Below are 121,896 nucleotides of genomic sequence, written 5' to 3'. Positions count from 1 at the left end.
TAGTTGTGGCTCACGGGCTTAGCTGCTCTGCGGCATGTGGGATCTTCCCGGACCAGGGCTTGAACCCGTGTCCCCTGCCTTGGCAGGCGGATTCTTAACCACTGCGCTGCCAGGGAGGTCCCAAGTTTTAATTTTTTTGGAGAACCTCCATACTGTTATCCACAGCAGCTGCACCATTCCACATTCCTACCAACAGTGCACAGGGGAGCACTCCGTCTGCCGCTCCATAGGGATAAGCATGAATGACAGCCTCAGACACACGCCTGTTCCCGGCAAAGGCTTGAAACGCGGCCGATTCTGGGAGCACAGCCGCTGCATGGAAGTGAACAGTAGCGGAGGCCCATGGGCGGGGAGCTGGGGTCGGCCTGCCCAGCCCTCCCAGGCTGGCCCGGGTGTTCAGCGGACAAATGAGATGCTGCAAAGAAAGCTGGAAAGGCGCCTCCCAGGCGCCCAGGCCCAGAGAAGCACCCCGTGCAGGTGAGGAGTTTAGGAAGAGAATGCAGCAAGGACCCCTGCGAAGCTGGGAGAAGTGGCCCGCCACACAACACCCGCCCCAAGCCCATGTGATGGCACAGAGGTGCCCAGCCGGGGCTCTGGGTTACACACTCCTGGCTCTGACACTCTGTTACCGACCAGGGTTCTTGGCCTTACCCAACCAGTAGAAATTGATTAGAGGTCAGACAAGAAATTCAGGCCAGGCTTTACTGGGGCCCCTGCTGCAGCAGGAGAGAGCGAAAACAGGTAACAGCTTCCCTTGCTCGCTCCCTGAAGACGGGGGAGAGCTGGTTCCTTATACGGGGTGAGGGTGGGGGTGTGTCCGGGGGTCCGGCTGGAAGGGTGGCTGAGGTGGTCTGCCCACCCCACGGGTGGTGCTGTGTGCAGGGGGCGTGTGCAGTGCCCTGCTTTTGCTCCTGACACGGTTTTTGCTCCCAGCCCCTCAGAAGTGGCGGTCGGGTTTTTGGGGGTCTTTTTGTCCAGAATTTGCCCCAACTGCACATGCACGCAGTTATTTTTAGTCCCCTATAGTTTCTTTGTATTTTGTTGCTTGAGGAGACGTGTGTCCAGGTGTAAGCACTGCAGCAAAGGGCCCCAGGTCCAGCCTGTCTCAAGCAGGGTAGCAAAGGGCCCCAGGTCCCAGCCTGTCTCAAGCACTGCAGCAAAGGGTCCCAGGTCCCAGCCTGTCTCAAGCACTGCAGCAAAGGGCCCCAGGTCCAGCCTGTCTCAGCTCCAACTAAGTCCTTACTCTCTCTCTGCACCTCTGTTCTTTTATTTACAAAATGACCTCATAAGGTTATTATGAGGTTTAACAATTAATGAATACTTGGGACAGTCCTTGGTACACTGGAGATACTCAATAAATGCCACTCATTATCAGCAACCTTAGAAGCGATGACCTTTAAAGGGAACTTTGGAGACTCGAGCAGAAAGGCCTGTCCTTGGTCCCCAAGAGCAGCAAGGTCACCCGCCGGAGAGGCCCTGTGACATGCATTCAATAGCCCTGTCTTTCAATCCTTCATACTGAAACCTGCTCTGGAGCCCTCCCCGCGCATAACGCAGCCAGAAGGTGCTGTCAGGTACCCTCGTCATTCCCAAAGTTGAGGAAGTTGGAGACAGTGTGCATTTTAGTACCAGTGGTTTATTTCTCCCCCAGGTGAGGGCACACATGTATCAAGCAGAGGTGTGCCCACATGGTCCCTTCAGGAACCACCCAAGGGATTCTAGTTTAGTTTACATGCATTAAAAACAACTCTAGTCGCCAACGACGAGTGTTAAGAAGCATCACCCTGATGTCGCCAAGTCCTGTCTGCACGTGACAGGGCCTCACGAAGGTGGGTTCGTGGTGCACGTATGTACAGGTGAATGGGGGGAGACAGAGTCCCGGCGGCCCCGTGGCCCCGCTGTCGTGGAGGCTTGGCTGGGGGCTGAGAACCACTCTGCTGTCAGTGTTCTGACCAGAAGGCGGCGCTTCCAAAATGGAAATGGAGCCCTTGTCCACAGCCACACTACCCGGCGCCCCTGCTTCGGCGTGCAGGGCTGCGGAGGCTCCCGGGCCATGCACTCTTCGTCGGCAGGAGGTTGGAAGCACCAAAGACCCTAACCCTGGATCCTCAGCGGGAAGGACGGTGGGTCATTATTTCCTCCTGGTCTACAAGCTCCCAGCAGGTGTAGGTCAGGGGCTGGGGGACAATGGGGTGGGGACGGGATGGTGGGAGAGGTAGGGAAAACACCTGTCTTCACATCAAGACACAGTCAGCCCATTCTGCTAAAACCTTTTATGACAAACTTTCCTGAAGACAAAAGGGAGGGGAGAGTTGACCTGGGCATTCAGCCAGTCTCCTGGACCAGACTCTGTTCATGTTCAGACTTGCCTCTTAGAGACTTTGTTCTCTCACAATGCCTCCCTCGGGGTGGGATGGACCCACATCCCCATCAATCAGCATCTTGGGACAGGATGTCTCACTGATCTTTATTTTGGTAGACAAATCAGGTGGGAGGGATGAACCCCACATCTGTAGTAAAAACCGGCTGTGCTGTGAGTTTCAATTCTTTGGATAATCAAAAATCTTTAAAACACTGGCAAAAAAGAGTTAGAATTGCTTTCAGAGTGTCTGTGAATACCTGAGACTGTCCCTATCTGCAGTGAGCAAACTCACAGCAGCGATTCTGGAATGGAGGTGAGGCGACAGAGGGTTGCAGAAAGACAGGCCCACCCCTGCCACCTGGAAGCCCACCAGGCACGAGGCTCTGGTCCCCCAGCCTCCTATGCAGAGCCTGCCAATGCCTTCCCCTGGTGGCACAGGAAGAGTCCACCTGGCCCCGGGAGACTGCTTTGGACAGTGTCGGGTCTCATCAGGGATGTCATCTCCTGATCAGCCCTTCCACCTTTACCTGTGGGGAAATGGCACCCATATGAGCAGCCAGGAGGAGGCACAGTCCAGGAAAGGGGACCCTCAAGCCTGACCCGGTCCCTCCTCACTGTCATTCACCACCTGGTGAGGGTGGGATGCAGGGGCAAACTGAACCAGGCTCCCAGCTTAGGGACGGCCAAGCACCTGGAGGGCATTTCCGGTGTGGAGGGGAGGTCAAAGGAGGGAGAGGCTGGTCCAAGTCATGGGTCTTCTGTCTGCCTGGGAATCTCAGCCAACCCCAGGCCGATTCTCCCTGAATCTCAGCCACTCCCTTGCACCAGCAGGAGCCTTCCAATCCTGTAGGTCCACTCACAGTCTCTAGATGCCTTTGGTTTCTATGAAAGAAACACGCTTGCATTTGCCTTAGTTAAAAACCAAAACGGATCAAGGAGGCAGGAACTCCCGAAAGTGTGTTAGGCTGGAAACTCATTCCCATAGGGCCTCAGGTGTTCATCTGCCACGGACAGGTAGGTGGCCCTCATGCTGGGAGAGTACTGTGGGAGAGAGGGGAGGGGACAGTCAGAACAGGGTCACACATCACCCGTTAAACCAGACACCGCACTAGCAAAAATGCTGGAACTTCTGAGGAAGTGCGAGCTGGGCCAGCCACAGCGGCCGGGCACCAAGTTTCAATGTCAAGGCCTCGTGGGCCTTATCAGAGGATAGTCGAGTGGCCCGGGCAGGCTTCGTGTTTGCCAATGCTGTCAACCCTGGGGCCATCAGGACATCTGGGTCCCAGCCTCAAACTCAAGATGCACACGCCGACCAGCCACCGTAATGCACCAGTGTGCTTAGGAGCCCGCCTAGCGGGCAGGCTGAGGGCACAGGCCCACTGACTCAGAGAGCTCAAATCCCAGCTGTGCACCTTGCTCATCCCATGACCTCGGCGGAGGTTCTCCAGTCACTCCAGGCCTCCGTTTCCCCACCTGCACGATGGACCTAAGAGCACTCAGCTTTTCCACTGAAAGGATGGAATGATATGAAGCAGGCAAGACCCCTAACACAGGGGTTCTCAAACTTGGCTGTGCATCAGAGACACTGCGGGGGCGGGGGTGGGTCTAAAAGCATCCTGAAACCTAGGCCACACCCACCAGTACTTTTTTTTATGTGATAAAACACACATAACATAAAATTAAGCCTTTTGAAGTGCCACCACCAGCACTGGCAAGTGACCCATTCGGTTCCTCCTTGACCAACGGGGCATCGAGTAGTGCAAAAGCAAATCCCTCCATAAAGCTGGGAGAGTCATGCTGTGGGCTACACCTGCATGCAGGTGGGTACATATCTCCTGGGTCCTGGGACCCTGCCTAAGACAAGTGAGGAGGTGGAGAGCAAATCGAGCAGCTCAGTATCTGCTACTACTAGATAAAAGTGACGATGTCTGAATCAGCTTAATAGCAGGTGCTCAATAAATGTTATCACCATTATTGCTTATTATCATCATTATTACTAGCTGTGTAGCTCTTAGCAATTCACATTAACCCTCTTAGACTCAGTGTCCTAGTTCGTAAAACAAGCTTGACACTACTGGAATGATCTAAGATCGTCAGGGTGATTATATTACAAGATAAATTCATTTAAATTCGCTGGCAAACTGCTCATTAAATGTTAGGACAGGAGAGATAAGTTGTTTTCTCCTTTTGATGTGAGAAAAATGAGACTATAATTATCTTACAGAAAAAAAAAATAAATTAAGTGCCACCAATATTTTTTTGTAAGTTCTTCCAAGTGCAGCCAAGTTGGAGAAACACAAAGTTTAAGCGTTCATTCACAGGAGATGTTAGCCAGCCTCTGCTCGGAAGTAGAGATGCGGCTTCTTAGGTTAGCACATCTCACATCACACGTAGGACCTGAGATTCTGCATTTCTAACAAGCTCCAGGTGCTGCTGGGCGGCTAACTCCAAGTAGCAATGCTCCACAGGACCCTGACTGTCTCCTAGCGCCAGGGATGTTTCCGGGGTCCAGGTCTAGGCCGTTCACGCCAGAGATGGACGAAGGCTTCCAGCTGGGGGGCAGGGAGTAGGGGCCTGAGACTCCTTAACCCAGTGGGTCTCAACCAGGGGCAATTTTGCCCCTGCCCAGGGGACATCTGGTTAATGTCTGGAGGCATTTTCAGTTGTCATGGCTGGGGGCTATGGAGTGGGGGTGCTACTGGCATCACGTGGGTGGAGGCCAGGGACGCAGCTAAACCTCCGGCAGCGCACAGGACAGCTCCCGTGACACGCAAGGACCTGGCTCAAGTGTTGGTACGCCGAGTGAGGAAGCCTGCCCCTGAGCAGGCTTCAGGCTTTACCTGGGAACAGGTCAGAAATGCAAACCCCCGAGCCCCGCCCCAGATATCCAGCGGCCTGTGTTGTCACGAGTCCTCCAGGTGATGGATGTTCAAGAGTGAGACCCTCCTCCTTGAAGCAGTATTTTCCAAACTTGCTTGATGACGAGGTTCACCCGGGCTACGTCTGCAGTGAAGTCCCTGGCCTGGTATTTTTAAACAAGTGCCTGGGTCATTTTTGTCCATCGGGCCCAGGATACGGTGCCTGGAAAGACAGGAGGTGATTCCTAGAAAGCAGAGCTAAGGGAAAACACATTTCTAGCCGACGAGGGAAGAGTCTGTAGGTTCCGACGGCCTGGCTTGATATCACCCACCTTAGTGAAATCCCCAGTGCCCCAGAGATGGAGCTGGCAGGGGGAGGGATTTTCCGTACACCGAATGCACTGGGTACTGATGAATAATATTTAGAGCAGGTGCAGGGGGAGAGTGGGGAGCGGTCAGCTGTGTCCTCTTTATCGGGGCTCACGTCCGTATCCTCCACGCTGTGGCTTCCTTGGTCAGCAGGCTCAGCTGTCTCTTCATGCCTCTTGCATGTTAGGAGGGGAGGGGGGTCATCTCTGGGGCAGGTTGAGCTGGGTAGGGCAGGGCAGTCAACTCTGCCAAAGCAACTGGAGTTTCTGGGCTGGTCTCCATTATAGCGGGGGAAGGTTTAGTCTGTCCTTGTCCTTGCAAATAAGGTCAGTTCTTGATTATCTCTGCTAATGTCAGGGAGAGTGGCCTGGATCTTTCAAAACAGAAGGTAATCCGAAATTCATTTTTATTTGGCATCCCAGTGCCTCGAGTAATTTATTTTTCACAGCGGCGGACCTCCCCTAATTATGTTGTACTGAGATTAATATTAAAATCAATCTGCATTCCTGGGGCCACAGCAGCTGGCGGGAGGAAAAAAGGAACCCAAGAGGCTTCTGGTTTAGAGAGAAGCCAGCTTGGGATTTCAAAGGTGCCAACTCTGGAAGCAGGCTTGGACCAGCCGCTCTCCCTGCCTCAGGCCCCCAGGGAGCAAGGGCAAGGCCTGGGTCTAGTGCTGTTTGTAAAAGGACAGCAGGGAGGCGCTCTGGGCAAAACCCAGCAAGGTGGGGAGAGCCAGAGGGTCCGTCTGGGCACGACACTGTACACATTTGGGGCCGATCATCCTGCGTGGTGGGCGGTGTCCTGGGCTCAGCAGCACCCCTGGCCTCCACCCACTAGATGCCAGTACCAGCGACCCCCCCAGGTGTGACAACCAAAGATGCCTCAAGACATGGCCAAACGTCCCCTGGGGGAGCAAACTCCCTCCTGGGTGAGACCCAGTGCTCCAAGGTAAGGCTCAAATATCACCTCCTTAGACCCCGAAGGAGCAATTTCTCCCTCTAGGTCCTAAAGCACCGTATGGCACTTGTTACAACAGCTTTCTGAGTCTCTCCCCCCCACCCCCCCCACCGCCCCTGCAGACTATCCACGTCCTGAAGATGGGGGCTGGGTCCCCATCTCTCTTTCCGGGTCCAGCACTGTGGTTTTCCCCAGGAGCACTCGCTGGATTCCCTGAGTGCACGTGAACATCGTGGTTCTCAGGGCCAAGGTCTATTTCATTAGTCCCCCGTCCTTGGGGCTCCAGGGCTCCTAGTTCACCAACTGGACGCCTCCTTCCAAACTACCTGGATGGGGCAGGTGAAACACCTCGCCCAGGCCAGTGAAGGCAGGGGCTCCTTCCCCGACAGACCCCTGGCTCAAGAATGCAGACTTCAACCTGGTCTTAGAGCCCCCTCTTTCTTACAAAGGCCACGCCTCCGTGGAGGAGGTGGGGTGGGAGGAAGCTTGAGTGACAGCAGAAGGAGAGGGTAAAATAAATAGGCGGCTCAGTCTTACGGCACTTACTGCGTCACACAAACATGCTTTTGTTAAGGGTCAGTTTCTCCAATGCTCCAACCACCTATGTGGTGTGCTATTACATCCCCATTCTACAGATGGGGAAACTGAGGCACAGAAAGGTAAAGTACTCGCCCAAAGCCACAGAGGTCATAAGCAATGAGCTGGCGTTGGAACCCAGGCATTTGGTACTGGAGTCTGTTTTTTTTTCTCTTTTGGCCGTGCCACGATGCTTGCAGGATCTTAGGTCCCCGACCAGGGATGGAACCTGGGCCACGGCAGTGAAAGAGTGGAGTCTGTGTTTTTGAACCTCAGCTGTCTCTATTTGCAGCTCTGTCTCAGCCAGTAGTATGAGGCGACCCTCATACTTCTCCAGGGGCAGACAGCCGGCACACCCCTCACACCCTGATGTTGTGTCTAGGTCCCCTGGCTGGGGTGGAGGGCGGGTGGGAAGTGCGGACCCCACTTGGGCACAGCCTGGGGACGTCAGGAGCTGCGGGGAGGACTTGGGGCAGGCAGGTCTGGTATTAGCCCTCCCAGACCTGGCACCACAGGGGCCCCTGATCCTCTAGCCCAGGGTGTCAAGGTAAACGTAAATCTAAAACGAAAGAATTTCCCCGGTGCAAAAAGGGAAAGAAATGCTTCTTTGAGCAGCATTTCCTTTAGAAAGCTGATCATCATAAATTACTCCTCTGTCCCTTTGAGAGGTGTATAAACCTTTTAAAGGCCAACGAAGGCTCTCAGCAGTTTTACAATCCAGGAACGTTTTCTTCCGGGGCTGGGAGCCATCTCTGAAATGGTAGCATCAGGAAGACTGTCCCCCATCTCCCTGGCAGTTAGTGAGCCCTGATGGCCACACAATTACCAGGTGGATTTAGGATGAACCAGTGTGACAAATGGTGCTGCTGAGTCCTATTGTTGGCGGACAGGAACCATTTATCTTGAGGACAGGTATGGAATGCGGTGCATCTACCTGCCTGGCTGTGTAGGATGAGCTCCGTCTTTACAATCCCCTTAGCAGATAGCCTGCGATGTGCATGGCAGTCTGGTTTAATGCTTATCTGGTAACAAGACTGTTTCATTCTTTTCTACCTCTGTGGCGGGGAGTCACTGGGTCCGCAGGAGGTTTTTTTCTTCAATTATTCCCCCCTCCCCACAAGGGCAGTGCCTTTGCCCCGGGAGCCCAGGTTACCGTGGGCGGAGGGGAGCCTCTTCCAATAAGCGGCACATTCTCGTAGCGTGGGTTCCCACCGAAGAGCACAGCTTGGTTCCTGCAGGGCCGAAAGGAGCGGGGAGTGCTCAGGCTGGGGAGGCCGGGTCGGGGGGGTGTCTGCTCAGATTTCTACAGGAGGGTCCCGGGGGTGTGCAGATGGGAGACGGAAAAGGACCACGGATAGACGGGAGGGAGTGAGGGCAGGAAGACAGGGAGGCCTGGGGAGAAGGAGCAGATGGGGTGATGGCGCCAGGAGCAGTGTGGCCTGGAGAAATGCAGCTTCTCGGGCCTTCAACCTGCCCTGCAAGCTTGAGGCGAAAGACCTGACACCTGCAGGGGCTCTTCCTCCAGCACTAGATGCTCCCCGGGGGCCTTCCCACCTGGCATCCTGGCTGCAGTGAGGGGACCGCGCTGGCCTCAGATGCCTCCTCCCCACCCGGCTCTCTGGACCCAAACGTGCTGCCCGCAGATCCAGCCCGATGTGTCGGGGGAGGTACCGGGGAGGCCCTGGGAGCCCTGCCGTACATGTACTCCGAGATGGGGGCATTGGAGATAGTCTGGGCCGGGGGCTGCAGGCTGGTCTGGCTGCCCAGGCCGCTGCTGTAGCTGCAGAAGCTGCGAAGCTGCCCGCGAGGGGGGTTGTGGGCGGCGATGCGCCGGGCCTGGGGGTTGAAGGGGTCATCGTCGATGTCGTCGTAGTCTCTATCCCTGGAATGACACGTAGGATATGGCCAGCTGTGAGGGGCGAGGCAGGCTCCAGGCAGTGGGGTCCCGGCCCGCTTCCCAATCTTTCCTCCCAAGACTCTCCCTCTGGCCACAGGTGTCTCCTTGAGGTTCTTTGGTATTATTCTGCTCCATTCCCAACTGCACATCCACCTCCTCCAGGCAGTCCACCATGCTGACCACAGGCACACGGACCCTCCCTACCCTGCTTCCTTTTCTGATCTACTCTCAAGACACTGAAATACCATCTTGTCTCTGTCTATCTCCTCAGTGAGACTATAGGCACCCTGGTGCTACAATGTGTCCTTCTGGCATTCTGAGGCACCCCTCCCAGCAGCAGCATCACGCCACAAAGTCCTGCAGAGGAAGAGGCGATAAGCAAAGGATGCCAGGCTGTGGCATGACGCTGTCACCATCCTTGGCCCTGCTCCTGCCTTGGCCCCCTCCAACCTCCTTTTGGGGTTCTTTCTGGACTTCCAGGGACGCTTGGGCAGAAAACCAGCCAGCCTGTTGGGGCTGAATGCCTGGTCCCCCTGCTGCCCTTCTCCATCCCAGGTTATCAGCTCTCGGTTCAGTCACAGAGCTGAGCCTCCCGCCTCCTCCCCCAGGAAGCCGCCCAGGCAGCCCACCTGGTGGCAAAGTGCTTCCAGGCCCCTGGCCCCATGCAGATCATGGTGGAGAAGGCGAGGGCGGCCAGGAGGGAGAAGAGGCCGAGGTACAGCAGGCCCTTGAGGCCGTCGTAGCAGATGCCAGTGAGGGCGTCCAGGTAGTCCTGGCGGAGGAAGAGGGACACATAGCTGGAGGGGGAGTGGGACACAGCCTGGGGTCTGAGCTGGTCTCTGAAAGCCCCTCTCCCCCAGCCTGGACTCGGGATCTCTGCCCCTCCCCCATCCCAAGCACCTTGAATAGCCACTCAGGGTCCACGCTCGGGACCCCAACACCATGGGGCTTCTCGGGTTCTCTCTACAAGCCTTTGCTGAATACCTACTGTGTGCTGGGCTCTGAACAGGACAGATGAGCTTGCGGGGTGGGGGAGCCAGGGGGCCGGGGGCATTTAATCTGAGGCCAGGATGGCAAGGAGTGGAGTGTGCCTTGAGCACCTGAGGCAAAGCAGACAAGCTTGGTGTGTTCAGGAAAGAGGAAAAAGGCCATCAGGGGACGGGCGAGATGGCACCAGGTCATGCTGGGCCTCGCAGGACAGGCGAGGAGTTTGAATTTTACACAAGGTGATGGGAAGCCATGGGCAGGTTTGGGGATGGGAGGGATATGATCCCATTCGTTTTTAAAAGACCGCTCTGGCTCCCTGGCTGCCATATGTGAAAGGTAAGGGGGCAGGAGAAAGTGGGGACCGGTTGGGAGGTCACGGTTGTCACCCAGGGGAGCGGGAGGGCGCTCGGACCAAGGTGGGAGCTGTGGAGGGAGAGAGAAGTGGACGGAGCAGGATATATCGGAGAGTATAGTCGTGAGGACTTGCTGAGGGATTGGATGTGGAAGGGGAGGGAGGGTACTGGGGCGGCTCCCATGTTCTCAGCTCTGAAGTCAGACTGCTGGGGTCGGAAACCCAAGCCCTTGAACTGATAGCTCTGGGATCTTCGGTAAGCTACTTTTTAGGTATACATATAGATAGATAGATAGGTAGCTAGATACATCTGTCTATCTATCTATCCATCTATCCATCCACATACACAGACACACACACACACACATGTTGCTTATCTATAAAATTTCCCATGAAATAACATGTATCTCACAGTAAAACTGTGAGGACTCAATGACATGTTGGATATAAACTGCACAGAACAAGGCTGAACACAGAACCAAGGACTCAGTAAATGGCAGTTGTGAACATTATTACTAATATTTGCTCGAAATCCACATGGGATGTGAAAGCCATCGACATGCACTGGCTTTCTGCTTTGGGGGAGAGAGGGCCTCACATACTCCCAGTGTGTTCCCTGCACGATCGTCCGATATTCCAAACTCCTAGAGATGACCCTGGCAATGAGAATGGGATGTCCACTTGCAATTCAGGAATTGGTCAGGTGGACCACATGGCTGGGAGTCTGGGCAATGGGGAACAGCCTCCCTCATACAGCTCAGGGTCCCCCAGCGTTCTGGAGGTAAACGGATACAACTCTCCTACCTGCACCCCCTGGTACCTTTCACTGAGGCTCCTGGCTCAGCTACTGGAGAGAATCCAGAAGCCAGGCACCTCTTCTACCCCATTTCCTGAGCCTGAAGGGAGCCCAGGCAATCACTCTCCCAGCCTCGGCAGCCTTCTCTCTGGGAAGATGTGGCCTGCTGGGGTGTCCCACTCCCCCGCCTTCCACCCGCGCCCCCAGGGCCACCCCGGCACCTTGTGCAGCCCCCGGCAATCCAACATGGCCATCAGCTGGTGGAGGCTGGACTCGGATGAATTCAACAGGAGCTGGATTCTGAGCAGATCTTTCTGAAGCCAGAAGAAAGAAAGAGGCGAACATGCAGACAGACGGAGAGGCAGAGCATGAGCGCTGGGGGCAGGGCTTGTGGATAAAACCGCAAACCGCGACTTGTGCAGAGAGGACTTTAAAGCCAAAGGAAGCGGCTAGACTGCCGGGAGGGGACACTTTCTTTCCATAACCTGGTCTTCGAAGCCCGGCCCTGTGGGAGGTGGCCGGCCACCTTACCTCTGCCGTGGGGAAGAGCGGGACCGCAAACTGCAGCAGTCCCGTCACCTGGATCTGCATGCTGCTCAGCGAGCGCTGGAAGACGGTCAGTGCCTGGGCCAGGAGAGACCGAGGTCCCGCGTGAGCTTGATTCCCAGGAGCCCCCGCAGCTGCCTGATTCCCCGGCAGCCCCTCCCCCGTCTGCAGCCGCAGTTGCTGCCCGCATCCTGGCCCTTCCTGCTTACAGGAGGTCTTCCCCTCAGCCCTCAGGCTTCTTGAGAGCCGCACCATTCTCTTGCTTCCTGCTACTCTAAATGTCCTGCTGGGACAGCCTTGGGGGTGGTGGGGGGGCTTGTGAGAAACGCAGAATCTTGGGCCCCAACCCAGATCTACTGCACAACCTCTGCCTGGTAACCAGCATCCAGGGTGACGGATGGGCAAGCCCGCTGACCAAGAGCACTGTCCCCTGCAGAGGACCCCAAAGAAGCAAAGAACACCCAGCCACTGCCACCTTATTGGTCAGTGCTGGGGCTTGGGGTCAAGAGGGAGCGAGCTGACCACCGAGGGGGCTGGGGGCAGGGTGAGGGCTGGGCTGGGCGGGCCGTACCTGCTGGAAGGGGCTGCTTGTACTCTGACTGCAATACAGGTAATAACGGGTCACCTCTGCAAGGCAAAGACACTGGGTCAGGCAGGCGCTCACATGTGACCAGGTGCTCATCCATCCTCAGCGGCCAAGCCGGTACCAGAGCTCCCAAGGGAGGTAGCTTCTAAGAAATGACCCAGCGGTCCAGCTGGACCTGAAGTACAGGGGTGGGAGGCACTGGGTGACTACAGTGCTGAAAGGGGTAAGTAGAGGCACAGTCTGGCTGACCACGGGCCTGGACTGAGCATCCTGAGTGGCTCTGACCACAGAGGCCCGAGAGCTTGTTACCTGTGCGGAGCTGGCCCTCCGTGATGTTCAGGATGAAGGCGTCGGGAGCCGCGCAGAAGTCGCCGGTGCCCTGAGCCGGGGAGAGATGGGAGGGGTGGAGGAAAGTCACACACCGGGGCCCTGGGAGGAACCGGGTGCCCTTGGCCCCAGGCACGGGGACCCCGCAGCTCAGACCTCGGTGGGCAAGAACAGTCAACAGCCATCCTCCCTGCGCTCGAATCCTGGCTCTGCCCCTGCCCAGCTCTGTAACTTTACAGACAAATGCCTTATCCTGTGTCTCAGCGGCCTCGTCAGTCACATGGAGAGAAAAACGCTATTCGCCTAATGAATTAATCTACATAAAGTACTCAGAAAAGTGGCCAACAGCAGGCACTACCGTTAACTCTTATTTCCAAATGCCTCTTCTGGGATGGACCTGGGTCAAGGGTTAGCTGCGGAATGAGTTCTGGAGAGTTATTTGCACCATGGCCTCGTTTGCTCATCTCTATTTTATTTTTTGTCTCGCTGTTACCAAGTCCACCCCTGCTCTGGGGCTGTCCATCTACGAAGCCTCCCTCAGAATCTCTTTCTAAAGAACTACATTGGTGCTGAATCCATCTTTGAGCTTTTGGGTGCAGGTCCTGTCATGATGAGATGGGGGACCAGGAAGAGCACGGGGCTGAGAGGACACGGGTTCCAGGCTCTGCCACTGCCGCGCTGGGGGACTGGGACACGGCAGTGCGGCCTGGCTAGGTGACCACCAAGGGCCCACAGGGCTGAGTGGAAGCACGTCTGGGCCCTGGAAGAGGCAGCGGCAAGGAGGCCATCCTCTGAGCCAGGCCCTCCCCAGATCTGGCCTGGGGGGGTGCAGTGGGACACTGGGTAGAGGGCGGACGTCCACCTTGCAGAACAGCCAGGGGAAGCTGAGGTCCTCTGGCCCATTCCCAGGGGCACCCCTGCTCCAGTGCGTGCTCTCCAAGCCGGGGACTCCTCTCCACGGCCCTTTCCTGCCCGTGCCCTGTCCTCCTTCGGGAAGGGCTGCCTCAGGGGGCAATGCTGGAGTGTCACTCATTCATTCACCGAGTTGACAAATATTTATTGAGTGCCTACTAGGTGCCACACGATGTTCTAGGCATGAGACACAGTGGCAAGCTGCACTATGGCACTTACGGTCTAGAAAGTGTGTGCCTGGGTGGGACTGGGGAATCAAATGCCCCTCCAGATACAGAGCTCCCACAGAGCCACATCTGTACACGCACACATGCACACATATACACGCTCACACAGCCACATGCCTCAGGACCCTGGGAGAACCGTTTTATACTCAAATCACTAGGGTCCATCATCAGACTGGTTTATTATTATAAATCGGAGCTGCTGCACCAGCGGGCCCAGGGGTGCAATCCTCACCCCCGTTACAGGAGTGGCAGAGAGAGGGGAGCCAGAGCCAAGCAGGGGGATGGGGAGGCCTTGGGAAACATGAAGAGCGAGGCCGCCATCTTGGTCTGGGTCACCCCCGACAAGTTTGGGATCCAAAGAACAGGAGGCCGCTGGCAGAGGCTCCACCAGGGATGCGCCCCTCACCCCCCCTCCTCAGGCCGGGCCTGCTCTTCAGACCCTCAGTGAGGATTCAGCCTTCCTATCGGTGAAGACAAGGGCCCGTATGTGCGTGTGCACGCATGTGCTTTCTTCACGCAACGGGGATGGGGATGGGGGGCGGGTGCGCCGAGCACAGTGGAAGTCACCCTGTGACCCTCCTAGAAAGGGAGTAAATGTGCAGTGAAGCAATGGACCCTTACTATGTGCCTCCCAGGGGTCAACCAACCCATCTCGTCCCAACAACAACCCTTCAAGGAGATTGCTGTTCTCCCCATTTTACACAAGAGGAGACAAGGAGACCAGAGGCCTGGGGAACTTCAGTTATGTTCCCAGGGCCCCCTGCTGGGGAGGGGGGGAGGGGATGAGGACCCAGCCAGGGGGCTTCCAGAGGCCAGGCTCCTTGGGCTTGGAGCATATAATTGTAACATTTACCTAGTTATTTGCTTTTGTATTTGTTCAAAGTATTGGCTATTTTTATAAAATTCTCTGGAAGTTTTTCCTTTATTGATTGGAAGCAGATTATCTTTTGCACTATTAAAATAAGCTTATTATATGAAATATTTAAAAAAAAGAACCCTCACTGGGTTAGGGCCCAGTGAGGTGGGCCCGCCGTCCCTCCGTGGCCAATTCCCAGGGAGACCTCGGCTCAGTCAGTGGTGCCCTGTGGCCAAAGCACCTGGGTGACCCTTTCCGCCTTCCTCTCCCGGAATCCACTTCTCCCCCTTCCTTCTCCTTGGGCGCCTTCTCTCCTCTCTGCCACTCACCCTTCACCTCTGCCTTACACTCCTGACTGCACAGGGGGTGGTCGAGCAGATAAGGCTCAGCTCCCCAGCTCCCAGCTCCCTCCCCATCACATTCTTAGGGGCAGTGCTCCTGTCTCATGGAGGCCCTTTTCGGGGGACGGGGAAGGCAGGGGGTGTGGCCACCCCTGCAGTGGGAAGGCAGTGCTGGAGCTCTGGTCCCACAGATCTCAAAAACAAAAACACCCCCAAAAACAACAGGCTCAGAGAGCAGGGGCAGTGGCCACACAAAAGCTCCCCACAATAGCCTTTGCGGGGCCTCGCTCCTTCTCCCCCCATTTCCTATTAAAATGCAGCAGGATGTGCAGCCCCATCAAAGCCCCATTCACTCCCTCGCCCTCTCTCTCTCTCACACAAGGGCCTGACTAATCGAATCAGGGAAATGGCCTTTCTCTCCAGCTCCCTGGTATCCCGGGGCTCTCAGCTGGGAGCTGAAGTCCCCGCTGGGAAGGAGCTGTCTCCCAAAAGGCAGCCCGCGGTGGCCAGCTGGAGGCCATCGCTGCTTTGAGAAGGCAGACGGGGGAAGGGCCCACCATATGCAAGCTTCTCTGCGCCCACGCTTGTCCCTGGAGGAGAGGCTGTCGCCAGGCAGCTGTGCGAGGGGCTCCGGCCAGCAGCCGCTCCCCCCAGACCATGTACAGCCTGCCCAGCTCCAGATGACGGCAGGATGCATTTGAGCGTGACCTGCGCTCTCCTCTGCTCTTGCCCGTATCTGGAGCGGCCTCAGCCCTGGGGATGTAGGCTCCTGCCTTTCGCCTGTCCAGTGCGCCCTCCTGCCCAAAGCGGACACTGAATGGGGGGAGGGGAGACAAAACAGGAGATGCCCACCTTCTCCCACTTCCGGACAAGCTTTGCCCAAAGCTACTCTGAGCCAAGCTGCACCAGGGTCTACTCATTCTGGGGGCCTCATGGATGCAAAGTGGTCAAGGCCAGAGCCACCAGCCAGCCCTCAAGTCACTGGGCCAGGCACGCATTTGGGTAGAGGGGTTCCAGTGAGCCATTGTCTTTTCTCCCCAGGTTGAAAGGGCAGAACGGATGCAGGTCATGGGGTTACTTTGTGGCCCTTAAGTCAGCTAGGGGTTCCCTGAAATCCCTTGGTACATCCTGCCCCCTGTGCCACACACACACACACACACACACACACACACACACACACACACACCCCGTGCACCGCCATGTACCGATTCACATGGGACTGCAATGATCTGCCCACATGTCTTTCTTCTGCGGGCTGCGACTTAGTCAGGAGCAAACATCACGCCCTCCTGTTTCTGCATCCCCAGGCCCCCTCACCACTGAGTGCCACACAGCCAAACATCAGCTGAACGAACGAACGAACGAACGAATGAATGAATGACACGCACACAGCTTCTCTAGAGCACTAGGTCTATTAAAGACCAAACATACTTGCATAGGAAGCTTCCCCCTTACACTCCTGACCCACCTTGTGTGTGTGTGTGTGTGCGCGCGCGCTTGGTTTTGTTTTTTTCACATCTCGAGGCACCCCATCAGGAAACATACACCACTGCGTTTTAGATGGTGTGTGTGAGTCCAAGGGCAAGGGGACGGAAAGCAGGTAAAACGCCACCTTCCCCGTTCCTGACACTGGGGAAGCCAGGCCCAGGAGTGTGCTTCGGAAGCTGGAGGGCTCCTCCAGCCTGAGGTTCAAACCCCGCCCACACCCACCAGACCTGGTTAGCTCTTTATACCCAGAGAGAAGGCACCTGGTCATCTGTGCCCGTCCTCACAAGCCGTGGCTGGGAATGGGCCAGCGGGGTGGGAAAGGGATCAGGCTTCAGGGGTCTCATCTTGGCTCTGCCCCCAAATGCCTCGCGACCCTGGGCGAGCCCCTTCCTTTCCCCGGGCCTGTGTCCCCCTCTGAAGGGGGAGGGGGCTGGCACAGATGAGCCCAGCCCCTTTAGTCCTGAGACTCTGGGGTTCTAGGTTAGGGAATGAGACTGGCAGGTGGCCCTGCCCCGGGGACGCTGGACGGGACACATCGATGCACCACCAGACAGACGGTCCACCTGGTCAGACCACCCAGCACCCCCAGGCCCCCCAACTCACCACTGCCGCAGCAGTGTCAGCGGCCAGGGACGTCCAGCTGAGGAGCAGGGCCAGCACCCCACAGCACAGCACCCTAGGAGAGAGGCAGCTGCCGGTGGGATCCAGGCCAAGGCCGGCAGGCGGGGGACCCCGTGATGGCTGTCACCCCGCCAACCTTCAGCGCCCTTCCTCTCGGCTACGATCTTGTCCCCCCGACCCCCAGACTCTTGCGGTGGCCCTGAGGGCAGCCTCAGCCCCTGCCCTGACATCGCCCCGCTGACTGCCGGCAGAGGGATAGGGACCGATGCCTGGGGCACAGGTCCCTGAGCCGAAGAGACACGGCACTGAGGGCGCAAGCTGAGGCGGCGAGTGGCTCTAACGCCTCAGCTGCTCAACAGTCAGGCCCAGGAGGGTGGGGACACGTGGGAGAAAGCCTGGAGCTGGCTTGGTGTCCAGATGGTGAGTCGGCGGCTGCTGCCCCCACGACATCCTCCCAGCCCTGCCAGGCCCTCATCTCTCTCATGGTGGCACTGTCACCCCACACCCTTGGCCAGCTCCTGTCCCAGGCCCAGAGGCGGGGCTACTCACGAGGCCAGGAGGCACCTGGAGCTCTTGGCCAGTCCCAGGCAGGCGAGGAGGCAAAGGACCAGGTCCAGGACGAAGAACAGGAGGTAGGAGAGCCACCTGAGCAGACGGGAAGGGATGGTCAGGGGGAGCATCTGCCCAGCTGGGGCCCACCAGGGAGGCCTGGACCACTGTCCCAGGCCCGCTGGACCCTTCGTGATACAAACCGCCCGCAGCCAGTGGCTAAGCAAATTAGACCAGGGGAGCGTCCCTGCCCCGGACAGGAGAACCCGGCGTGCACGGCCGACAGCTCCTCTGGGCTCTGGGAGCTGCACCCGCTTCTGCCCGGACAGAGGAGTCACCTTTCCCTGCCCCGGCTGAAGGTCTGGACCAGCACGGTCCCCTGAACTTTCTGCAGTGATGGAAGTGGACCACCTCTGCACTGTCCACTCTCTCTGCCACTACCCACGTGTGGCCACGAGAATGTGAAACATGGCTGGTGCAACCGAGGAAATACATTTCTCCTTTCATTTACTTTTTTTTCAACTTTTTTTTTTTTTTTTAAACTTTTTAATTCATTTTATTTATTTATTTTGGCTGCTTTGGGTCTTTGTTGCTGGGCTTTCTCTAGTTGCGGCGAGCAGGGGCCACTCTTTGTTGCGGTGCGCGGGCTTCTCACTGCGGTGGCTTCCCCCGTGGCGGAGCACGGGCTCTAGGTGCATGGGCTTCAGTAGTTGTGGCACGTGGGCTCAGCAGCTGTGGCACAGGGGCTTAGTTACTCCACGGCATGTGGGATCCTCCCGGACCAGGGCTCGAACCCGCGTCCCCTGCATTGGCAGGCGGACTCCCAACCACTGCGCCACCAGGGAAGCCCCTAAACTTTTTTTTTTAAATTGAAGTATAGTTGCTGTACAATATTACATAAGTTACAGGTGTACAATACACTGGCTCACAAGTTTTGAAGGTGATACTCCGTTTATAGTTATTATAAAATATTGGCTACATTGTACAATATATCCTTGTAGCTTATTTTATTTTTTTTAATTTAAATTTTATTTTATATTGGAGTATAGTTTTTTTTCTTTCTTTTTTGGCCACACCCGGCGGCATGTGGGATCTTAGCTCCCCGACCAGGGATCGAACCCACACCCCCTGCAGTGGAAGCACGGAGTCTTAACCACTGGACCGCCAGGGAAGTCCTGGAGTATATGTAGTTGACTTACAATGTTGGTTTCAGGTGTACAGCAAAATGATTCAGTTAGACATATACATATATCCTTTTGATTAGGTTTTGATTTCAAGCACCTTTTGTGCCAGGCACCGAGCTTAGCGCCAGGGGATTCTCGGATGAGTGGGTTCATCCCCAGACCATCAGGAGCTCGGGGTGGGGCAAGGGAGCCCAGGCCAGGCCATCCCAGGGCACCAAGAACCTCCAGGCCTCCCAGTCCCTCACTCCTCTGGCCTTTTGCTGCCCACCCAGGGCTGAGGTGATGGGGAAAGGCGGTCACACACCAGCTGGAGAACTTGGCAAGTTGCACCCCCCCTTCCCCTTGAGCCTCAGTTTGCAAACCTGTGAAGGAGGCCGGAACTCTGTGAGGATTAAGTGCTCGCTAAATGAAAAGGGAAACAAAGAAAGGCAGAGGGATTCCGGGGTCCCTGCTTTTCTGCTTCTGCAAAGCACGGGCTGCAGAGCCCAGGGTACCCAAGTCCAAGGGCGCTGAGAAGATCCCAAGCAAAGCGCCCTGGTTCGTTCCCTTCCAAACAGGATCCCAAGGCGCCCTCACAGCTCAGCTCCAGCCTCGCTGAGCAGCCACTTCCATCGGCCCTGCGCTGGGGGACCAATGTGAGCGTTGGGAACTGGTGGCCGGAGAAGGCAGGGAGCAGAGAGAAGGGGCTTCTCCTAGTCCCAGAAGAGGGAAGTCTTCTGATCATTATGTCTCCTGATGCAAAAGCCAAGTAAATTCGTTGACTTCTCTCCAGCAAAGGTTTTCTGCTTCACTAATACCACAAGGAGGGTAAGAAAGAGCCTGGAGTGTGGGTAGGAAGTGGCGTGGAGCTGGAAGAAAGTGACAAAGAAGCTCCAAGTGGGGGAGAGCACGCTGGAAGCCGCCTGGCAGCCAAACGAGGTTCCTTCCCCCTTTACGAATGGAGGCTAAACGCCTCAAAAAGGGGACTAATCAAAATCCTCGATTCCCTGCCTGGAGCGGAGCCGGGGCAGCCACTGTAGTCTCTGGAGCTCCCAGGAATGGATCTAGCGGCTCTGGCGAAGTGCAGAGCCCGCCCCGCCCTCCACTAGGACGAGGCCACCAAGAGCCAGTCTTCTTAGAATCAGAGTCGGAGCTTGAAAGAACCTCAGGAACATCTAGCATTAGAATCTCATTCTACAGGGCCTCCCTGGTGATGCAGTGGTTAAGAATCCGCCTGCCAATGCAGGGGACACGGGTTCGAGCCCTGGTCCGGGAAGATCCCACATGCCGCGGAGCAACTAAGCCCGTGCGCCACAACTACTGAGTCCGCGCGCCACAGCTACTGAAGCCCACGTGCCTAGAGCCCGTGCTCCGCAACAAGAGAAGCCACTGCAATGAGAAGCCCGCACGCGGCAAGGAAGAGTGGCCCCCACTCGCCGCAACTAGAGAAAGCCCGCACACAGCAACGAAGACCCAACGCAGCCAAAAATAAAATAAATTAAATAAATTTTTAAAAAAGAACCTCGTTCTACAGATTATTAAACTGAGGCCCGTGGTAGAAGAGCCTGGCCCAGGAATTCCAGACTCTCCATGTCTCGGAGCCATCCTACAAGAGACAGAGCCAGCCGCCAGGCGCCTCTCAAAGTCCTGGTTTCATGTTTCCAACCTAAAGGTTTCTTGTTACCTCTCTCTCCTCTCCTCTGCACATTAGCAGGAAATCAGTTAGGACTGCTTCTAATCGACTCTCCACAATGACTGTGTTTCAAGGCATCCACGCCTCCTTGTGTAGTAAAGGGTTCCTGGAAACAGCTCTGCGAGGCGGATGCATTTTCCCAGAGGAGCCCGGGGATGACCTGGGGATGTGTTTCTAACCAAGAACGTGGCTCTCGCCGGAGCAGCTCAGGCCCCTGCTCTCTCAGCTCCTCCCATATCCGGTGTTGATGCGCTTGCTGTTACACCCTTTGTAAATCTCCGGAGAGGAGTCTCGTGGCTTTTTAATTGCCTCCAATACTTAGCCAGGCCTTGTGTAAAAGTACTAAAAAGAATTTGCTTAGCTGGATGGCTGTGCTCTAGAGCCATGTGGAAAGCAAAGATGAGGAGGCCGCCCAAAGGAGAACCAGCCCCTAAGGCTGGCTAGGTCATGAAGAATAAAATAAGGCTTTTGTTTTAGGGCAGCTCAGGCAAGAGGCGGGAGTAAACAGCAGATGAGGGGAAGGGGCAGAACATCACTAACGTTCAGGAGCCACAGGTGCTAACCTTGAACTAGACCTGAACAAGGGGTGGAAGTTGGGGATGGGGGCTCCAGGGGACGCTCTCAGTCACCCACATTGAAATAGATACTGTGCAGCGGTCACCACACTTACCCCATCTTTTCATAAAATCATCTTAAACATAAGTCCCGGTTGATACATACATTCTGACTTATTTCACCATAGTCATTCTCAAAATGCCCGCATTAGGCCCTTCAGTGTACATGGTCCCAGGTTAGGTCCACTCAGAGAGAATGGCTGGGTCAAAACGGATACCTACTTTCCACGACAAAAAGATTTAGGAGGCTCAGGCAATGACTGTCCCTCATGTCACAGGACTAATCAGATGCCACTGTATTGGGTCACAAGTCAGTGAGTTGGCAGTCCTTAGAGTTGGCAGTTTCTTTTTGGTCACTTGGGAGAAAGGTGCTTTTGCACGTGAGCAAAGAAAAATCTGGTGGGAAGCTGCATTGGTGACGTCTGGAAAGGCAGGGGCTGGATGGGCGGGGAGGGGAGGGACGAGGAGTGCTGTCCAGGGCCGGGGGGCCTCATGAGCTTCCCCTGGTCAGGGCCCGGTAGGAACCCCGGGGAAGGGAGAGCCCTGGATGGGGAGGTCTCTGGCCAGAGGCCACCAGAAGCATTTTCTCTGGGTCAGTTCAGCCTGGGATGGGGCTTTCTCATAAAGGGGAAATGAATCCAGAGTAAACTGTGCAATGTTGTGGTAAAGACTCTGACCTTTGCTAATGGCTTGAAGGGGAGGCAACAAATTGGGGGGGGGGAGGCAGGGCGGGAGGGGCATCCAAAGAGCAGATACTTGCTCTTCAGGGCTCCCGTGTCCATTGCTCCCCAGCACTGCCTCCGTGCCAGGCGCCCTGCCCTGGGTGCGCAAGGACGTGTATGCCATGAGTGGGTGTCACCCTTCGGCTGGGAGCCCCCCAAAGCCGGGACTGCCGCCTCCTTTCTTGGCTGTCGCCAGAGTGACCTTCACCAGACCCTGTGCGTGGAGGGAGGGCAGCCGGTCCCTGGTCAGCTGGCCTGTGTCCAGTGCCTTCACCTGGGATGGGGTTTGGGCGATGGGGAGGCAGGGGGGACGTAAGTGAAACCCCAAAGGCTCGATGACACTGGTATGAACCTGCATACCTGATACGGCAAAGGTGGGGTGGCGCCCCGCAGCCCACATCACTCAGGCTGGAGACATCTCTGAGCTTGCTAAGCAGCTGCCATCGGGGGGAGGCAAAGAGGCTGCCATCTCCCCAACCCCCTGCACCTCTGTGGCTGAGAATGCAGGTGCAGGGAACCCTGTCCCAGAAACCCGGGCAGGTGAGGAACCCATAAACCACCAGCACTTCACCCAGCGCCAGCCACAGAGGATGCTGGTCCCGGAGGAGTCCGCTGCTGTGTGAGGGGTGGGAGGCCAGGTCCAGCCTCCTGCGCTGAGATCTGGGCACATCACTGCCCCTCCCGGGGGCCCAGCGCCTGCCTGCACAAGCAGGCTGTACTACATGCCCACCGCTCGGCCCCCACCAGCTCTCATGCCCTACGGATTTCAGTCATTAAGGCTTATTAAGACCTTCTGGTGGCACTTCCCAGCCCAAGCCCCAAGACGCTGGCTTGGATGAAGGAAGCTGGTGCAGCCCCACCACCCCTCCCCGGGGCCCCTCACCGGTAGTACTCCACGTAGCCAGTCTGGCTGGCCAGTTCGGTCAGCTCCTCGGTGACCTCTGTCCACACGGGCACCCCTGCCAACTGCACGATGACGTTGCCCGCCATCTGCTGCATGAACTTCAGCGTCTGGAGGTAATCTCCCCGGGTGGCAAAGATCTCACTGAGCCGGGCCAGGTGCTGCTCGAGGTCCACCTTCATCTTCTGGGTGGTTCCAGACACCTGGGGAGGGGCGGGGCTTCTGAGTCTGGCCTCGGGTCGGGGGAAGCCAGAGAGGTAAACCCTCTGCCTCAAACTCTGGAGGAGAAGAGCTTGGCCTTGAATGAGTGCCCGACGGGCGCCACCCCCAGCCCTGAAGAGTCATGAGGCTGTGGTCCAGACGGAGGATGGACAGCGGAGGCTCCCACTACCCGCCCAGCCCGTGGGTCCCTCCATCCAGGGGACAGGCTCGATCTGGCCCTACCTAACCAGGACCTGGGCTCCAAGACACAGTGCTTTCCTAGAAAGACAGACCCAGATGGGGAAACAAACAAGAGAAGCCATTTTTCTTCCTTGAAGATTCTCTTCAAAGTTTAAACACTTTGGGTGATGAATTCTTTTGGGGGGTGAGGAATAAAATGTTTAAACTGAAGGGTCCCTCTGTTGCTACCTGACCTTCTGTTCCCACAATAGGCTTTCTCAGCGTCTCACAAGAGAAAGGCTTTGTTGTAGAGCACACGACAGCCCACAGCGTCCTGAACCCCCGAGTGAGGGCAGAACAATGGAACTTTGAAATAATACAGGCAGACGGGATCCTGCCTCCGAGCAGCCGGGACACGTGACAGGAGGAGGAAACCGGTGCCTTCTCTGTGCTTGTCCCCCTCCCCACCACGTTTGTCCTGCCTGGAGCTGAGCAGACCCTGAAGGAAGCGTCTCTCTGCTCAGAAGTAGAGAGGGAAGGTCAATGGAGGTGACTCTCCTGGGCCTGCAAACAAGGACCACAAGAATTAGAAAGGTGCCTCTCGATAGCCCAGATGCAGGGTCCCGGCAGGGGCTGGAGACCCAGCCTGGGAACCCCAAGCACCTCCCTGCCAAGCCCGTTCTGAGCCTGGGTGTCAGCACGAGGGGAAGAAGGGCTTCGTTGCTCTGAAACTGTCAGGCTACAGCAACAAGCACAACTGGTTGGAAGCGGGAAGTGTGTGCTATTCCTCCAGGCAGCCTTCAGCTCCCCCGGGTCTGGAAGGAAGAGAAAAATAACCCAGAATGGGAGTTCCCTGGCGGTCCAGTGGTTAGGACTCTGCGCTTTCACTGCCGAGGGCCGTGGGTTCAATCCCTGGTCGGGGAACTAAGATCCCGCAAGCCTTGTGGTACTGCCAAAAAAAAAAAAAAAGACCCAGAAGAAGGTTTAGGAGCGTCCCATGGGGAGAGCTCTGCAGAGGGGTGATCAGACCCCACTCCTGGCAGCAAACGCTGTTTCTCCACATTAGGGGGGACTTGACAGCAACTTTGTGGCCTTTCACATCTGCGCTAGGCTAGGAGTTCCTGGTTCCGGAAAAGAGAATGGCCCCCTTTGTTGCATTTTATTTCTTTCAGTGTCAGCGGCTTGTTCCTTTTCCCGGCTTGTTGCTGGTTCTTACAAACATCCCAGAGGATGGAGCAGTGGTTCTCCAGCTGTGGCCCCTGGACCAGCAGATCGGTGTTATCAGCTGGGAACTCATTATAAATGCAAATTCTCAGCCTGGTCCCAGACCTACAGAATTGGAAAGTCTGGGGCGGGCCCCCCCCATCTGTGTTTATCAAGCCCTCCAGGGGATTCTGATGCAAGCTCAAGTTTGAAAATCTCTGAGAAAGGAGGAAGCTCCCTCTTAGAGAGGGAGTTAATGAGGTTTTCTAGACGAGCAGGGGATGAAGTGCCAGGAGATGAAGGGGTGGAGCCTTGGCAGGCCGGGGGCAGGGCCCCCATCTCAGGGCCTTGAAGGGAAGGGCTAAGATCAGACCCCTGGGTTCTAGTACTTGCTCTAACACATACTAGCTCCCTACCTTGGAGCAGCAACACGACCTCTCTGTGCCCAGTTCCTTCCCCAGGGCTGCCCACAGGCCTGATGCCAACTCAGAGGAGAACCCCCAGGAGCCTCAGTGGCCCCCAGAACACGTGGCTCAAACTCGAGCCAGCTGAGCTCCCAGGGGCTGTAGAGCCCAAGGCCCTGGTTTTAAGCTGAGACCCCAGTGGGTTAGAGGTGTGCAACATGCCCTGAGTGAGTCACTGGGGCCCAGATTGGGGGCGCTGGATCCAGAGAAAGGACCCACCTGGCACTCCCAAAGGACCCTTTGTGACCCCCCAAATCAGAGTGTGCAGCTGATCCAGGACCCTGCCGCCGCCCACCGAGGCACAGGGCTCCCTCAGGGAGGAAGGGCGCAGTGCCTGGGGCTTCTGGTCTGGGAGCCTGGGAGGGCCCACCTGGCTCTGGCCCAGGTCTTAGTCGCCTGACTTGTCCCCCGAGTGCCGCCGCCCCCCAATCCAAGCCTCCTCTCTCTTTCGTGGTGATTACAGTAATATACACAATTACAGTAATTATAATAATGGCACCATTAGCATAGGGTCCCCCCTCCCAATGTGGAGCGTTTTTTGTAGATTACCAGGCACTTTCATGGGCATTATCTCATCTAACACCATTTATCTGATACTTGCCCTTCACCCCTCCAATCTGGGGAGCCCTCTAAGATCTGCTGCCTCCCCTGGAGCCCTCAGGACTGGGAGTGTTGGGTGCCCACCCGAGGCCCAAACCAGCCCCACAGGCCCAGCCAAGGACGCAGGTCAACACAGGAGGTGGCCATCAGGACCCAAGCAGCTCCTGGCCGGCTGGACCATCACCAGAGCCTGGGACGCCTGCCTTCACTTTACAGAAATGGTGGAGAGAGGATGAGGGGCTGACCGCCAGAGACACACGGAACCCTTCCCTTCAGGAACACGGGGGCATTTAGAGACCTGGGGTCTGCTGCAGAATGTCCACCCCTGGCCCTGGGGAGCTCTCAGCTGGGGTGGACGGGCCCAGCCTGGGGGTCTCAGGCCCAGATCATCTACGGGGGATAAGGACATGAAAAACTTGAATCTTCCCATCAGGACGGCTCTGGGACTTTCTTCCTCAGCCCTGGCGAGTCACGGGTCATTCCTTACAATGGTCACAAGTCAGCCAGTGAAGGTCATGGCTCTGGGGCTTCCCGGGGAAGGGATTCTCCTTCAGGGGCTGGCTCTTCCTCCAGTGGTTCTGGTGCTGGTGGGCGGAGCCCCTTCCCCACCAGGGCAGAGGGGAGGGCGGGGGTCCCCAGGGAGTGAGCTCTCCCCAGGGCAGGTCATACCCAGGCCCCACCCAGTGCTGGTCAGGCGGCGTTCGGCCTCTCAGCTCCCCCATTCCAGCCGCCCCATCCTCGCCCCATTAGAGCTGCTCCAGCCCAGTGTCCAGACAGCTCTCAGTCCCCAGGGATGGGTCCCAGTGGACACAGGGGGTGGTTGGATGAGCTCAGCAGGAGAGCTGGGCCCCTGCTCTGGCGTGTGACCCTCTCGGCTCCCCAGAAGGACTTTCTCTGAGGCCAGAGCCATGGCACCCAGCACCCAGCCGTACCCCCAAGGAGCAGCACAGCTGTCTCTTTAAGGGAGTCCCTCCTGGGAGGAGCCGGGCTGGGGGATTAAGGCCTGAGAGGAGCTTAAGGGAGAGGAGGGGCGATGAGGTCGAATCCTCCTCCAGCGGCACCAGGATGAAGCCCACAGGCTCCGGTCGGGGCTGGATTGTGTGGCTGAGGCTGCCTGACACAACTGCTCATTTGCTGAGGTCACCCCTCTACTGGGGAACTGGCCCAGAGGTGATGGGGGACATGACTGGCATTTCTGAAAACTGCGCTGGAGCCTGGCTCCTAGGGCACCAGGGGCTGTTGGGAAATCAGCTGGAAAGAGCCAGCGCTTCCAGAGAGAAAGTGACAAGCACTGGGGGCCATGGGCTACCTTTTGTTGAAGACCCTGACTCTCCCCGCCCTCGAGGCTCAGCAAGTGGACCTCTTCCTTGGGCGAAAACTCCTACCTCTCCTCTGGCCAGCCCAGCACATCCTTCACCCTTAGCCCCCAGCTGGAGTCACGGAGCATGGAATCCAGAGCCCGGAGGACACCTCGCGGGGTTTGGGGCTCTTCACTTGTTTCTGAAGAGTGTTGACATCTCCTGGACGCCACCCACCATACTCTACACCCAGCACTGAAAGGGAACACAGAAAACACCGCGGGGCTGACTTCCCGCATTCAGGGGACCCTTGAACAAGTGGCACACTGCTCAGCTCTGCCGAAGATGGACGGGCTTTGGTCCCACAGCCGTCCTGCCCCCCAGGACCCCGCAGCCTTTCTCCTTCGGTCCTCACTCCTACCCCTGCCGCGCCCCCCGCCCCCCAGCCTGGGGAGCAGAAATCGCCGGTTGGCTCCTGGCGGGACCACCTGGCAGCCCCCCAAGGGGAGTCCGGCCCCCTTGGAGCCGAGCTGGCTGGGCTCTGACTGGGGCTCTCGTTCCCACCATGCTGACCTCACCGGCTGCCCACGACCTTACCAGCACATCGATCCCAGAGAAGGTGTGGTTGGCATTGTGCAGGGAGTAGATCAGCTGGTACACCCCGTCGTTGACCTCGCTGTTTCCATAGAAACCAACGCCCACCGCAGCACTAGGGGCAAGACCCCAAAGTTAGAGGTGACACCCAGAGGAGAAACTTTGTTAGTATACTATTTTTTAGCGCCGTTTTGACTTCACAATGAAATTGAATGGAAAGTACAGCAATTTCCCATATACCCTGTGGCGCCTCACATGCCCAGACCACCTCCCCAACCATCAACAGCCCCCGCCAGAATGGGACAATTGTTACAACTGGTGAACCTACACGGACACATCATTATCACCCAAAGTCCACAGTTTACATTAGGGTCACTCTTGGTGTCGTAATACAATCTTATGGGTTTGGACAAATGTATCCGCCATTACACTATCATACAGAGTAATTTCACTGCCCTTAAAATCCTCTGTGCTTGCCCGTCCATCCCTCCCTCATCCCTCATGCCAACCACTGATCTTTTTACTGTCTCCATAGTTTTGCCTTTTGCAGAATGTCATATGGTTGGAATCATACAGTATGTAGCCTTTTCAGATGGGCTTCTTTCACTTAGTAATATGTATTTAAGATTCCTCCATGTTTATTCATGGCTTGATAGCTCATTTTTCTTTTTTTAAGTGCTGAATAATATTCCATTGTTCGGATGAACACAATTTAGCCATTCACCTACTGAAGGGCTTCTCGGTCGCTTCTAGGTTTTGGCAATTGTGATGAAAGCGCCTTTAAACATCCATGAGAGCGGGTTTTTGACTTTAGCTGAGGAACTCTTTCCTGGGGGTAGGGGAGAGGGGATGGTCTAGAGTTCTGGCAGGTGGGCTGGCTGGGGGAGGGAGGAAGGTTCTGGGGCAGCGGTCTCTGGCCTGGCCAACTAGCTCTGCGGCACATTTCATTCAGCCAACAAGAAAATACTCCTGTTCTCTAGTCCCGGGGCTCTGAAGGGTGGAAGATTGCTGGCCGGGCCCTAGGGATTTTGATGCTACAGTAGGTCTGGGAGGGGCTCAGGAACTTGTACCTTTGCCAGCTCCCCAGGTGACTCTGACACACGTGGGCTTGGGGACCACTGAGGTCTCATGAAATCACACTCACCTCTCCCAAACCCTCCAAGGGCTGGGGGTGCCCCCTCCATTCTCTATCCTTTCCCCTCCACTTCCCCACACCACCCACGAGGCATCTGTCCTACTGAAAAGTTCCGGCTTCTAGAAAGTCCCTTGTTAGGTTGAGTTAGGTTGAGCTGAAGCCTACCACCTTAAATCACGTACCTGCTGGTTCCTGGCTGTCCTCGGGGCCAGACTGGAATAAGCCTCCAGTTCTGCAAGGCACCCTGTCAGACATCTGAATGGGGCTCCGTGTCACCCCTTTTCTGCTCTACGAGTCAGATGTGTCCTCCAGACCCCGGTCTACATCACCCTCTGGTTCAACTCTCTCTAATCAGTCCATGTCACCCTTAAACGTGGCCTCTGAGTGAAGCACCCAAGCCCAGCTGGTCCCTCCAGCTCCGAGCACTGGGGGCTAATGCCCTGGGGTCCTCCCTCCCTGTCACTGACCTTGTGGTCCATTAATATCCCTGGATTTCTCCCCAGGAACTGCCGCTAAGCCCAGGCGTCCCTTCTTCCTCTATTGCCGTATTGCTTTTTGTTTGTTTTAAACAAAAGCGGAACTTTAAATCCATCCCTGTGAAATTTCATCTAGTTGGTTTTAGCCCAACATTCCAGCCTGAACAAATCATCCGAAGTCTTGCCTCTGTCACTGATCATACTTTATCTGACTCACACCATTGGCGGTCCTCTCAAGATTCATTAAACGGCTTCCTTGAGTTTTCATCCAAAACGCTGATTTTGCAAGGGGGAAAGATGAAGGCACGTGTGCAAACGCTTACCCTTTTTCTTTAAACAGGGCAGGACCTGGGATGGAATCCCCTGGGAGACTGTTATAGAAACCTCCTTCCAGGGTGCCCTTGACCCCTAATCCAGGGTTTCTCAGGAAGTGGTCCATGGACCACAGGACAGAATCACCTGTTAAAAGCGCAGGTGGGGGTGGGGGGGCACACCGCACCCATTTGTTACCAGTATGGTCTGAGAATGTGCATTTTAAAACAAGGTTCCTATCTGCTTCAGGTGTCTGACGCACGCATGCATGCACGCACCAGCTACAGTTTGGTGAACTCATGAGTAAATCAGTATTCTTTGCATTCAACCAGAATTGTTCAACCAGCTTTGAATCCACTTAACCGCACCACCACACAATCTGTAAATACAGCATCCGCAGGGAGACTGGGAGGACCTTGATCAAATGCAGAAATATTCATACATTAAACGTACTGTATTTCCATGAGCTTCTATTTAGTCACTCCATCTTTTAAATTTCAGTATGTTCTGAAAAATACCTTTCGTTTGCGCCTTGTGTTTCTAACTTTCTCTGCTGGTTCTCTGTGTCATGATCCAGTGTTTTCTGGGGACTCGGCCTGAAGCCAATGCTCTCCCATCCTTTTAAATCTCCCTTTCCCTGTTTTCAACGACGGAGGATTCTACTTTTGCGTCTTCTCATAGTCTATGGATTTATCGGAGATGATGGCTCAGGAGGGGCTGTGTAATTGCACCCGGTCTTCTGAGACAAGTTTGTGGTTCTGCCCCCTCTCTGGTATAACAGCACCACTCTCTTTCTCAAATATTAAACCACTGTCCCCCCCAAAGAGAGGAGCAACGGGAGCTCTCCTCATATCCCTTTTGCCTTGTTCATTCTTTCGTCTACGGATTGAATCTCCCCTCTTCTCCGGGATCCTTGCTGTCAGAGCTCAGCAAGACCTCCCCCTCCTAATCCCCCCAACCTCACCTCGTATCCCTTCTCCTTCTGCTTTTGTTGACCCCCTTCCCCGCTTGTCTCCCTCAACTCACTCCAACTGGGCTCCAATGTGAGCACAGCTCCAGTGAAGGTAACTGTGGATCTCCACTGCACTTACTGCTGATACCCCCACCCTGCTGCACCCCTACCCCAGCCCCCTCGCCCGCCCCTCTGCTCCAGCCACACTGGCTTCTCTCAGTGCCTTAAAAGCTTTGTGCATCCCACTCCTGGGCATATTCCCGGACAAAACTATAATTCAAAAAGATACACGCACCCCTATGTTCATAGCTGCATGATTCACAATAGTCAAGACACGGAAACAACCTAAATGTCCATCGACAGATGAATGGATAAAGAAGATGTGGTACATATACACAATGGAATATTACTCAGCCATAAAATAGAATGAAATAATGCCATTTGCAGCAACATGGATGGACCTAGAGATTATCATACTAACTGAAGTAAGTCAGACAGAGAAAGACAAATACCATATGATATCGCTTATATGTGGAATAATCTAAACTATGACACAAATGAACTTATCTACGAAACAGAAACAGACTCACAGAGAACAGACTTGCGGTTGCCAAGGGTGAGGCGGGGTGGGGGAAGGATGGATTGGGAGTTTGGGGTTAGCAGATGCAAAGTATTATATACAGAATGGATAAACAACAAGGTCCAACTGTGCAGCACAGGGAACTCTATTCAATATCCTGGGACAAACCATAATGGAAAAGAATATGAAAAAGGATAACTGGATCACTTTGTCGTACGGCAGAAATTAATACAACATTGTAAATCAACTATACTTCAATAACATAAGTTAAAAACAAAAAGCTTTGCTCCCCCTCTCCCCCCCCACCACAGGGCCTTTGCACACACTCCAATTCCCTCTGCATGGAAGTATCTCCTCCCAGCCTGCCCCCACCTTTGCCTAGTTCACGCCTTCTCATCCTGTGGATCTTGGTGCCCTTGTCACCCAGTTAACGCCCGACTCGAGTGGGCCATCCAACTTCACGCCTATGCCTTGCCTCCAAGATTACCCTTTAATTCATAAGTGCTCAAATCAGACAAGCATACGATCCTCTGTCTCTCCCAACAGACCAAGAGCTACAAGAAGGCAGAACTGGTGGCTGTTTTTCTTATCGCCGGCTCCCTCGTGCCTGGCACAGGTAGCCTGGAGAATTCTGAAGAAGGAGCTGTGCCACATAAACTCCCGTTTTGAGTCTTCCTTAAGCGGCAGGTAATGATTACTTATTGGAATTGACCCTCCGACGTCATTCTTACTGTTCCAAAGTATTCTTCTGTCATTTGCAGTTTTTTTCAGAAAAATCTGAGTTCATAGGAGAGAGGGCTGCCTGCGTAGCAAGCACTGCTGGTTTCTTTGGCGTCTCCATCCTGTCTCTCCCTGCCCGCCCTGCACACCTTACTCTCAGGAGGAGGCTATTTAATACCAGGTACTTTGCACGAGGCTCCTTTCTGCTGGGAGTCATACTTGTCTTTGACCTTGTGACCATGGCTCAACCTCTCTCCTTTAAGTTTATGATTTAAGCCCTGGCCGCATGTCTCACCCAGCCCTGGTCCCCTTCCATGTGCTTGGTGCTTTGTCACCCCTGCAAAGCTGTTTTGAGTTCTTGCCTATCTTTTGGCTTAGATGCTCCTGACACTGCAGGCAGGACGGGACCTTGAACGTGATCTAACGGAGAAGACAGCCCTGGGGATGAGGTGAGCCGCTAGGGATGAGCCCCATCTGCCTCTTGTCCTGCTGCCGAGACAGTGCTGTGGGTTCTTGGATACAATGGACAATCAGCCACGAGGCATTCCACCCCTTGAGCGGGACCACCCCCTGGAGCGTTTCAGGAGGAACTGGGGCTTTTGGAAAAACCTCTGTAGATACAAAAACAAGACAAATAGAACTGGTGAACACAAGGCCCGTGTGTGTGTGTGTGTGTGTGTGTGTGTGTGTGTGTGTGTGTGTGTGTGTGTGTGTGTGTGTGTGTGTACACGGCCTGGGCAGCGTGGCTCTGACACAAAGTTAGAAAGCCTCACTTCACCATCCGAAGCAAAGAAGACCCAGCTGATGGCGCTAAGAGCTATTGATCTTGTGAGAAGATGGCATTGATCTGGACTGGAGTCAGACTTTGATCGCAGACCCCGGGCGGCCGCTGGGAGGGGACAGGACGCAGAGAGCAGAGACGTCGCTGGTCAGCTGCTCAGGGAGCTCGCTGCCAGGCTGGAGAGGCCCGCCCCGGGGCAGGGGCTAGGGTTGCTCGGGAGCCTACCCTCGCCATCCAGGGCATCTGATTCCCACTGTTTGGCGAGAAAAGGCACAGCTTTCACCATGGAGACAGGCCCTCCCATCCGGGTACCCGGAGCTCAGGCAGGAAGGAGAACGTGGCCAGACAGCTGATGAGCCACTTGGGGGTTGCCGGTGGCGGGGTGGGGGGGGGGTGCGGGAAGTGGAGGGCGAGGAAGGGGTGTCCTGGTCATCAGGCTGACCACTGGCAAGACCCAGATGGTCAGGCCCACATTTCTTCCGCTGTGTCCGCCTCGCAGCCTCACACGGAGACCCCCCCACCCCCCGCCCGAGCCGCACACGCCGGGCCCGGCGCGGAGGGACACTCACCAGCAGACGAGCCCAGCCACCACGGCCGTCCAGGTGATGCAGCAGGGGTGGCGACGCTTGGTCTGCACCGCACTGTTCTGCAGGGAGCAGCACACGCACACCAGGTAAGCCGCGAGGAAGACGAGGTTCAGGCCCAGCCCGACGGCGGCCACCAGCCCCAGGAACAGCAGCGACTGAGGAGGGAGAGGCCGGGGGTCAGCACTCGCTCCCATGGGTGGCAGGGGTGTTGGGAAGCGCCCTGCCCTCGGGTTGGGCGGGGAGTCGGGGGCAGAGGAGCTTAGGTGTGGGTGGGGGAGGACATGAGACAAGTGGCGTTAGGAGGAGCGGCTCAAGCCTGGCCCCCAGGTCCGGGGCTTACACACCTGGATGCAGGTGCGGACCAGGCCCTGTCTGATGATGGATGCTCTGAGCTGCTCAAGAGACAAGGCAGGAATCATCCCCGGACAGTGAGGTCTGTGGGCAGTGCTCTGTGTGACCGAGGGAGACAAGGAGACGGACGTCCATGGGATCAGAGCATCCAAGGCCTCCTGGAGGACACGGGACTGGGTGGGGTGTCTCAGAAGCTGAGTGGGGCCTGTCGCAGGGCAGGGAAGGGATGCCCTGGCGGATCTGCCCCACCGAGCCTTGTTCCAGGTATCGGGGTACATCCTCAACCAGAGGCCAACTCTGCGCTGGGGGTGGGGGGAGACGTCAGGAGATGCACCTGGGGCGTCCCTCTCATCACATCTTGAAAGGGACGGTGACCCCCAGATGCCAATTGTGGCAGCAAAGCCCAGAATTCTGAAGGGGGGAGGAAATGCCGTCTCAGGCCCGCCGAGCAACTCAGGGTCCTACAGAAGGAGCCGCTATCTGTCAGGAGGCCCAGAGCCCCCCACTCCTTGCCTTCCAATCTCCTGATTCAGCCAGATGGACACCAGATGGCACCAGGACTGGTGGCCGCCCGCCAGGGCTGGGCCTGGCTCTAAGTCAGGCTCCTGAGCTGACAGCCTCGCCCCGCTGCCCACGTGCCCCGAGTCGTTCCCAGCCCAGAGCCCCCAGCGCTCCAGTCTGGGCTGTCGGGGCAGGGTGAGCAGCAGAGTTGGGGAGACACTGGGACCCTTCTGGTCTAAGGGGGAGACAAGACTCAGGCAGGAGCATGCGCACACCAGGGGACAACCCTGAACACAGAGGCTGGGGTCTGCAGTCCCGAGGCCCGGGGTCGTCTTGGAGTGGGGTGGGCAGAGCCTCACAGGGGAGAGGGTATCTGCTGAGCCCACTCAGCCGCTCAGGCCCGTGAGGGCTTGGGCCAGCCTGCGGACCCCTGACTTGACTTGCTCTGCTGGTCACCTGGACCGACAGGTTTCTGAGCCTCACGGACAAATGGCCAAAGCAGTGGGGACAGCCCAGAAGAGGACAGGAGAGATGGCTCAGGGTGGATGTGACGAAGTGTGGCTTTCACCTCCACCTGGGATAAATATGTCTTAGGTACTGCCAGGAACTTGCTCCCCGATCCCCGACTCAGCAGCATGGGTGGTAAGCCCTCCTCCTCCAGGTAGCTGGGAAGGCCCAGTGGACCTGACCACACCCCCCTGCGGAAGTCCTCCTGGGTGGCAGGCGCTGGGGCTCCCGGGCCAGGGCCACTGGGCCTGTCCCATGGACTGTGCCAGGAGGCTGGCCTGGTGAGACGGTGGAAGAAGCTGCCACTAGCCGGCCCCCAGCCCATGCCCCTCACTGGAGGCCCTGTAGCCCCAGGCCAAGGGGAAGAAGGCAAGGATGGGGGTTTAGAGCCTTGCTATTCAAAGTGAAGTTCACCAACCCTGCGGCACTGACATCTTCTGAAATGCAGAACTGCAGCATCTCAAGCCCCACCCTGGACCCAGTGAATCAGAACTGCACCAAGAGATGATCCCAAGAGATCTGTATCTCGTTGAAGTTGGGGAAGCACTGATTAGTATCAACAGACTTTCTCAAACTGTTTATAGTAGCTAAACCTTTTCTTCAGACTCGCTTAGCAGAGCGCTGATATACAGAGCGCCCCTGACTGCGGGGTGGACGTAAGTGCCAAGCTTTGTCCTGGCCACCCCCTTGCAGGCCTGAGGCCCCTCTGCTAAAGCCCAGGACCCCCTTCACAAGTTGCAAACCACTGTGCAGTGTGCATATACCGCAAGAGCCAGCAACCCCACTCCTGGATACTCAGCTGGCAGAAGGGAGGGCTCATGTCCCCCACAAGATACATGCACGAATGTTCACAGCAGCCTAACACTGCGGTAATAGCCAAACACCAGAAACAACTTACATGTCTACCAACAAGAGATCAGATAGGTAACAGGGATTGGAGCCACACAATGGAATACGACGCAGTTATGGAAAGTAAACTGCGGCGACAGCCAGTGATACGGGAGAATCTCACAGATGTAATGGTGGAGGAAACAAGCCAGATGACAGCAGAGACTGTGTGGTTTAACTGACGTAAGATGCGAAGTCAGAGAAACTCATCTGTAGTGACAGAGGTCCGAATAGTAACCACCTTTGGGAGGGAATCAAGTGGGATGGAGCCTCCTGGGCGGTCAGGAATACACTTTGACTGGGATGGTGTCACACACACTCACACACACACACACACACACACACACACACGTATTGAGGTGTACACTTAAGGATGTTCACTTCCCTATAAGTTAATCCGAATTAAAAAGAAAGTAACAAAAAGCTGGATAAAGCTTTTGTATAGATTAGAGACTGGTTAACCGCCAGACCTCCTCCCAGCTGCCCTGGACAGCCTCACCCTCAATCTCCCCCCAAACAGGAAAACCCACTGACTCTATCATGGGTCCCCATCCACCAAGGAAGGGCCTCCAGGAAGTAATCTCGACTTGGGTTGGTGCCCTTTCAATCTCTCCAAACCACAGCCCGTCCCCACCCCCCGAGCCCCTGCCCTGGCTCCCCCGTTTCACGCCTCACAGCCCACTCCGGCCTCCTGACCTCCTGCAAGCCCCGTCTCGTGCGCAGGGCCCTGGGATTCCGAGGCCGGGGGGCGGGGGGGGGGGCTCCCCAAGCTGGGCGTCTGGCCTCAGTTCGATTACCCTTGATGCAGTCCAGCCCCGGGAGGCCCTGTCTGGGAAACCCAAATGCGGAGGCCCTTTTGTTAGCAGTTCCCCTCCAGAACTTTCCTCGGGCGCTGGGAGCACGAGGGCAGGGGCAGAGGGGTTAGGGTTAGGGTTAGAGGAAGGAGGAGTTGGAGGGGGGAGGGAAGAGGAGCCTGAAGAGCCATCTCCCACGGCCACCTTGGTGTCACGGGCCACCAGCCAACGGGCAATTATTTTCCAGTCCCTAATTAACACTGCAGGCCCCCATGTGCCTGGGTGGGGGGAGGGTGTTACAGGGAGGACCTCCCGTCCAGAGGAAGCCAGGAGCTCTGCTCACAAGGCCTCCTGCTCCGACAGAGCCGAGAAAGGAGCTTTCCAGGTCATCTCCTGCGGCCACCACCGCGCCGTCCCGCCCAGCACCCGGCCCCTAGCCCCCGCGTCAGGGCTCGGGCCTCTCCCCTCATCGCAGTGACTTCCATTAGCTCTGGTTTGTCACTCTGTGATGAGAAACCAGAGCACAAACCCAGGACCCGAGCTGGGGGCAGCAGTGACTGACTGGCATTCTGGGAACGCCGAGGCTGCAGCTGCACCCCGAGGGGCTCCTGCACTGGGGCGGGGGGAGTGGGCAACAGCCCGAGCGCCCCTCGCCCCGAGACCCCAGGAGACAGAGAGTGAGCCAGTCTAGGGGTGAGGCCAGGGGGCGAGGAGCTGGAGGGAGAGGCAGTGACTGGATAAGGGTGAAGTCCCTCCACCCCTGGGGGCAGGGGGCAGCGTGACTGTCCCGCTGACCGTGACTCAGGGCTCAGACTGGGAGAAGGCGGCTTCCTCTTCCCAAGCTCGGCTCCTCTCAAATCCTGCCGGCGGGCCTCCCCGCCTGGCCTCTCCTCCTGAGGACTGCCCCCCAAGTTGGGGGAGCCCTATAGTTCTGGGTCTAGCCCCTCCCTCGCCGCCTCCCCCCGCCTAAGGACACACACTTGGGACTCTCTGGGGAGTCTATGAGCAGAACCACCTAAGGTCAACACACGGAAATCCGTGCCTCCGTGTAAAAAATTAAGAGTGTCTCCTCTACTTCCTCATGCGCGTCCCAAGAGAATGGCTGGGCTATGGATGCGGGGCAAGGAAAGACGGAACAGGGAGCACACAGGAGGCTCCTGCACATCGGCAGAAGCAACAGTCAACCTTTGTGCAGCATTTTGGAGCTTCCAGACCTCTCAAGGACAGTAGACCCTCAGTGTCTGGTCTCCCACCTCTCCGGGGAGGTGGGTGCGTGGTGACGGTGGCAACTGAAGGAGGAAACTGAAGTGGCTTGTTCCGGGAGTCACTGCTGGGGGCAGTGCCAGGGGCCCTTTCTGTTGTCCCCAACTCTGTCCAATGGGCACCTGGCCAGCTGGGGCCTCCTCCTTGCCAAGCAGGGCTTGTGACAACTTAGGAAGTGCCGGGTGCTGGCCACATGCTTTACACCCACTAACTGATCGGGTCCCTTTAGTAGCCCTTCGAAGCAGGGATCCGCTCCATCTCCACTCCTTCTCCCCGGGTTAGAGGTCAGCAGACTCAGGCTGAGAGGTCTGGGCTGCTTCCCCGGATGGGGCTGGGGGCCCAGCGGGGCCAGGGCGCCCTCCTCCACCTGGGGCTCGCCTCACCTGCCTCTGCAGACAGACCGGGCACGACCTCCCCAAGAGCCTGGTGGATGGAGCCCAGGTAGCCTGAGCGAGGACTCAGGGTCAAGTCCACTGGCAGGGAGGGATGGAAGGACAACCATCAGGCGGCTTCCATGGCTCCCCAAGACCCCAGAAAGTGACTGGGAGCTCTGCTTCCTCAAGGAAGTTCTGGGAACTGACTTTGCTCAGGATGTCCCAGTCACCAGGCGACCTGCTTTTCACTCCTAGACCTCCTTGCCTTCCAGATCCCCTGCACGGCTTGTCCCCACCCCGGAGCTTTCCAGGACGCACTGCCTGTTCCCAGTTCCATTTAATCTTTGTGTACACACACACACACACACACACACACACACACAGTACCACAGGAGAGTACTGTTCACTTGGACATTTGGGGCATGAGCTGAAGCCCCCTCTGCATGAGTCTTTCAGTCCTTCCTGATCTGTGTAGACACAGATCTTCCGTCTGTGTTCTCCATGGGTTATTGTACTTGGACACGTTTCTGAACCTCAAGGAGTCTCCCGGTCTGCGTAATGATTTGCGTCACTGGGTCCCATCACGTGCTATAGGACCCTCTACGTACTAAGCATGTTTCAAGGGACATCTCATTTAATACTTGCAGAGGAGGAAAGTGAGGCTCAGAGAGGTACAGACACCTGCCATGGTCACACAGCAAGTGACAAAACTGGGATTCCAACGCAGATAGCTGGATGGCACAGCCCCTGTCCCAGCTACTCAGCTGCTGTAGCGCTGAGCCTAGAAGGCCTTGGTTATCACGTGACCTCCCCCCCCCCCCCCCCCCCCCCCCCCCGGCACTGGGCTTCTCCCCAGGCAAGTGTGCTGAGTACTGAGATGACTGACAGCAGAAAGTGTCCAATCCAGGGCATTAACTGACGTGGTGCCCTGACTCGGGCGGTGATCGCCGCTCAGGAGGAAGGGGACGAAGATGGGGACGTCCGGGAGAGACCCACGGTCAGACAACAGGGGAACTTACCAAAATAGGAGCCGCCTTAAATAAATACCCAGAGCCAGACTTCCCATCCAGGCTCACCAGACTCATCTCCCACTCAGAGCCCTCAGGCGGCCTAAGCAGGACACGGAGGGTAGGGGTGGGGCTGGGTGTTCGGCGGCCGGGGAGCAGCGGCCCTGGGGATGCCAGCAGTGTGCCAGGGTCTGAACCCGGGGAGGAGAGGGGCAGGGGCTGTGAGTGGGTCCCTCTGGCTCGTCTGGCACCTCTCCAGGGGACCGAGGGGGGTGGCCCAGGCTCAGGCCCTGCCAACCACAGCTGCTGGCCAGACGGGAGCTGTCTCTGGCGGGGGGAGTGCCCTACCACCCCTCCCTACACACCAAGGTCCTCTCCACCCAGGCCGAGAGTTTACTTTTCCTCCGGGGGAAAGGAGAAAGCTGTGGTTGGAGACCCCAGGGGCAGGATCTGGGACGCGGGGTTTGGGACACACGGACGTGGGGTCGGACACACACACACAGTACGCAAGCAACACAGCTGTCTCTGAAATCATATCCGCCTCTTTTCATGCATTCATCGGGAGCGGAAGATTCCCTGGAGCTCTCCCCAGGTGGCTACATTCTCAGGGAACTGCCTTCCCCAGGCAGGGCTTGGAGAGAGGGAGGGGCAGACAGACAGGGAAGGAAACGAACTCAGGAAGCCAAACCGGGCGACGGATCCCTGCCTAAGAGCAGGAAGGGGTCCAGATTCTCTCCTCCTTCTGGAAGGGCAGGCACCATCTGCCTGGGGCCCGAGGGTGACGGGGACACTAGGGGTTATTATTAGACTCCCTGTCGCTGGCGCCCTGCACCCCCTACTGGATCAGGATCCCCGGCGCCCTGCAGGAGAGAGTCCTGGCAGCGGAGAGGTGAACAGCCGACTCCCTGCTCAGCCTCGCTGCAGGCCCTGCTCTGCCCTGGCTGGCCTCACACCGGGAGACCTCGGAGAGCCTGACACGCAGGCAGAGGCCGCCGGGGGTCAAAGTCCTGAGACGGGCGCTTAGTGCTGAACAAATGGGCCCCATCTTGGACTTCCAGGCCCCGGAATCTTTGCCCCAACAGAAAACTACTCAGCCTGGCCACAGGGGCTGGAGTGGGCTGGGCCACACCTGAGAAGGCTGGGAGATTCTGCAGTTCGTCTGGGCGGGGAAGCCTGGGGAGCACCCCTTCTCCGCAGGGGTGCAGAAACCGCGGAGGCCAGCAGAGCAGGGCAAGGCGAGAATTGCAGGGATGAGGCGAGTGGCTGGCCCAGCCTCTAAGACCCCAGAAATCCAGGGCCTAGAAGGTGTGTCTGTACAGAGAAGGAGGGTGCGCTGGTGTGAGATGGGGCTGATGGGGGCCACCTTCCTTCCCCCAAATATCCACACGTAGCTGAGGGTCCACACCCCTCTCCCCCAGCTCTGTCGCCTTCCAGGAGGGGCCCAAGTAGAGGTGCTGGCAGCGGCTTCCACGCTGCAAGCAGGGGCTGGGAGGAGGGTTGCTGCGGAGACGAACCGGGAGACTCCGGTCAGTTTCTGCCCAAACTTCTCCCAGAGAGAGCGCGTCGTGTAACCGCAGAAGGAGGAAAACGGCGGGGCGCACCTCAGCATCGCCGCAGCTGGCGCGGCGGAATCCCCGGGTACGGGCACAAATGCCCCTACGCCCGCGGCGCTGCCCTCCCCCTCGGCGCTCGGCCTCCTCGCCCCCCCGCAGGCAGCCTCTGCGCCCTTCCCCCCCGTGTCCCTCGGCCGGCTTAACTCCCATCTTTCCAGTTGTCCCGGCCCATGAGGTTCCCAGACGGGAGGGCCGTGGGCCAAGGACTCGCGGCGAAAGGGGAGCGGGGCGAAGAGGCTGCGGGGAGAGTGGGGGGGCGGGGTCTGGACGCCTGTGGAGAGCGGCGGGCTGGGAGGGCGGAAGGGGTGGCGCGGGGACTTGGGGCGCCGGGTCGGGGGCGGCGCGGACTCACCTCCTGGTAACTCTCATCGCGGGGCCTGAAGGTGCTGTCCACCGGCTGCAGGCGCAAGCCGACGTGAGGGACGCGGTGCAGCCACGCCACCCACCAGGGCGCGATATACTCCACGCGCGCCGCCAGCATGGCTCTGCCGGAGTGCGCCCGCCCGCTGCTGCCGCCGCCCGCCGCCCGGCCCGGGACGCGCGCCCGCCCCGCCCCGCCCCGGGCCCCGCCCCGGACTAGGCCCCGCCCCCTGAGCGCGCGCCGCCGGCCCCGCCCCCTCCGTGGTTGGGGGTGCTCCTCGCCCTGTGCTCACCCTCCGGCTGCAAGGGGTCACGCCGAAGAGCCTGAAGCGTGTTTTTGGTCTGGAATCTGTCCTGGCCCCACGGGCGAGAGAGGCGGAAGGAGCAGTGGAAACAGCCCCCAGAAGGCTTCTGAATCTGTCTCTGAACAGCACTCTCTAGGTCCCCGGGCTTCTGGTCACTTATCATCAAAGCAAGCATGTAGCGGGTCTTTGAGTGTCGCGGGCAGTCATGGCGTGAGAGGCGAGGCCGGCCGTTCCCAGCGCTCTTAGAGGGTAGTGAACTGACTGGTTGGAGAAGGAAGGGACCGAGTCCTGGGTCACTAGTTCCGAATTCACTCTCAACCGTGATTGAGCATTCACTCTGTAAGCCACGTGGGTTCAAAGACATGGTCCTGCCCCGGGAGCGCCCAGCCCATCTGCCCAAACAACTAACGGGTGCCGCCAGGAAAGCCCCGGGGATTAAGAGAAGCAGCTGATTCTTACCAGCCGGCGGGACGGGGCGGGACCGGGCGGGTCCCCTGGGGAGAGACCCTGGAATTGTCCTGAGGGGAGGGGAGGGGAGGGGAGGGAGCACTGGGAGTGCCAGGAAGGGCCGGACATCCCAGGGAGACGCCAGAACCGTCGAGAACACAAGTTTACTGAGCGCCTACTACGTGCCAGGCACTGTTCTGTCCGTGAACAAAAGAGGATGGAAGCTCTGGCTGGGAGGGGATCGCAGTTTAGCGGCAGGTGGTAGCAGTGCCCACGTGAAGACGGACAGCGTGCTAGGTTAGCGATGTTCTGGAGGAAAGCAGGGCAGGGTCAGCGCGTCAGGATGCGGGGGATGCGGTGGGGGCAGTCCCGGATCCGACAGAGCCTCGCGGAGGGGCGCGCCGTCCTGCGACCCAAACAGCGTGTCGTGACTGCGGGACGCGCGGGGCGGGAAGGTGGGGGAAGGCTTGGGACAAGGTCCAGGGCAGGGTAAAGGGCCGCCTGAGGTCGGTGAGGTGGGTGTGGGGCGGTTAAGGGGTGCTGAAGGGATCAGGCTTGAGTTGCAGACAGTCTGAGAGGTGGTAGCGAGGGGGGTAGAGACACCGGTGAGAAAAGAGACCTGGGAGAAACTTCTAGGTTTCTGGCTTGGGGAACGGGGTGGATGCGGGTGAAACTCCAGCGTGGCTGCTAGAGGGGGAGAGACCACACACGCCCCTTCCCCTATCAGAGATCCAGGGCTGGGAGATGGAGTCCTGTTCTGTGGTCGAGACCTCTCCCTCCTCCGGGAGGTCGCGGTCCGGGTCAAGGTTCCCTGAGCCTGACTTCGGCCGTCCGATCTGCGCAGGCCCAAAGCTGAGGCACAGAAGCTGGAGAGCACCGTTCCTGTCATTGGGGTTTCCTTTCATTAATTCAACAGATTTTGATTGAGCACCTTCTCCGTTCTAGGGAATACAGTGATGAGAAAAACACATGTTCCTGCCTGCATGGAAAGTTTAATAGGTGAGGGGAGGCAGCCTTTATCCCACACAGTGATTAACTACAACCCCAGCCCCGCCCAGCGCCCCCCGCCCCCCCCCCACGCCAAAGTGCTTTCAACAGCCCGGTGTCGGTGTGTGAATCGGGACAGAGTCTTGGGAGGGTGGGACATTTCCTGAAGAACGACACGTGAGGTGAGAGCTGAAGGATGAGGAGGGGTTAACTCCCAGCGTCCTGGGGGAGGATGGATCCGGAGCAGGGGGACAGTACACTGTGAGGTCAGGGACCAAGGTCCACAGGGGACGGAGTGGAATCAGTAAATGCAAACCCAGGAGTGAGGGGAGTGGCAAGAAGGAGAGACTGGCACACTGCACCGACAGAAACAGATCAGTGGCAGGCTGCCAGGGGCTGGGGTGCAAGAGGGAACTTTGGGGTGGTGGGAATATTCTCTCTGGATTGCAGGGTTGGTTACACAACTGTACATGTTTGTCAAAGTACAGAGAACTGCATACCAAGAAGGGTGAATTTCACTGTAAATTATATCTCAGCCTTACTTTAAAAAAAAAAAAAATATATATATATATATATATATATATATATATATATTTTTAGTTCTCCAACCAGGGATCAAACCCGGCCCCTGGCAGTGAAAGCTCTGAGTCCTAACCACTGGACTGCCAGGGAATTTCCCAAAATAAAGGTATTTTTAAAAAGAGAGAGAAAGAAGTTGTCAAGGTAGGCCCGGGCCAGACCACACATGGCCCCAGAGGCCCTGGTCAGGGTCTTGGTCTTGAACCGGCCTTGTTGGTAGCTGAGGAAGACGGACCTGAAGCGGTTTCGTAGGGCCCTCGGTGGCGCGTGACCGTGACCACGCAGCCCCCACGCAGCCCCGGGACCTCCGGGATAGGCACCGCCTGGTGCCACATACACGTTCCCCTCCCCCGCCCCCCCTTGTCAACAGCTCTGGCTGCAGCTGCAGATCCCTGCCACAATGACCCGGAAGTTAGGAGGATTTGGCATTCCTCTAGGAAGATTAGAGTCTCTACTGCGAACTGCAAGTGCCTTAGGGGAGAAGGGAGGGGGAGGGCATGGAGTGAACCCTGAGCATCGACTTTGCTGGAGCCGGGGCTGGGCCCAGAGACAGAACAGGGGGGAGGCATGGGGGGGGGGGGGGGGGAGGACGGGCCCACAGCCCACACTTGAAGACGCTGACTGTACAAGCCCACCCTCAGGGCCATCGCCGCAGCCACGGGGTGCAGCCTGGAACACACAAACCTGCTGGGCCGGTCTGCACCCAGCTAGACAGTGACCTTTCTAGCTGCTTCCCCGGAGGCCTGCTGACCTAGACAGGACGCCAGTGAAGCAGAGAAGCAGAAGAGAAACGTGAGACCGCCCAGGGCCTCGTTAAGGGGGTCGAACAGCCCTCTTGCCCACGCAGCTCCCCATTCATCTGGCGTGGCGGGAACCAGCTCACCCAAGCTGACCGGCTGACCTCAGCAAGGCAGTGTCGGCCCTGGGCACCAGAGGGCTTGAACACAGACCGATGCATCAAACCAACTTACGCAGAATCTCTGGAATCAGCCCTGGCCTCAGCGAACTTTTAAAAAGTGCCCTAAATGACTGGCAGGCACAGGCCGGGGCTGAGAACCACAGCCTGAAAGGACGCCTTCTCTAGACAAATGCCTGCGGGGTTTGTATCCTAGGAACTGGGGCTGGTCTCTGCAAAATGTGCTGGGACAAAGGGAGCCCAAGTGGTAAACCCGCCCTCTTCCCGGGAAGCTGGACCAATGAAAGGGCGGGCAAGACTGGAAGCCGCTGAAGGCGCCCCATCCGGGTCTGTCGCCAACCACTGAGCGCCCGAGGACCCCTGTGCCGGAGGAAACAAAACCCGAACTCTTCAGGACTAGATTGAAAAAGGACCTCACATGCCTCGAATTCTTATAGAAAAAAGCCTACAAACGATCTCAGGCACTTGGCTACTTGGGCGTAGATCTCAGTGTAAACCACGGCCAGACCTTCCCGGGCGGCCGGCGCTCATGTGCCGAAGTTTGGCGCCACCTCGTGGTGCGCCCGCACATCCGTGCCAAGAAAGACCCTAACCTCGATGGTAGCTCACTGCACTCTGAAACCACTGAAACGGGTATTGCCATAACCTGACGGCAACTGAGTGCTGGAAAGCACCCTGGCGAACCCCACTCAGCTGCCTGAGACTGGTCCTCGGGCTGGGGAGTACTTCCTGGCCACAGGGTAATGAGCCCACAGGACCTGTGCTGGGCTCGTCATTGTCACCTGTGTGGGAACTTTACTTATTTCAAGCTCAACGAATTACTTTCCCTGCTTAAAAATGTGTGCCTCCTAAAACACTTGGCCCTCCATACTGCTCTCTGTGGGGAAGGGATGGGGGTCCTTCCATGAGGCAGGAGGGGTGCATGTAAGCGAACTGCCCTGCCACCATGCACTCGCTGGCCACAGGGGACCAACGCCCACTGCTGAAGGTGATTCTGCCTTCTAAGTACTGCCCCATCTGTGCTTGACTGTTTCCTGTTTGGAGTCCTCCCCGGGATTGGTAACTGGCGCAGGGGGAGCGGAGGTAGTTTCCCAAGATCATTCAAGTCAGCAAGTAGTGGAAGCAGGACTGAATCCCCAAGGAGCCAGGCCTGGCTGGGACCTACACCCCTACTCACGTGGGGATCTGGGCCTTCACGCACCTGAGCAGCGTGTCCTATCCTCACATCCACCACTGCACTGCCTCAAGGTCCGGGGTCAGATCTCTGGCTCCTCCCTTTAAACGTCAACTGGATTTCACACCGGGTCTTTGGGTTCCAGGGGTTCCTTTCGCTGGGCTAACATCCACTCATCTCCATGCTTAGCTCATAGGCTTCTTCTCAGAGCCCCTCATCTAAACCGTCCTCTCACGGCACCAAGTACCACTCCCGAGCTCCACTTAATCTTGAGTAGCACTTAGGAAACACACAAGAGTGAATTTTCATTCCTGTGCCTGAGAACACAAGTGTCTTAGTCAAGGGAGGGGAGGGAATCACACATCCACCTCCGCATCAAGAAATATTTCAGGGCTTCCCTGGTGGCGCAGTGGTTGAGAATCTGCCTGCCAATGCAGGGGACACGGGTTCGAGCCCTGGTCTGGGAAGATCCCACATGCCATGGAGCAGCTGGGCCCGTGAGCCACAATTACTGAGCCCGCACATCTGGAGCCTGTGCTCCGCAACAAGAGAGGCCGCGATAGTGAGAGGCCCCCGCTCGCCACAACTAGAGAAAGGCCTCGCACAGAAACGAAGACCCAACACAGCCATAAATAAATTAAAAAAAAAAAAAAAAATTTCAACATGGCAGACACAAAAGCGCCGCCACCTTCTGAGGAAGAGACGGCTTCATTTACTGCCATTTCCAAGAAGGCTAATCAACTCCTCCTTTTAACTATCATTTTCATGACCACGGAGCTCGTTTTACCTAAATGACGTTTACATCTCACGAGTGCAGACTGGCTTCACTTCCACCAATAATTGGCTCTTTTAACTGCCCATTTCCATCTACTTATTTTCAAACTTAGGCTTAAAAAAAAAAGATGGCTCTATTTGTCCGCTGGGGTCACAGCCCAAGATTAGGGATGCAACAAGGGAGCCACCAGGACCCCCATCCTCTTCCCACCAGAAGCCATTCCAAGTAACACCCACACCCCCCATCCTCAAAGACAAAGGCCATTTTGAGAATTAACAAAATTTTAATACAGTTCAAATCGGTGTGCCTGATTCATTTCAGCTCCTTCACTGCCAAACCTAGAGGAAAAGAGACACCAAAAGTAAGCCATTCAGGAGATTACTCATCTTATTTGAGTTACTACTGCCTGTCTGGATTTTGTACTTAAGCTAAAGAGGGCTCGCAAAGCTCAGAAATTAAGCCCACCAGGACGGTTTTGCTTAAAACATCAACAGTTGGTGTTTGATGATAAAAACGTTCCCTCTCTCAGCCTTTCTAAAGATGTTCCAGTTAGTCTTACAAAGGCAAGTGGTGCTGGCTGACTTCTCACTGTGAAGAAGCAGCCTTTAGAACCCCCTCTGGGCTCCTGGGGCAGTTTCCTCCCAGCTGCCCTTTTGAGCCTTCCACCACCAGGACAGGCCCCTATGCTTAACCTATGCGCATGGCCTGCTGCATTTAATACGTCTCTCAACCTATAAAAATGGGGGTCATCAATATACCCGCACCTACCTACCTACCTTGTAGGGCTGTGGTGAGGATGAAATGAGTGACACAGGATAAGCATCAGCTGTTATGATGCTGCATTAGGAAAGCACTGAAGCGGGTGAAACAAACTTTCCTCTGGCCACGGAAGCGATTTCTGGTATGGGATCTAACCTCTGAGAACCACGCATATTCCTTGCACTACACCCACAGCAAGAGCAGATACTTAGACAAACCACAGAATGGACTTTCCTCATTCTGGGGACAAGTCAAGAAACAAGATGGTGACACAGGGACCCTCCACATTCCGGGTTGTTCCCCCTCCCCCGGGGTTGCCGCCTCACTCACCTGGGGGCAGGGACTGCTTCAGCTTCTCTGCCTTCTCTTTGTCTGTGATGACCAAGGTGTAAAGGTACCTGCTACATCGAACTTTAAACTTCACATTATCCTTATTTTTCTTGATCTTGACCGCTATCAGAGACCAGAATTAACAATTAAATTGTATCACAGAAAAGAGAGGGCGCAAAGTCCACCTGCTTTATAGTTCTGCAGGAAGTGGCACGTGTGACAGCTGTGCCTGCCTCCCTCCACTGTCCCTCTGTTGAAACAGAAAACAAGACCGCCCCCCCCCCCCCCCGGCTTCCTCTGAGCTCCTCCTCTGAGCTCAGTATTTAAAAATAATGTCAGAAATCTTCATTTCCCTTACATTAATACTCAAGAACCTGGAGCTTAATATTTATATTTAAAACACAGGTAGTATCTGGTACACTGAACACATCCTAGAACGTCCTGTGTCCATCTTATTAGTATTATTATTTTTTTAAGGGATGAAAGTAGTTCATAAAGTAAGGAGACGGATTATCTGCTGAGATCAAGAACTTCCCACCACCCTTCTAGAAATAACTCTGCATATGAGATGCCATCGGGGGCGATGCAGAGGCTCTTCCTTCAGGACCGCCCCCGCCATGATGAGCACATACTGAAGCTTTTCCTCAAATTTGAGCAGAACACATTTTCTGGGCTCTTTATTGCTTTAAAATTCTATCTCAGGAACACAGCTCAGACAATAAAGAGCCCCAAGTGTGCTCAAAATTCAACAGCGCGAGGTTTGAAATTTAGCAAACAGTCTGGTTATGTACAAGCGTCAACGCATTTCTATGAGGCCAGGACCTATTCTGGCGGCAGGAAGACATCCACTTCCCAGGTTACTCATGTCAGGCACCTGTCAAGTTCCTCATTCCGACTTCAACAGCACAGTTAACTTGGACTCACAACCCACAGCTCCATCTCTGCCGATAACTGCTAAAGGGGTAGGACATGTCACAGGAAGCAGAAGCTCTGTGGCCCTGCCCAAGGCACTGGCTGCCTTGGCTCATGTTTTAATAAATCAGGCACATGGATATTTACTCAAACCAACCTATTCTGCTATCTTAACATTCCTCCCAAAGCTAAGTATACTGTGTCGTCCCTAGTAGCTGCTGTACATCTATAAACTAACTGAACCCTCGCAAGATAAGGCAGATGCATCTCTTAAAAATGTTTATTCAACATCATATGATGCAGCAATTCTACTTACAGGAATATACTCAAAAGTACAGAAAGCAACAACAAGAGATATTTGTACAACGTTCACAGCAACATTATTCACAAGAGCCAAAGGCAGAAACCACCCAAATGTCCATGGATGGATGAACAAAATGTGGCATGTCCACACAATGGATTATTTAGTCTTAAGGAGGAAATCCTGACAAATTCTCCAACATGGATGAATTTTGAAGATACCATGCTGAATGAAGTAAGCCAGTCATGAAAGGACAAATACCAGATGATTTCACTTACATGAGGCACCTAGAAGAGTCAAATTGATAGAGACAAAGTAGAATGGTGGTGGCCAGGGCTTGGACGGAGAGAATGGAAACCTATTGTTTAATGGGTTACAGAGTTTCAGTTTTGCAAGATGAAAATTTCTGGAAAAGGATGGTTGCACTACAATGTGAACGTACTCAAAGCCAGTAAGCTGCACACCAAAAAATTTTGTTACGTTTATTTTACAATTAAAACTACAAAGCAAAATTTAAAAGTTTACTCAAAAAACACTCACTGGGCACCCTATCATATCCAGGGGAACGTGACCCCTACTCTCACAGGTCACTGTCTAAAATCAACCTCCCAAACAATTAAAATGCAAAGCAATCTGATGGACTTGGTGTCACTTGCTCAAGGTGCTAAAGTCTCTTAACAGATCGTCTGATCTGATCCTTGCACCAATCCTAGGAGACAGATGTCATCACCCCCTCTTCAACAGAAAAAACAGTGGGGTTGTGTTTACCTTGCTAAGGACAGCTAGCTGCTGGTAGAGCTGGGATCTGAACCCAGGCAGTGACAGCAAATTCCCTGGCCTGGACTAAGGCTGACCCGACACATTTCCTTTGTGCACCACACTATGTACAAAAACACAAGCGCACTGTCACCCGCGGTCCCCACCACCCGGCAGGACAGACATTCCCACCAGATGCTACCTGTTCCCACAGGTGGTCACCAGTTCACACGGCACCAGGGGATCAAAGGCAACAAGCTGTTTCAGGTAAAGGGGACACAAACATGACTCTTCCTGAAGCCCCGTGAACTCCCTAAAAAGCTCTCCTGCACGCCACTGCTTCACCCTACCACTGACACAGGGCGTCAGAGACGGCTGGTGCCTTAGCCCACCTTAAAGTAAGTCAGCCCGAGAGTACTCCACTTTCACGAGTTACCCGATTTTCTCTTTAGCACAGATCTGGGAGGGAAAGCAAGCTATAAGGAGCAGCACAAAACAGATGACTCCGGGTTAAAGCAGTTCAAGATCTAGTATAAAAAGCACAAGCTCCCCAAACCTCCTTCAACTACAACAAAGGCACACCCGCAGAACTCCCTCCCACAGTGTAGAGAGAACACACTGGCAGCTGGGGCTGGCACACGTCCCTCAAAAACTCGCTGTTTTATGTTTTTGATGCATCAATTACTTTTCCCTTCGTTTACAAGCTAGGACACCAGCACACGTAGAAGGGAAATGACTTAGTTCCTTGTGAGCAGGGCCTGTCCTCAGCCCAGAGCTTAACATGCAGCACTAAGTCGGGGTTTATGAAACGCGCATTTCCAGATTTTCACCCCGTACGGGTTCCGTTCAGAGCACCTACCATATACAGGAGGACACACACGAACAAAACACCTTAGGACGCTTCTTAAACGTCCACAGTTAGCTAAGGAAGAGAACACACTGGCCAACCAGCTTCTCTTACGCGAGACCCGCTAAAACCACTGCTCCCCGACAGCACGCACAGGCTTAAGCAGCCGCCCGGCCCGAGCCCGTGCGACCCTTTCCACTCGCTCGTCTAGACCCTCACTTACATTTGGCGTCCTTTCGTCTGGCTGTGAGCAGAAAGTCCTTGATTTCCTCAATTTTGCGAGGCTGCAACACAAAGCAAAAAGAATCAACTGTAGAGACACTTTCTTCCGGGAATGGTCGAGCCCACCAGCCCCTCTCGGGGCTCCGGAGACCCTCGCACAGGCGCTCCTGCCCTCGCCCCTCGCCCCGCAACCCCGGAGAGGCCCCAGGCATGGGTCGTACTCACCATGGCGACGAGGCGCGGAGAGCGCGGCCGGAACCTGCGGGAAAACAAGCGTCAGCGTCCATGGGACGCAGGAACCGGCGGCTACCCCGCTTCCCCTCCCCGCACCCCCGAAATGCCGGCCCCATCGCACTCCACTCCATCCTCCTCCCCCCGCACCTCTGATCCAGGCCCGGGGTCCCCAGACGTCACCCGGCCGTGGATTACTACGGATTACCCCCCACTCCCCACGTAGGGCCCGAGAAACACTCACCGTGAGCAGCCTGAAGCGAGGAGAACGGAAAAGAACGAGACTTCCGTTTCCGGTCAGTTAAACCCTCCCCCAGAGGAAGCTGGGTACGGTGTCTGCAACGGGTCAAGAATGATACAGGCGTTCGCCCTTTCCATCGCTGCGTCTCTCCCTAGATTAACAGCGCGGCTCCCCGAAAGCAATGGGCCACCTCCCTCCACCGCTCCCTACCTCCTCTATCCTCCGGTCCAAACCCCACCTTGGCTTTGCTAGGTTTTATTTCAGATCCGGTTTGAAGACCTGTGTTAGGACTTATTATCTACTACTTTCATTAGACCTGTGTATTGGGCATCTACGCAGAGATTTTTTCTTCTTTTAAATGGAGGGACCCTCCTACTTACATTTTATAACCTCTTTCTAGGGGTTCCTCCCTTTTCCTTCTGGTCTCCTTTTCCACGGACATCTAATCTGTCATGGGCAGGGCCCTCTTGCTCGCCTATTTTTATTTAACGGAGCTTTTCCACTGGCTGCTTCCAATTCCTTTAAGAACTGGTACCATAAAAGCAAGTGAAAACTTGGAATAGCTAACGTTTATGGAACACTCACACCGGACATCTCCTGTACGAAGCAGTTTACCCATAGGGCCTCTGTGATCCTCGGGCGTGCTTGTGACGGGTGGCTCTGGTCGTTTACCCCAGTCTTACCCGCAGAGAATGAAGGCGTGTCAGTTGCTGGGAGAGGTGAAGTCAGGACTCTTGACCACCTCCTTACTAGGCTGCGCACCTGAAACGGGCCGGCAGCTCTGGGAAGGCAGCGTTCCCTTTGCCCCTTTGGTTCCTCGCAGCCTCCATCCCATCCCTGGCATTATTTTCTCGGCACAAATTTACCCTCAGCTCTTCCAGAACGTCTTTGCAGGCAGGCTCCGGGAAACCTGAGGTTATCGATTTTATTTTCATCCTCCACTTTAATTTTATTTTTAATCTCCTTACAAAAGTCTACATTTTATTATATTTGTTTCCTCCCCAATTTAATAACTGCACAACAGAATGTAATTGCCCTGTGTGCATTATTACGGAGCAGCTCACCTGAAAAGAGTCCTTTACCATGAACTTCGCTTTGAACCCACTCCCCTCCCCCCTTCCCTCCCATTAGACAAGCCCAGGTCGAGCATTTTCCTAGAGATGCTGGAGATACAGGGAAGGATAAACCCACAGTCCTTGCCCCTGGGAGATCACGAAATCCTCTAATTGTGCTAGACAGCCTTTTAAAAGAAGCCAAACTATGTTTCTGTGACTACTGATGCTTTTGGGTGTGTTAACAAAGAGAAAAGTTAATTGGTAGGGGCTTAATGTGAGATTATCTGAAGGTCAGGATGCCTCAGCTCTGACCTGAGAAAGACACTCTCAAATCCCCCAGCCTGACCTGACAGCCCCCCTCCATCTCAGGCTGATGCCTTTCTGGTCTTTTCTCCCCCACTGCACCGCCAAAAGCAACGACCTTTTCAGCCCAGCCAACCGGTTTCTTAAGGGCACTTCCTGACCCCAGGCATCTGCCTGTGCCCTCCCCTCTGACTCTAAGTCCTGCTCATCCTCAGAGCTCAGCTCCGCCCTCTCCTCTGGGCAGGACCCTGCACCTCTGCCTCCTGTCACCCGTCACTCATGCAGTAGTTACTCCCACGTGCCTTTCCGTAGACTGTGCGGCAATGTTAAACTTCTCATACATTTGCACTGACTTTTTTTTATAAAGGCAAGAACGAGGTTCTGCATTCTGTTGATAACTCTCAAAATGTAGTGCTCATACATATACAGAGGTGCTCAGTGCTGACATGCAGGATCCTCGAGATGGTTGCAGCATCCGAGATCACTCACTATATGAAGGGTGGATAGATTGATGGAGGGATGGTTGGATGAATGAACGAAGGGATGAGGAGAGGGAGGGAGGGAGGGAGGGATGGAGGGAGTGATTAATTCGGACAAAGCAGTGCCTGGCACATAACAGGTCCACAAAAATATTTGTTGAGTGAATGCCTGGTGCTTCTCCCCACTGGGACCTACAGGACAGGGACAGGGTGAGGGGCTGCACCTTCCTTTTGGCAGTGATCCCAGAGACAGATGTTTGCCTCTTGAACTGCATAAGAAGAGAACATAGATGTCTAGTAACAAAACACAGAGCCATATTTTTTCAGGTACCAACGGCTTTCTCCGGCTCCCCCAGGGCGACAAATAGCAAAATAAACTGCGGCCACTGAAAGGTGAAGCAAGGAGCCTGGAGGGAAGGCTTCCCTCCTTTGTGGGAAGATGAGCCCCACGTGTCACAGTGGAAACAAGGGCCGAAGCCCTGGCCCTGAGTGAGACAGCCTGCGGCTCTGGGTGGAGCCCAGGACACCGCATTCGACAGAAGCTTCCCTGGCGATGCTGATACACATGCAAGACGGCAAACTCTACAAGGAGCCCAGGGTGGACCCCATAGGAGATGAAGACCCCCAGACTTGAGAGCAGGACATAGCACGGACCAGTTTGCCGTTACAGGTCAGCCGTGAAGCGTGGAGGATGGGTGGAAATGTCCAAGACTGGTGGCTATAGGAATGGTGAGGGCTACTGTCACTGTCTAAGGACCACGGAGGAGGGTCTCAACCAGGGTGGCGTCTGTGTGGTCAGAGAGCTGGAGATGGACGGAGGGCACGTCTAGAGCTGTGGGAAGCATCCATTCTCTCTCCTTTCCCTCCATCACCCCCTGCCGGGCCCAGGGCTGCCCGACTGGGCCCCTAGAAGCTAAGGCACACGGCCTCTGGCCCCCCCAGCAGGTACCTGGCCACCCCTGAATTTAGATTCCTTTTCAGCTCTTGCGCCATCTTGGAAGCAGGACCAGGAGTGGCCAAAAAAACTAGCACCGACTTCATGGGGCCATGGGGGTAAGGCACATAGGATGGTCCCTTCCTACGTTCATGGTCTGAACGCTTCCTCTGTGCCAGGCCCCGGGCTGGGAATAACCAGGCTGGGGTTTGGTGTTTCATCCAAGCCAAGTCCCGAGCAGCAAGGGCTGTGCCTGGGGGTACGACGAGCCTCCTGGGGGTGCCAGTGGGGGAGCTCGAGGGAGGCAGCGGGAGAGGAGCGGCTCCCCGAATTGCCTTTCCCACTTTATGCTGCTCTGCAGGGCTGGGCTTGTCCACGGCAGGCATCATCCTGCAAAAACCCATGGCTGGCTCCAGGGGTTTTCCGGGGGAGGTCATACTACCTCTCTCTCTCCTCCCTCGGGTGCTGCTGTGAAGCCCAAGTGGGACAACGAGAAAAGCCATAGTCAGAGCCATCCTGCCTGCCCCGCCCCGGGTCTGAAAATCCCCGCCCGGACCTGGGTGTAGTTTCCATCAGTGACCACACGAGGGCGCTGAGACCGTGACTGGAAATGGAAAGTGAAGATTCTGGCCCCTTTCTGCCTTGCATCCTAAAACCCCCGGCTGAGAGCACTTACATAAATTAGAGGTAATATTTGTATGGTATTTCATACCTGACGGGGTGCTCTCATATCTACCATGTCATATAATTTCCAAAAGGCACCCAAGGGGCCCACGCCTTTGTCTGGTGGCAGGGCTATCCTTTAAACCATCTTGGAAGGGGGATGTTTATTAAACCTTAAAGGTTTTCAGCTGGGGCGAGTGAGTCCCTCTGGCTGAATCTGGTCACTTGGGAAAAGGTTGACGAGGGAGGGAAGGAGGCAGGGTGCAGGCACGGGGGCTGGTGCTTTTTGGGGGGACCCAAGAGGGCTAAAGGAACGCAGGTTTCTCCCCTCCTCCAGCCCCCAAGGGGTCCAGGAGAATCTCAGGTGCTCCCGAGGGATGCAGGTTCAATATTCTCCCAGCTGCTGTGCTAAAAGCCACAAGGCATGGCTGGTCGGACTGGAACAGGGTTTCTCAAACTCGGCACTGCTGGCTTTTGGGGTCGTTCTGTTTTTTGGGGGGAGGGGTGCTCTGAACATTGTAGGATGTTCAGCTCTCCCTGGCCTCTACCCACCAGATGCTGGACCCTCACAACTGTGACAGACAAACGCATCTCCAGACAATGCCACGCGTCCCTGGGGGGCAAAATCACTCCACGTCGAGAGTCACTGGACCAGAAGGACAAAACCAAGAGGATATTCTTTATTATAATGACGTCTGTCCTGCACCTGTGGCCAGGTACTCATGGGCCCAGGCCTCTGTCTTTGCACCCCACGGCCATTGCTCACATTGGTACCCAGCCCTTGCTCTGGGATGCTCAAAGGTTCAGCATCCTTTTCTGGTGCTTCTCCGTGGGTCTCTGGCTGGCTGGCAAGATGGGTGTGGCCAGGTGGTCAGTCACCAGGAGCACATGCAGCCCCATCGGCCAGAAGCCCTGAACCTTAGGAATGGTGCTCTCCTCCTCAGCAGCTGGAGGACCGTGTCCAGTGGGAGGCCTTGTGGGGGGATGGGGGTTGGGTGAGGGGGGGGTGGAGGGGAGAAGGCAGAAAAACTCCTGCAGAGCCTGCCTTTAAGGGGCCTCTAAGAGAGCAAACACCCACCCGCCCAGACGGCCCATTGACTGATTAAACGGATTCAACCCATTTTTAGACAGCTCCTTCTGTCGGCCAGGCGGTGAAGATGCAGAAATAAGATCCGGTCTGCATCTCTGTCCCCATCTCCAGAGACTCACAGACTAGCAGGAGAGGCACTGATAAGGCAGTAAGTGCTTCTCACTGTGGGACCAGATGGGGACCGTGGGAGATGGATCTGGGCTGGGGACAGGCTGGGCCCAGGGAAACCCGCCAGGAGGAAGTAACAATGATGCTGATTCACAACAGAGAGGACCCACCCAACACACTCAGCAGCCAGCTGGCAAGAGCAAACCTTCAAAGCAAATATGTTCCAGGGGGGACAAGAATAAAGAAGCAATCGGATTAGGTGGCCTCAGTCCAGGAGGTCTTCCTGGAGGAGGCGTTGTGATAGGATTTGAGGAAAACTGACCCTGGAGACAGATAGTCTTGGATTCAAATCCTGTGTCTGGCTGGGAGAACTTGAACCAGTCTCCTGGCATCTCTGAGCCTCAGCCTCTGTTGAGGAGGGATATTAATCCCTCCTTCCAAGCCTTCCAGACCCCTATGCCAATTGGGTATAGCCCACATGACTGTCTGCCGCTTCCCTGCCTTGCTTAGCAGAAACCACAACAGAAAACGCTTAGCCCAGCAACTGGCTCTGGGACTGTGAACCGAATGTAAGTCAAGAGTTGCCAGTGGGGGGCTTCCCTGGTGGCGCAGTGGTTGAGAATCTGCCTGCCAATGCAGGGGACACGGGTTCGAGCCCTGGTCTGGGAGGATCCCACATGCCACGGAGCAACTAGGCCCGTGAGCCACAACTACTGAGCCTGCGCGTCTGGAGCCTGTGCCCCACAACGAGAGAGGCTGCGACAGTGAGAGGCCCACGCACCGTGATGCAGAGTGGCCCCCACTCGCCGCAACTAGAGAAAGCCCTCGCGCAGAAACGAAGACCCAACACAGTCAAAAATAAAAAAAAAAAATAAATTAATTAATTAAAAAAAAAAAAAAGAGAGCAGAGAACTTGTTCTTTAAAAAAAAAAAAAAAAAGAGTTGCCAGTGGATTTGGAGAACTACAACCCAGAGAAGAGGAGGTGGGCTGGGGTGGCCCTAGACTTGGTGAGGCAGGCAGAGGGGTCCCCTGGGAAAGTCTGCCTGGTCTTGTCCAGAGGGGACACAGCCAGTTTTGACAGATGCCACCTCCTCAACTCCCCTGCTTCCACCAACCCCTTTGCACCGTGAACGGCTTCCACGGTGTCCAGCCTGCTACCGTAAAAAGGATGGATTAGACAGCGTCCACCAGAAGAGAGGAAAATAATATCGGGGCAGAGGAGAATCCATCTTGAGCGTAAGGGACAAACACCCCTCCTATATATCAAAGTATGCCAGGCTGAGGGGGACATGAGAGAGAGAAAGAAAAAGGGCACGGTCCCTTCAAATCAAGGGACAGGGGTCAGCCTGTCGGCTTGTATATATCTTGCGTTATGCAGCGGGAGAGAGAAAATCAATAGAGCTGTCAGCAGTGTAATGCATTCAGTATTGCAGACGGTCCCGTCTCAGGATGCTCCAGATAGATGCTTCAAATTAAAAAACAGGGAAGGGGGAGAAGGGCTGCAGGGGTGGGAGATAAACGCCCTGACAGACCAGAGGGAAAGAGGTGACACGACTGAGGATCTGGGAAAATTAAAGTCCATAAATCATGCGCCTTGGAGAGCATCCCGGGTGTGGCTGACAGGAGACCTTCATCGGCAGTGATGTCGGGTCTTGGACCCCCCTCTGCCAGATGGGGGTCCCAGGGAGGGAAGGGAGAGCGTGGAGAGGCCTCTAGGATTAATGGTGTTTTAAATTATTTATTTATTTAATTAATTATTTTGGCCGCACTGCGCCGTTTGCAGGATCTTAGTTCCCCGACCGGGGAGCGAACCCGGGCCCATGGCAACGGCAGTGCAGAGTACTAACCGCTGGACCGCCAGGGAAGCCCCTAGTAAAGGTGTTAGTGCCGGGGCCTTGGGGGTCGGGCTAGACTGGGGTATGAGGGGTGGAAGAGGTGGGGAAGCAAGATGAAGTGAATGACAGCCTCATAACCTGGGCCGTGTGGGTCCTTTGGGCGGGGGGGGCAGGCCGGTGGGTGCAGCATCTGCCTCAGCCTCAGAGCCTTTGGCCTCCTGCTTCCCTCACGGTGGCCCCCTGGGCTGCATCCCCCCTCCCTCGGAGGGAGTGGGGGAGCCTGGATGGCCCACGTGTCCTTCCCGGAGCTGGCCGGCCCTGGCTTAAGACCTAGGAACGCTGGGAAAGACCCGTGCACAGGGTGAAGAGCCTGACCCCCTCGCCCGTCCCCTCCCCCCCACCCCCGCAGGAAGCCACGTGCCCCTCCCCCCCCCAAGGGGCCACCTGCCCAGGGTGGGCCAACAGAGAAGAAAACCAGCCCCCCCCGCCCCGCCCCCATCAAGGTGTCAAGGGCAGGACGGTGCTGGCTCCGGGAGAGAGCCACTGCCCACGAACACCGCCGCCCATCGCCCTCTGGAGCCGCCCAGATCCTGACCGGAAACAGCACAGCAAGACTGAGTGATTGCAGGATAATTTTTTGTTTTGAATTTTGTTTTATTTATTTTTTATACAGCAGGTTCTTATTAGTTATCTATTCATACATATTGGTGTATACATGTCAATCCCAATCTCCCAATTCGTCCCACCACCGCCACTTTGATTGGAGGATCATTTTAACCACGGGACTGGTTTTGCAGGCGCGGGCAGCAGGTACATGGAAGCAGGAGGGAGACCTGCCCCTGGGCCTGGGGGTGGCAGGGGGCGGCACCTGGACCCGGGACAGCAAAGCTGTATGGGGGGAGGGGCCGCCTCACTGACCAGGGCTGAGACCTTCCCCCAAGGACACGCTCAGACCTCCTGCAGCCTGTCCGGGAGAGAGCTGGGATGAGTGCCCCCAGCTCACTGTCTTTCTTCCCTCCATCCCTCCTTCTCTCCAGCTCTCCTTCTTTCCCTCCCTCCCATCTCCTGCCAGGGCACCCCATTGGCTGAACTCCACAGGGTCGTGGCGGTCACCCGCGGCACACGGAGCAGGTTGGAGGCTCCGACCTGGAGGGACCAGCCAGTGTATAATCACAGAGCAGGGAGCCCATCGACAACAGCCCTCGGGGTGGCCTCATGACCTAATGTGGCCGTGTCAGCGCCTGGCTCCTTCGCGGTCCCGAGGCAGAGGAGTCCCCAGGGCTCAGCGGGCTCCCTTCCGTCCCGTCCATCATCCCAGCGTACCCCACACTCCCTGATCCCCGGAACCCCGGCCACGTCTGCAGGCTCACGCGCCGGAAACAGGCACAGACGAGCTCTGCGCTCTGGCCGCCGCACATCCTACGCGCAGGGGAGCCGCGCGCCCCGCACAGCGGCACACTGGCCGCGCTTCCCGAGAAACACGTAGGCCCGAGGTTGCTTCACTAGGTTACATCAACCAGGACAAGTTCTACCAATTAAACTGGTGACCGCATTTCCAGAAGCAATTATGGAGTGCTGCATTGCCTCGCAAGGTGAGGGGATTAAGGAGAGCGCTCAAGGCTGCGGCGGCTGGAAGCACGGCCTCGAGGGGTCTGTGGACCGCAGAGGAGGGAGGCTCCGCGTCTACCTGCCTCTGAGCACGTGCGCCCTCGGAGAGGGAGAGAGTCCCGCGGAGGAAGCCGGAGCTGGGGGGAAGGAGGCCGGCGGCCCTACGGGTTCAGGGTGGGAACTGGGTCTCTGTTCCCCTGTCCTTCCTGTTTCCTTCTCTGGTGTGTACGAGCAGGGAAAAACAATTTGTGCGAATCTAGACTCCATCCCAGGGTGACAGGGGGGCGCGTTGCCTGCTTGTGCGGGAGGAGGCGCGAACGGGCCGGGGTCTCCATGGTGAGAAACCTTTGCCACCGCCTCCTCCCAAAGGCTCGCGCGAAGTCGGATCCCTCCCACGTGGCGGAAATCGCAGCATCTTTGGAGACGGAAGGATGGAGACAGAAGTGGCCCCGACCAGCCTCCTGCTTGGCTGAGTCTCGGGGAAGGCGGGTGTGCACGGGTGGGGGGGGGGGCAGTTGGGTCAACGTCCCCCCTCCCCTACTCTGCTTCCTTCTTACCTGTTCGGAATTTCCCCCTCAGCCCTTGCGGGGCAGGCTGTTCTCCTATTAATGAGCAAGACAGATGCAGTTGGCTTTTTTTTTTTTTAATTTAATTAATTTATTTATTTTTGGCTGCGTTGGGTCTTCATTGCTGCCCGCAGGCTTTCTCTAGTTGCGGCGAGCGGGGGCTGCTTTTTGTTGCGGTGCGTGGGCTTCTCATTGCGGTGGCTTCTCTTGCGGAGCACGGGCTCTAGGCACGCAGGCTTCAGTAGTTGTGGCACACGGGCTCAGTAGTTGTGGCTCGCGGGCTCTAGAGCACAGGCTCAGTAGTTGTGGCGCACGGGCTTAGCTGCTCCCCGGCATGTGGGATCTTCCCGGACCAGGTCTCGAACCTGTGTCCCCTGCCTTGGCAGGCGGATTGTTAACCACTGCGCCGCCAGGGGAGTCCAAGGATGCCTTGTTACTTGGGCATGGAGTGTTTCCCTGGTGAAACACTCAAAGCCTTTTGCCTCCCTCTCCAGTGACCAACTGGGTCACAGGTTGCTGCGAGAAGGCGCAAACTGAGGTGATTCCTTGAATTTACGAATACGTATTGAGCCCCTGCTCTATGGTGGGACCGGGGGTCTTGACACGAATAAACACGTTTTCTGTCCTCATGGAGCTTGTCCTCCAGCTGTGAGGTGGGCCAGTTTCTCAGCTCTGTCCACGCCTCTCAGAGCTCCCGCTCAAGACACAGCAGCCGTGTGAACCCCTCCCCCATGACCATGTGACCCCATGTGCCGTGATGATTGGACTAGCCTGGGACAATCCTGGGTTTGGAGCCAGAGCTTAGAGACTCTGGTTTGTTATGTGGCTGATTGGTCTGGGGTTTCATGCAAACCAGGGGCCCAGGGGCACCTCTTTGGGGGAAGCCACGATGGGTACATGTAAGCAGGATTCAGGCACTAGGGCTTCAGAGAAAGAGCAGCTGTTGGACACCTTCCTAGCGGCTGTGACAGCAGCTAAGCTTTCTGCCCCAGGTCCTGTGAAGTTCACCTCCCCCTTCCCTTCCCGCATATTTCTACCTTTTCCTGAAGCTGCTTTGAATTGGTTTTCATTTGGGGGAACAAATGACCCCTGGGGTAGAAGACAAGGTGAAAGTCCAGGTTGGGTGCACAGAGGAGGGGGCTGGGCTCCTTCCGGGGCCTCAGCAAATGACCGGGGCAGAGAAGGGAGACAGAAGGGACATCCCAGGGAGTGGGGGGAGAGCCCGGCAGAGGGAACAGCCCACACAAAGATGGGCAGATATGCAAGTGGGTGACATGCTCGGGGACCTTTCAACAGGGGTATGCTGGCAAATGTTTAAAATCTGGCTTTCTGACATAAATAAATAAATAAATAAATAAATAAATAAATAAATAAATAAATAAATTAATTCGTCATCTGTAGCATGTGCTGATTCCCATGGTGTAAATCCTCCCACCGTGATCAATTTCAGGTTGCCAATGTGATGTCAACTTTTGAATGCGGAACAAGCGGCTCCCATGAGCTGGTAGGGCCAATTCCAGGAGACCACCCATCAGGTCAGCAGGTCAGCGCCTAGATGCAGGGGCCACGTGGGGAGGACAGGAGGCGGGAGAGGAGGGTGGAGATGGGATTGGGAGGGGTTTCGAATGTCACGTTTGGGAGTTTCAGCTTCAGTCTGAACTGGCAGAAACCCAGGCCTTGATTGGGTGCTTTGGGTAGGCGTGTGAATCAGCAGATCTAGGCTCTTTGGGTCTGCTGTGGCCTGACCTCCCCTTCAGCTGGTCCCCTGAGCAACCCCAGGGAGTCTGTTGGAGCCTGGTATTGGACCTGGAGAGGGGTGCACAGAATGCGAGGTGCACTGTTTCCAAATAGAGAGGGAGAAGAGGACTGACCCGCAGCCAGCTGTGCCGCGGGGCCATCCCTCATCCTAATAAGTCCATCCAACTCTCATTTGCTAATGAGGATTTTAATGGTCACAGGCTGACAAGCGAGACTGAGAGGGGAGACGGGAAGGTCGTTACGAAAATGAAGTATGTAGCTATGTGGCATGCTGTTGCTGCCCCGCCTGCCCACCCAGAAGGAGTGAGATGTGGGGAGCAGGGACTGGCTTGACCACACCTCGTGCGCTCCTGGCTGGGCCTGGGGGTCAGCACCACGGACAGGGGACAGCTTGGCTCTGTGTTCCCAGAAGTCAGGAATGCAGGCTCCTGCTCCCTAATAAAGTTTGCTTTTCCAAACCTCAGACGGGACGTCACCTCCCTTTGGAAAGCTTGAGTGTAGCCCCAGATGGTGTCAGCATGGCAACCTTTGCACAGTCTCTTAGCACCCACAGGTGTCAGGGTGCTTAAATGCTTCATTTCCTTGGCTGTTTTCCCTACTAATTTGTAAGCAACCTGAATGCAGGGTCTGTATTATCCTCTCCATGTCCTGAATCCTGACCACATGCCCAGCACTGTGCAAGGCATAGGGAGAGAATTTGTTGAGAAATGAATGAGCGAATGAATGAACCACTGAATAAATGAGTAGATGGGGGAGTGAGGGAAAGAATGCATGAATAATGTGTTCAATGAAACAATCAATGGATATAGAATCACAGCCAGGCTACTGAAGGAGTGGGTAAAGATTTGGATATAAAAGAAACATCCCATCCTTTAGACTGCACAAGGTGGACAGGGAAGTTAGAACAGAGATTTCCAGAAATTCCCTTATCCCCCACCCCCCATTCGTCCATGATATAGGGCTATTCGGAATAAAAACTACACATTTCAGCATTCCATGCAGATATCTGTGGCCATGTGACTAATTTATAGCCAATGGGGTGTAAGGAGAAATGGTGTAAATGGAGGGGGCATGGCCTTCTCCTTCCCTTCCTCCTTCCTATTGGCTGAACTGTGGGGGTGATGGCTGGAGCTGGGGCAGCCATATGAGACTTGGAAGCCAGCCAGTTTGAAGCAACATAATAGAAGAAGAGTGAGTCTTTTGAGGACTCTGCAGAACAGAGCTTCTAGACTAGCCCTGGGCTGCTAACATCTAGATTACAGTTGGAGGGAGAAATGAATCTCTAACCTTTTCTTTTGTTATTTTAGGTTTCAATGCTCAGCTGAAACTAATCCTAAGTAGTATATGCACTATCATGAAAGAGAGACTCAAACATAAGAATAAAGGTAAAGGGCTTCCCTGGTGGCGCAGTGGTTGAGAATCTGCCTGCCAATGCAGGGGACACGGGTTCGAGCCCTGGTCTGGGAAGATCCCACATACCGCGGAGCAACTAGGCCCGTGAGCCACAACTACTGAGCCTGCGCGTCTGGAGCCTGTGCTCCGCAACGAGAGAGGCCGCGATAGTGAGAGGCCTGCACACCGCGATGAAGAGTGGCCCCCACTTGCCACAACTGGAGAAAGCCCTCGCACAGAAACCAAGACCCAACACAGCCAAAAATAAATAAATAAATAAATAAATAAAGCCAGAAAACCTCTTAAAAAAACCTGAGATTATCCTGGTGGGCCTGACCTAATCAGGCGAGCCCTTTAAGAGAGGGACTGGAAATCAGAGGCTCCCTTTCCTGCTGGCCTTGAACAAGCAAGCTGCCAGGAGTTCTACCGCTGTCAGGAAAAATGAATTCTGCCGTGAACCACATGTGCTTGCAAGGGGACCCTGAGCCTCCGAGGAGACCCCAATCCCAGCCACACCTTGAGTGCAGCCTGGTCAGACCCCAGCAGAGGCCCCAGCTAGACCGTGATCAGACCCCTGACCCACGGAAGCTTTAATATCATAAATGTGTCTTGTTCTAAGCCACGACATTTGGGGTAATTTGTTATGCGGCAATAAAAATTTCATACAGAGGGTCCGGTGTGTCTGGACTGACCCTGCTTTGGTCCAGCCTCACCGCCTGCCTCTCTCAAGCTGGGATGTGGGGCTGCGATCACTGCTCATGGCGATGTGATAATGAGAGAGAAAATTAAAATCCAAGATGGAGCGATTCAAAAACTGTAATCTCGGCACACAGTGGCACTTAGATTTCCCATTATTGATCTCCTCAGTGGATATTCTCCAGTCTCGTAATTACAGGTGGACTTTTTCAATTTGGGCTGAATTTCCTCCCCTCCCCCCCACGCCCCCCCTTGATTTCTTCAAACTCACAGTAATGCACGGTAGTTTGTAGGCAGCGGTGGGGTCTAAGTAAATGGTGCTAATCACTTTAATTGAAATCCAATCTCAGCAGCGGGACGGCTTCTCTGAGTGGCAGAGCAGGAGGTGAATCCTGTCCTTGGCTTGGGGCTGCTCAGGGACATTTGCTTTCTGGGGCTGACCCCCTGCGAGTTCCTGGGTTCCCTTTTTGTCCTGGGAGATGCCGGCAGGTGCTGGGATCTGCTGAGCTAAACGTATCCCCCTGCCTCCAGGTATGATTTAGGCCAGTCTCTGCCAGGATCCCTGGGCAAACACACTGAATCCTTTATTCTCTGCTCTTGTTGGCCACCGAGCAGTTCTCCTTATCAGCTAACCCACTGGTTCTCGAGGAGGGGGTGGGCGGATCTGTCCCCCTCCCCCAGGAATATTGGGTGGTGACAGGAGACATTTCGGGTATTACAAGCCGGGAGGAGAATTTCCACTGGCATCTAGTGAGTGGAGGCCAGGGGCGCTGCTCAACACCCTTCAGGGTACAGGATGGGCCCCAGCACACAGGATGATCTGGCCCCGAATGTGAATAAATAGTGTGGAGGTTGGGAAAGGAAAATCAAAATGAAGTCAGTATTGCTAAGAGAGCTCTCTGAAATGGAGCAGGGAGGCCATCCAGGAGGTGTGACTTATGCACGTCTCAGCCTGGCTGGAGTCTGACCTTTTGACATGATGAAGTCAACCCAGACCATCTGCCAGAAACTCAGGATGCTTATTGGACCCTTACGCTAAAATAACTTGTGACAGTCTATACACTTATCCGACCCCTGTCCAGAGCCCCTCCCACTGTTAGCCAGGAGCATGTAAAGGAGAGATTGTCCCACTGAAGTAATTACCGCTGCAGGCACCAGGGAGACATACACTGCTCACTAAAAACATTTTTCCCTAGCAAGCCCATTAAACCTGGCATTTAACTAGGAATCACAAATCTCAGTCCCAGAGAGACCCTGCCGCTCTGTAACCCAGGAACACGGGGAGCCACTGGCTTTACAGTTTCTGCTTCTCACGGCTCCTTTCTCCAGTTTTTAGCAGGGAAAGATGACTCCCTGGCTGCCCGCCTGACTCCCCCCAGCCCGTGAGAAGCCATGAATCTTTGGCTCATGGAGTGTTTGCCAGGCTGGGTGCTGGGGGTACAAAGAAGAACTCAGTTCTAGCAGAGAGTCTGCAAGACTCTTAAGTGCGTGGTCCAATCCTGTCCCCATCTGAAATGAGGGGTCTCTGGGGTCCCCTCTTCGCTCGCGTTGTGTTCTCCATGGTTCTGAAAACTGGCCAAGACTGTTGGAACCCCGGGCCAACATCCCAGCCAAAGAACCGTGCAGATGAGACTTGAGGAAGGTCACCTGCCCAGGAGGTGACTCCGTTCAGCAGGGTAACACGTCCCACCCTTAAAGAAAGTGGCACCAGCGCAGTTTCCCAGGGGAGTGACTGGAACAAGGGCCTGTAGAGGAGCAGCTGGGCCCCAAGGGAGGGGACCCATTGCTCTCGCCCTCTCTGGTGCCTGCCATCTTCCTGTCTCTCCCTTTTCCTGCGTCCTTTCTGTAGATCCTCCCTGTGACTGAGGTCCCTTGATTGAGGGACCATATATCCTCATTGGCCAGGTTTATGCCTCATGTCGTGGCACGATAATTAAAGCCTCCCCCTTTTGTGCTAAAAGATATTCTGGCTTAGACCTTCAATTACATGGGAGGGGGGCCATGAGGACACCTGGGGACAGCGTGGCCACGAGACAAGGCTGGAGAGACCACGGTGGAGGGTGTGGTCTGTGGCTGGTGCCAGTTTGAGAATGGTAACTTACTTGTCCACCAGCAAGTAACTGCAGACCTTGAGAGGATGCATTTAGAAACGTTCATAGCAACTGACAAAGACATTTTATGGCTGATGATTTAATTGTAATAAAAATGAGGCTTCTTTTGGTGAGTTAGTTAAATTTCGTTTTTCTAATAATTCCTTTTTATATTACTTTTACAGAATATTAATGGTATAGCCATTTGGGAAAAGAGTTTGGCAGTTTCTGAAAAAGTAGAACATATGATCCTTATGTTTAAAGTCACCATATGACCCAGCAATTCTAGGTGTGTATATATATATATATATATATATTTATATATTTATATATTTATATTTATATACCCAAGAAAATTGAAAATATACATTGTACATGAAAGTTCATTGCAGCATCATTCACAGTAACCAAAAAAAAAAAAAAAAAAAAAAATGGAAACAACCTAAGTGTCCATCAACTGAGAACCAGATGAACAAAATGTGATCTATTCCTACAATGGAATATTCTTCAGCCATGAAAAGGAATACAGTACTGACACATGCTACAGCATGGATGAACCTAGAAAATGTCATGCCAAGTGAAAGAAGTCAGACTCAAAAGGTGTATGATTCCAAGTTGATAAAATGTCCAGAACTAGCAAATCCATAGAGGCAGAAAGTAGATTAGTGATTGCCAGGAGCTGGGGCGGGGAGGAGTGACAGCTAATGAATGCAGGGTTTCTTTTTGGGGTGATGAAAATGTTCTGGAATTAGATTGTGATGATGGTTGCACAACCCTGCAAATATACTAAAACCCACTGAATCACACATTTGTAAAGAGTGAACTTTATAGTATGTGAATTACATCTTAAAACTTTTTCTAAAGTATTGATCTATTACTAATTGGAAACTAATAAAGCACTGGTTCTGCAGTGCAAGTAGCTGAGAATCACTGAGAATCACTTCAGAGGAGGGAACTGAGTTCCAGTCAAGGGCAGGAGGGACCCAGATTCATTCCCATGGCTGTAACAGCAGGGAGCCCAGGGCCCTGCCTCCCAGCCAGTAGCTCAGCATTAGGATAATCAAGCAAGCATCCGTTATGCTCTGTGATGGGCAGTTCTGGGCATCGGTCAGCTCATGAGAAACGGGGCACTGGGAGCGTCCCGACAGCCCTGAAAGTCAGTCCCCCAACACCTCAAAATAAAACTTCTACAAGAAAAGACTTTTTCTGGGGGAGGGTGGGTGGACCGTCTTTCCTGACCTTGTCTCTACTCCCACTTCAGTTGGGAGTTGCCACCCCAGAGACACGGTCCCCACCATCAGGCAGAAGGTGTGCTGGTCTGCTGGGATCTGGGGCCAGCCTGCCTCTGCCAGCAGAAGCGGAGACCAGGGGCTTGTTTTCCTGCCCTGATTCCTGCCAAATCCGAGGGGCCTGCAGCCATGAATTGTGGGCAGAGCTGACAGCCAGGGCCACCTGCCTGATGAGTACCTGGCCCGCTGGGCCGTGAGCAAAGCAGAAGCTGTCTGGAGCCAGGGTGCATCCTGACAAGCAGAACAGTGATCATTGCCAGAGTAACGGACGCCCCCTCCACGCTTGGCTCTATGCTAAGAGCTTTACAAATGCTGTCACCAGATGTCCCCAAGCCTCTTGTGGGTGTTGTTATTGTCTCTAAGTTACTACTGAAAAAAAGGAATCTTCGAGAGAAGCTAAGTGGCTTGTCCAGGGCCCCACGGCTACTTTGTGGAGGGGCCTTGAATCTAGATCTGCTTGCCTTCACCCCTGCACCCACCGTGCCCTCCCGGTGCCCGCACGCCGGGTGGATGGAGCAGCTGACGGAGAGGAGTGAAGCCTGCAGAGGTGCAGAGGGAGGAGGGAGGAGCCACCTGAACGTGGCGGGGTTCCCTCGCTGGTGGAGGATCACCCATATTTTCCCTGTCACAGCCCTGCTTGGGTAGATGGATGGGCGGAAAGCTGGCCCTGGTGCTGAACAACCGCAGGGCCCAGCTGGGGGGGAGACAGGGGGATGGGCGAGATGACCTACAGTCCTTGAGTCTAACGTTGTGTGGCTGACACAAGGGAAGTTCTGGGAGCATCCCAGAATCTGGGCTTTCAGGCGCTCTCTCCTGACGTTTCCATGCTTGCAGTCTGGCTACCAGACACGTGTTGGGTGGACCTGGTGTCTTGGTCCAACCGTGGCGAACCAGGAAAGATGTAGGAGACCCAGATCTTCTTGAGGTTTTCAGGGAAACGTGAGGGCACGTGGAGGCCCTATAAAGAAAGCACTGCCAACGAGAGCAAGCTGAGACCTCCAAGGGCCTGAGCCGAGGCTCCATGGGCGAAGCTTCTAGAAGACAGCACTTTGGGGTGGGGTCTGGAAGAGAAGGGAAGGAAGCCAGCTGGTGGAGGGGGTAGAGGCTGGGGGCAGGGGGCATTCCAGGACACCTCCACCGTCATTTAACTTTCATTTTGTAACTGCAGGCATCACTCACTCTGAATGCAGATCATAAAAATTACAATTGATGTTTCAATTATTTATAATTTACAGAGCGATTATACTTAATTTCTCTTTTATTGTGTTTTAATGGCTTCAGATTTCTTGTTGATGAGATTCAACCCCTGCTCTGAAGTCACCAGCCCGGAAGGTGGGGAGGGGGCTTGGGTTCTTAAGGGGGGGCTATCGCTCCAGGGCTCCTGGCTGCCTTGGATGTCCCCTCGCTGGCCCAGTGCCTCACACCAGTCTTTGCTGTCACAGCTGGGGAGTGGGGTGAGGGGCAAAGTAAAATCTGCAGGCCGGGGAGGGGGTGGGTGGGCGGGGAGGAGGCTTGGGGGCCCTTGCCCTGCAGGCATCTGTTGAAATTATTCTGCTAGTGGAGAAGAAGCCTTAACATCTTCTTAACTAAGGATCTGGGGGAATGAGGCAGAGACAGGAGGCGGGGCGGGGAGAGAGCTGCGCGGGCCTGCGGTGGGGTATCACTGAACTGAGCCCCTCCCCCGGGCTTCGGGAACCAGAGGCCACCTCGGGAGGGGGCTCAGCGGCCGGGAGCCTGAAGCACAGAAGAGAGAAGCTGGGAGAGCGGAGGTTGTGCCTAGCATGTTTGCATCCCTTGCTGTGCGGGGCTCCAGCAGCATGTGGTCACCGCCGGTGCTTAATAAAGATCAGATCCCGCCTCGGTTTTCTTGGCCCCAAGCTCCAGTGTGGCTCCAGACGGGAACTCCTTGGGAGCAGTTCCTTTTGAAGCTCCTTGTGATTTGGAAGAAGTTCCCTGCACAGGGCCCCTCCGCTCTTCCTGCTCTGCAGGGATGGTGGCTGGGGATGGGGGTTGATGGGGAGCTTGGCTGCAGAGGCTGCCATGGATGTGCTTTCCTGAATCTGGGGCCTCCCAGCCCTGGCTCTGTCCCCGATGGACTGATCCCGCGCTTGGGCCCCGCACTTGAGTTAGTGCGGGGTGAGTGGCAGCTCTTCCTTCGTGGGGCTTGGTAATTGGAGGTGGCCCAGGGGTGCAAAGCCTTTCTGCCACTTGGTGACTGTACACAATGCTGCCGGCTTTGTAGAGACTTCAAAGTGTTTCCCAGGAAGACTCCCAAGTCATCTGAAAAGCAGGCTGGACTCTGCCATGTCTGAGAACAAGGAGAGAGGCTGGCTCCACAGGGCTGCCCTCTTCCTAGCTTCCCAGGCGGGGGGCAGGAGTCAGCACATCAAAGTCCCGGGAACTGGGAACTGGGCCCAGATCAGAGGTCCTGAATCAAACTACTCCTGCAGGGCCAGTGGTTTCGAATTTCTATCTAGCAGGATGCCAGTAGGGCTGGGATGGGGGATGCCGCTGGCAGGGGTGAGGGCCGAGGCTGGGCTTGCATAAGCAATGGTCACATCTGCTCCTGGGGCTGGGGGCCAATGGAGAGGATGGAGGAGGGGTCTGACCTCAGCACACCCCCTCCCCCATGCCTCGGGGTGCTGTCCTGCCCTGCCGGCCACAGTGAGGGTGTACAGATTGCCAACTAGCGTTTGGAGGTTCCGGACACCATAGCAAGGAAAGAAAGCTGTGTCAAGGAATGGAAATTTCAGGCTGGAGAAGAAAAAACCAGAGGGTGACTGCATTTTCTAACTTCCAAACAATCACATTCAATGAGGAGGAAGATGAAGGCCTTGTAGGGGTTTTACATCCTCCTGACCCTGTCATAATTTTGGACCAAAAACCCGGCAGCTGTGTCTCCAGCGCTTCGCATGTATCCAGAATCACCTAGCTTCCTGACAATTCCAATGTTTTCAGCAATGACTACTAAACGCTCCAGTTTTTCCTAATTAATCAGATAAGAAAAAAAAGAAATAGATCATTTATCAGTCTTACTGAAGGATCCTCCCCTTACTCAGCCTCCTGGGTCTGTTTATGTGTAGTGGGGTGCGGGGGTGGTGATGGGGGCCTTAAACTTGAAAACCTCTAGGAGCCTCTGCATGGCACACTTGTGTCCTCGTCCTGTACACATGGCTGAGGAAGGGGTCCCTGGACCCGTGGCTCCGGCAAGCAGCAGAACTGTAATCAGTGGCTGTGGATTTGGGAAGTGATCTGGGCTCTTCATCGAGCACCTTCCAACCCGCAGCCCCATGTACCACCCAGCAGATGGCGGTGGGCACCTCTTGGCCTCGCTTCCTGTATTAGTTCCCTAGAGCTGCCCTGACAAATGACCACAAACTGGGCAGCTTAAAACAGCAGAAATGGATTCTCTTGCAGATCTGGAGGCCAGAGGCCCTGTTCCCTCTGAAAGCTCTAGGGGAGAATCCTTCCTTACCTCTTCCAGCTTCTGGGGGCTCTGGAATCCCTTGGCTTGTGGCCCCATCACTCCAATCTCTGCCTCTGTCTTCACATGGCCTCGTTCCCTCTGTGTCTGTGTGTGTCCTTTTCTGTCTCTTATAGGACAGTCTCACTGGATTTAGGGCCTACCCTAATCCAGTATGATGTCATCTCAAATCCTTACCTTAACTACATCTGCAAAGACCCTATTTCCAAATAAGGTTACACTCTGAGGTTCTGGGTGGAACCAAATGTTTTGGGAGACACCATTCAATAAACTGCACCCCTCCAGCCTCTCTCGCTTCCTTTCCCTGGTAATGTACCCTCCTTTATTTGGAAAACTCTTCTGTCCCAGGCCCCCATCTTTGCCCATAATTCGGGTGGGCAGACAATGACAATATCCTTTTCCATCTGCCTGGCCACAGAGGCAGACCTGAGACCCCTGGGAAATTATACCTGTCTCCCAGGCTGTGGGAATGGATCCGGGGGGCAAGGGGTCTGAGCTGTCAGGCGTCCTGGAGATTCAGATATTCCTCAGCACCCCTTCAGTGGGAGAGGGAGAGAGCCCTCTGGGCCCCTGAGCTAGGATCACGCATGTCTGGAGGGGCCTTGGCCGTCTCTTTCCCTCTTGCCGCGTGGAGGAAGCTTGGCTGCAGAAGGACAGAACAAGGCCAGTGACAAAAAGAAGCAGAACCTGGAGACGGGGATGTGATGGTCAGGATTAAGAAAAACAGACTGAGTGAAAGCGGGAAGAACCAGACGCCATCATCCCGGAATCCAGGCTGCCCACATCAACTCCCTTTCCCTACACAGTCATGGGGACCACCGACTCCCCTTCTCTGCTCAAGTAAGTCTGAGTTCTGTTTCTGCCACTTGCCACGGAGCTCTAACACAGCAGCATATCAAAGGACGATGAGCAGCCGTCAGCGGCGGTGTTGAGGATGGCTGGGTGAGCAACCATCCGCGACACTATTAGGAGGGAGTCGTGCTTTGGGCAGGGGGCTGGACTGGATGAATTGTTTGCTTTGGGCAGGGGGCTGGACTGGATGAATTGTTTGCTTTGGGCAGGGGGCTGGACTGGATTAACTGTTTTGATAAGCACATATTAGGCACCTCCTGTGTGCTAGGTACTGGGGGTATAGAGATGAAAGACAATGGTGAAGTTGTCTTGCATCAGTGCAGAGTAGGTCAATTAGAGGATGGGGTGAGGGGGAGGCGAGGCTCAGGCGGCTGCCAGGTGGTCGATGGGGGCCCCCCCTGCAGACCTGGAGGGGCTCCCTATGCTTGGTGCACCACAGGTATTTAGGAAGTATTTGTTGAATAAGTGAGTTTAGATTATTTGATGGTTCCCCTGCTTGTGTCTGCCAGCGATTCACGCTGTGTACATCCCCTCCTTCCTTTGCACACCTGCCCTCCAGCCAGTGAGTGGGTGCGCGTGCACGCGCACACACACACACACACACACACACACACACACACACGAGTCAGCTGCCGGGTATGACGCTGGGCATCTGGGAGAGCTGAGTAAGCACCTGTGGTCCACATGATGGAGTGGCTGGTGGATGAATGATTGGCAGAAAGCTACCTCCATCCATCTTGCTGTCTGGGGCCCTCCCAGATGTGGCAGTGCTGGGCGGGGGGTGGCCCTGCCTGGTTCCTGGAATCTGGTCTTGTACCCAGCTCTTCTGACTCACTATGTGGATTACCCATGGTGTGTTTTACCCAAGGTCTCTCTCCTCTTGCCACCGAGGATGCTTCCGGGCCATCTTTACCGAGAACCAGGCACCCCATGACCATTTCAACATTGGTTCTTGATTCTCAGGCTGTCTGGGGAGTCTTGGGGGCACTTCGGGGGAGAGGGAGGAAAACTGCAGAGGGAAGCATGGAATGGGGGGGGGTGGATTTCTGTTTCTAGATACTTCTATGGTTCCTCTCCTTGGAGGGTGAGTCTGTGCTGCACGTTCCTTACGGCACCACTAGATGGCGGTGTTTCTTAATGGATGGAAAGTGGAGTCTGGAGCCGCGGTGATGAAGAGGGGATGAAAGTGCCTGGATCGTGCCCGTTTTAGAGATGGGAACAGTGAGTCCAGGGAACATAGCTAAGGCTTAGGTAAGGATTCCACGGGGTAATACGTAGTGAACCAGTCGAAAGACCTCCCAGGTTCTGACTCCCTATTCCCTGGTTCAGCCTTTTCAGGATCTGCCTCTCCTGGGGTGCCCAGGAGGGGAGCTGCAGACAGGTGAGAGCGAAGGTGCGGGGCGGGGGTGGGGGTGGGGTACTGGAGAATCCACCCTGGGAGGGGTGAGGGCGGCCTGACAATGAGGGGGGTGAGACAGAAGGCTTGGAGGGGCCACGGCTGGAAAAACCCTGTTCATCCTTCCTGGCGTTCCTCCTTTCTTTCCTGCTCAGGCAGCTGCCAGGTGGTCGATGGGGGCCCATCCTCCTCTGTTTTGGCTCTGCTGTCCAAGAAGGCAGCAGGAGAGACAGGACAAGAGAACCAGCCAGGCTGAGAGGCTCCGCTTCTCAAAGGAGACCCGTCTGACACTGAATTGAAGCGCAGGCTGTGTGTCATTCCTGTCTGGAGTTCGCCCTTCCTCGCTCCCTGCTCCTATGTCCTGCAGCCCTGGCACGGTGCCGGGAGCCCAGGAGACCCTCGATCTGTGTGCCTGGGAGGAGTTCTCGGAGACTGAGTGATAGAGGAGGGGGCTGGAGCTCCCTAGTATGTGGGGAGACCTAGGGATCCCAGAATATAGAGCAGGGATTGGATTCTGAGCCCCACTTAGGGCGGCTATAGTTAAACAGCCTCTGCGCCCCTCCATTGGAGGGAAGGGGTGGGGCTTAGGGTGACTGGAGCATCTTGGGGCAGACCGAGCTAGGTGCTTCTGTGGTTTAATCAGAGATAAGAAAGGTTATCTGCTGCCTACAGTATATTTCCGATGAACTAAAATTTTATCATTAGAGACTGATTTGTTTAAGTCAAGCCATGACTCCCCCTGGGAGCGTCCCATAGTTTCTTGCATGTAATAGAGCATTCAGTAAATATTTGTCAACTGCGCTTCCATTAAAATGGAAATACCCCGAGGAGGGATCAACCATTTGCATTTCCTAACACTTTGCTGTGAATTAGTTTAACACGCTAACTAGTGCCCTCACAAGGTTTCTGAGGGGAAGAAACACAGCACAGATGTGTTTTGAGGACCTGCCTGGGGAGACAGGGAGGTTTGGAATTCAGGCACGTGCCCGGGGAGGATGGGACTTGGCTGAGAGCAGGCTCAAGGTCAGCCCAAGGACATTGGGGGTGTCTGCAGCCAACAAATGTTATCGTGACCCACCTCTGTTGACAAATCTTTAACAATCTCCGTGGTCCTGAAGAAAATGTCCCAACTCCTCACCAGGGTTACAGAGGCCTCCTGATTGGGCCTGGTCTCACCCTTCCAGCCTCAGGTCTTGATATTCTATTTTTTTCCTTTATTTATTTTTAAATTGAAGTATAGTTCATTTACTCTGTTGTGTTATTTTCAGTTGTACAGCAAAGTGATTCAGTTATATATATATAATATATATATTGTGTTGGCCAAAAATTTCGTTCAGAATTTCACGTAATTCTTTTTCAGATTCTTTTCCATTATAGGTTATTACAAGATATTGAATAAAGTTCCCTGTGCTATACAGCAGGCCCTTGTTGTTTATCTATTTTATATATAGTAGTGGGTATCTGTTAATCCCAACCTCCTAACTGATCCCTCCCCACCCCCTTTCCCCTTTGGTAACCATAAGTTTGTCTTCTGTGTCTATGAGTCTGTTTCTGTTTTGTAAATAAGTTCATTTGTATCATTTTTTTTTGATTCCACATATAAGCGATATTTGTCTTTCTCTGGTCTTGACATTCTAGAAGCTTCAGCCAAACTCTTCCCTGAGTGTAAAATGAGACCTTTATTGCCTCTTCCCTTTGCACTTGCTGTTTGTTCTCTACGCTTGATTCACTATCCCACACTCTACCTGGTTAATCCCAATTAATTATGCAAATTCAGCTTGGATGTCACTTCCTCCAGGAAGTCCTCCACGATCCACCCAATGTAGAGGAGGTTTTCCTCTAGATGATCCTGCAGCTCTCTATTGCTGCACTCTCATATATATCACAGAATTTTAAGAGATTAATAAGAAGTAGTACCTGTGCAGAGTTAAAACAATTCCAGAGGCTCATAATAAAAAGTTACAGTTGTCTGCCTGCATCAGCCAAGGAAATAGAAACTGCATCATTTATTTTAACAGAGAGAATTTAATATAGAGTATTAGCTAAACATGAATTGGAAGACTGAAAAGGCAAAAAGAAAACACTGAAGTAACAGAGATATAGTAACTGCAGTAAGAAGCCATCACTTCTAGGGCTGGCAGAACAAAGGGGAGAGGTTGGGATTGTCTTACCCTAGAAGCTTGAAGAAGAGGCTGCATGGAGCTGGGCTCAGACTTCTGCTAAGGGACACCAGCTGACTAGTGCTGATGTGTTTGAAGGCCCACGATGACGTTGTGGCATAAAAAACTGGATATTGGCGTGACCTGCTACTGCTGGGGTACAGATCTGTTGCTGGAGTGACGTGGAAAAGGAGAGTGAGCAAATAGGAAGAGTGTGTCCATTCTCATCCCTCCAGCCTTCCAGCTTCTGTCTAGTCCTGTTGTTGGCAAACCTAACAGGGAGCCAGCTGACAAAGGATTTGCAAAGTCCCAGCCTGAGCCCCATTGCAAAACCGAGTTTAGAAGGCTGAACTTGGAGTTGAGAGATAATAGCTTAATGACTGATGCAGTCCACCCCTTTGGCTAATTAGCTTCCATATACACCCTTCCACACATATCTGAACTCCATCTCATGATAACAACTCCAGACTTATGCTTTTACTTTACCAGGTGCAACCTTTGTACAGACTCTCATCTTGTTCTCAAAAAGAGGAGACACAAAATCCCAACAGCCATTATATCCATCTTTGGGTGACAGTCATGGTATCCATTTCTGAGTGAGGTTGATTACCCCTCACATTTGGTCACAGTCCCATCGGAATATTCTATAACTTAGAGACCAAATAAAAAGTGAATCACCGTCTTCCTTATAGAAAATCAAAAAGAGGAAGGAGAGAGAAAAGAAATTAGTCAATCTCCACAAATACGTATATGGTACATAAGTAACAATCAAGGAAGAAAAGATTCATGGTTTCTACAGTTCTTTTTTTTTTTTTTTGGCCACGTGACATGTGGGATCTTAGTTCCCCAACCAGGGATTGAACCCGTGCCCCCTGCAGTGGAAGCGCAGAATCTTAACCACTGGACCACCAGGGAAGTCCCACTTCTATAGTTCTTGTTTCTGTGAGGCCATAGTTGATATTTGTAACTTCTGTCTCCCACTGCCCATTCCATATCCATGGTACTTCTCCTGTAGCAGAAGTCTAGTTTCTCCTTGGTAATTAGGAGAATAACTCTCTTCTTTGACTGTTTATTCAGTGCATAAAGAGCCTAGAATGACCATGTGTCAGTCGCAACTTCTAGTTCAGAGGAATCATTATTGAGTCCTGGTGGAAGCATTTCTTTCTTGGTTCCCAAGACCTTGAAACCAGCAGAGTTTGTGGGGACAGGAAGTAAAAGTTCCGTGAGAGCTGTGAGCTATGATAGTGAAGGTGGAACTCCCACTTCCAATCCTTGTTTCCCTGATCTGTGTAATCTGGTCCTAGAAAAAGACATCACCATATATTGGCCGTTGAGTCACATCATGTCCAGCATCCTGTAAAACCAACCTTTTGGGATGCTGTTGTCTGGCTGGCATCATACCTGAGTTTTCAGTGGACCATTTCCCTTTTCTATCAGACCATCTGCTTCTGGGTGGTCTGGGAAGACCACTGATTAACACGGGCATGAGCCCATCGCCTTTCTTCTGCAGCATGAGTTCCTTGATCAGGAGCATTGTTACATGGATGTCACGACTGGTGGATAAGACATTCTGTGAGTTCATGGATGGTAGGGCCAGCGAAGCTTTGTAGGCAGGGAAGGCAAATCTAGGGAGAGCAAACTGCTGCTCCTTCGATATAACCAACCTACCATCAGATGTCTGGATGATCCTCCTGGGCCATTGCGCTACATTGAGGGCTCAGCGTTGGTCTCTGCTGTTAGCTTAGGCATGCAGCAGAGGTAGCCAGGTGGATTTTGTGAGAGGTGGTCCACCTTGTTAAGGCCACACACAGGCTCCATCTCCACCACCATGACCATTTGGTGCAGAATTGTATCGCGCAACCACTGGATGGCTGGGAAAAAGCAGATGGACCGCTACAAAATGTGTTCTCTTTTCCATGGGATTATTCAAAACCTCCTCCAGAGTGACTACCCTTTGGTGAGCGTTCAGAAGGGTATTTGTACCCTGTACCCACTCCAGGAGGTCCATCCACCATCTTCCTTGTCACCATCTTCCAATCTTGTTTTTTCCAAATCCTGGACCATCTTAGTGAAACAATTGACCACAGCCCACAAAATACTGTAGATCTTTACTTCTGGCTATCTTTCAGTTCAGCCAAACTGGAAAACCAAAGATACTGCTTGAACTTCTGCCCATTGGGAGGATTTCCCTTGACCACTGTCTTTCAGAGACACTGTTGATTGGGGTTGCCATGTAGCAGTTCACCTCTGGTTGGTGCCAACATATTATGCAGAACCATCTGTAAACTGATCTGATTTCTTTCCTTTTCAGTCAACTGGTGATAAAGAACTTCCTAGGAATCCACATATGTAGTTTTATCCTTCAAAGGCAACCACCATGTTTTTACTTTTTGTGGTCTTTGTTGGTCTCTAATATTGTAATATTTCTATTTTTCAATTTATTAATTTTAAACCTGTATTGACTTCCTGTTGTGAAAGATGTAGCTTACTTCCCCCATCCATATCCTCCTATTTTTGGGAATTATATTTACTTCTTATACTAGTTACCTTAACTAGTAACCTGTAATACACTTAAAATATCCAGTTCTTATTCCCTTAATATGAGACAGAAATTCTCAAGTGCTTACTCTGTAAGATGAGGGTATTATTATATCTCCTACCCTTCCGGTCTCCTCTTCTCTCCACCCCTTTTAACTTCCCAACTTCTGCCGGCTTTTTTACTTTTACATTGTCAAAATTGATGACATTTACATTCTGTTCTTTAACCACATCTGTCACCCTTGTTTTATCTATAGATTCATCTTAAAAGTTGAAATCCAATCAACAGCCTTTACATGTTGATGATGATGTAAATATTGATTTCCCCAGGGAACTAGGTAATATAGAGGGATTATGTTTCCTTTTCTCTCACTCTTGTACACAACACTTGTACAAAAATTTAAAGGAGACTCACATCAAAATCAAATAGATCGGACTTCCCTGGTGGCGCAGTGGTTAAGAATCCGCCTGCCAATGCAGGGGACACGGGTTCAAGCCCTGGTCCGGGAAGATTCCACATGCCGTGGAGTAACTAAGCCCGTGCGCCAAAACTACTGAGCCTGTGCTCTAGAGCCCGCAAGCCACAAATACTGAGCCCACGTGCCACAACTACTGAAGCCTGTGTGCCTAGAGCCTGTGCTCTGCAATCAGAGAAGCCACTGCAATGAAGAGTAGCCCTCGCTCGCCGCAACTAGAGAAAAGCCCGTGCACAGCAAAGAAGACCCAACGCAGCCAAAAATAAATAAATTTGTAAAAAAAACAGTCAAATAGATCATCTTTTTGTATTCTCCATCAGTTCTTCAAAATTATGCTTCTATTTAGATCACAATTGTTTGGTACAATTTTTTTTCTTGGAGTGTTTAAGTACATATTTTAAATTCTTTTGGGGAGAAGAAAAATTATCTTCCTCATCATTTCACAGATATCTTCCAGTTTCTTATTACAAGTCCCTCTATTGCTTAGACTACACTGAGCTCTTCTTAAAGATCTTGTGCGTGAAGTCCACTGATTTCATCTCCTAACCAGCCATCATCTTGGGATTTCCTTTGCACTGGGAGTTTTGTTTCTTCTTGAATCCAAGTTTCTCTCTTTCTCAGTATCTTGTTCATTGTGTTAGAGTACCTCCTCTAGTAATTTCTTTAGAAAGGGAGGTAAATGTTCTGAGTTTTTGGGTGTCCAAGGTGTTATTTTTCCTTCAAGGATAGTTTGGCTTAGCATAGAGTTGGTAAAATTTTGGTGAGAGTTAAACTATAAACAAGTAAGTAGTTGAAAATGTAAAAAGCACCGATGGTGATAAGTTCTCTGCAGAGAAATAAGGAGGTGATGGGTATGGAGCAACTGAACAGCTTCTTTAGAAAGAGCAGTCGGGGAAGTCCTCCCCAAGGATGTGGCTTTTCAGCCATGAGTTGGAAGACAGGAGGAGCCAGTCACATGAAGTCAGCGTTGGAGGGTGTGGTACAGGGTGGGGTGGGAGGGGAGCAGTCCCCACACAGGAAACAGTGGCTGCAAAGGCAGGAAGAAGCTTGATGATTTAGAGAAACAGAAAGAAGGCCAGGAGCCAAGCAGGTGAGGGGAGAATGGTGTGAGGTAGCACAGGAGGTCGGCAGTGGCCAGATCATCTGGGGCCCTGCCGGTTCAAGTTAGGAGTTTGCATATTATTCTGAGTGTTAAAGGAAGCCATTTAAGCAATCTTGAGAGGTCAAGGAGAACCAGTAAAGGAGACAGAGAAATACAGACCAGGAGAGTGGGAGGGAGGAAAACCAGGAGAAGGTAGCATCACAAAGACCAGTGAAGGCAGGATCTCAAGAAGGGCAAAGTGGGCAAGTACAGAAGAAGTCCCTCTGAGCTTGGCGATGTGGAGAACCAGAAGAGCTTTGCCGACCACAATCTCAGAGGTGTGGTTTCAGCCCACTTGGAGCAGTAACCCCATTTCTGGGATTAGGTTTACGTGGTGGGCACCTGTTGGTTAAGTGCACAACCCCCCCCCCCCCCCCCCGTTTCTGGGAAGAATGTTTCTTCTCCCTCTTCCACCCCAACACACACCACACACACACACACACACACACACACACACACACACACACAGAGTATGTTCACACACAGTTCCAGAGTAGGGATCTTACAGTGAAGTCAGCACATGAGAAACTCACTCACGGCTGGAGTTTCTTGGTTCAGGCTGACCTGAGTTGAATTGAGTCACCCAGATTCCTTCTGGAGATGATGATACTTTCACCAACGATGATTGGTCTGCGAGTGTCACCTGACCTGCTCTGGGCCAGATGCCTTCTGAGATTTTGGAACTGGGGCAGGAGACAGCCATCACCAGTCTCTCCCAGGAAGCCAGATCTTAACCTATAAACCCAGGAGCTCCCTCAGTGTTCTGGCTTTTCCCCAGCTGGGAAGAAGAAGATGTTGCTGGCCTGGAGGGAGCAAAAGGGAAATGAGCCCTTGTCCTATTCTTTCTGGAAACTGCCAAATCTCCCTCCTTGTGTTCTGTGAGAATAAATTCCCCTCTGTGTTTTTCAGCTAGTTTGTGTGTGTTTCTGTTACTTGCAACCAAGAGTCCTCGCTCATGTGAACTTTGTTATTATTGTCCCATTTTTCCAAATGATGGATCTGAGTTTTGGAGACACTGAGTAACTTGCCCGTGGTCACTCAGTGAGGGGAGGTGGAACTTGGAGAGAGCCAGGTGTGTTGGCTGCAAAGCCGAGTCTCTCCCCCATTGCTCATCCCTGAATCCTTCTCCCTGCACCCCAGGGACAGTGACTTCTTCTTTGTCTGACTCTTGCAATTTGGATTCAGGGCACAGTCATGGCAAACTTTCATCTCAGAACTCTCCCGACAGCCCCAATTTCAAACCTTGCCCCATCACCCCTGCAAGTGCACTTGAACTTCTCAGACTTTTGCCCTGAACGAGTTCAGAAATTATGGTCACCCTCACTCCACGGCCTCGAAGTATTGCTCCATTCTTCACTGTCTCCTTAACTGAGGCTGAAGTCTGAAGGCAGAGTGAGAGGTGTGAGAGGTTGGTGGGAGCAAAGAGAGAAGAAGGTGGAGGGGAGCCAGGTTAAGAAAGAAGACAAGAAGGGAAGGATGCAGAGAGACTCAACTGAACAAACACAGGCAATGGTCTTCTCTTTGATCTCAACCAAACGACAAATTTGGTCACGTGAATTCACGTGAATCAACCCCTGGATGGCATCCCACTTTCCTCGGGATGAAGTCCAAACTCTCTGGCCTTGGTCTTCTCTTTGATCTCAACCAAAAGACAAATTTGGTCACGTGAATTCACTTGAATCAACCCCCAGATGGCGTCCCACTCTCCCTGGGCTGAAGTCCAAACTCTCTCATCTTCTGGTGGAAGGTCCTGTGGGTCCTGCCACCTCTCCACCCTCTTCTCAGGCTACTGTCTTCCTCACCCAAGACTCCAGTCTTACTATCCTTTGATTCTTCAGACGCACCAACCTCTCTCATCCCTTGGGTGTCTGTTCCCTCTGCCTCACGTTCCTCCCTCTCCTCTCATCCTCCTCACAGCAGGTCCTGAGACCGGGGCTTGTGAGTAGGTTGTTTACTTGGGAAAGTGGTCCTTGGGAGCAAGAGTGAGGAAGGAGTGAAACAGGGAAGGAGGGGAAACCAGTGGGAGTGGGTGGTCACAGCCACAGGTGCTGGTCCTCGGTGTCATGGACGGTAGGATGTGTGTCTCAGACCTGTCTGCCCGGGGGATGGAGGGGGAAGGCATTGATCTATCGGCTCCTGGACGTGAAGTCCTCTGTCCTCTGGGACTGCAAGCCCTCAGGTGTCCCCTCCACGGTGACAGAGGAGCCTTGGAGCAGGAAGCTAGGAGTCGCAGCATAGGCTGAGGTGAGATGCACTGCCACGTTGGACCTTCAAAAGGCTGGTCTGTGCAGAACCAGTTGTGGCAACAGGTGATGGAGTTGGAGGTAAGAACAAAGTAGTGCCCGGTAGGTGCCTTCCCTGGCACATGTCTCCACGTGGTCCCTGTGATTACCCACTATCTCAGCACCTCACTCGCTTCCCACATAACACTTAACGGATTTGTATTTTTTTAAAAAAATAATTTATTTATTTATTTTTGGCTGTGTTGGGTCTTCGTTGCTGTGTGCGGGATTTTTCTAGTAACGGCGAGCAGGGGCTACTCTTCGTTGCGGTGCGCGGGTTTCTCATTGCGGTGGCTTCTCTTGTTGCGGAGCACGGGCTCTAGGCGCGCGGGCTTCAGTAGTTGTGGCGCACGGGCTTAGTTGCTCCGAGGCATGTGGGATCTTCCCGGACCAGGGCTTGAACCCGTGTCCCCTGCATTGGCAGGCGGATTCTTAACCACTGCACCACCAGGGAAGTCCTAACCGATTTGTATTTATTTTACGTTTGTTCACCGATTTTTAAATTTGCCTTCCCCACTCATATTGGCTTTTTAAGGAGATCACTTTGGCTGCTGCGTGGAGAACAGGCTTCAGGTGGGAAGGGTGGGGTAGGCGAGAGCAGCTAGGGGGTCCCTGTAAGACTCCAGGCGATGGATGATGGTCTGGGGTCATCAGTGGAGATGGAGGGCAGAGCCTAATTCAGGATGACTTTGGAGTCGTCTTGATGAGAGGTGCTTGTGGCTTAGGTGTGGGCAGTGAGGGAGGGATGAAGGAGGACCTGGGGAGTTGTGCCTTGAGAGACTGGGTGGACGTGGGTTTGCTTGGTTGTTGATTTCCTCTGGTAGCCTGAGAGCCCATGAACTCAGGCCTGGGTCTGCTGTAGCCCCAAGGCTGGGTGTACAGTAGGGTCTCAATTAATATTTGTTAAATGAATGAATGAATGGAAAAAGAGAACAAGGGGGAGAGCGAGTGAGCAAGAAAGGGCTAAGAAGAGGCCTGATGGAGAGGATCTGGGACCCTGGGTGACTATACCCCCATGGAGGCTGTGTCCCTGGGCCAAACCCCTCCCTGACCTTATTGGCGTTGTTGGCCTCTGGGTTCACGGAGGATGCACTTCCCCACCTCCTTGGAAGGTAGGAGTGGCTGTGAGACTCACTCCAAGCAATTTGATATGAACAGAATTGACATATTTCACTTCTGGGCAGTGACTTTAAGAGCTGATACATGGTTTGCTACACATGCCCTTCCCACTGCTGTGGGAAGTACAAGTTGACACCTTCGTCAGTCTGGGCTCCTGAGAGACCACGATGAGCAGGGAGGGGCTGCCGATCTGTGCTGCTTGCGTCTTGTGAGTGAGAGAGATATTGGGGAATTTTGTTACTGCAGCCTATCCTGTGCTATCTTGACTAATACGCTAGAGAAGCTGTCTGGTCAGGGGTTCCATGAACACTGTGGAGGAAAGTCCTGCTTTGATTTTAGTGGCTGCTATTCCATTCTTCTCTCTGTCTCTCTCTTTTTTTTTTTTTTGGCCCCATTGCATGGCTTGCAGAATCTCAGTTCCCTGACCAGGGTTTGAACCCGGGCCATGGCAGTGAAAGCGTGGAACCCTAGGCCCTAACCACTAGGCAACCAGTGAACTCCCAATTCCATTCTTCTCTTAATGAAACACTCCCCATGCTGTTTCCCAGCTACAGCTGCCTCTTCCCTCCCTGGATATGAGGATTACCAGGTCAGTTACAGGAGGCTGCAGATCAGCTATCAGCTTTGCTTAAGGCCCTGGAAATCCTGTTGCATTCTTATGTGTGTTTGTGTGTGTGTGTGTGTGTGTGTGTGTGTATCTGGGAGGCCCTCTAGCTGGTCAGCCCACATCAGTGAGGACAGCCCCTGTAAACCTATCCTGCAATCTCAAATTGGTGCCAGGGTCCCTCACCCAGCTTTGTGTGCAGGTGGAGCTGTTTTAGGAAAAGCTCAGGCCTTGCCCCTTAAAGAGGGGTTGAGTGTGTGTGGGCAAAGCTGCTTGAGCCCCTCAGTCACAACCAGACATGGACTGAGGGGCCCCCAGAACCTGGTACCGGGTACTGTGATCCCTGGAAAGATCCAAAGGGCAGAGATGACAGACACTCTGTTTTCCAGGTTCTCATGGTCCAAATAGAGATATGACCTCCATCCATAGACCAAAAGGCTGGGGACCAGAACGAACTTGTCAACAAACACAGGCCTAGAACATACATGAGGACTGAAGGGTTCAGGGTAAAAGGGGAAACTATTTGGGTGGGTGACAAAAAGTAAGAAAAACCCTCTGGAGGCAATGATTTGGAGGAGCCTGGCTTGTCTTGCTTATGTGGGCTGAGTGTCCACTGGTGTGGATTCCCTGCCAGAGGGGAAAAGAATCCACTTTGCTGTGGTCAGAAAACATCAAGGGCAGTTATAGACATTAGCTATGAGGTGTAATAAAAATAAAATTGGACCATGTTCAGAGGGAAGCAACCAGGATGAATGGAATGAAAATCAGGTCTCTGAAGGAATCAGAGAGGTTCATGAGAAGGAGAACCCAAAGGGGCAACTAGTTAGCTCCAGACACTTGGAAGGTTATCCATCACATGGAGGAAAGGAGATAGATTTCCTGTGTCTCTAACGGGAAAACTTGGCCCAACATTGATTTCAGCTCAAAAGAGGCAAGAGTAAGATTTCCAGTGGATTGGATTATTGTCCTCACTTCTTCATGCCTTCCTTCTGCTGTGTGATCTTCTGGAGTATATTTTCCTGCCCCACTGCTGTTGCTCTTGGCCATCTGACTTGTTTTGGTCAATGGAACTCTGGCAGACATGATTTAAACAGAGGCCTGTTATATGCTTGTTTGGTTTGGTTTACCTTCCTGAGCTCCTGTGGTCTGCTCTTAGAAGAATGCTCAGGGTAGAATCTGGTCCAAGGAGAACGTATAGACATATAGAGCAGACTTGAACCCAATTGGAGCCAAGTTTAACCAACCCTTAGCCTGAAGCAGAACCATCCAAAAATAAAAGCTTGTTATTTTTAAGCCACTGAATTTTGGGGTTGGTTTGTTACACAGCATTATTGGTGTAATAGCTAACTCATACATCATCCCTGAAGGCAATCAGCCTAGGCTTAAGACCATTTGGTTGGACATTATAAAGGGGATTCCGGCATTAGGCCGGTGTTAGGACTAGAATATCTTTAAGGTGTCTTTGAGCTTTTAGATTCTCTGGTTTTATGTTCCAATGGGAGTTGTGGTTAACTCTGCTTATTTGAGGCTGGAATCCTAGGGAATAGAATCAATAAAAGAATAAAATTCTAAGCTTGACATGGACGAGCACTGCACCTCCCACCTCAGCCAGGCATTTCATGTACCAGTCAGGGTCCAATCAGGAGCCCATAAGCCACTCTAAACCTTTAATACAGAGGTAATATTTTTATAGGACTTTGGTTGCACAGGCCACAGAAGATCTGAGAAGTTGAGTAAAAGATGGTGAGGCAACCCAGGGCTCAGCTGAGCCGGAAGCTGGACTGTTTGTGGGATGGAGGGACAAGGGAGAGAGGCAGGGTTAACCCAGGGCTGGGGTGACTCAGTGAAAGCTGCAGCCGTGGAGGGCTGCCTGGTGGGAGCTGGAGCCTCAGAGGAGATGCAGCTGCTTCTGCAACTTCCTTGAGACTCTGCCCAAGGCACAGAGAGAGGGAGAGACACGCCCCAGCTCCTCACTTCCTCCTGCCCTCCAGCCTGTGTCTCCCATTGGCTGAACCCAGCTGACCCAGACCCTGGGGTCTGCCAGGGTCAGAAGCCCTGTGATACAGAGAAGGTCAGGGAAGGACGAGGAATGGATCTGAGGGCAAACAGGCTGCAGACCAGCACTTCTTATTCGTGTATGCTGTTGGCCAACCTGCCTGTGTTGGTAAATTGCCTGCTCACCCACCCAGCTGCTCAGCCAGAAACCTGGGAGGCATCTTTTCCATCCTCTGCCACATCCTCACATCTACTTCATCAGCCATTCCCAGGAGTTCTACCTCCAGATTCTATTTGCATAAATATCTTTCTTGTCCTGTCATTTCCTTTGTCACCACCTGGGTCACTGCAGCAGCTCCCAGCTTGTCACCCTGCTTCCACACTTGTCTTTTTCCCCTCCATTCTGCACCCAGCAGCCAGAATGATATTTTGCAAATTGAAATCAGATCGTGTCATTCCTTTGATAAAAACCGATCCATGGCCTTCAAATCCAAGCTCCTTTGTCTGACATGGCCCCTTTTCTACTGCATGTTCAAGCCCATTTATGCCATTTCCTTCCTCTCTCACGGCATTACAGGCACTTACTGGCCTTCCCACACTCCTGAGAACCAGGCAGAGTCTTTCTTGCCCCAGGGCCTTTGCACCTGCTGCTCCCTCGCCTTTTATCATAACCAGCTCCTTCTCATCCTTCAGGTCTCAGCTGACATGTCACCTTTTCCGAGATGCCTTTGTGGACTACCCTAAAGTGCCCTCCCCGTGTTGCTCTCTGTCTCATCACTTCTCACTTTTGTGACATGCTGTCATTCTTTTATTCATACGTTGGTTTGTTTGTCGTCTGTCTCCCAGACTCGAACATAATCTCTATGAGGACAGGGCCTTGCCTGACTTGCCCACTGCTGGGTATCCTACTCCTCTTTCCATGACTGACATATGGGTGGCACTCAATAAATGTTGAGTAAGAGATGAATGGGAAAGACAGAGGGGCTGAGAAGGGTCAGGTAGCCCAACGATACTCAGCCTGACCTCTGGAGAAAAAAAAAAAAGAAGTAGATATTTTTGTGGCCTGCCAAGGGTGAGTGGCCTGATCTTTGTACAGAAAAACTGGGAAAAGTCTGCCTTGAGTGCTTGCGAACCTGGCTCCCACTGTGACATCAGCCAGGAAGGCTTGAGGTAGGGGAGTGGAAAGGTGCTAAATAAAGCCAAAATCTCATTGTCTCCGGTCTTCTGATTACCAGGTGTTTAGACTGCAGTTACACAGTCAGCAGCGATGTGCTGTAATTGCAGACGTTTTCCATGGCTATTTTTTCCCCTGGAAAATAAAGTGATGCCTATAATTTCCCCCAAGATGCACTCCAGTCTCCCATCCCGGGGCAGAGGCTCAGTAGCCTTCATTACCCCATAACCCCAGGGTTCCCTTTCCCCTTCTTGGCGAGTAGGTGGATTGGCTGGGAGTTGTGTGTCCTGGTTTAGATCTTGCCACCGACTTGCTGGCTGATTCTGACCCTCAGTTTGGCCATCTGAAAAATGGAGGCTGTGCTGGGGGCTTGGGGAGGTAAGGAGGGCAGGGATCGAATCCCAGCGGAGCACACGGATCTCGAAGGAGGAGCTTTCAGGAACCGAGAGCCGAGCAAGCAAGGTGGAGACCCCAGGAGGCCCAGGAATCAGCAACAGCCACAGGGAGCTGCTGAGTGTGCAGTGACCACAAGTCCTCGGGCAGGGCCCACCCCCATCAGCCCAGGCCACAGCCACGATGTCACCCTCGCCTGAGTCTCTCCCCACCGTGCCTCCCAGTTTGCTAAAGCCCTTGATCTGGCTCTAGGAATCACCTGGTTCCACTGCCCAGTGGGTGAGGGGGTGGGAGGAGGGGCGCTCCCTGACCTCACTGTGTTTCCTGTGGGGACCCTGATGCTCTGACCCTGTCCATGGTGCTGCGCTCTGGCCCGCTCACTGAGCTTCCCGTGGGCTGGGCTGGGACCGGAGGAGCCATGCACAGTATTGTTTCAACGAGACGAGGCATTCCCAGCTTTCCAGCTCTAAACAGCGGACTTTTCAAAGCACTTTTGGAGCCCAGCCTATTTGCAGGCTGGGGACAGAGAGCCTGTACTGGTTTCTGGGCTCAGAAAGACACACAGGTAGAGGCGAGCAGGGATGCCTGTACCACCTGTCTCCTTCCAGCCAACCCTGCAGCTGGGTTCCCTGCTGCAGCCCCCGCTGAAGCGGACCGTGGTCTCCTGGTCACTCTCCTGCTGTCTCTATGCAAGCCGACTGGCCACTGGGTTTGTAACACAGGGAAACAATATAAAAATGCTCAGACATGTACCACTCTCTCTTTCTTTCTTTACTTAGACTTGGAAGGAGAAGACAAACTCCCCACCTGGGTATAAGTGATGAGTCATTCCTCAAAGTTCTGCAGGAAGATTTATCTACTGAGCAGGCAGTCTGGTGCCTGACCCATATCGGTTCTCCCCACCTCTGATCCGGGCCAGCCGGAGACGGTTGCCTGCAGGCCTCCTCTGTGTTCATAAGGTGGTGCCTCAGGCAGGGGCATGCATGCATCCTCACTTCTGCCCCACGGCTGCTTCTTTGCCATGAAAGATGCCAGCAGAGCTCTGCAGGCGCTGGTTGCCGGCTGGGAAATGCAGGCGGAATGCCAGAGCAGTGGGTCAGGCTTTTGCCCCTCATTCTGCCAGGGTCTGATCCCAGGAGGCATTTCTCCTCTATTCTCAGGACGTCCTGGAGGAAATGGGTCCCAAGATTCACAGTGGCCATCTCCATAGCCTGCCTTGTGTTGACTTCATTCTGTCCCTGGCTCGCCTTGTCCTCTCTTTCATTCCTGTTCCCTGGAGTCACTTGTCTTCATTTCAGTCTCTGCTCTGGGGAGAACCCAGGCTAAGACACCCATGTATCAGAGGACCCCCCAAGGGGAACATGAAAATATGGTTTTGAGGTCCCAGGTCAGGTCTCAGTCCTGGGGGCAATGGGGCAAGCAGGAGATGAAAAACCTGCAGGGTGACCTTACTTGCCTCTTCTACTTTGGGTTGGGAGGAGGCAGAGAGGATGTGACAGTGAACCTGGGCTCAGTGGTGACAGAGGGTGGTCCATGACCTGGTCCCTTGAAGTTGGACAAGACGCGACTCTGGAGAAAGGCAGCGCTCTGGCCGGGACAAGCACGGGAACATGTGGAGTCCTGTCCATGTGACTTCATCGTTGGAGCTCTGTATCATTTTCTCTGGCTCCAGCGGGAACCCCATTACAGCCCGAGAGCCCAGATAGAAGCCAATTCCCACAGCACAGGGCGGCAGGTGTGGGTGGGGGCTGTGTGTGGTGCTGGGAACAATGGCTTCATTAGGAGGCCCTGGTGAAAAGGAGCTCTTCCAAGGCTAATGTTAATTAACAAGTGCAAAGAAGTCTGGGATGGTGGGAAAACTGCAGGAGGAGAAGCTGGGCCTCCGTCAGTGGAACGAGGGAACCAGGGCTGGGCTGCCTGTGGGGTCACCCTAGGACTGCAGGGATCCCGAGAGGGCCTCTGAGTGTGTGGGTGCCTCACAGTCACCCTCAGAGGTGCGACAAAGCCCAACTCTTTCCTTAAAGGCCAAAATTTGTTCATCATTCAAGGAGAATTTATTGAGCATCTACTATCTGAAACTGCTCTAGTTGTTGGGATACATCAGCGAACAAAACAGACAGCTGGGACTTCCCTGGTGGCGCAGTGGTTAAGAATCCGCCTGCCAATGCTGGGGACACGGGTTCGAGCCCTGGTCCGGGAAGATCCCACATGCCGCGGAGCAGCTAAGCCCGTGCGCCACAACTACTGAGCCTGCGCTCTAGAGCCCGCGAGCCACAACTACTGAAGCCCGCGTGCTTAGAGCCCGTGCTCCACAACAAGAGACGCCACCGCAATGAGAAGCCCACGCACCACAATGAAGAGTAGCCCCCGCTCGCCGCAACTAGAGAAAGCCCACACACAGCAAGGAAAACCCAACGCAGCCAAAAAATAAATAAATAAATAAATAAATTTATTAAAACAAACAAACAGACAGCTGTCACTGCCCTCGTGGGGCTTGCATTCTAGTGGGGACCTGAACCTAATAAAGATCGCAATAACTTAGTAAGTTTTGTGGTTGTTAGAAGGCTGTAAGTGCTACTGAAAAAAAGAAAGAATGGAAACTAAGAGGAATGGGATGGTTGCGTGGGATGGGGGGCAAGTAGCTTGCAGATTAAATAAGGTCATCATGGGAGGACCCACTGGCAAGGTGAGAAATGAGCAAAGACTTGGAGGAGGTGAGTGGTGATTTGTTGTGAAGCTCTGGGGCTGGCGTATCCTTTGCTTTTGCCTGGCAAATGATACCTCACAGCCCCGGCCCCAGGCCCCGGGAAAAGGAACTCAGGTTCGGATCCTTTCCCTGCAGCGAGGTGACCGGGTTTCTGTCCTGGACGTCACAGCATCCACCTTGGTCTGAGACCTCAGAGCAGACATCATCGTTTAAGGGGTCCCAGACGGGGCTCCTGCGGACTCTTGGAAGACAACCCTTTCCCTCAGCACGAGTGGCTTTGCCTTCATTCCAGGCATGGTGCCCCTTCCTTCCATCTCCCCCGATGAGGACATTCTCATAATGAGGTGATTTCATGCAAACACGTTAAAAAAGCCGCAGTGCACCAGGGAAGCTGCCTTAATCCTTTTGTGCAATATCTCTGTTCACTGCATTAATGATCCTCCCCAGATTACCCATTTCCTAACAAACCATTAACATAGAAAGGAGGTGGGGAGGGGAGGAGGGAAGGGGGAGGGAGGGGAGCTGAGGAGGGGGCAACCAGCCGCAGAGCTCAAGCTAACCGCAGACATGGCTCTTCATCCTCTCCTGCTTCTGCAAGGTGGGGTGGAGGCAAGAGCTGGGCAGCTGGCGTCTCTTGATGAGGCAAGGAGGGGGTCTACTGGTCCCTCTATCACCGGGAGGACATCCAGGCTCTGAATCTGGCCACCAGCAAGGAGGCTTCCCTCCTCCTCGCTAGGGCAACTTGGATTCTGGGGCCAATTTCCTAAGGGAATAAACCCAGATTGAGAATCAACTCAGTGCTTCTCAATGCATGAAGTCAAGTTTTACAATTTGCTCAATATCATGTGGGTTGTGAGTAGTGGGGCTGGAATTTGAACCCAGGTCTCTCTAAATGTGCAAACTCCCCAGTTCATCAGAGCCTCCTGCCATTGCTAACCGCCATCTGGGGCATGGCGCTTGTTGCATCCTAGCATTCTGAAAGATTCCCTGCTACCCACACCAGTACAAGGTCGCATCAGTGACGTCAGAGCCATCCCTCACAAGCGGACAGCTTTCTGCTTCCTGAATCCTTCTCTACTCTCCCATCTCCTTCCAGCAGGGATCTCCCTCCCACCTTCAGGACTCCACGCTGTGCCTGACAACATGTGGTCCCATGCGGGGCTCTGTATAGACAGGGGCCCTCAGCCCAACAGGCACTGACCTTTAGGGGAACTGCCCTCTGCCGTCCTCCCTCACTTCTGCTTCAGGTCTCACTAAGGCCATTCTTATGAGCCAGGGAAAGCAGTAGCCCTCTTCCCATAGGAAAGCACAATAAGATCTATGGGATTTAATAAGATCATCCAAGCCTTGGTGAGACGGCAGATTTCTGGTGACACCACATTCTTTTGGAAGGTAAATTTCCTTCTCTTTAATCCACTGTTTTGTAAACAGGTGACCCACTCTGTGTTACTACAAGAAGGATATTATTACCATAAATCCTTCTGCTTCTATTTCTTCCATTTACATTAAATATAGTCTCTGTTATGGCGCCTAAATTAGGTTTCATACGTGGAAATCTCGTATAATTTAAAGGGAATAAGGAACATGAGTGAGGCTGGGGGAGAGGACGGCAAAAAACGGAATGGAATGAAGGTTTCTCGTCCCAAATAGGAAAGGGGCCTGGTCTCACTCCTTCCTGATGTACTCAAAGCTCCATAGGATGTGGGCATCGCTAAGTCCTTACATCCATTCATTTGTGTATTTGGCAAATCTTTGCGGGACATCTGTAGTGCCAGGCCACAGGGATCAAAAACAATGGCGATGCTGTATGATTTCAACTATATGACATTCTGGAAAAAGCAAAACAATGGAGACAGTAAAAAGATCAGTGGTTGCCAGGGCAGTGAAACTATCCTGTGTGATACAGTAATGATGGATACCTGTCATTATACATTTGTCACAAAGAGTGAACCCTAATGTAAACTAGAGATGTTAGTTAACAATAATGTATCAATATTGGTTCATCACTTGAAACAAATGTACAACACTAATGCAAAAGAGAAATAATAAAGGAGACTGTGGGGCGGATAGAAAAGGTATTTGGGAATGCTCTGTATTTTTCCATCAATTTTTCTGCAAACCTAAAACTGCTCTAAAAAAAGGAAAGTCCATTAGTTAAAAAAAACAAATGACGGTGAGAATGTACCTGCCTACAAGGCTCTTCCAGCCTGGTGGGGGCGTCTGTGACATACTCACCTACTTTCTTGGGAATATTGAAGTATTTATGGGACCACTCTGCATCTGTTTTAATAGGAAGCTCTGTTCTAGGCTCTAGGGATACAGTAATAAATCAGACATGGCCCTTGCGTTTCTGGAGCTTACATTCAGAGGGGAGTAATTTGGCAACAAGCATGTAACCAAATACGTAAAGAAGATGCGTTTAGATGGTGATATGTTCCATGGAGAAATTAAAGAGGGAATGTGGGTACTTCCCTGGTGGTCCTGTGGTTAAGACTCCACGCTTCCAATGCAGGGGCCGTGGGTTCGATCCCTGGTCGGGGAACTAAGATTCCACATGGGGGGGGGGGGAACTAAGATCCCACATGCCGTGTGGCGCGGCCAAAAAAAAAAAGGGGGGGTGGGGCAGGAATGTGACGAAGTGTCTGTTTAAGTCAGAAGCCAGGAGTAGTGTTTATGCTGGGTATCGTTTGCTCCCCCAGATCCTTTTTCCACCCTTGTCCAGGGGGCTGGCCTGCAGCAAAGGGATCCTTTGCCCTTTGAGTGCTGATGAGTCTGTCAGTGGGGAGAACTGGCTGAGTCTGGAGGGAGGGAGGAGAGAAAAACTGGGTTTACACCCTGGCTCCCACCTGGCAGGTCAACACTCTTTGGAAAAGGCTCCATCTCCTTACCCACCATGTCAGGCACGGGGGTGATTGTTTTGTGCATCTTTAAATTATCATAGTATATTTAGAGTTAATATTATAACACTTAACATGAAATGTAAAAAAATCTTACAACATGAAAATTATATTTACTCCTTTGTCCTACTGTTATTACATATATTACAACTACATTTATAACGCATACCAACTTACAATGCTAACATTTTTACTTTAAACAATTAGTCTTTCAGGATATGAGTTTGTCTTTTTTTTTTAGAGAAATTTATTTATTTTTGGCTGCATTGGGTCAACATCGCTGCACGCGGGCTTTCTCTAGTGGCGGCGAGCGGGGGCTACTCTTCTTTGTGGTGCACGGGCTTCTCATTGCGGTGGCTTCTCTTGTTGCGGAGCACGGGCTCTATGCACATGGGCTTCAGTAGTTGTGGCGCACAGGCTCAATAGTTGTGGCTCGCGGGCTCTAGAGCGCAGGCTCAGTAGTTGTGGCGCACGGGCTTAGTTGCTCCGCGGCATGTGGGATCTTCCCGGACCAGGGCTCAAACCTGTGTCCCCTGCATTGGCAGGCAGATTCTTAACCACTGCACCACCGGGGAAGTCCCGGTAATATAGCTTTGATAGTCAGCAGCTTGGGCTCTGGAGCCAGACAGTCCCAGCTCAGCCTCAGCGATGCCGATTTCAGCTCTGTCGTTGGCCATATTTCTTGACTGGTCAGAGCCTCGATTTTCTTATCTATTCAGTGGGGATGTAGAAACTACCTCTTGAGGTCACTGAGAATTAAATAATACAGCGTATGTAAACCAGTTGGCACAGTGCCTAGCAAACCATAAGCACTTAATAAGTGTTCACAATTTTTATTCTTCTTAGAGAAAAATAATTGGAGCTGCCTTCACACGGGAACCAGGAACTTAGTGAGATGCTCTCCACATGGAAAACAGGAGTCAGTCTTGCCTTAGCCGAGGCTGGGAGCCCACCTTGGGTAGAGAGAATATTGGCCCTGGGACTTGCCTTGGAGGCTGGAGGTCACTGGCTCACTTTAGGCTCCAGGCCCTGGTGTCTGCCTGGACCAGCAGGGAGAAAGAAGAGAGTCTCCTTGAAGGGTGGAACCAGACGACACTGAAGACTGAAGCACAGGGCTGGGGTCTGGTCCTTAGAAAGTGGGGTCAGGCAAAGCCATCCATGGCATCTCATCTTAGTTACAACAGGTTGAGGATCTGGGATAGTCACACCTTTCTCAGGTCTATTTTAATCCCCAAGGAGTAGCTTCTGGGTTAGTGGTTTTCAAGATGTGTAGAGTTAATAGGTGGTGTGGTAGCTGGCTTTCAAGATGAGCCAGTGATCCCCACCTCCTGGTATTCACATCCTTGTATAGTCCCTCCCACGCTGAATATGGGTGTAACCAATAGGATATCATGGAAATGATGGTGTGTGATTTCCCAAGCTATGTCGCAAAAGACACTGAAGTTTCCTTCCCTCTCTCTTTCTCTCTCTCTCTTAGATGACTCAGTCTGGGAGAAGCCAGCTGCCATGTCATGAGGATGCACAAACAGTCCTGTGGAGAGGCCCACATGATGAGGAACTGAGGCTGCCAGCCAACAACCAGCTCCATGTGAGGGCACCATCTTGGAAGCAGATTTTCCAGCCCCAGTCCAGCTGTCGGATGACTACAGCCCTAGCCAACATCTTTTTTCTTGTTTTTTTTTTTTTTTTGAGATTAGCTTCTGGTTTCATTTTTGTCCAATCTTAAAAAAAATTTTTTTTTTGAGGTATAGTTGATTTACAATATTGTGTAAGTTTCAGGTGTATAGCACAGTGATTCAGTTATATATATATATATATATATATATATATATATATATATATATATATATATATATATATATTCTTTTCCAGGTTCTTTTCCCTTATAGATTATTACATAATATTGAGAATAGTTCCCTCTGAGCCAGAATCATCTAGCTAAACCATCCACAGATTCCTGCCCCTCATTATTATTATGTGAGATAATAAATGTTTGTTGTTTTGAGGCAGGAGATAGATGGGCCCCAGTCTGAACAGCTAGAGTTTGTCCCCTGTGGACAGATACTCCAAAATAACAAGAGGGAGAAGAGCTGAACCCTGCTCAAATAAGAGATAAAAGACCACGTATTCTTCATTCTTGAAGTCAAGGAGACTTTCCCAACTACACATGTGCAGAAAGGCTCCTTGGAGGTCAAAAAGGGAGGGGGTGCCACCCCAGAGTATGGGTGTCAACTACCCACAGGCCTCTTCACTAGACTCCATCTTGGCTAAGAGATTGCGTGCGCACACATAGGAGGACCCTGAGATAAACCAAAACCAGGCAAAGCAAGATGATTGGCCAAAGGAAACCCAGAAGAAACGCCCCATGTAAGTGATTCAAACTACCATGAGGGCGTGACTCTTTCTCTGAGCTGCCCATGTGTGTCTTTACAGGTACCCTTTTCCTCCTAATAAACACTTTACTTGCTTCACTACTTTCCGTCTCTCTGTGGAAATTCATTTCTACGCAGCTGATGGACCAGGGCCTTGTCACTGCCCACTGGTCTTGAGGCTAGGATTCAGTGCTCTCACTGCTGTGGCCTGACTTCCATCTCTAGCTGGAAACCGAAACCCTACTTCAAGCCGCTGCAGGCCGAGGCCACCCGAGGTCGTATTCAAGCTACCTAGTTTGGGGATAAATTTTTAACACAGCAATATGTAACTAATATAGGTGGTCTACAGAAAAAAAGAGACAACCCTTAAAGGAGTCCAGGATTAAGCAAAGTTTACAGGTTTCTTTGCTGTGAGATTTCTTAAAAGCCTATAATATGTTACTGTGCATCGTGAATATCCAAGAGAGTGACACGATGTTTAGGCTTCCCCAAATTTATTTGACCACAGATCCCCTGGGCTCTGTGCACCCCCTGACCTCCCCCTGACCTCCCCACTGCCTTTACTTTTTGCAGAGAATTTCCCGGCAACTAGTATGTAGGAAACACACTTGGGGAGACGCTGCCTGGGAAGGTTGTAGAAGGAGAGATACTTCATCTCTTCAGGCCTCAGTTTCCTCATCTGCAAAAAGAAAGTTGGATTTAATAACATCAGGACTCTATTTCTGCTCTAACATTTTAAGTCTGAAACTGGGTGAGGTGCATGCCATTCAGCCCCTCCCCATGCCACCCCTCGCCCCATCCCAGTCACTCTACAGCCAATTAGGGGTGACTGGGAGAAAATTCCAAGCCAGATTAATCAAGGTAGAGGGAAGTTATAGATATGCTAACGCTTTATGTTAAAGACTGATGAGAGTGGGTAATTGGAGATGGCAGGAGGGTGCAGAGTTGTGAAGAAATTTCGGTTCTTAGAGAAAACATTGCATTCAAAGAGCTTAAGAATGATTAATGGAGGTTCTGGAATTACAAAGAGCAACCAGTAGAAACTGTTTGGAACAGAAATTGCTCAGGGAGAATAACCTTGAGGAGACATTTTGTGGGACATTTTGTGGACGGGGCCCAAGGAAGGGGCAGGGCAGGAGCCTGAGTGCTGGTGAGGGGAGATGCAGTCTGGAACAGGAGTGGGCTGTGACCCCGTGGAAGGTGACCCCATGGAGATCTGGCTCAATGCCTGGACAGGGTTGAAGCCAGAGGGGCTGGAGGTGATCATAAAAGCTGTCCCCACCTCCTTTGTATATGATTGCATCCCATGCCTACTTCCTGTTGTAGACAGCAAAGCCTGACTCAGTGGCTGGGGAATCCTGCTGTCCTGGACAAGACCCAGAGGGGAGACACACCACTGACAAATAGCCACGTCTGGAAGGGCACCGTTTCCAGAGCCTGATTGGCTGGTCCCTTGGGCGTTGTTCAGGGGAAGTGGCCCAGGTTGAAAAGAAGATGGCAGAGAAACCCTCTCTTTCCCTGAAGGAGGGAAAGCCAGGGCGTCCCATATATCTCCCTCTAAACAGGAGAATTTGGGGGAGGGCTGCATCCAGACACATCTCCGGGCTGTGCGTGCTCTTCCGTAGTAGACCTGAACCCCGGTCACAGACCTCACAGACCCAAACGCTCAGATCACTGGCCTTGCCTCTTCCTGTCAAGACCGCCATGGTTGAGATTCCAGGCACTTCCACTCGGCATTTATAATCCTGTCAGCTGGAGGATGAAGGATGGGGGAAGCATATCCACCCAGGAAGGTTCTGACTTGAACCAGATGCTGCTGATCGAGACCACCTCCCCCGCCTCTCCATCTCCTTCAGTGCCAGCCCCAGGGCACCCACCACCTCCTCCACCCTCCTTGCTCTGGTCAATATCCTACTACACTCAGACAGCCTGGCCAGCGAGCAAGTGCTGCATGGCACCTCCACCCTCCTGGGTCCTGGAGTGATGGATGAGCGGGCTGCGTACCTCCTGTCCCCCTTCCCACATTACCCCCCGCCCTTACTTTCAGAGTGCAGCAGAAAGTCGCTGGTTCTCTGGGTCCCATGGAGCCTGGAGTCCTGATGCCAAGTGTGCATGGGGAAAGGAAGAGGCAGAGGCCATGAGTGGTGGCTGGATTCCCGGGGTATCCAAGCTCATTCCAGGGAGCTTGTCTGTCCTGCTCTGGACCCAGAGAATCAGGTCCCCTTTGTTTTCTGCTGGTGGGCAGAGCTTTCCTTTAGAGACACTCACACCCCTTAGGCTGGTTCCTTCCAATCCAAGAAGCCTTTAAGATCATCTTGTCCAGTTGTTTTCAGACTTCAAAAAATAATCTGCAGGACTTCCCTGGTGGCGCAGTGGTTAAGAATCTGCCTGGAGAAGCAAGAAGAACTACAATCCTGCAGCCTGTGGAACAAAAACCACATTCACAGAAAGATAGACAAGATGAAAAGGCAGAAGGCTATGTACCAGATGAAGGAACAAGGTAAAACCCCAGAAAAACAACGAAATGAAGTGGAGATAGGCAACCTTCCAGAAAAAGAATTCAGAATAATGACAGTGAAGATGATCCAGGACCTCGGAAAAAGAATGGAGGCAAAGATCGAGAGGATGCAAGAAATGTTTAACAAAGACCTAGAAGAATTAAAGAATAAACAAACAGAGATGAGCAGTACAATAACTGAAATGAAAACTACACTTAAAGGAATCGATAGCAGAATAACTGAGGCAGAAGAACGGTTAAGTGACCTGGAAGACAGAATGGTGGAATTCACTGTTGTGGAACAGAATAAAGAAAAAAGAATGAAAAGAAATGAAGACAGCCTAAGAGACCTCTGGGACAACATTAAACGCAACAACATTCGCATTATAGGGGTCCCAGAAGGAGAAGAGAGAGAGAAAGGACCCGGGAAAATATTTGAAGAGATTATAGTCAAAAACTTCCCTAACATGGGAAAGGAAATAGCCACCCAAGTCCAGGAAGCGCAGAGAGTCCCATACAGGATAAACCCAAGGAGAAACATGCTGAGACACATAGTAAGCAAACTGACAAAAATTAAAGACAAAGAAAAATTATTGAAAGCAGCAAGGGAAAAATGACAAATAACATACAAGGGAACTCTCATAAGGTTAACAGCTGACTTCTCAGCAGAAACTCTACAAGCCAGAAGGGAGTGGAACTATATATTTAAAGTGATGAAAGGGAAGAACCTACAACCAAGATTACTCTACCGGGCAAGGATCTCATTCAGATTCAACAGAGAAATCAAAAGCTTTACAGACAAGCAAAAGCTAAGAGAATTCAGCACCACCAAACCAGCTCTACAACAAATGCTAAAGGAACTTCTCTAAGTGGGAAACACAAGAGAAGAAAAGGGCCTACAAAAACAAACCCATAACAATTAAGAAAATGGTCATAGGAACATACATATCGATAATTACCTTAAATGTGAATGGATTAAATGCTCCAACCAAAAGACACAGATTTGCTGAATGGATACAAAAACGAGACCCATATATATGGTGCCTACAAGAGACCCACCTCAGACCTAGGGACACGTACAGACTGAAAGTGAGGGGATGGAAGAAGATAGTCCATGCAAATGGAAATCAAAAGAAAGCTGGAGTAGCAATACTCATATCAGATAAAATAGACTTTAAAATAAAGAATGTTACAAGAGACAAGGAAGGACACTACATAATGATCAAGGGATCAATCCAAGAAGAAGATATAACATCTATAAATATATATGCACCCAACATAGGAGCACCTCAATACATAAGGTAACGGCTAACAGCTATAAAAGAGGAAATCAACAGTAACACAATAATAGTGGGGGACTTTAACACCTCACTTACACCAATGGACAGATCATCCAAAACGAAAATAAATAAGGAAACAGAAGCTTTAAATGACACAGTAGACCAGATAGATTTCATTGATATTTATAGGACATTCCATCCAAAAACAGCAGTTCACACTTTCTTCTCAAGTGCGCATGGAACATTCTCCAGGATAGATCACGTCTTGGGTCACAAATCAAGCCTCAGTAAATTTAAGAAAATTGAAATCATATCAAGCATCTTTTCTGACCACAACGCTATGAGATTAGAAATCAATTACAGGGAAAAAAACGTAAAAAACACAAACACATGGAGGTTAAACAATACACTATGAAATAACCAAGAGATCACTGAAGAAATCAAAGAGGAAATCAAAAAATACCTAGAGACAAATGGCAATGGAAACACGACGATCCAAAACCTATGGGATGCAGCAAAAGCAGTTCTAAGAGGGAAGTTTATAGCTATACAAGCCTACCTCAAGAAACAAGAAAAATCCCAAATAAACAATCTAACGTTACACCTAAAGGAACTAGAGAAAGAAGAACAAACAAAACCCAAAGTTAGCAGAAGGAAAGAAATCATAAAGATCAGAGCAGAAATAAATGAAATAGAAACAAAGAAAACAATAGGAAAGATCAATAAAACTAAAAGCTGGCTCTTTGAGAAGATAAACAAAATTGATAAATCATTAGCCGGACTCATCAAGAAAAAGAGGGAAAGGACTCAAATCAATAAAATTAGAAATGAAAAGGAGAAGTTACAATGGACACCGCAGAAATACAAAGCATCCTAAGAGACTACTACAAGCAACTCTATGCCAATAAAATGGACAACCTGGAAGAAATGGACAAATTCTTAGAAAGGTATAACCTTCCAAGACTGAACCAGGAAGAAACAGAAAATATGAACAGACCAATCACAAGTGATGAAATTGAAACTGTGATTAAAAATCTTCCAACAAACAAAAGTCCAGGACCAGAAGACTTCACAGGTGAATGCTATCACACATTTAGAGAAGAGCTAACACCCATCCTTCTCAACTCTTCCAAAAAATTGCAGAGGAAGGAACACTCCCAGACTCATTCTATGAGGCCACCATCACCCTGATACCAAAACCAGACAAAGATATTACAAAAAAGAAAATTACAGACCAGTATCACTGATGAATATAGATGCAAAAATCCTCATCAAAATACTAGCAAACAGAATCCAACGGCACAATAAAAGGATCATATACCATGATCAAGTGGGATTTATCCCAGGGATGCAAGGATTCTTCAATATATGCAAATCAATCAATGTGATACACCATATTGACAAATTGAAGAATAAAAACCATATGATCATCTCAATAGATGCAGAAAAAGCTTTTGACAAAATTCAATACCCATTTATGATAAAAACTCTCTAGAAAGTGGGCATAGAGGGAACCTACCTCAACATAATAAAGGCCATATACGACAAACCCACAGCAAACATCATTCTCAATGGTGAAAAACTGAAAGCATTTCCTCTAAGATCAGGAACAAGACAAGGATGTCCACTCTCACCGCTATTATTCAACATAGTTTTGGAAGTCCTAGCCACGGCAATCAGAGAAGAAAAAGAAATACAAGGAATCCAGATTGGAAAAGAAGAAGTAAAACTGTCACTGTTTGCAGATGACGTGATACTATACATAGAGAATCCTAAAGATGCCACCAGAAAACTACTAGAGCTAATCAATGAATTTGGTAAAGCTGCAGGATACAAAATTAATGCACAGAAATCTCTTGCATTCCTATACACTAATGATGAAAAATCTGAAAGAGAAATTAAGGAAACACTCCCATTTACCATTGCAACAAAAAGAATAGAATGCCAGGAATAAACCTACCTAGGGAGACAAAAGACCTGTATGCAGAAAACTATAAGACACTGATGAAAGAAATTAAAGATGATACCAACAGATGGAGAGATACACCATATTCTTGGATTGGAAGAATCAATATTGTGAAAATGACTATACTACCCAAAGCAATCTACAGATTCAATGCAATCCCTATGAAATTACCAACGACATTTTTTACGGAACTAGAACAAAAAATCTTAAAATTTGTATGAAGACACAAAAGAACCAGGATAGCCGAAGCAGTCTTGAGGGAAAAAAAACAGAGGTGGAGGAATCAGACTCCCTGACTTCAGACTATACTACAAAGCTACAGTAATTGAGATAATATGGTACTGGCACAAAAAACAGAAACATAGATCAATGGAACAAGATAGAAAGCCCAGAGATAAGCCCATGCACCTATGGTCAACTCATCTATGACAAAGGAGGCAAGGATGTACAATGGAGAAAAGACAGTCTCTTCAATAAGTGGTGCTGGGAAAACTGGACAGCTACATGTAAAAGAATGAAATTAGAACACTACCTAACACCATACACAAAAATAAACTCCAAATGGATTAGACACCTAAATGTAAGACTGGACACTATAAAACTCTTAGAGGAAAACATAGGAGAACACTCTTTGACATAAATCACAGCAAGATCTTTTTTGATCCACCTCCTAGAGTAATGGAAATAAAAACAAAAATAAACAAATGGGACCTAATGAAACTTCAAAGCTCATGCACAGCAAAGGAAATCAAAGACAACCCTCAGAATGGGAGAAAATATTTGCAAACGAATTAACAGGCAAAGGATTAATCTCCAAAATATTTAAACAGCTCCTGCAGCTCAATATTAAAAAAACAAACAACCCAATCCAAAAATGGGCAGAAGACGTAAATAGACATTTCTCCAAAGAAGACATAACGATGGCCAAGAAGCACATGAAAAGCTGCTCAACATCACTATTTATTAGAGAAACGCAAATCAAAATTACAATGAGGTATCACCTCACACCAGTTAGAATGGGCATCATCAGAAAATCTACAAACAAGAAATGCTGGAGAGGGTGTGGAGAAAAGGGAACCCTCTTGCACTGTTGGTGGGAATGTAAATTGATACAGCCACTATGGATAACAGTATGGAGGTTCCTTAAAAAACTGAAAATAGAATCACCATATGACCCAGCAATTCCACTACTGGGCATATACCCTGAGAAAACCATAATTCAAAAAGACACATGCACCCCAATGATCATTGCAGCACTATTTACAATAGCCAGGTCATGGAAGCAACCTAAATGCCCATCGACAGATGAATGGATAAAGAAGTTGTGGCACATATATACAATGGAATATTACTCAGCCATAAAAAAGAACGAAATTGGGTCATTTGTTGAGAGGTGGATGGATCTAGAGACTGTCATACAGAGTGAAGTAAGTCAGAAAGAGAAAAACAAATATCGTATATTAACGCATATGTGTGGAACCTAGAAAAATGATGCAGATGAACCAGTTTGCAGGGCAGAAATTGAGACACAGATGTAGAAAACAAACGTATGGACACCAATGGGGGAAATGGCGGGGAGTGGGTGGTGGTGGGATGAATTGGGAGATTGGGATTGACATATATACACTAATATGTATAAAATGGATAACTAATAAGAACCTGCTGTATAAAAAATAAATAAAATAAAATTCAAAAATTGAAAAAAAAAGAATCTGCCTGCCAATGCAGGGGACATGGGTTCGAGCCCTGGTCCAGGAAGATCTCACATGCCTCAGAGCAACTAAGCCCGTGCACCACAACTACTGAAGCCTGCGCGCCTAAGAGCCTGTGCTCCGCAACAAGAGAAGCCACCGCAATGAGAAGCCTGTGCACCACAACTAAGAGTAGCCCCCGCTCACCACAACTAGAGAAAGCCCGCGTGCAGCATCGAAGACCCAATGCAGGCATAAATAAATAAATAAATAAATAAAATTATATATTAAAAATAAAAATCTGCAGAGTCTTCCACTCAAATGAAACCTAATCCAGACCCCCAGTAGCTTAAGTAGATCATGATAGAGCTTCCTGTTTACTCACCCTTCCCTCAGCCTGCTCCTTTCCAGGCAGCCTGGAGGAGTTGTGATGAAGTCCTGGGTCTCCTCAGAGGCCAGTTTAAAAACCAGTGATGCAGGATGTGGGGAAAGGGGAGTTACTGTTTAATGGGTCTAGAGTTTCAGTTTTGCAAGGTAAGAGTTCTGGAGATGGATGGTGGTGATTGTTGCAGGACACTTTGAATACGCTTAATAATGCTGAACTGCATGCCTAAAAACTGGTCAAGGTGATAAATTTTATGCTGCGTGTATTTTACCAAAATAAAAGCAAAAACAAAACACCAACTCAGTGATGCAGATGGGAAAACCGAGGCCGAGAGGGGATGACACGGCCAGGTTCACGAGCTGCTCAGTAGCCAGGCTGAGCTCATATCTTTGGTTGCCCTCCTCCTGGGCTTTTTCTACTCGGCTTTGTTCGCTGCGGGCCCCTTGGATGGGCTGAAGTCCCAGAAGCAGCTCATGCAGCAGAGGGAGTCCAAGAGGAGAGCGATGAGTGAGCAAGCGGGCGTCGGGAGCCCAGAGAAGGAAAGTGAGACGGAGAGGACGCCGCTCTTTGAGGTTCTTGTCAGGAGGGCCCAGGAAACCTCACTCATTTTAGGTGGGTTTCTACATTTTTGCCAGATGAGTATTTTAATTGCTTGATTTACTTATCTTGTCTTGGATCTGCTGATCTACTCCGTTGCCTTTTAATTGCTTGAAAAGTTGAGCAGTTTTTCATGTTTTAAGGAGTGCTGAATTGTATAATTAAAACACTAACAGTGTAAATCAACAGTGCAGAAGAAAGACAGTGGAGAATTAAGCAAGTGTGTTGGCATAATAATAAAATCAAACTGGCACGAAGAGGGCCCATTACCAAGAGGATGCTGAATATTAATGGTACCCAGGCCTGGGTGGGGGAGTGCAGTGCTCACAGGACCTTGCCCCGCCTCTTCTCTTTCTGGGGAGACAGGGGAGTTGAATAAAGAGATGGCTGCGTGTGGAAGTCCTCGTGGCTAAGGCACAGGGCAGAGGGACAACCTAGGACTGGGAGGTGGCTTCGTGTGTACCTCCTGGGTGGGCTGGGGGTTGGGACCCTGGGGTGGAGGGAGGGGAAGAGTGAGTGGGAAAGACGGAAGAGGCACAAGGGCAGGCGAACGTCTGCAGAATCTCCTCTTCTTCCCGGGGTTGGCAGTTTGGTTTAGCTGAGGATGGTGGGAAGTAGGAACTGGAAACATTTCTTCCCTCCCTCGCTACCTTCTCGCCAGAGTAATTCATGCCCAGTGTGATTCTTTCAGACAATATAGAAACATTTAGCGGAAAACAGGAAAGTGCACTCTTGGCTTCTCCTCTTCTTCCTCTGCCAGTAGGTAGACGAGGTTGGAAGTGGGAGTGAAGGATGGAGAAGGAGACTCAGGTATCCCTCCTGGCAGGACTTACTCGGACCTGGCTCAGAAACTCTCAAGCTAAACACTCGTCAGCGTTTCCTGAAGGGTAGAAAGTGGAAAGTTGGCCCAGGGAGATGCTCTGTGGAAAAAATAAAAAAAGAGTTTTGTGGCCAGTAAGTTTGGAAAGCTCTGAGCTAAACAAAATCGAATAGTTTTTTTTTTTTCAACTGCAGGACTCCCCCGAACCTTGAACGTGCTGATATACCTGGTCTCCTCGCACCCCAGCAGGGTAAGCTTTGATGACCTTGAAGCCCATTCTCTCAAGGCTCATGGATTCATGGCCCATGGAATGTGGGTTCCAGGGATGACACTTTGGGAAATGTTGGGTTCAGGTGAAAAGAGCACATTGCTTGTGTCACTGAGCTGTGGTCACGTCCCAGACCCATCACTGACTGACCAGCTGTGTGACCTGGGGTAAATCTCATACCTCTCTGGGCCTCGGGTTCCCCACCTGCCAGATGAGACAGATGATGCCCAGCTCTCAGGAGCTGGTAAGGAGAAGTCAGATAACGCTGTGGAAGCACACAGCCTAGGGCTGACGGTGGGCGTTCTCTCACCGTGATGCCCAGATGGTGGGATGTGCCCATCCCCCAATTCTTACACCACCATATACAGAGGCTGTTCATGATCCGCATGGGTCCTGGGAAGACCACGGGGGCTGGGGGTGGGAGGAGAGATGGAATCAGGCTCTAGAAAATGAAATCAAAGACAGAAAACTGGGAAGACACCTGAGCTGAGTTGGAACCAATTGGAAACGGGATGGATGCTGGTGGTGAGGAGGGAAAATAATCCAGGAAAATGCAGTCACGAGCAGGGCGGGGATTAGGGTGAGGCAGGTGAAGCATCACAAAATGTAAGGGTGTGCCAAAAACTCTGTAATCAAAATAAATAATATTTTAATGCAATGTTGTTTTGAAAAGCCAAATGAGCACACACACACAAAATCATGAAGAACAAAATACCAAATTTTAAATGAAGACAGGATCTGACCTTCACTTGCATAACTCACCTCACTGGCCTGCGCCCTAATCCCGGCCCTGAGAGCTGAACCTTTTCTGCCTGTGCTGAGTGTCCCTGGGGGGGCTGGATTTGGGGACAGGCTCCCTGAGCTGAGCAGGGCCAGGCCGCCCCCCACTGCCCCAGGACTTTCGTACGTGCCATGAGTGCTGCGTGGACGGAGGTGGACTCGGGGCTCAGGCTGGGCCTTTCCTGGTGGGGTCACTCCTGGCTCCCCTTTGGTGGATGCGGGGTGGGGAGATGAGCTTCCTCACAGCCACGGGCCTGGCTTCCTACGGGGTCACCAGGGAGCGGAACCTCCCTGCCAGATCCCGCTCTGCGTGAGGCCTAGGCTGGAGAGCTCTCATCCTCTCTCCCTTGCTGGTGCCCATTCTCAGCTCATCTCCAGGGAACCCCTCATGGCTCCCCCTCAGCTGGGCGTGACCTCATTTTCCTTTAAGCCCCCAGGGCTTAGGCACTTGTCAGGTGCTCATCCGTCTCCCCAACTCTAGCTTGAAATCCCCGAAGGCAGGGATCACCTCAGCATTGCCCATTTCCCCAGCCCCCTGCCCAGTGCGTCCTTGACACGTGTGGGCATTCAAACAGAATCAACCAGGAGAATGGAGCTGGGGAGGGAGGGCTAAGGCTGGGTCCAGGCTGCTCCATCCTCAACACTAGACGCCACGTCACTGGGCAGCCCTCTGGGGGTGGTGATGGAATGCCTGGGACTGGAGCAATTCTGTATTATGTCCTTAATGTTGGGAGAGGTCTGATGGGGCTGAGAGCCCCTGGCTGCTCTGTCACCATGACAACAACCATCATGGAGGTCTACTTTATATCTACTTCGTCGACATTGTTCCATTTAGTCCCCACAACAGCCTTGCACATTGGTATCAACATTCCCAGTTTACAGATGAGTAAACTGATGCTTAGAGCAGTTTAGACTTAAGAAGTTTGCAAAGCTAGTAAACAGAGGGGGCAGGATTTGACTCCAGGTCGGCCTGATTCCAAGCCCACGTGCTTAACCTCTGAGCTCTTGTTGTCTCGGGGTAAGAGGAGATGGGACCCCTCCTCACACTTGGGCAGGCCCTTTTCCAGGCTGGTAGACCCTGAGTGAGAGATTTCGGGAGCTCTGATGGCTGTTCTTCCTGCCCACGGAGAAGGAGGAAAGGGGAGGATTTCGCTCTAGGGTCCCTGTGAATGTACATCTCCCTTCCCCTCTTAATCCCCACACCGGGTGGAGCCCTGGGAATTGCTCTCATTAGTAAAACTGCCTCAGGGCCTGTCCCAGCCTTAGTGCACCTGTACTGATAAGTCTCAGGCTGCAGACTTAGTGTTTGATATTTACAACACCCCGTTCCTCACCGTCATGATGGATGATGGTTCGCATGTTGGGATCAATATGGCCCTTGTAACATTTACATATTTATATTATTAATAAACAACAAGTCTCCCAGGCAGCCCTGTTCTACTGGGTTTTCAGGGTGTTCCATGCAGACAGCTAACCTTGTCGTCTGTCTTGGGCACCAGTCCCAATGGCTGGTATGGATCCGCTTGTTCAGAAGGGGGCACAGAGCACAGCATGGGGCATTCGGAGACAGAGAGTCTGGAAATTGCCCCAGGGCCTTTGGTGCCACTGCTCTGCCCACTGCTGGTGGGCTGGCTCCTCACACTCTGGGCTGGAGGAGAACACTTCCTGTGGAGAGGTCCTCGGCAGAGAGCCGTCACCAGGCTGGTGGGTGGCTTTCTTCTAAATGTCTACTTATCCACGTTGGCCTCTCCATGCCAGGCCCTCATCAGAGCACTCCTGGGTCCTAACCAGCCTCCTAACTGGCCTCCCAGCCATCCCCACCCCTCTGTCCCCTCTCTCTGCTACTAGACTTTACTTCCTCTCTTCCTAGAATCACTGCTCTGCTCTGAAATCTCTCATTCTTTCCATGTATCAGCTCCTCTGTCTGGCTTCCAGACCCTCGGTAATCGATCTACCTGCCAGCTGACCTGGTGTCCCACTTTTTCTCCACCTGAACTTCCACTAGCTTGACTTTTGTCCCAACACACACGCACACACGCGTGTGCACACACACACACTCACGTTGTACCTACTTTATTTATTCTGTTCCATGAACCTAGAATGCCCTTCCAGCTGTCTCCACCAATACAAAAATCTATTCATTCTTCAAGGTCAGTTCAAGTCCCAGCTACTACATGAAATGCTGCCCAAATTTTCAAGGGACCGTTAACTGTTTTGCCTCTTGACATCCTCTCCTCCACTTTTGTTGTTCATTCAACAAATATTTGTCAAGTGCTTACCGTGTGCTAGGGCACTGGGCTAGCTTCTTGGGTTATCATGGTAACACATGCCAGTCACGTCTTCCTTGAAAGACAGGAGAGAGCCAGCCTGGAGAAAAAACTTTCTAGGCAGAGGGAACAGCAAGGGCAAAGGCCCTGGGGCAGGAGTAAGGAATAGCCAGTGTGGCTGGGTGGAGTACGTAGCAGGATATGAAATCGGGGTGGTGGTAGTGGGTTGGATGATGTAGCACCCTAAGGTCCCTGTAAGGACCCTTACTCTCATGGGGGGTTTTGAGCAGAGGAATAACGCATTTTAACAGGATCACTGTGACTGTAGGAGGCCCAAAGATGGAATCAGGGAGACCACTTAGGAGGCCATTTCAGCAATCAAGGTGAATCAGCTCACCCCTTGTGGGGGGCCTGGGGTGGGTCATTTCAAATCCTGTGTTTTGCATTATTTCTTAGAGTTTTCCTGGGAGATTAAGCCCAGCTGCCTTCTTTGGTAGCTGGTTAGTAACTGTCCTTTCCTGCTGCCTTTCCTTCCCCGGATCACTTCTCCGTTCCCCTGCCGGGGTCCCTTGTACTTCGCAAATCCTCTCGGGGCCCGCTTCTTGGGGAAACAAAGCAGACCTCAAGAAGCAGAGTTTGGGTGGATGGAGAGGTAAAGCATTCCCCAGGCCAGGAAACGGCCGGAGGCAGGACTCCGCAGTGCACGCTGGCATCCCAAGGGAGCTGAGATGCTAGAGCATGACCTTGACCCACTGGCAGAGGAGACAAAGGACCTTCCAAAGATGGCCCTGGTTTTGGAGCATTGCTGAGCCACACCAGGCGGGGTGGCCTCTGATGGGGGCTCCTCAGCTCTGACCTAGGCAAGGTCTCTTTCATTCTTGGAAGGGGAGCGTGGTCCCAGGTGATGCCGGCTGCCCCTGCACGGCACTCAGCTTGCTGCTGGCTCTGTGGGGAGGCACAGAAAGCTTTCTGTGCACAAGGATGCTTTTCCTAGGCAGGCTGACATTTTGCTAATGGGTTGGTGGGTGTGAATGCAGCTTTGCCCAGAACTGAGAGCATCTGCTCTCTCGTGGGGGCTTTCCCTGAGGGTGGCCGGAGGCGCAAGACAGCGAAGGCCTCTGAGTGTTGGCTGGTGCCTGGGTCCTGCAGCCTGGGACCCCCGATTTCCACGCAGAGCCTCTTCAGCTCTGGGCCTTTATATCCCCTGCTTTGACCTCAGTCTCTTTCAACTCCTGTGTCTGGGCACTGGGTCCTGAGGGCTGCAGCCTCTGCCTGGCCGGGCCTGGTGGGCCCAGAGCCTTGGGGGGGACCGGCCTGCTCAGTGTCTCCCTCCTGCTCCTGCCCTGGCTCACCAGTGAAGGCAGATTTCAGAGACAGCACCCGGATTTGCTGTAAATGAGTGATTCCTGCTCGCAACCAGATTCATTCAACAACTGGTAATTCTGAGCGCCCGCTGTGCGCCAGGCTGGAAGATTCCACAGGGAACCTACAGTCGAGAGAGGAGGTAAGAGCATCCAGAACAAGAGTCCCAGGGTGTGGGTTGGGCAGAGAAATGCACGCCTCACGTGGAAGCAGAATAACCCTTTCAAGGGCCTCCTCTGTGCTGCGTGGCTCCTAGCATCCAGCCCTCCTCACAGCATTGAGAGATGCTCAGTCTCCAGGTTCACTCTCCATCCTTCTTCATCTCCGAGCCCAGGAGACACATCTACACGGACCACATCGACTCACTTGATTCAGGCTGCTAGTTGGGTGCTGCCGAGGGCGGGGGCTTTAAGGGGGAAGGAGAGGGTGGAGGGATTTCCCTCCTCCCCCTCCCACGTCACAGGTGGGTCCTCCATCCAAGGCTCTGTCCCAGTTCTCAGGTCTTCTCCCCCAGCGGGGTGACAGCTCTGGCTTTCTCCAGGTCACTCATACCCATTGCAGCTCCAGGACAGTCCCAGCCCCTGTGATTTCCTGTAACCCTATCCCCATCTGGGTAAAACATCCCTTTCCAGGGCCAGTTTCATGGATAGACGCTCTGTGCAGTGTCCGTGCGCTGAGAAGGGGCCCACCCCTGGCTGAGTGCTCCCATGTCGTCACCTTGAAATTCTTAATACTTTTTGAACAAGGGGCTCCCACTTTCATTTCGTGCCGTGTCCTCAAATGGATGCTTCTGGTCTCTTAGTTAAGCTGTCCTGGTCTGCTGGAGAATGACAGGTCCACTTTACATCAGGCAAACAGAGTTTGAAGAAAGTTCAATAACTTGCCTGAGGCTACATGGCTACTAAGTGGCAGAGCTGGGATTTGAACCCAGGACCTCTGCCTCTGAAGCCCATGCTCTTTCCAGCTCCAGGAGCCCAGAAGGTACGCCTGCCATGGATATCTGCAGCATTCTGCATATACACTGATTGCTGCTCCTTTGATGGGAAAGTCATGAGGCTTCCCGGGGCCTCTATTTCTCTGCTCATGATTTGGGCTGTTTTTCTGAATGTCTTGGCCCAGCCGGGCTCAAAGCCACCCAGCTGAGCTGAATCTCTAATGCAGTTGCCCTGACCTCCTGGTGATGGAGAGACCAGCCTCCCCCGTCCTTTGAACTGGGCTCCTTCCCAGCCCCTGCCCACCCAATGCTGCTCCCAGCAGAGACCCTCACTCCCGGGCTGCAGAGCCAGAAGCTCTGGCCCTGACATGACCTGATGAGGACCGGAAATTTGGAAGGGGCTTAATGCTCTTGCTGGCTGCCTCTAATTTTATTTTGAAGGGATGGAGAAGAAACAGGGGCACCAGCAGACAGGAGACATTTTTCCTGATGGAGACGAGCAGTGAATCGAGATAAATGGAAGCTTCTTTCAGATCCTCGTCAGACACCAAACTCTGTTTTCCTGACAGATGAGTCCCTGCCTGGGGACCCTGGGACAAGTTGCAGGGCCAGGACCCTTGGTTCTGCTGCTAATCAGATACCCATTGGATGCTGGGGTCCGGAAGTGAGAATTTCATGTCCTGTCTTTGGTCCTGGCATTTCTGGTCAGCATGGTCCCTTTGGAGCCCCCTGGATGATTGGAGGTAAAGAGGAGGGACATCTAGTCTGGAATCAGACAAGTTGAGTTTCTTTGCTCCTTCATTTCTTGTAGCCCTGCGGGTATGATACTGAGTCCAACCAGAAGGGTCCTGCTGGAACACTTGAACTTGAACACTATTTCTATCACTTCCCAGCTGGGTGACCTTGAGCCAATCCCCAGCCTCTCAGAGCTTCATTGAATTCCTCAGGGACACAGGGAAAGTCAAGCCACTTCTCGGCATAGATGTGAGGCTCAGAGTTTGTGCAGATAAATTGCCTCGCCGGAGATCTGGCTCACGATAAAGACTCCAAATACACGAATCGCAACGGTTCTTTGGGCTGGGACCGTAGGATGTGTCTTGGGGAGGAGAAAGGTGTCCTGAGTTTGCACTCAGTTTATAAATGCGCAGTGACTAGGGGTGGGGGAGGTGGGAAACCGGAGATGCCCCCCCCCCCCGACGAGGAAACACAATTCAAAGGAAAGCACCCCTGAGTCTGAATCCCAGTAGCATCTTCTTCCAGCTGCAGGTTTGCAGCTCCAGGAGGGACCCGCTCTCCTTCCTCCCGCGTTATTTAAAGTCGGAGGGGTGTATAAATCAACCAAAATAATTCGCGAGAATCGTTAGCGACTCCAAGGCAGCATCTTTTACCGACAGCATTAAATTAAAAAGAGCGCAAAACTGCGGCTTTTTAAAACACATCAGCTCGGCTTCCTCCCTCCTGCCTGCTGTAATCGAAGGCTGCTGGGATCTAATGAAATGAAATTAGCAGCTCCAATCCCCCTCTGGCTACTGGTTACACGAAAATGTGGTGTCTTTACGATGGGGAGCTGAAGGGAGAAGTCAGAATCGCGAGGGGTGTCCCCCTTCTCTCCCAGCCCCCTCTTTCTGTGCCACCCACCTGCCCACCTGTCCTTCCAGAGCCCCTGAGCTGCTGGGGATGCAGCGGACCAGAGGGGCCTGCAAGGCACAAGGAGCTCTGTTTGCCCATTTCCCTTTCAGCATCTGCGGAGACCCGGGCCAGCTCGGAGGTGCTCCCACGGGCCAGCCCCATCAAGGGTCCCCTGACAAAGACACAACAAGACTGTCTCCATCCAAACTTGTTGCTCGCTGCCCCTCCCTGCCACCCAGGTACCTCTAACCTGGTGTCCCCATCACATCCCTAAACCCTCAGCCAGCTGGGCACACAATGCAGAAACTCGGTGGGTACGGCGTCCTTTTTCCCTAAAAGCTGGATAGGTCCATCAGCCCCTCAGTATCACTCGTCTCAGCTGCTGCCAGGGCCTCTTTTGGGGCTCTTTGACTGGGGTGCTGCAGCATCAGGGTAGGGCGGCTCTTTATTGTGGAGGGACTGTCCTGGGCACCGCAGGATGCTTCCCTCCTGCCCACTCCGTGCAGGTGTGCCCTCCCCGGTCCTTGCAAGAAGGAAAAATACCCAACAGGTTTCAAGTGCCCTGGGGGGATGGGGGTAGGTGTGCTGCCATCTTGGTTGAGAACCACTGACTCCCCTCCCTCTTCCCAGCCACTCTCTCCTTAACTCTGATTTTTCTAAAACAAAAGCTGATCATTTCAACCCTCTCCTTGGAAAGGTTCACTGACGCCCAGAGTCGTAATTCTGTCTTATGGTCGCCGCACAGAGGGTGTGTCTGCACCGGTGGGAGGGGGAACGGATGAGGTGCCCCTCCTTGGCAGGGGTTTCCCGTGACCTACAGTCTGTCTCCCCTGAGTCACAGACTGTCAGGGTCCTGGCTTTGCTCGTGCTGTATCCCCGCGTGTCTATGGCTGGCAGAAAATAAAGTACTGACTCCTTAGCTGGGTACCACCACTGGGAGAGTTGCAGCTCCTGCCCGACCCATTGACTCTGCTCTCCTAGGCCAAGCCCTCATGGCTGCCATGCCCTGCCTGTCCCTTTGTCTGACAAATCCTACTTGTGGCGTGAGCTGCAGTGACAGGGAATCATCCTGCGGCACTAGGGGTACCTTGACGTTCTGCTGCCACCCGGGGTCACCCCATATCCAGAGGAAAAGCTGAGATTCACAGGGAGGTTATGTTCAGGCAGAGAAGGGAGTGGCTCTTCCCACTCCCGGGGCCTGTACTCTGGAACCTTCTTAGAGTTACTCTTTCATCCGTGAGTTCATTCTCGGCAGCATCTTCATTCATCTGTGCTCTGAGTCTGCCCTAGTCTCTGTCCAAGGAAGGAGGAACATCCCGGCAGGTGCAGCTGGAAAAGGAGGAGAGTTAGCGCCCAGGTCAAACCTTGTGCAGCGGGGAAGGGTGTAAGTTAGTCCGTGGCCCATCAGCAGGACAGTTACGAGGCAAACCGAACCTGGGGTGGCGGACTTTGGTCCCCGTCCCAGATTCTGTCCTGGTTGTAAACGTCCTTCCCCCAGCCCGCCGGCTCCTGGCTCAGCCCCCTTCCCAAACAAGCATCCATCTCCTGCATCCTGCCCTGCAGCCCCCAGCCCCCACCCCAGTCCAGAGCCGCGTGGAGCCCTGGATGGCAACCGTCTGGTCTGTTCAGGATGCTTGATGGCTGTGTTGTGAGCCGGAAGGGCTGTCTGGGAAAGTGTACTCGGTCAAAGCTGTGTTTATATACACCACGGCCAGTGTCTTTTTATTATGCGTAATTACATGCTTCTTAATGTACAGGCATTATGAGCCATTTTTCCTTCCCCTGGTGAAGTCGCAGTCGGGGCGGGTGTGTGTTTGGGCGGATGGGGGGTCCGGAGATGGCTGCCCTCCTCTCCTTGACTCAGCGAGCTCTGAGCCTGGAGCACCGTGGGTCTGGCTGATAGATGGTGCGACGATCGCTCTAACTGAGAAAGATAATTCTTCCGAGGGGATGTGGGGAGATGAGACGCAGCAGTGCCGACGTGGAAATGTTGCAGATCATAATGTTAAGCCCCATGTCTCTCCCTCTTTGTCTCTGAGCCGTAGCCTCGGATTTGCATGTCTACGCTTCTCCTGAAAGGAAAACGTTCGATTCTTCTTGCAAAGCATTTTCAGGAGTCTGCACCCAGGAGCTTCTCTCTGAACTTCACAGACTTGACTCCAAAGCCTGACATAGTAATTTATTAGAGCTCTATCATTAGAGCCCAGGGGATGTTTTTGATGATGATGATGATAATACTACATATCATTATATTATTAATATTATATTATTATATACTATATTATATTATTAATATTATATAATATATTATTGTATATATTATAATATATTATATATAACATTAATAGTATAGCATATTAATATAATATTATTATATAATATATTACATTACAATATATTATATAATGTATAATATTAATAATATAAAGTATTATATTATTATATTACATATTAATTATTATATATTATTATATATGTATAAAAACTTTTTGTTTGTATAGTACTATGGTGATGAAGAGCAAGACCTCTAGGGTCGAATGACCTGGGTTCAAATCCAGACTCCACCATATATTTATTAGCTGTGTGGCCTTGGGTTTGCCACTTAACCTCTCTGAGTCACAGTCTCCTTCTTGGTAAAATGGGAGTAATATTAGTTCCTATGCCATGCAAAGGACCTGACATGGTGCCTGGCTCATAGGAAATGCGTTGGAAATGGTAATTTGACTTCAACCCCCTTGCCCCACACTCTGCCCAAACACAGCAATCGGTCAACCAATGGTTGTGGACACAAGGAATGAATGAGAAGTAGGTTTGGAATCAGGGTGTCTTTTGTTTACCAACCGCGGGGCCAGGCAGTTACTGGACGTCAGAGCGTCTTCAGCTGTAAAGTGAAGTAATAGATGTGCCCCATGGGCTTGTGACGGTTAGATTGATTGAAAGACAGTGAGATAAAGCAGGTAAAATATTGAACCTGGTGCTTGATGCCAGTTCAGACGCAATTTTATTGGTGGCTGAGAGTCCAGTGAGTAGTAGTTTACTATTCAAAAGTGTTTTTATTTCCACCATCCCACGTGATTCTTCAAACAGCCTGTGGCCTGGGCAGGTCTGTTACCAGCTCCTATTTCACAAATAAGCAAATCGAGTCTCAGAAAGGTCAAGTGTCTTGCCTGAGCTTGCACAGCAGGCTGGCTGCATAGCCCAAACCCTATGTCCTATTTAATCAACCATTTGTCACTTTAATTTCAGTGCTAGTTGTTTGATCCTTTGAGAATGTCCACAAATATTTATTTATTTATTTATTTAGGCTGCCCTGGGTCTTAGTTGCAGCATGCGAACTCTTAGTTGTGGCACACATGCGGCATCTAGTTCCCCAACCAGGGACTGAAGCTGGGCCCCCTGCATTGGGAGAGCAGAGTCCTACCCACTGGACCACCAGGGAAGTCCCTCCCCAAACGTTTCAACGTAGAAGATGCTGGAGCTCTGGGGTATTATGGAAATCCTTCCTCTTCCCCCTTCTTCACAGCGTGCTTCTGCCAGGAAGCCCTCCTGGGATGACCCACTCTTGAGAGCCCCTTTTCTTTGGGACCTCCTTCCGCAGTGAGGAGGGACTTGGGGAGACTGAGCCTGCCAAGTTGACACTGAGATGGAATTTCCCTTGGAAGAAGTAGACCCCTGTGTTGGGGGCAGGTCACAGTTCCACATGCCTGCTTGGGACTCAGGGGTTGGAAGCATAGCCAGGTGTCCTGTCTATAGGCGACACGTCCTCTCTTAATGACTTTGTCCTATGAGCCAGATTGACCCTGTCAGAACACCCTAATGTCGTATATGTTTTCCCTGCAAAACATTACAAAAGTTAGGCAGTTAGAGCTATTTTTCAAACTTGCCTGGGCATCCCATATTTTTATTTGCTAAATCTGGCAACTCTAGGGAATGGTGACTTCCCTAAGTGGGGGGTGTCATGGTGGGGGGCTTCAGACCCTCCCAGCTCCCCTGCACAACGCCAGGGACCAGCCACCTCTGGCCTCCCTACTTGCCCATCCCCCCACCCCCCAGACTTGGGGGGTGGTGTGGGACCTGCCTGGTCGGGTTAAGAAGCAATGGACATGCCAAGCACCTCGGCTGTAGCCTGGGTGAGCCTCCAAACTGACAGTAAAGGAACCGTCCTTGGTAATAGAGAGATTTACCATCTGAAGGGCACTGCCCTCCCCCCTTGTAGATGCGATTATCTCCTAAGCACTTCTCTCTGGATTTGTTTCAGGGACCCTGAGGCCCCCATTCCATCTCCCCCCTTCTCACCGCGCGCTGTCCCCCAGAGATTTAGAGGCAGGAGGCGATCTTCCCTTTCACTTCCATTACTTTAGCGCCTGAGTTACGGAGCCATTATCCCTTGAAGAGTTCTTCATTTCACCTCAGGCAACAAAATCCAAGTTGCCGCAGAATTGGTTTCCATCTGTGTCTGGGTAGTTCCTACCCTGGACCTGGAGGGTGTGGGGCGAGTGGTTTCCTCATTCATTTAGCTCCTTTATGGGCTGGCTCAGCAGAGAGGAGCTAAATGACCTTGGACGAGATCTCAACCACTCTGAAATTTATTTTCCTAATCTCTAAAATAAGGTGGTTCAAACAGATGCTCTCCAAAGCCCCTCACATTCTGCGATTTCTTTCTGTCAACCTGGAGACCCCCACCCTCACGCCAACAGAACAGAGTTAAGAAGTCATGACCCAGCCCAAGGGGCTGTCTGCCTCTTCCGCTCACCTCCCACAAACCTGGACCCCCACTCATCACCCAAAGCCAGCCACTCACAAGAGGGGTGGGAGGGAGGTGGGAAATTGACAAAGTTAATGGAAGGCAGGAAGGGACGACTTGAACTGAGATTCTCTCATTCAATGAACAAAGTGCATTAGGAATTGATTTTCCCTCCTCCTGTTTACCATGTTTTTTTTCCCCCCTCTGGTGCAGGGAAGAAAGGCTTTGCATCAAGATTATTTGTTGCCCAGTGAGACTGCAATTTGCCCAAAGAGTTTATTATTATGGGAGCTCAAGCACCACCCACAGTAACTTGAGTCCCTTGCCCTTGCTTTTCTTCTGCTTGCTTCCTTCCTTCCCCCTACAGACAGAGAGATTGATCCTTCCCAGGTTGTAGGTCTTGGGACGGGGTGGGGGTGGGGGGGGGAGGAGGAGAGGGCCACGCTTGCTAGCAGTACCGCTCTCTTGAGAAAGCTGCCGACGCTCCTGTCTTTCCAGAGGGGGGGCTTTTTGGACCAACGATGTGGGCCTCCTGGCGAGGAGTCTAGGTGCCCGATGACCTTGAGCATCACCTCCCCAGGATCTGGGAAAGGAGATCTCCGGCTCGCACAAGGTTGGCCGGGGTGGGGGAAGGGAGGGCCGAAGGCTCTGATAAGGATGAAACAAAATGAATGTGTTTTCAAAGTTTCCCCCAGGCCTCAGCAGGAGTCTGCAAAACTGTAATCCTATTTTGTAAATAGATGGAATTGTCTTTTTAAAAAAATTTTTTCAACCCATCAGAGAGGCAAAGCTAGCTGCTCTCTCTCTCCCCGTCTCAATACAACGGACAAAATGGGATGGTAAGCTGCCTGTTTGTCCCAAGGTGCGGATGCAGTAAGTAAGTGAAGTACAGGGAGATGTTGGTCCCGGGGGCCTGTTCTGTTTGTCTTTGAAGGTTGGACAAGTCAACACCCAAACTAGCGGTCCATTCATTCCGTTCAGAAATAGATTCCACAGACCAGCTGGGGCAACACGAAGCAGACAGGAGAACTGGTGGCTCCTCTGAATCCTTCCCGAGTTTCCCCCTTTCTAACCAAGGGTCTGGCCTAAGTGTCCTTGGGACGGGCTGGGACCACCCATGTTCATTGCATTTCAAAGGCCTAAGGAGCCTCAGCTAAGCACGTGGGAGCAGAGCCTTATGAAACCCCAACAGGGGGACTGGGGTTAACCCAGAAGAGTGGGGCCGCTGAAGGATTTTCAGGGGGGTGTGGCATCATCGGATGCGTGTTTTAGATGCTGTTGGTGGCCATGTGGCTGGGGGTGGCCGAGACTGCAGGAAGGAAGGCCAGGTGGAGGGGCTGCAGGAACCCAGCTCCGAGTGATGGTGGTGGCCTTACCAAGTGTAGCCGGAGAGCTGGGCGTGGGTTTCAGGCCTGTTAGGGGTCGCCTGCCACGGCTCGGAGGAACCTGGCTTGGGCACTGGGGGGGTGGTGATACTGTCTACCGTGGTAGGGAGCACAGAAGAGGGGCCGATTTGATGAGTGAGGTCCCTGGAACTCGGGCACGAGGTCTGGGTCAAGCAAGTCATCTGGTGAATTTTGTGATATTTAAATTATACCTCATTAAAGGTTTCTTTTTTTTTTTAATTATTTTTTATTTTTTATTATTAAGGCCACTAGGAAGGACAAGTCATAGGGGTAAAAAAACAGGAGTGCATGGAAGACAAGACGCAGGAAAGGAGAACGTATTAGTCAAGGCTCTCGGGAGAAACAGAACAAGCAGGACATACGTAGATACATGTAAGAGGAGATTCAGGGACTTCCCTGGTGGTCCAGTGGTTAAGACTCTGAGCTTCCGCTGCAGGGGGCGTGGGCTCCATCCCTGGTCGGGGAATCCCACAAGCTGTGTGGTGTGGCCAAAAAAAAACAAAACAAAAACAAAAAGAGGAGATTTATAAGCGTGGACTCATGAGGTTATGGAAGTCCCACGATCTGATCTGCCATCTGCAAGCTGGTGTAATTCAGTCCCAGATCGAAAGCCCAAGAATTGGGAACTCTGGTGTCCGAGGTTGTGAGGGAGAGAAGATGGATGTCCCTGCTCCGGAAGAGAGAGAGGCGACTCACCCTTCCTTCCCTTTTTTGTTCCGTTTGGGTCCTCAATGGCTTAGATGATACCCGCCCACACGGGTGAGGGCGGATCTCTTTCCTCAGTCTGCTGAATCAAACGCTAATCTCTTCCAGAAACACCCTCACAGGCACACCCAGAAATAATGTTTCACCAGCTATCTGGGTACCCCTTAGCCCTGTCAGGTTGACACATAAAATTAACCATCACAGTGAGAATATCAAGAGGGCTGATGGCGCCCACCTCTCTTAAGAGAAGCTGAACAAGATCTGAGGGGCTGAAAAGGTTCCCTTACACTCAGCAACAAGGCAACCACCTCCACCCTTGGTAAAAGCAGGTCCAACGGCGAGGTGGGAGCCGGACCCTGGTGACGGTAGGTGAGGGTGAACTGGGTCTTCTGGTGCGGATCTTAGGGCAGTCCTAGACCTCTGCATCCTCCTGCCCCTCGGAATTGGAGCTCAGGAAGGCAGAAATGAATGACTGGTGTCCAATCATTCGCCAATTATGAGTGACACCAGCTGTCTGGCATTTGGGGACCCTCAGGACTAATAGTGAAGAACAGTAGTAGGTGTCAAAGTGCTATTTTAAAAGAACAACATAATTCATAAAACAATGATTGTCATCTCACAGCAAAGAGTTCTTGACCTGCGGGTGGATCAGACGTGCATCCTGGCTTGTTATCTCCAGCCATCACCCCTGGCAGCCCCACGTGCACCAGGAGGAAGGAAGAGCTGGTTATCAGCTGGCGTTTTCTCAGGGGCTTTGCTGGGCAGAGGTTGTGCTACCACACAGCGCGAGCATCTGCCGGGGGACAGTATTACCAGTCTCCCTCTCAGGTGTCTCTTCCTTCTCCTCTCCTCTCTGCAAAGGGCCAGAGTCTCTTCTGAGCGACTCCAGTGACCTTAACGTTGGGTGTAATCTATAGCTGGGATGAAGAAGTTGCTGGGAAATCAGTGTTAGGGACCCAGTAGAAGCCACTGGGCTGTGGGGATGTGCTGGGAGCCGGCAGGTCACATCCATGGCCTCTGGAGGGCTGTCATCAGCTCCTGACTTTGCCTAGGGCATCCCAGGGGCAACCTGGGGCTCAGGTGGGGCCGAGGGGAGAGGGCAGCCCGATTGCCTGAAATCCAATTCACCCCACGGCCAGGATGCCAAATGGTCCATTTGCTGGATTTACTTGCTGCTTTCAACTCTTCAGTTTTTGTTGACTGGTTTTCATTTTGTCTTCATAATGGCATTTTAAGGCACTGACCTCCAGCCCATAAGAGGTTCTTGAGGATGTTAGGCTCAGAGGCTCACTCAGGCTGTTTCACGTAATGGGGTTTACGGACGGATGAGGAAATAGGAAAGGCAGAAACCTCGTGGGGCCCAGGAGCAGCCAGATGGTCAGACGTCATGGAAGGAGCAGGAGGAGAAATACAGCCTGCATGGTGGAGGCTTGATCGTGGCGGATCCAGGAGCTGGGTACCCTCACCACCCAATAGCTGGGATGCTCTTGGTCCCAGGTACTTTTTATGAATTTTAATTTTTTAAATAGATCTTTATTGGAGTATAATTGCTTCATAATACTGTGTTAGTTTCTGTTGCACAACAAAGCGAATCAGCCATATGCATACACATGTCCCCATATCCCCTCCCTCTTGAACCTCCCTCCCATCCTCCCTACCCCACCCCTCTAGGTCATTGCAAAGCACCGAGCTGATCTCCCTGTGCTATGCTGCTGCTTCCCACCAGCCAACTATTTTATTCAGTAGTGTATATATGTCGATGCTACTCTCATTTCGCCCCGGCTTCGCCCTCCCACCCCATGTCCTCAAGTCCATTTTCTATGTCTACCTCTTTATTCCTGCCCTGCAACTAGGTTCATCAATACCATTTATTTTTTTTTAAGATTCCATATATATGTGTTAGCATATGGTATTTATTTTTCTCTTTCTGACTTACTTCACTCTGTATGACAGACTCTTAAGTCCATCCACCTCGCTACAAATAACTCAATTTCATTTCTTTTTATGGCTGAGTAATATTCCATTGTATATATGTGCCACATCTTCTTTATCCAATCATCTGTCGATGGACATTTAGGTTGGTTCCATGTCCTGGCTATTGTAAATAGTGCTGCAATGAACACTGTGGTACATGACTCTTTTTAAATTATGGTTTTCTCAGGGTATATGCCCAGTAGTGGGATTCCTGGGTCATACGGTAGTTCTGTTTTTAGTTTTTTAAAGAACCTGCATATGGTTTTCCTTAGTGGCTGTATCAATTTACATTCCCACCAACAGTCAGGAGGGTTCCCTTTTCACCACACCTTTTCCAGCATTTATTGTTTCTAGATTTTTTGATAATGGTCATTCTGACTGGCGTGAGGTGATACCTCAGTGTAGTTTTGATTTGCATTTCTCTAATAATTAGTGATGTTGAGCATCTTTTCAAGTGCCTCTTGGCCATCTATATGTCTTCCTTGGTGAAATGTCTATTTAGGTCTTCCACCCATTTTTTAACTGGATTGTTTGTTTTTTTGATATTGAGCTCCATGAGCTGTTTGTATATCTTGGAGATTAATCCTTTGCCTGTTTCATTTGCAAATATTTTCTCCCATTCTGAGGGTTGTCTTTTTGTCTTGTTTATGGTTTCCTTTGCTGTGCAAAAGCTTTTAAGTCCCATTTGTTTATTTTTGTTTTTATTTCCGTTACTCTAAGAGGTGGGTCAAAAAAGATCTTGTTGTCGTATATGTCAAAGAGTGTTTTTCCTATGTTTTCCTCTAAGAGTTTTATAGTGTCTGGTTTTACATTAAGTCTTTAATTCATTTGGAGTTTATTTTTGTGTATGGTGTTAGGTAGTGTTCTAATTTCATTCTTTTACATGTATCTGTCCAGTTTTCCCAGCATGACTTATTGAAGAGGCTGTCTTTTCTCCATTGTATGTTCTTGCCTCCTTTGCTGTAAATTAGGTGCCCATATGCGCATGGGTTTATCTCTGGGCATTCTACCTTGTATCGTTTATCTATATTTCTGTTTTTGTTCCAGTACCATACTGTCTTTATTACTGTAGCTTTGTGGTATAGTTTGAAGTCAGGGAGCCTGATTCCTCCAACTCCGTTTTTCTTTCTCATGATTGCTATGGCTATTCGGAGTCGTTTGTATTTCTATATGAATTGTAAAATTTTTTGTTCTAATTCTGTGAAGAATGCCATTGGTAGTTTGATAGGGATTGCATTGAATCTGTAGATTGCTTTGGGTAGTATAGTCATTTTCACAATATTGATTCTTCCAATCCAAGAACATGGTATGTTTCTCCATCTGTTTATGTCATCTTTGATTCCTTTCATCAGTGTTTTATAGTTTTCTGAGTACAAGTCTTTTGCCTCCTTAGGCAGGTTTATTCCTAGGTATTTTATTCTTTTTGTTGCAGGGGTAAATGGGAGTGTTTCCTTAATTTCTCTTTCTGATTTTTTTGTTGTTGGTGTATAAGAATGCCAGAGATTTCTGTGCATTAATTTTGTATCCTGCAACTTTACCAAATTCATTGATTAGTTCTAGTAGTTTTCTGGTGGCACCTTTAGGACATTCTATGTATAGTATCATGTCATCGGCAAACAGTGACAGTTTTACTTCCTCTTTTCCAATTTATATTCCTTTTATTTCTTTTTCTTCTCTGATTGCTGTGGCTAGGACTTCCAAAACGATGTTGAATAATAGTGGTGAGAGTGGACATCCTTTTCTTGTTCCTGATCTCAGAAGAAATGCTTTCAGTTTTTCACCATTGAGAATGATGCTTGCTGTGGGTTTGTCATATATGACCTTTATTATGTTGAGGTAGGTTCCCTCTATGCCCATTTTCTGGAGAGTTTTTATCATAAATTGGTGTTGAATTTTGTCAAAAGCTTTTTCTGCATCTATTGAGATGATCATATGGTTTTTATTCCTTAATTTGTTAATGTGGTGTATCACATTGATTGATTTGCATGTATTAAAGAATCCTTGCATCCTTGGGAGAAATCCCACTTGATCATGGTGTATGATCCTTTTAATGTGCTGTTGGATTCTGTTTGCTAGTATTTTGTTGAGGATTTTTGCATCTATGTTCATCAGTGATATTGGCCTGTAGTTTTCTTTCTTTGTGATATCTTTGTCTGGTTTTGGTATCAGGGTGATGGTGGCTTCGTGGAATGAATCCGGGAGTGTTTCTCCCTCTGCAATTTTTTGGAAGAGTTTAAGAAGGATTGGTGTTAGCTCTTCTCTAAATGTTTGATAGACTTCACCTGCAAAGCCATCTGGTCCTGGACTTTTGTTTGTTGGAAGATTTTTAATTATGGTTTCAATTTCATTACTTGTGATAGGTCTGTTTATATTTTCTAATTCTTCCTGGTTCAGTCCTGGAAAATTGTACCTTTCCAAGAATTTGTCCATTTCTTCATGATTGTCCATTTTATTGGCATATAGTTGTTTGTAGTAGTCTCTTATAATCCTTTGTATTTCTTTTTTTTTTTTTTAGATAGTAGTCATCTTTTCTTTTTTTTTAATTAATTAATTAATTAATTAATTTATTTATGGCTGTGTTGGGTCTTCGTTTCTGTGCGAGGGCTTTCTCTAGTTGCGGCAAGCGGGGGCCACTCGTCATCGCGGTGCGTGGGCCTCTCACTATCGCGGCCTCTCATTGCAGAGCACAGGCTCCAGACGCACAGGCTCAGTAGTTGTGGCTCACGGGCCCAGTTGCTCCGCGGCATGTGGGATCCTCCCAGACCAGGGCTTGAACCCGTGTCCCCTGCATTGGCAGGCAGATTCTCAACCACTGCGCCACCAGGGAAGCCCAATCCTTTGTATTTCTGCAGTTTCAGTTGTGATTTCTCCTTTTTCATTTCTAATTTTATTGATTTGCGTCCTCTCCCTTT

At 52.3% G+C, this 121,896-nt stretch overlaps 2 protein-coding genes and 1 non-coding gene across 6 annotated transcripts; 1 reads left to right on the top strand and 2 right to left on the bottom strand.

Annotated features, from left to right (window-relative positions):
- Positions 1–1,616: 1,616 nt before the first annotated feature.
- Positions 1,617–40,606, bottom strand: TTYH2 (tweety family member 2). Of its 4 annotated transcripts, none has more exons than XM_068529712.1 (14): positions 40,434–40,606; positions 32,766–32,938; positions 27,244–27,355; positions 22,683–22,903; positions 17,608–17,703; positions 17,041–17,113; positions 12,596–12,665; positions 12,272–12,327; positions 11,686–11,778; positions 11,376–11,468; positions 9,649–9,791; positions 8,822–9,004; positions 8,276–8,354; positions 1,617–3,403 (listed from the first exon to the last, which is right to left on the bottom strand). In XM_068529712.1, the coding sequence occupies exons 1-14, from the start codon at positions 40,560–40,562 to the stop codon at positions 3,323–3,325; spliced, it is 1,602 nt and encodes a 533-aa protein (XP_068385813.1). In that variant the 5' UTR covers positions 40,563–40,606; the 3' UTR covers positions 1,617–3,322. The 4 variants fall into 4 exon arrangements, with proteins under 4 accessions (XP_068385813.1, XP_068385816.1, XP_068385815.1 ...); XM_068529714.1 differs by lacking the exon at positions 1,617–3,403 and adding an exon at positions 3,415–5,443; XM_068529713.1 differs by lacking the exon at positions 1,617–3,403 and adding an exon at positions 5,477–5,962.
- Positions 4,066–4,194, top strand: LOC137755669 (small nucleolar RNA SNORA35). Its single transcript, XR_011072062.1, has one exon. It is a non-coding gene; the product is annotated as a small nucleolar RNA SNORA35 (small nucleolar RNA).
- Positions 40,607–45,887: 5,281 nt separating the features above from the next.
- RPL38 (ribosomal protein L38) lies at positions 45,888–50,222 on the bottom strand. Its single transcript, XM_068531554.1, has 5 exons — positions 50,133–50,222; positions 49,977–50,010; positions 49,753–49,813; positions 46,714–46,836; positions 45,888–45,962 (listed from the first exon to the last, which is right to left on the bottom strand). Exons 2-5 carry the CDS (start codon positions 49,977–49,979, stop codon positions 45,937–45,939), a joined length of 213 nt encoding a protein of 70 aa, XP_068387655.1. The 5' UTR covers positions 49,980–50,010; positions 50,133–50,222; the 3' UTR covers positions 45,888–45,936.
- Positions 50,223–121,896: the final 71,674 nt, after the last annotated feature.

Source organism: Eschrichtius robustus, chromosome 20 (assembly GCF_028021215.1).
Source record: "Eschrichtius robustus isolate mEscRob2 chromosome 20, mEscRob2.pri, whole genome shotgun sequence".
Lineage (NCBI taxonomy): Eukaryota > Metazoa > Chordata > Mammalia > Artiodactyla > Eschrichtiidae > Eschrichtius > Eschrichtius robustus.
This window is presented reverse-complemented; position numbering and strand designations above follow the sequence as displayed.

Coding starts and splice junctions, on each gene's coding strand:
- RPL38 (XM_068531554.1), bottom strand. Junction 46,837..49,752: donor CAGACGAAAGGACGCCAAAT/GTAAGTGAGGGT, acceptor GGTCTCTGATAG/CGGTCAAGATCAAGAAAAAT. Junction 45,963..46,713: donor GAAGCAGTCCCTGCCCCCAG/GTGAGTGAGGCG, acceptor CTTTTCCTCTAG/GTTTGGCAGTGAAGGAGCTG.
- TTYH2 (XM_068529712.1), bottom strand. CDS start 40,562: ATGCTGGCGGCGCGCGTGGAGTATATCGCGCCCTGGTGGGTGGCGTGG. Junction 12,666..17,040: donor CTGACACTGCTGCGGCAGTG/GTGAGTTGGGGG, acceptor TCCCCGGCTCAG/GGCACCGGCGACTTCTGCGC. Junction 11,469..11,685: donor CGCTCTTCCCCACGGCAGAG/GTAAGGTGGCCG, acceptor TTCTGGCTTCAG/AAAGATCTGCTCAGAATCCA.